Source organism: Protopterus annectens, chromosome 17.part0 (genome assembly GCF_019279795.1).
Source record: "Protopterus annectens isolate FY-2018-M chromosome 17.part0, PAN1.0, whole genome shotgun sequence".
Lineage (NCBI taxonomy): Eukaryota > Metazoa > Chordata > Ceratodontiformes > Protopteridae > Protopterus > Protopterus annectens.
In genome coordinates this window covers 79416293-79560471 of record NC_056751.1, presented here as the reverse complement: position 1 = coordinate 79560471, position 144179 = coordinate 79416293, and positions in this window count along the sequence as shown.

Here is a 144179-nt window from a genome sequence, read left to right as displayed (position 1 = left end):
AACTGTATCAGGCATGTTGTTTCTCCTTCTGTCCTGTGACTGTTTGGCACACCAGCTTTGTGTACTATGTGTTACATGTGCTATGTCTGGAGTTTGTTTTATTGGGTGTCTGCTTTGGAGGCTTGTGTTGGTGTTGTGTGTTTGTAATTAGGGCCTCTGGGAATGTTTTTGTGATTATGTGTGTGGTTTACAGTCGTTGTAGGTCTGTGTGGGACTGGGTTTGTGGTGTATGTGGTTACCTTGTCCTCCTGACTAGTTTTGACAGTACTGATTTGGGGTGCTCAGGCCCTGGTTTGGCTACCTGGTTGCGTCTATCACATACATTTGTATTTATTGGGGTGAGTTGTTGTTGTGTGTGTACTTGGGACAGGTGTCACATTGCCACTGGATTCACAGATTCTACTTGTTTTGCCTGGCCTTAGTGGATTGTATGTGTGGACACATTTTATTGCCATACTAGTGATCACTGATTACTTCACTTTTCATGTTAGATCTATCATGTGGTAGCTTCCTCATTCTCTTCAATGGTTTAGTAATTTATGGTGTCCAGCATGCCAGATGCCTGGGTGTATGGCATTGTGTCTTGTTGTTTGTGATTGCAGACTCCAAGCACTCTTGGCTGTGTTCCTGGTATGCCTGTATAACATGTTCTGCAGTGTGTCCCATATTCTGGACCTGCACAGGGCTTTTCATGGATTCCACATTGGTTTGTAGGGGTGCAAGCTATGCTTTATACATGTGTTTCACTGTGGTAGTCTGGCCAGGGACTGGGGTCGTGATGTGTAACTACAGGGTACTTACTCTATGGTGTGGTCTTACCAGTGAGGATACACTTCTCATCTTGGCATCCAGTACACATATTTCTGATTATCACATCCAGTATGCTTACCCCTCTTGTGGAAGTGTTACATTTTGCATGTCCGTTTTGTTTGATGGATTCTGGGAAATTGTCTACACTTGTGTCAGTGCTAGTATAATACAAAGAGTATAGTGACATACACCTCAAAAGCTGACTTCACACTTCTTTGGACTGAGATGGTATCCGTTAAGCCCACTGGGCCAGTTGACACCACAACACACAATGGTGACTCCTTCACAGACACTTTCTACGGACATCTCTGAGATAGCATGGACCATGCAATCACTAATAGAAACATAACCCTCTCCACCAAGGGAATGTGGCCTGTCTGGTGGACCCCAGCCATAAACAGACTGTATAACAGATGACGGATACTAATGCAAGACAGAGCTACATCTCCTAAAGGGAAGGTGGCTGTGAGCAGCACTAGTAGAAAGCTATATTCTCTCATAAAGACATCCAAGGTCAACTTTGAGACATAAACACCAAAGACAGTAGAGATAACCACACTGCCTTCTTCAGTTATGTCAGACACCTGGGTGGGAACCCTCAGATATGCTCTGAGTTGGTACACAACAACATATATTTCAGTGACCTGACAGATATTGGCAACATTCTGGCAGACAGGTTCAGTGTAATTTTCCCCCTCCCTCACCCCCAACAGATGATAGTTATCACAGATGAATGTAACCTCACTGTCATCTCAGATGTCCATGTGAGAGCCGCACTCAGCAAAGACAAGAACACAGCATCATTGGGACCTGATGGTATCCCCAGTTGCATGCTATGTGAACTCCAGAAGGAGCTAAACCTGTATATACAAATGCTATTTAACCTTAGCCTTGCTACAGGATATGTACCTGAACACTGGCGTACAGCAACAGTGGACCCACTCCAAAGGAGATGCCTCCACAGACCCTGGGACTACCACCACACAAGCTTAACCAGCCTTGTCTGCAAAGCTATGGAAAGAGTCATTATGGAGCTCTTAAACAGAGACATTGGTGACCTACAGACCCTTGATCCCACCCAGTTCAGCTTTGTACAGGGCAGATCCTGCATTTTGCACATGTTTGACTATTCTGATACTGTCAGTAGGGCCATTGATGAGGGCTACACGGTCCACACAGCCTACCTGCACTTGGCCAGGGCCTTTGACACAATACCCCAGTCAGGCATCATAGACAAGCTCAACAGCTGAAATATCAAATCATATGTCACAGGATAGTTTGCAAAATGGCTAGGAAACAGAACCCATGACGTCGACATTGCAGGTGCCTTGTCAGATTCAAAGCCAGTCACACGTGGTGTTCCACAAAGATCTGTCCTAGGACCCGTCTTATTTGGCATTTACTTTTCAGATGTGAAAGCAAACATAGGAGGGTTGTGGCTGACAAAGTTTGCAGATGACTGCAACCTAGGCACCATATGTGAATACATCAGCCAGCACACACATCCTACAGAATGCCATCACAAAGACAGTTAGCTGGTGCCGGAATCATGGCCTGAAACTGACTGCAACTGATGTGTGGTCATCCCCTTTGGGAGGAACAAAGTACACACACATCAATACATAGACAGCAACCCACTGAGCACAGAATACAAATCAGACACCTGGGACACATGTAGGTAGTGACATCTCATTTGACACCCATGTTGCCAAAGTGGTTTGAAAGACTTTCTATCTTGCCCACCTTATCAGGAAGGGTTTTCCATCCAGATCACAGGAGGTCATTGTACCACTATACTTCTCCCTTATCAGGCCCATGATTGAATACAAAGCCCCATTTGGTATGTACCTCACCCAGCACTTGCAACAGCTGGTGAGACCCCAAAAGTACCTTACCAAGGAGATCAGGGGTGTACAACACATGTCATATGCTTCCGGACTAAAGGAAATCCAGCTTTATTCAGTGGCATACCGCATACTTACAGGTGGCCTATGCCTGACATACAAGACCATGTCCAATCAGGATGTGGTGGACATGCTCCACTGCAAGCAATATAAATCCACCAGAAGCATGGGAGCTGATGTTTTGAACCTCAGCACATACATGTATAGGACATGCTGGGGGACAGAGTCATAACTCACAGGCATCTCACACTCTAGCAGAGTATCCCAGTTCATGTTAGACAGAGTCCCTCACTGACCCTCTTCAAGAGAAGTCTGGACAACTGGATGTCGGATTGTAGTTTACCCCAGGGTCCTCCTGTGCCACTACTAGACAGAGTCACAGTCAAGGTATTCAATTATGTACGGGGGTCATAATGTGTCACTACTAAGTGAGAGGCACATTATTCGGAATCTATTCTGTACACGTATTACCACTATAAGGTGGCAAGAGCCACATCACTATGGCTAGGCTTATAAATGCACTAGGGCAGATAGCCTAGTAGTAAACTATGCAACTATGACACTATGGTGTATGTGTAGGTATTGTCAGTCAAGCGATATAATGTGGTTTGGCCGGCTTGATATCTTCCTGTCTTCCAACAGTTTGTTGTCGATTCCTTCTGGCATGTCAAGGGATCAGTTGCTAGTGTCCTCTCCTGCTCAGCTGGTGAACCTGGGAATATTGAGGCAATGTTACAATTGACGCATGTACACAGACAACCCTCTCCTTCTCCCACAAAACACAAATGCATGCAAGAGATGCAACTATATAGCCAACTTGGAGGCTGAGCTCTCTCAACATAGGACTGGCAGGACCAGAGAGGAGGTGAAGGTGACCACACACATCACAAACCCATTCTCACATAGCACTATCACAACTTCAAATCATACACATAAACACACAAAGACATACTCAGAGGCTCTGATCACAGATCTACCATACCAGCAGAGGCCACCACAGCAGACACCCAAACAACTGCCTCCACAGGGCACAGCACATGCAACACATAGACCACAGAGTCAGTGTGCCAAACATTCACAGCCCTTAAGGCCAAACACAATGCCAGACACACTCGTCATAGGTGACTCCGTAGTCAGACACACTGACGTCCCGCTCACCAGATTGGGTAAGGAGAAGGTCACAGTAACCTGCCTATTGGGGGCTGGGATCCACCACATAATGCAAGCACTCAGGTCACTCAACTGCAAGTACAAGTATGACTCAGTCATTGTCCATGCTGGTGTGAGCGACCTGAGATGTACCTCCCTGGACTACATGAAAAGAGACATAGAGGAGCTCTCTGCTTATGTAGCCCAGGCAGGTATGACCCTGACCTTGAGCAGTATCCTACCTTCACCAAGAATGATGCCACAATACAGAGACAAGATGATCAGCTGTAATAGTTGGCTTAATCTATGGTGTCATTCAAAGGGGATCCAATGTCCGTCTGCCTGGGATGACATGCTGGACAAGCCACAAACTGATTCGCAGGGGACAGCTTGCACCTGTCACCCCTGGGCTTCTGGAATTTGGCTCAGGCTCTTGAAACCCCATTGTGCCTTTTTTAGGCAAGGCTCAGATTCTAAACCTACCACCCTAGAACACAAAAAAGGAAGTAAACTAAGGGTGATGCTGCTCAATGCCAGACGTCTCAACCTCATGATGCACGCACTCGAAGCCCTTCTCAGTATGGGGAACATCGATGTCTGTGCTGTGACTGTAACCTGGTTCAAGGCTCCTGACAGCACCCCAGCAGTATCAGGTGTTACCTCATATCATGCGTTCCGGCCCCTAAATCCGGACGACACCATGAAAGGAGAGTGGGTGTCCATATTCATCAAGGACACCCTCACCTCAAGGTTGGTGGCAACACACGATGCATCTGAGACCATCCAGGTGCAATTAACCGTAGGCAAGACTGCTCGGTGGTTTGTAGCAGGTTACAGGCCACCATCTCAAACTCAGGAACCTCACACAGCTTTCCTGAAAACACTGGAGGGGATAAATGTATCTCCAAACACCATCATACTGGGTGATTTCAACTATCCCAATATAGACTGGGATCACTAATCCAGCCCTAATCAAGCCCCAACACTCTAGGCCAAAGGTTCCTAGAGTTCATTACCTCAAATGCCATGGAACAAATAGTCACCATCCCCACAAGAGGTGACAACATACTAGATCACATCATCATGAACATGGGGTCACAATGTTCAACACCAGACGTATACCCATCATTGGTGAGATCAAATCATAAACTAATCTCACTGAAAGTCCACATCCCGCTCCCACCCCAGATAATGAACATCACAGTGAAGAACTTCTCAGAAGCCAACTTCACACTTCTAAAGACTGGTGTGGTCTCTTTCAAGGCCCCCAAGCCAGCGGATACCATTACCCAAGCCACTGAATCACTTACAAATGCCTTCTACCAGCACCTCCAGGACTGCATGGATCAGGCAATCCCACACAGAACAAAGACTCTTTGTACCAAAGGCATGCGTGCAATCTGGTGGACCCCAGCCATAAACAGGCTCTACATCAGAAGGAAGGTGCTACTACACAGTAGAGCAAATTCCATAGAAGGGAAGACACCCCTGCTCATAATAAAAAAAAGTCTCCCATAAAATCATCCAGGGCACATTTTGAGAGAAAACTCGCTAAGGACTCAGAAGACAATCATGAGGCCTTTTTTAGCTATGTTGGAAACCTGGGAGGTGACTCCCAGATATGCTCAGGATTAGTTCATAATGATGTAAAGATCACTGAACCTACAGACATTGGCAACATACTGGCTGACAGTTTCAGTGCATATCCCCCCCTCCCCCACACAGGGAGGGATATCTATACCAGGAGATTGTAGCCCCCCAAACATCTCAAATGCTCAGGTGAGAACTGCTCTATCCAAGGCGTGAAACACAGCATCCATGGGACCGGATGGTGTCCCCGGTTGTGGGCTCCACGAACTCAATGAGGAATTGAACCCGCAGTTAGGGCAGCTGTTTAATCTTGGCCTCACCTCAGGATACATACCCAAGGAGTGGCGTATGGCAACGGTGGTCCAACTTCACAAAGGTGGTGCCTCCACCGACCCCAGACACTACCGTCCCATCAGCATGACAAGCCTGGTCTGCAAAGCTATGGAGAGGATCATAATGGAACTCATGAATGAAGACATAGGGACTTGCAGACTTTGGATCCAACCCAGTTTGGCTTTGTCAAGGGCGATCATGCCTTTTAAACTTGGTTGACTATTTCAGAATGGTCACCAAGGCCATTGATGAGGGCAAAGCAGTCCACACAGCCTACCTTGACCTGGCAAAGGCTTTCAATACCATACCCCACTCGGGTATCATTGACAAACTCACCAGCTTAAATGTAGACCCATACGTCACAAGATGGGTTACAAACTGGTAAGTGACAGCACCCACAGGGTCAAGGTTGCTGGCGCCATGTCACACTCAAAGCCTGTCGCAAGTGGTGTTCCACAGGGCTCAGTCCTGGGCCCACTTTTGTTCGGCATCTACTTTTCAGACGTACAAGCAAACACAAGAGGATTATGGCTGACAAGGTTTGCAGATGACTGCTAACTGGGAACCATAGTTGACAACCCATCTGACATGGACATCCTTCAGACAGGTCTCATAGAAATGGATAACTGGTGCCAGAGCCATGGCCTACAGTTAAACGCTAAACAATGCATAGTTATACCCTTTGGGAAGAACAAGGTCACCCCTAGTTCCCATATAGGTGTTACTCCTCTAAGCACAGGAGAGGTTATCAGGGATCTGGCCACCCAGGTAGACAGTAACCTTTCGTTTGACACTCACGTTGCTAAAGTAGTTGGGAAGACCTTCTACATTGCCCACCTCATCATGCAGGGATTCACATCTAGATCAAGGGAGGTCATTGTTCCCCTATACTCATCACTCATCAGACCAATGATTGAGTACAATGCCCCATTTGGAATGTTTCTGACCCAACACCTGCAGCAATTGGACAGGCCCCACACATTGCTCACCAGATGGATAAAAGGTCTCAAATGTATGTCTTATGCTGCCTGACTGCAGGAACCCCAGCTCTATTCAGTCGCCTACCATCTGCTCAAAGGTGGCCTGTGCCTGTCATACTAGGCCATGTCCAACCCGGAATTAATGAACATGCTTCACCTCAAAACCTCTAACTCCATCAGATCTACACGGGCAGGAGACTTAAACCTCAACACAGCTATTCATAGGGCATGCTGGAGGGACAGATTCATCACCGAGAGACTCCCTATGCTGTGGAACATCATCCTGGTACATGTGAGGGTGGGCACCTTGCTGGCTTTGTTCGAGAGAACTCATGACCAATGGATGGGTGATCGCAGGTATACCCCAGGGATAACCTCAGTGTCACTGCTTGACAGAGGCACAGAAACATAATGGGCATATTATCCTTAGAACTGAAGGGGTGGCGGAAGCCACAAAACTCTGGGCTAGGCTTATATATGCCCTAGGGCAGATAGCCTAGTATGAACCTATGCACCTATGAAAATAGGCCTGGTGCAGTTCCTGCTATTAGCACAGTGGTCTGCAGCAAGCTATTTAGTAGTGGGCAGTTTTGGCAATTGGTATTTGACCATGGCTAATCCATGTTGCTTCTTGTTGTGGTACCAACATGGGGGTGTGGTTATCCATGACATTTATTGCTAGTCACCCTCGTTTTGTAGCTTGTTCCATGTTTTTGCACATGTACATCCCTGTATGAGGTGTGACCTGGTAGTTTTAGGGTGCTGGTGTGGGCTTTGTCCCAGTTGTCTATTACAGCACTGATATGTACATCCTCTATACTGTGTGCTGTTACACTGCACACATCTTGCTGTTTATACTTCTGGCATTGGGTAGCATTACATCTAGGTTCCTATCCCTTGTGGTACCTATGAATGTGGGTTTGTGTTTGTGTGGTTTGTGATGGGTGAGGGTGGATGTTAGTCAGGGTCCTCAGGTGTGCATATGGTACATGGTGTTACATTACTTGACACATGGCATTCATGCCTCGGGTGGTGCTGCAGGGCTGCCTCTGTCGGATGCACATAGTACACTCCCTGTACATGTTTGGATGCAGGTTGTATCATGTTAGGCATCCCTGTTACTATATGAGTGAGTCAGAGCGGGTATCAGTCCCAGTGTTCCTACTGACCAAGTGTATGTGCTATGCGTTGCCTCTTTGCCAAGGCCAGGGCATACTGGGCACGCCTCCTTCTGCCTACTGGGGCAAGGTCAGGTTGTTCCTCCTCCGAGTCACCCTCTGCCTGTGGTGGCCTTGGCAATGGTGGGGGTATGTTTGGCCCAGCCCTATGCTGGTCCTGCTGCAGCTGTTTCCGCAGGATCATATTATGTAGCATAGCACATATCATAATCATTTGGGTACATGTAGTTGGTGTGTACTGCAAGGCTCCACCAGATGTGTCCAGACACCGGAACCGTGACTTGAGCAGCCCAAACACACGCTCTATGGACCAGACTGCAGATACCTGTATAAAGGCATTCTATGGACACATTCAGGAATGCATGGATCATGCAACCACATATGAAAGCATGACCCAATCCTCCAAAGGCAGATGTCCTGTGTGCTGGACACCAGCCATAAACAAACTATACAATAGAAGGATGAGCCACTACATGATGATACTAACAACACCCAAAATGTGAAGTCATCACTGATGAGTATTAGAAGACAACTACAGGCACTCATACGATTGTCTAAGGCCATCTTTTAGGGAAGATTCCACAAGCCACTGAGGATAATCACAAGGCTTCCTGTAGTTATGTTAGGAACCTGGGTGGTAATACCCAGATATGCTCAGAGGTAATCCAAGATGTCACACAAAATACAAAACACACAGACATTGCCATCATCCTAGTGGACAGGTTCACTGCTACCTTCTCCCCCCAACACAACAAAAGAAATATGTCTCCCAGCAGAGTGCTGCCCCTGACATCACAGATGCTCAGGTAAGAGCTGCCCCCTCCAAAGCAATAAACACTGCATCAATGGGACCAGACAGTGTCCCAGGCTGTGTTCTACATGAACCACAAGAAGAGCTACACCCAGAAATAACACTACTGTTCAATCCCAGCCTTACTACACGATATGTGGCCAAAGAGTGGCGTGCAGCAACAGTGGTCCCTCTACATTCAGGTGGTGCCTTGGATCCTGGACACTATTGGCCCCATATGTCTGAATAGCTTGGTCTGCAAAGCTATGGCAAGGATCATCATGAACCTCACATATATAGATATTGGGGACCTACAGACATGTCACCATACACAGTTTGGCTTTGTTAATGGCAGATCCTGCCTCTCAAACCTGTTTGATTTCTTTGAAACAGTCACCAAGGCCACTGTCAAGGGAAGGAGGTCTACACAGCCTACCTGGACCTTGCATAAGCCTTTGATACAATACCCCACTTGTGCATTCTAGGAAGCTCACCGGTGTACATATTAACCCCTATGTCACTATGGATATTGCACAGTGGCTCAAGGGCAGAACACACATGGTTAGAATTGCTGGAGCCATGTCAGCCTCAAACCAGTTACAAGTGGTGTCCCACAAGGCTCAGCCCTGGGAGCTGTCATGTTCATTATATATTTATCACAGGTACAGGCCAACATGGAAGTACTGTGGCTGAGCAAGTCGCAGATGACTGCAAACCGGACGCCATAATCAACTCTCCAGCTAACACATGCATCCTCCAAAAGGGCCTCTTGCAAACACATGACCTGTGCCACAGCCATGGCCTCAAGGTGAATGACAAAAAGTGTATAGTCATCCCCTTTGTCAAACACAAGGTGACCACAAAGTACCACATATGTGTTAATCCATTAAGTGCAGATGAAGGAATGATGGACCATGGGGTACACAGGTTGATAGCATTCTACCATTTGACAACAACATGGACAAAGTGGTTAGGAAAACATTTTATATGGGTCACATCATCATGATGGGATCACATGTAGATCAGGGGAGGACATTGTGCCCCTTTACTCATCCCTCATCATGCCCATAATTGACTATAATGACCTGTCGGCATGCACCTTACCAGACACCTGCAGCAACTGGAAAGACCACATCGTGCCTCGACAAGAGGATCAAAGGGCTCAACAGATGCCACATACTGACTGGTTAAAGAAACAGCAGCTCTACTCAGTGGCATACTGCCTCTTCATAGGCAATCTGTGCTTGACATATAAAGCCATGTCAAACCCTCACTTAATGGCCATGCTGCACCTCAGAATATCCAGATCCCATCAGGATACACGCTGGAAGACTTGAACCTCAGAAGTGATATACATAGGACATGCTGGAGGGGCACATTCATACCTCAGAGGCTCCCTTCATTCTGGAATATTATCCCAATAGAGATTAGGCAGAGTCACTCAGTGACTATCTTCAAGAGTGATATTAATGACTGGATGTGACATTGTAGGGTTACCCTGGGTATCACTTATGTGTCACTGTTAGACAGAGGCACAGTATACTAACCTTGGAAAAATAGCAAGATAGATTTACAATGCATGGTGAAAGCCACACACATTCTGGCTAGGTGGATAAATGCCCTGGGCAGACATCCCTGTATGAACCTATGGACCTATGTATCTTGTTCACCATTGGCCCTATGTGCTGTTAATCACCAATGCTATCTCAATACTATGGTAGCATGTGCAAAGGTCAGTTGTCAGTCACCTCTATGGTACAGTTGTGGAATATGTGAGTCATGTAGTAATGTCACAGCTGCCACATGTACACAGTCAACCCTATCCCCTACCCATGGATGTACAACACATGTATGAGATGGAAACACATGGCCAAACTGTGGACTAAGCACTCTGAACCCAGTACTGGCATAACCTGTCAGGTGGCATGAAATACTACAGTGACAGCAATACCAGTCTGATGTGGACCTACACTGACAGCAATACAAGCATGGAAACACACCGGGCCATTTGTGGAGCCTAAGGATAGCATCCTGCATGACTGGCAGACACCTCTGCAGCTGGCACACAGGCATACGTTAGGCCTGCACACAGCACGCATAACACATAGCACACAAATCCTGTGTGACAAACAAGCACAGTCTGTACAGCTATACAACACTACTGCTGCAGTTGTGTTAGGTACCTTTATTGTCCAGTACAGTGAGGACATGCTCACCAGGCTGGACAAGGTGTAGGTCACAGTGATATGCTCATGGGGCACTATGGTCCACCACATAACACAAGCATACAGGTCAGTCAGATGCATGGACACATATGACTCAGTCATTGTCCATGCCACCACAGCTGATGTGGGATGTCCCTCACTGGGATACATGATAGGGAACATGGAAGGGATCACTGAGCAAGTGACACAGGCTGGTAGAACCCTGACCTTGGTTGGCATCAGACCCTCACCAGGGATTCTGACATATTACTGAATGCTAATGAATTACTGCAGCTACAACACCCTAGCTGGATGGTTCTTAGCATGCGGTCAATGCATTGCTATGGAATAACGTCTTACCACTCCCACAACAGGTGAAAACATGCAGCACCTGTTCATCAACAACAGGTAGACTACATGCCCCAGACCAGGTGTGTATCCCTCACTACTAGGCTGATAGCATCTACATCTCACACTGTATACACATCCCACATGCAGCACCTGCACAGCAGACCACAGTCAAAATGTTACCCTGTGCAAATACCATGTATTCACATGTGGCAGGCATCACGCATGGTAACTATTGAAGGTCACAGGTACATATGTGCATTTGGCACACACATACATCATGTGTGCATTGCCATAACTGGTTTAATCAATGTCATGCATTATTGTGAGAGACAACCCGCACACATGGGCATTCTGTGTGGGCAAAACACACGTGGCATGTCTGTAATCAAAAGCCATACATAATTGTGATATCGTTTAGAAAGGGGTATGTGCATCCTGTAGTGTGTTTTCCCAGTTGCCAAAAGGGACATTTTTGTTATACACACTTACCCCACCTTCAAACACACTTGTCAGTTGCTGGATTCAAATCCCTATCTAACTATGTTATGACACTAGAGACAGACGCATTAGCAGAGCGCCCTATTCGCATTACTGGGAGGCTTTCTTTCTCCTGATATACTTATAGGGTGCTGACATCATCAGAGTTTAGAAAGGGAATGAGCATCCTGTGGTATGTTTTCACAGTTGCCAAAAGGATGCGCCTTACACACACCTTACCCTCCTTCATACACACTTGCTGGATTCAAACCCCTACCTAACTATGCTATGACACTAGAGACAGACGCATTAGCAGAGCATGCTATTCGCATTACTGGGAGACTTTCTTTTCCCTGATATATAGGGTGCTGACATCATCAGAGTTTAGAAACTGGAATGAGCATCCTGTGGTGTGTTTACACGGTTGCCAAAAGGGATGTTCTTTTCATGCACACACACTTACCCCCTTCACACACACTTGCCACTTCCGGGATTCAAACCCCTACCTAACTATGTTATGATACTAGAGATAAATGCAGTAGCGGAGCGCGCTATTTGTATTACTGGGAGTTTTTTTTTTCTCCTGATATACTTACAGGGTGCTGACATCATCAGAGTTTAGAAAGTGGAATGAGCATCCTCTGGTGTGTGTACACAGTTGCCAAAAGGGATGTTCCTTTCATACACACTTACCCCCCCTTCACACTTGCTGGATTCAAACCCTTACCTAACTATGTTATGACACTAGAGACAGATGCATTAGCAGAGCGCGCTATTTGCATTACTGGAAGATTTCTTTCCCTGATATACTTATAGGGTGCTGACGTCATCAGAGTTTAGAAAGTGGAATGAGCATCCTGTGGTGTGTTTACACGGTTGCCAAAAGGGATGTTCTTTTCATGCACACTTACCCCCCTTCGCATACACTTGCTGGATTCAAACCCCTATCTCCCTATGTTATGACACTAAAAACGGACGATTAGCGTTGTGCTATTTGCATTATTAGGAACTGTCCTTTCTCCTGATATACTTATAGGGTGCTGACATCATCAGAGTTTAGAAAGTGGAATGAGCATCTTCTGGTGTGTGTACACAGTTGCCAAAGGGATGCTTCTTTCATACACACTTACTCCCCTTCACACACACTTGCTGGATTCAAACCCCTACCTAATTATGCAATGACACTAGAGACGGACACACTAGCAGAGCACGCTATTCAGATTACTGAGAGATTCCTTTTCTCCTGATATACCTATAGGGTGCTGACATGATCAGTGTCTAGAAGGGGACTGAGCATCCTCTGGTGTGTTTTCACAGTTGCTAAGAGTAACATTTGGACTAAGTGTGTGAGCATGCCCAGTTCAGCCTTCCCATGGCATGTTGTGTGAAAGATGTCTCATTCATCCAAGTGTGTGAGCATGCCCAGTGTGAGCTTTCCATATGTTGAACTCTGCAGCCCATCACATTTGTGGATGAGTGTGACCTTCAACAAATACCTCCAGTTTATGGTTGTGTGTTCTGTGCCATGTTGTGTAGTTACTGTCCAAATGCTTTTGTGTGAACACAACAGGGAGTATACTGTGCCTGCAGGTTTTGCATGGGATACTTTGCACACAATTGTCAACATCCGTTCATACTGACCTAACACTGTAGTACTGTATAGTGTAGTGGTTCAGTACTTTCACTGTGGTGGTCAGTATCCTGGGCTTTAGTCCTATCACTGCTTTACATTTCCATAGTGTGCACAACAGCCTGGTTAGGGTCCACTTGTGCACATCTGCACAAAGGCGTGCCTCTACAGACCCTGGTAATTACCACCCCATAAGCTTAACAAGTCTAGTCTGAAAAGCTATGGAGAGGATCATAATGGAGCTCATAAACAAAGATATAGGGGACATGCAGACATTGGACCCGTCCCAGTTTGGCTTGGTCAAGGGCAGATCATGCCTTTTGAACTTGGTTGACTTCTTCAAAACAGTCACTAAGGCCATTGTTGAGGGAAGGGCAGTCCATACAGCCTACCTTGACCTTGCAAAGGCTTTCGACACAATACCCACTCAGGTATTGTAGAAGGACCTACCAACCTAAATGTAAACCCATATGTCACAAGATGGGTTGCAAACTGGCTTAAGGACAGGACCCACAGGGTTAGAGTTGCTGGCGCTATGTCAGACTCCAAGCTGGTCACAAGTGGTGTCCCACAGGGCTCAGTCCTTGGCCCCTATTGTTCGTCATCTACTTCTCAGAGGTACAGGCCATCATGGGAGGACTTTGGCTGACAAGGTTTGCAGATGACTGCAAACTGGGCCATAGTGGACAGTGCATCAGACACAGATATCCTTCAGAAGGGACTCACGGACACTGTTAGCTGCTGCCTGAGCCATGGCCTGCCGTTTATTGCCATAACACGTATAGTCATACCCTGCGGGAAAAGCAAGGTAACCCCAAGCTACCATATAGGTGGCACTCCTGTAAGCACAGAGGAGATTATCATGGACCTGGGGACTCAGGTTGGCAGTGGCCTTTCTCCTGACACTCACGTTGCTAACGTGGCTAGAAAGACCTTCTACATTGCCCACCTGATCAGGAAGGGATTCACATCCAGATCTAGTGGGGTCATTGTTCCCCTGTACTCTGCACTTATCAGACCAATGATCGAGTACAATGCCCCATTCTGGATGTATCTCACCTGACATCTGCAGCAATCAGAGAGACCCCAAAAGTCCCCCACCAAAGGATAAAGGGTCTCCAACATCTGTCATATGCTGCCAGATTGAAGACACTCCAGAGGTGACATGTGCCTGACATGCAAGGCCATGTCCAACCAGGAAGTAATGGACATGCTCCACCTCAAAATCTCCAAATCCACCAGAACCACTAGGGCAAGTGACTTAAACCTTAACAGGGATATAAGTAGGACATATTGGAGGGATAGATTTATCACTCAGAGACTCCCTATGCTGTGGAATACAATCCCGGTCCATGTGAGGCAGAGCACCTCACTGGCTCTGTTCAAGGGGAATCTTTACCTGTGGATGGGAGATCTTAGGTTTACCCTGGGATCCTCTGTGCCACTGCTGGACAGAGGCACGACAAACTAATAGACACGGTATTCCATATAATGGGTGGCGTACACCACAAAACTCTGGGCTGGGCTTATACCTGCCTTAGGGCAGATAGCCTAGTATAAACCTATGAACCTATCTGACCATGTTGCATTATGTTCAGATATGAACTACTTACAACAGCCTCATCCAACATCAGTAGTGTATTCCACAACATAGGTGTACATTGGCAAATACTACCGATGTGCCCTAGGCCATTTCTAATGCTAGTCTGAGAGTGTGTTTGTCCTTCGACACATTGTAAGTGTAGTTTGCCATGACATATGTCTTGTGTAGTATACTGTGCCTCTGTCTACCTGTGACATAACATTGATACCCAGGGTAAACCTACCGTCTCCCATCCACTCATTAAGATTCCTGTTGAGGAGAATCAATGAGTGACTCTATGGATAACCTGTACTGGTAGTTTACTCATGCGTGGGGGTGGCTTCTGTGTTATGGATAATGCAGTACATCTTGTCCTATGTATGTCAGTGCTGGGGTTCAGGTCCCTCATGTGCATAGCTCACTGCCATTCAGATTGTACAAGGTGCAGCATGTTCATTGATTCCAGCTTGGACATGGCTTTCTACATCAGGCACAGCTTGCGTCTGGGTGGCCAGCATGGCAGTGTGTGGAGTTGCACTCTGTTTAATCAGGCAACACATTACATGTGTTCAAGCTCTTTGATACTCCTGGTGAGGTACTGTTGTGGACTTTACAGTTGATGGAGGTGTCTGCTGAGGTACACCCCACAGGGGCTGTTGTGGTCATTTGTAACGCTGATGAAGGATAACTGCAGAACCACAATGACCTCCTTATCTAGATGTCATAACCTTCATGATTACGTTGGTATATGGATTGTTTCTGTTAACACTACAGCCACATGTTTGTCCTATGCAGGATATCTATCCCCTTGTGTACCCAGGTCCGACATTACATGTGATGTATGTAATGGATTAACACCTATGTGGTAATTGGTGGTCACTTACTGTATATCCACAGAGGTTGACTATACAGTTGTCTCCATTTCACATGCTGACATGGCTATGGCACCGGTTGTCTGTTTCTATGTGGCCCTTTTGTGGGACGCTTGTGTCAGCTGGAGTGTCAGATATGTTAGGCGGTTTGTAGTCCTCTGCAAACATGTTCAGGCACAGTCCTTACATGTTGGCCTGTACCTATGGGGCATATATACCAGACGGGAAAGGTCCCAGGACCAAGCTTTGTGGGATGCCTGTTATATGTGGTTTGTAGTCTGACATGGCTGCAGCATGTCTGGCCATGTCAGTTCTGTCGTTAGTCTGGTTTGCAACCCCTCTAGTGACATTGGTGTGTATATTTAAGCTGGTGAGCATATCTATATTGAACACGTAGGGTATTGTATGGAAGGTTTTGCAAGGTCCAGCTACACTGTGTGGGCCACATTGCCCACATCAGTGACCTCAATCACTGTTTCAACTGAGTCACACATGTTTAGGGGCGGGGTCTGCACTTCATAAACCCACACTGGCTAGGGTCGGGTGTCAATAGATCCCCAATATCGTTATGTCTGCAGTACATGCTGATCCTTACCATAGCTGTGCAGACCAAGCTTCTCAGGAATCTGTGGTGGTTGTTTTTAGTATCCATTCAGGCAACACCTTTCTTGAGAACACCCACTGTTGTTGTACACTGCTCTTTGGGTACATATCCTGTGGTAAGGCTGACATAATGTCAGGGAGGCAGCGATCTGCTGGGAAAGATATTTGGCATTATGAGGGGGGGGGGTTTGCACTGCACCTGTCAGGATGTATGTTGGCAATACATGTGTGTGTTTGGTATGTTGTTTGTAATATTTGTGTGATCCAGAGCATATCCAGGAATTCACAACATGCTTACTACCATCAGTTGCAGCAGCCTTGGAGTTATCCTTAGTGTTCCGTACAATTTGTATCATAGTACGTCCATGGGTTCATACTAGGCTATCCACCCTAGGGCATTTGTAAGCATAGCCACAGTGCGTGTGGCTTTTGCCACCCCTTGCTATGTGGATATTATGGCCACTTATGATTTACTTAGCTGTGCCTCTGTCTGGACATGACACAGTAAAGACCCCCAGTGTACATCTACAATTATCCATCCATTTTGATAACTTCCTGTTGAAGAGTGTCAGTGAGGGGCTCTGCCTAACATGTAGTGGTATTCTGTTCCAGGGTGAGGAGAGACTCTGGGTTAGGTATCTGTCCCTCCAGCACATCCTATTTGATTAAGTGTTAAGGTTGACATCTCTGACTCACACAGCTCCGATGGCTTTGGGTTTTCTGGGGTGGAGCATGTCCATTACTTCTGTGTTGGACATGGACTTGTACAACAGACATACAATGCCTCTGTGTTGGCAGTATGTGACTGCATTCGGCTGTGGTGTCTACAGCCAGGTGGCATATGAGATATAGTTGAGACCCTTTATGACTCTTGCTGAGGTACCTTTGAGGTCTTTCTAACTGCTGCAGGTGCCAGGTAATGTACATCCCAAATGAGGCATTGTATTACAATATGGTCTGATAGGGGAACAGTATAGGGGCACAATGATCTTTGTTGACGTAGATGTGACTTCTTTCATGATACAGTGTCCAATATAGACAGTCTTCCTAGACAAATTGGTGATGTGGCTGTCACATGACAGGTGACTGTCCACTTGTGTCACTAGGTCCCTGAGTACTCCTTCCACACATAATGGTCTACCACCTATGTGGTAATTTGTGTGTACCTTGTTTTGTATTTGGTGGTACATTCATCCTGTCCACTGTCTTCAGGACAGTGGGGTGGGGTTCCTGTGTGTGAGAGTGTGGTCTGTAGCATGATACAGACTGTACAGCAGTCTTGCGTACAGGTAGTTGCACATGGGTGGACTGCAATGACATAGGCATTGTCGGTTAACTGGACGTATGGCTGTCTGTGCTGAATATGGATACTCACCCTCCTTTTATGTTTTGTTACAAGTTTTGTGGCCATAACACATGATATGTGGTATTACCTGGTAGTGCTGGTGTGCTGTCACGAGGCTTGCAGCAGGTGTGTATCACTGGACTGACATCAATGTTCTCCATACTGGGGAGGGCCTCAGGAGCATGCATATTGAGGTTTGCACATCTGGCATTGATCAGCATTACCCTTATGTTTCTTTCCAGTTTGGTTTTCTATGGTGGTGGGTTGTTCTTTTCGGCCTTGCCTACGGAGGATCTCTGTAGTTTGCAAAGGCCTTACACAATATCCAGACGCTCATGGGTAACAGGTGCAAGCCATCCCTGGGACAGCAGCATGTCTCACTATGGAGTCACCTATTACAACTGTATCAGGCATGTTGTTTCTCCTTCTGTCCTGTGACTGTTTGGCACACCAGCTTTGTGTACTATGTGTTACATGTGCTATGTCTGGAGTTTGTTTTATTGGGTGTCTGCTTTGGAGGCTTGTGTTGGTGTTGTGTGTTTGTAATTAGGGCCTCTGGGAATGTTTTTGTGATTATGTGTGTGGTTTACAGTCGTTGTAGGTCTGTGTGGGACTGGGTTTGTGGTGTATGTGGTTACCTTGTCCTCCTGACTAGTTTTGACAGTACTGATTTGGGGGTGCTCAGGCCCTGGTTTGGCTACCTGGTTGCGTCTATCACATACATTTGTATTTATTGGGGTGAGTTGTTGTTGTGTGTGTACTTGGGACAGGTGTCACATTGCCACTGGATTCACAGATTCTACTTGTTTTGCCTGGCCTTAGTGGATTGTATGTGTGGACACATTTTATTGCCATACTAGTGATCACTGATTACTTCACTTTTCATGTTAGATCTATCATGTGGTAGCTTCCTCATTCTCTTCAATGGTTTAGTAATTTATGGTGTCCAGCATGCCAGATGCCTGGGTGTATGGCATTGTGTCTTGTTGTTTGTGATTGCAGACTCCAAGCACTCTTGGCTGTGTTCCTGGTATGCCTGTATAACATGTTCTGCAGTGTGTCCCATATTCTGGACCTGCACAGGGCTTTTCATGGATTCCACATTGGTTTGTAGGGGTGCAAGCTATGCTTTATACATGTGTTTCACTGTGGTAGTCTGGCCAGGGACTGGGGTCGTGATGTGTAACTACAGGGTACTTACTCTATGGTGTGGTCTTACCAGTGAGGGATACACTTCTCATCTTGGCATCCAGTACACATATTTCTGATTATCACATCCAGTATGCTTACCCCTCTTGTGGAAGTGTTACATTTTGCATGTCCGTTTTGTTTGATGGATTCTGGGAAATTGTCTACACTTGTGTCAGTGCTAGTATAATACAAAGAGTATAGTGACATACACCTCAAAAGCTGACTTCACACTTCTTTGGACTGAGATGGTATCCGTTAAGCCCACTGGGCCAGTTGACACCACAACACACAATGGTGACTCCTTCACAGACACTTTCTACGGACATCTCTGAGATAGCATGGACCATGCAATCACTAATAGAAACATAACCCTCTCCACCAAGGGAATGTGGCCTGTCTGGTGGACCCCAGCCATAAACAGACTGTATAACAGATGACGGATACTAATGCAAGACAGAGCTACATCTCCTAAAGGGAAGGTGGCTGTGAGCAGCACTAGTAGAAAGCTATATTCTCTCATAAAGACATCCAAGGTCAACTTTGAGACATAAACACCAAAGACAGTAGAGATAACCACACTGCCTTCTTCAGTTATGTCAGACACCTGGGTGGGAACCCTCAGATATGCTCTGAGTTGGTACACAACAACATATATTTCAGTGACCTGACAGATATTGGCAACATTCTGGCAGACAGGTTCAGTGTAATTTTCCCCCTCCCTCACCCCCAACAGATGATAGTTATCACAGATGAATGTAACCTCACTGTCATCTCAGATGTCCATGTGAGAGCCGCACTCAGCAAAGACAAGAACACAGCATCATTGGGACCTGATGGTATCCCCAGTTGCATGCTATGTGAACTCCAGAAGGAGCTAAACCTGTATATACAAATGCTATTTAACCTTAGCCTTGCTACAGGATATGTACCTGAACACTGGCGTACAGCAACAGTGGACCCACTCCGCAAAGGAGATGCCTCCACAGACCCTGGGGACTACCACCACACAAGCTTAACCAGCCTTGTCTGCAAAGCTATGGAAAGAGTCATTATGGAGCTCTTAAACAGAGACATTGGTGACCTACAGACCCTTGATCCCACCCAGTTCAGCTTTGTACAGGGCAGATCCTGCATTTTGCACATGTTTGACTATTCTGATACTGTCAGTAGGGCCATTGATGAGGGCTACACGGTCCACACAGCCTACCTGCACTTGGCCAGGGCCTTTGACACAATACCCCAGTCAGGCATCATAGACAAGCTCAACAGCTGAAATATCAAATCATATGTCACAGGATAGTTTGCAAAATGGCTAGAAACAGAACCCATGACGTCGACATTGCAGGTGCCTTGTCAGATTCAAAGCCAGTCACACGTGGTGTTCCACAAAGATCTGTCCTAGGACCCGTCTTATTTGGCATTTACTTTTCAGATGTGAAAGCAAACATAGGAGGGTTGTGGCTGACAAAGTTTGCAGATGACTGCAACCTAGGCACCATATGTGAATACATCAGCCAGCACACACATCCTACAGAATGCCATCACAAAGACAGTTAGCTGGTGCCGGAATCATGGCCTGAAACTGACTGCAACTGATGTGTGGTCATCCCCTTTGGGAGGAACAAAGTACACACACATCAATACATAGACAGCAACCCACTGAGCACAGAATACAAATCAGACACCTGCGGACACATGTAGGTAGTGACATCTCATTTGACACCCATGTTGCCAAAGTGGTTTGAAAGACTTTCTATCTTGCCCACCTTATCAGGAAGGGTTTTCCATCCAGATCACAGGAGGTCATTGTACCACTATACTTCTCCCTTATCAGGCCCATGATTGAATACAAAGCCCCATTTGGTATGTACCTCACCCAGCACTTGCAACAGCTGGTGAGACCCCAAAAGTACCTTACCAAGGAGATCAGGGGTGTACAACACATGTCATATGCTTCCGGACTAAAGGAAATCCAGCTTTATTCAGTGGCATACCGCATACTTACAGGTGGCCTATGCCTGACATACAAGACCATGTCCAATCAGGATGTGGTGGACATGCTCCACTGCAAGCAATCCAAATCCACCAGAAGCATGGGAGCTGATGTTTTGAACCTCAGCACATACATGTATAGGACATGCTGGGGGACAGAGTCATAACTCACAGGCATCTCACACTCTAGCAGAGTATCCCAGTTCATGTTAGACAGAGTCCCTCACTGACCCTCTTCAAGAGAAGTCTGGACAACTGGATGTCGGATTGTAGTTTTACCCCAGGGGTCCTCCCTGTGTCACTACTAGACAGAGTCACAGTCAAGGTATTCAATTATGTACGGGGGTCATAATGTGTCACTACTAAGTGAGAGGCACATTATTCGGAATCTATTCTGTACACGTATTACCACTATAAGGGGTGGCAAGAGCCACATCACTATGGCTAGGCTTATAAATGCACTAGGGCAGATAGCCTAGTAGTAAACTATGCAACTATGACACTATGGTGTATGTGTAGGTATTGTCAGTCAAGCGATATAATGTGGTTTGGGGGGCTTGATATCTTCCTGTCTTCCAACAGTTTGTTGTCGATTCCTTCTGGCATGTCAAGGGATCAGTTGCTAGTGTCCTCTCCTGCTCAGCTGGTGAACCTGGGAATATTGAGGCAATGTTACAATTGACGCATGTACACAGACAACCCTCTCCTTCTCCCACAAAACACAAATGCATGCAAGAGATGCAACTATATAGCCAACTTGGAGGCTGAGCTCTCTCAACATAGGACTGGCAGGACCAGAGAGGAGGTGAAGGTGACCACACACATCACAAACCCATTCTCACATAGCACTATCACAACTTCAAATCATACACATAAACACACAAAGACATACTCGGAGGCTCTGATCACAGATCTACCATACCAGCAGAGGCCACCACAGCAGACACCCAAACAACTGCCTCCACAGGGCACAGCACATGCAACACATAGACCACAGAGTCAGTGTGCCAAACATTCACAGCCCTTAAGGCCAAACACAATGCCAGACACACTCGTCATAGGTGACTCCGTAGTCAGACACACTGACGTCCCGCTCACCAGATTGGGTAAGGAGAAGGTCACAGTAACCTGCCTATTGGGGGCTGGGATCCACCACATAATGCAAGCACTCAGGTCACTCAACTGCAAGTACAAGTATGACTCAGTCATTGTCCATGCTGGTGTGAACGACCTGAGATGTACCTCCCTGGACTACATGAAAAGAGACATAGAGGAGCTCTCTGCTTATGTAGCCCAGGCAGGTATGACCCTGACCTTGAGCAGTATCCTACCTTCACCAAGAATGATGCCACAATACAGAGACAAGATGATCAGCTGTAATAGTTTGCTTAACCTATGGTGTCATTCAAAGGGGATCCAATGTCCATCTGCCTGGGATGACATGCTGGACAAGTCACACTGATTCGCAGGGGACGGCTTGCACCTGTCACCCCTGGGCTTCTGGAATTTGGCTCAGGCTCTTGAAACCCCCATTGTGCCTTTTTTAGGCAAGGCTCAGATTCTAAACCTACCACCCTAGAACACAAAAAAGGAAGTAAACTAAGGGTGATGCTGCTCATTGCCAGACGTCTCATCCTCAAGATGCACGCACTCAAAGCCCTTCTCTGTATGGAGAACATCGAGTTCTGTGCTGTGACTGTAACCTGGTTCAAGGCTCCTGACAGCACCCCAGCAGTATCAGGTGTTACCTCATATCATGCGTTCCGGCCCCTAAATCCGGACGACACCATGAAAGGAGAGTGGGTGTCCATATTCATCAAGGACACCCTCACCTCAAGGTTGGTGGCAACACACGATGCATCTGAGACCATCCAGGTGCAATTAACCGTAGGCAAGACTGCTCGGTGGTTTGTAGCAGGTTACAGGCCACCATCTCAAACTCAGGAACCTCACACAGCTTTCCTGAAAACACTGGAGGGGATAAATGTATCTCCAAACACCATCATACTGGGTGATTTCAACTATCCCAATATAGACTGGGATCACTAATCCAGCCCTAATCAAGCCCCAACACTCTAGGCCAAAGGTTCCTAGAGTTCATTACCTCAAATGCCATGGAACAAATAGTCACCATCCCCACAAGAGGTGACAACATACTAGATCACATCATCACGAACACGGGGTCACAATGTTCAACACCAGACGTATACCCATCATTGGTGAGATCAAATCATAAACTAATCTCACTGAAAGTCCACATCCCGCCCCCACCCCAGATAATGAACATCACAGTGAAGAACTTCTCAGAAGCCAACTTCACACTTCTAAAGACTGGTGTGGTCTCTTTCAAGGCCCCCAAGCCAGCGGATACCATTACCCAAGCCACTGAATCACTTACAAATGCCTTCTACCAGCACCTCCAGGACAGCATGGATCAGGCAATCCCACACAGAACAAAGACTCTTTGTACCAAAGGCATGCATGCAATCTGGTGGACCCCAGCCATAAACAGGCTCTACATCAGAAGGAAGGTGCTACTACATGGTAGGTCTCCCATAAAATCATCCAGGGCACATTTTGAGAGAAAACTCGCTAAGGACTCAGAAGACAATCATGAGGCCTTTTTTAGCTATGTTGGAAACCTGGGAGGTGACTCCCAGATATGCTCAGGATTAGTTCATAATGATGTAAAGATCACTGAACCTACAGACATTGGCAACATACTGGCTGACAGGTTCAGTGCATATTTCTCCCCCCCCTCCCCCACACAGGGAGGGATATCTATACCAGGGGATTGTAGCCCCCCAAACATCTCAAATGCTCAGGTGAGAACTGCTCTATCCAAGGCGTGAAACACAGCATCCATGGGACCAGATGGTGTCCCCGGTTGTGGGCTCCACGAACTCAATGAGGAATTGAACCCGCAGTTCGGGCAGCTGTTTAATCTTGGCCTCACCTCAGGATACATACCCAAGGAGTGGCGTATGGCAACGGTGGTCCAACTTCACAAAGGTGGTGCCTCCACCGACCCCGGACACTACCGTCCCATCAGCATGACAAGCCTGGTCTGCAAAGCTATGGAGAGGATCATAATGGAACTCATGAATGAAGACATAGGGGACTTGCAGACTTTGGATCCAACCCAGTTTGGCTTTGTCAAGGGCGATCATGCCTTTTAAACTTGGTTGACTATTTCAGAATGGTCACCAAGGCCATTGATGAGGGCAAAGCAGTCCACACAGCCTACCTTGACCTGGCAAAGGCTTTCAATACCATACCCCACTCGGGTATCATTGACAAACTCACCAGCTTAAATGTAGACCCATACGTCACAAGATGGGTTACAAACTGGTAAGTGACAGCACCCACAGGGTCAAGGTTGCTGGCGCCATGTCACACTCAAAGCCTGTCACAAGTGGTGTTCCACAGGGCTCAGTCCTGGGCCCACTTTTGTTCGGCATCTACTTTTCAGACGTACAAGCAAACACAAGAGGATTATGGCTGACAAGGTTTGCAGATGACTGCTAACTGGGAACCATAGTTGACAACCCATCTGACATGGACATCCTTCAGACAGGTCTCATAGAAATGGATAACTGGTGCCAGAGCCATGGCCTACAGTTAAACGCTAAACAATGCATAGTTATACCCTTTGGGAAGAACAAGGTCACCCCTAGTTCCCATATAGGTGTTACTCCTCTAAGCACAGGAGAGGTTATCAGGGATCTGGCCACCCAGGTAGACAGTAACCTTTCGTTTGACACTCACGTTGCTAAAGTAGTTGGGAAGACCTTCTACATTGCCCACCTCATCATGCAGGGATTCACATCTAGATCAAGGGAGGTCATTGTTCCCCTATACTCATCACTCATCAGACCAATGATTGAGTACAATGCCCCATTTGGAATGTTTCTGACCCAACACCTGCAGCAATTGGACAGGCCCCACACATTGCTCACCAGATGGATAAAAGGTCTCAAATGTATGTCTTATGCTGCCTGACTGCAGGAACCCCAGCTCTATTCAGTCGCCTACCATCTGCTCAAAGGTGGCCTGTGCCTGTCATACTAGGCCATGTCCAACCCGGAATTAATGAACATGCTTCACCTCAAAACCTCTAACTCCATCAGATCTACACGGGCAGGAGACTTAAACCTCAACACAGCTATTCATAGGGCATGCTGGAGGGACAGATTCATCACCGAGAGACTCCCTATGCTGTGGAACATCATCCTGGTACATGTGAGGCTGGGCACCTCGCTGGCTTTGTTCGAGAGAAATCATGACCAATGGATGGGTGATTGCAGGTATACCCCAGGGATAACCTCAGTGTCACTGCTTGACAGAGGCACAGAAACATAATGGGCATATTATCCTTAGAACTGAAGGGGTGGCGGAAGCCACAAAACTCTGGGCTAGGCTTATATATGCCCTAGGGCAGATAGCCTAGTATGAACCTATGCACCTATGAAAATAGGCCTGGTGCAGTTCCTGCTATTAGCACAGTGGTCTGCAGCAAGCTATTTAGTAGTGGGCAGTTTTGGCAATTGGTATTTGACCATGGCTAATCCATGTTGCTTCTTGTTGTGGTACCAACATGGGGGTGTGGTTATCCATGACATTTATTGCTAGTCACCCTCGTTTTGTAGCTTGTTCCATGTTTTTGCACATGTACATCCCTGTATGAGGTGTGACCTGGTAGTTTTAGGGTGCTGGTGTGGGCTTTGTCCCAGTTGTCTATTACAGCACTGATATGTACATCCTCTATACTGTGTGCTGTTACACTGCACACATCTTGCTGTTTATACTTCTGGCATTGGGTAGCATTACATCTAGGTTCCTATCCCTTGTGGTACCTATGAATGTGGGTTTGTGTTTGTGTGGTTTGTGATGGGTGAGGGTGGATGTTAGTCAGGGTCCTCAGGTGTGCATATGGTACATGGTGTTACATTACTTGACACATGGCATTCATGCCTCGGGTGGTGCTGCAGGGCTGCCTCTGTCGGATGCACATAGTACACTCCCTGTACATGTTTGGATGCAGGTTGTGTCATGTTAGGCATCCCTGTTACTATATGAGTGAGTCAGAGCGGGTATCAGTCCCAGTGTTCCTACTGACCAAGTGTATGTGCTATGCGTTGCCTCTCTGCCAAGGCCAGGGCATACTGGGCACGCCTCCTTCTGCCTACTGGGGCAAGGTCAGGTTGTTCCTCCTCCGAGTCACCCTCTGCCTGTGGTGGCCTTGGCAATGGTGGGGGTATGTTTGGCCCAGCCCTATGCTGGTCCTGCTGCAGCTGTTTCCGCAGGATCATATTATGTAGCATAGCACATATCATAATCATTTGGGTACATGTAGTTGGTGTGTACTGCAAGGCTCCACCAGATGTGTCCAGACACCGGAACCATGACTTGAGCAGCCCAAACACACGCTCTATGACGTTATGTGTTTGTGCGTGTGCCTCATTATGGCATTCCTGTTCAGGTGTGTGTGCATTTCTGATGGGTGTCATCAGCCACGGCTCAAGTGCGTAACCTGCATCCCCCACTAGGTGTCCGTGTGGGAAGTCCCCACTGGCAAATGATTGGTACAGCTGCGTCAGATGCCAGATGTGGGAATCATGGTAGCTCCCAGGGCAGCCAGCACACACATTCATTATTATGCCCTGGGCATCACACATGACCTGGCAGTTGTAGGCTCTACCCCGCTCACCGGCTGGTGCTTTGATGCGTATGTGTGTGCAGTCTATTGCACCAATACCTCAGGGTATCCCGCTATTTGCTGGAAGAGACGCATATTGCTGGCCACAACCTCACGGGCATTGGGGAAATATACATGATCACCGACATGTGCTGACATGGCATCCAGGAACTGGTGCAGTACCCTGGAGGCTGATGCCTGTGATATCCCCATCATATCACCAGTTGGTCTCTGGAAGGTACCTGTTGCTAGTATTCTTAGGCCAACACATACCTTGCTTTCCACTGGGATGGGTTCCCCTCTATTGGTTCTGTGTGTGAGGCGTGGCCTGCACAGCTCAACAATTTGCTGCAGAAGGTCTCTGTCCACTCTGTAGCGCTCTACTATCTCCAGCTCATGTAACCCATGGTAGGTGACCCTGGGCCTGTATACTCTTCTCCTTCTCCTCACTCTGGGTTGTCTGTCAGCATCTGCATTGTCACCACCCTCAGCAATTTGCCTATGCCTGATTATAACAGCTATGGCAGCCCCTAGCATTTCTGCTCTGAGTTCAGCTTTTTTCAGTTTTCAATTCTGATAGCTTACTTTCTTGCAGTATCTCTTGTGAGAAGCACCCTGCACTGCTCCTTACAGTGTTTTAAGTGCTGGGTTGGGCTTCTAGTCTGCCTGTGTAATTGCCTGCTTCCAATTATTTCCACCAATTAACTCCAGCAGTATCCTCTGGCAGTTTCCCTGTATTTTGGTTGTTTCCTGTTTCCTCTCTGTTTCCTCAAGGGGAGCTATGTGCACACCAGCTTAAGCACGCTCACAGTCACTTAAACGCGCGCACACATCCTTACACGGTGTTACACGCGCGCACACATCCTTACACGGTGTGAACTTGGCTGATTCATGTTAAAACGCGCGCACACTGCCTTACACACGTGCACGCCCGCGCAAACTGTTGTAAACGGTTTGCAACACGCTCCCACATGTTGAGCCTGCCTTACATGCACGCACACGCACGCATGCACGTATTTCAAGAAAATTTGAGTGTAGGGATAGTGTGCACCCTCTATTTCTTGACTTTCCTAGTGTTCTGTTGGGACACACCTCTCTCCCTGATGTCTGTCTGTCATCTGTCACGTTACATTGCCCTCCAATGTGATACATTTATTTCTATCATTTCCCCCCGTGATGTCACCTACCTCTTACTCTGTTCCTCCCCCTTCTATAACTCTTACACTACTCAGAATATGCTCATTACCTATGTGGCGGTGTGATTCAGTATTGTAACCCTCATTTACATAGGATTGCCAAGTAATGCTTAGTTACATGTCTTACACGGAGCTTCCCCCCCTTGACAACCACTAAATGGAGGCCATATTGTTTTTGGTCTGCAAGTCCCTCCATTGACATTCCATGTAATACATAAATCCCACAATTGTGGGCTTATAAGCTTCGGTTTTCAGTTTTAGGTAGCGCACCCCATTTGCACGGGTGTGCGCTGCAGTTAAACTTCATAATCCCACGGAAAAAAAAAAGTTATTTATAATATTTTTGCAACACTTTTTCATGCCAATGGCCACATATTTGGCCATTGGCATGCTTAATGAAACATATGCACCCTTTATTTGGAGCTGACATAGCTCCGTTTTCATTTTTGCAGAAATGTACTCAGTTGTCAGCTGAGTACATTTCTGCAGCTAACACGTCCGTTACACGGACTGGTTTGGGCTTCTTGGATCACTGAAATACCTAATTTGCATATATTTCAGCTGCAAATGAGGTATTGAGCATTTCCACGCCCAGTCCGTGTAAGAGACGTGTTAGCTGTCTCTTACACGGAGGTTTGGGCTGTTCCTGAATCGGGAGGCTTACACGGAGGCTTACACTACTCTTGAACTCCGTGTAAGCCTTCCTGAATCCTGCCCGAAGAGTTCTTTAGTTAGAACTAACAGTGGTACAGAAATGTGTCTCTAAAGTTGTGAGTTCCAATAAGTTAATTTCTAACAAGCTAGTGGCACTATTGAGAATATAATGCAGGGAGACTTTTGGATGCTTGAAATCACCAGGATTTACAAAAAGTCTTAAACCAAACCACCCACCTTGTTAATCAGAAAGTAAATGATGCAGTTGTGTAGCTAAATGATGACTGTCTCTTTTGAATCCTGTGTAATAAAGTTCTTATTAACTGTCTGATCACTAATTCATGTTTCATTACTTTTACAAGTACTGCATATGTAAATGAAGTGTGTTTAAATCCAGGCAGCTTTTTTCCCCAAAGATGCTATCCATGTTCATTAAAATGACTCAGCATTTTGCTTTCAATTTCTGCTTTCACAGTGGGTAAATAGTATCCAACAAACAAATAATTGTGCTCATAATGCTTTTGTCTTCTTTATTAAGCAAGTAAGGCCACTGGACACAACTGCCCCTTTTCAAGGGACCACTATTTGATAACATGATTTGCTCAGATTTACACAATTTGCAAGGAAATGGGATGAAACCCAGGACTATAGACTAAAGCTTGTTAGCAATTTATAATCTTTACTCTCTGTACTGCTCTGTAATTGTTTTTACTGCGGATAAACTACATTCACAGTTATTACTTCATGTTCTTGTTTGATCATTCAGTTAACCAATATACAGGATTCAAAGATACAAACTTCTTGCTAGCAATCCATGCTGCCTTAGCTCTTTTGGTCCATGGTCTTCTAAATATTGTACTAAATCCATCCCTCAGGTACATTTGACAGCACTGCAACTTTCTTTGTTAAAAACATGATGCAATTTGTGTGGTCTTCCCTTTTCTGAAGTCACTCCCAATAGACAATGCTTTATCTGCCTCAAGTTTCAAGAGCTGGGTTAGAACTTGTTTCTTTAGTGACTGGATTGTAAAGGAGCTGTCTATGCAGAGTTCTTCTGGGAGACATAATTTTTGTCATTCTTTTATGTGGCAAAGGAAGATCTATGTTTTATTAATCTTTTGGTAAAGAAATGAAAAAAGTCTTACATTTAGAAGTTTGGAAGGTATAGACAGTACTGATGATATTCTTACATGCAGGGTATATGACATTAAATCTTGCTTAGGCATCATTTTTTGCAGCTGCTTTTCCATATTTTGTTTCTGTGTTCTTAACTAGCTATCATTCATTTTCGCAAGATTCGTATTGCATGCATATAGTGTCGTGTAACTCATAAAAGGATTTTACTAATGAGCAGATCATAAGTACTGCTGCCTTACAGTACATGCAGTATACTAACTAAGGATCGGTAGTTTCAGACAGTGAGCTACAAATATAGTAGGCAGAGGCTCACTACTTAAGCGATGAACAAAATAATCTATAGGCCAGGCTTGTATGAAACAGAAAGCAACTGTTAAGTAAATTCTAAGTAGAGAAGCTGTGCTGGCATGTCTTCTGCTGTTAGCAAACTTTGGCCATCACTTTTTCCTTGTATACATAAGCCTACAGAATCGAGTGCTGCAGAGTTATTATAATATTTCCCTTTACAGACTGCATTAGACACATACACTTTTCTAGAACTTGTCATAATGGTTACGAGGTTTAGAAGAAAAATAATAAAGGTCACAGTAGAATACTGTTTGTGCATTCTACCATAGGTTCATAGGTTCATAGGTGTGTACTAGGCTAATGGCCCTGGAGCTTTTACAAGTCTAGCCGATAGGATTACCATGGCATCCTGCCACCCGACTTTAGTTCCCAGTGCCTCTGTCAAGTAGAGCCACTGGAGTGATCCCCAGGGTACATTTTCTATTTTCCATCCACTCATTAAGATTTCTCTTGAAGAGGGCCAGTGAGGTGCACCACTTGACATGTATGGAAAGTCTATTCCATAGCATGGGCAATCTCTGGGTCACCCTTACCACCAAAAAAGAGCAGTAGTGAAGGGGCAGATGGTAAGAGCGGCACGTATGACCACTAGGGATGTGGACTTTCAGCATGAGTGTAGTAATCTGACTACTATGTTTGTAAACAGAGGGTATCCACATTCATTGATATTGGAGGTGAAATCTGAGGTGGGTTTTAAAAGGGAATCTGGATACTTTAAGCCCATTTTATGTAGGCAAGACAGCTTGGCAGGTGTCAATCAACAGATTGTTGAAAAAGATAGGGAGGACCCTAATAAGCCCGACACTGTGGTAAGATTTTTATGTACATTTTCTATAGATCATTACTTCATTAGAAACATCTTACAGAAGAATTGGGCAAACATAGTGGAGGATAGACATTTAAAACAATTGTTAGGTAACTCACCGTATATTACCTTTAGAAAGGGATTTAATTTAAAAGCCCTTTTGGAAAAGAACAATAACATGGATTTCCAAAGGCAAAAAGGCATGACCACATGTGGGTTTTGCAGGTATTGTAAGTTTATACATGAAGGGTGTTTTGTATTAATAAACGGGGTGAAATATAAACTGATGGGGAGTTTTAATTGTACATCTAAATCAGTGGTCTATCTGGCGACCTGTAAGAAATGCCCAGCTTTCTATATTGGAAAGACTGAGCGGGCACTGCATAAACGAATTTACGAGCATTTGTATGCAGTATCCAGAAAGGATGTTAATAATGCACTAGCCTGCCACATTATTGAACATGAGGACCACTGTTTTAGTTTTACTGTCTTAAAACAAATTAAGGCGGCCCCCCATTTAGGCCCATGGCAGACTTTGTTAGAAAAAGAGGAACTTTTATGGCAATTAAGGACGGCTGCACACATTTTTCCAGGGTTAAACGAATCTATTTCGTTGACCTGTATTTTAAAACTTCTAGCCTTAAGGAGATAATTATTTTGCTTAAAACATGCTGGAAAGGATCTTGTATAGGTGGCTCCCACACTAACACTTTTGAGGGGACAGAATATTTGGTGTATATAAGAGACCCTTGTGCATGGTTTTATTATATTCTTTAAGGTTCCTAAGACATATACATATTTTGTATTTTATTTGTAAGTTTTGAAATGGTTTTTACTAATTTTATTATAACATTAGTCATACAGTTATATATGTAATATTTTATTTTTGCATCACAATAATTAGCAGAATGTTTAATAACCACAGGCAATTTAACAGTTTTTTATTTATTGCTTGCTGGTGGTAGAGTAATGGTAGGGTTTAGTATAATATACATTACATTACATTTTGTAGACAGTTGGGTCTACCGATGTCTTTTACATGTATTTAATTTTTATTTATTATTTTTTATAAAGTATAACTATTATTGGGGACTGAAGCAAGCTACTTCTCAGCAACCTTTATATACCGTTTAGGAAATTTGTACGAGACCTACCTTAAACAGCAAACTGTTGCTGTTAATTGAATAATTGTGTAGCTATGTTTCTATTTAAAACGGATAGGGAATGTTATTAGTGTCTTGATTTTGTCTGAGGAAGGAAGGATACGAAGCCTTCCGAAAGTGCTTGTTGTATAATAAAAGTTCTTACGTTACTTTTTCAATTCCTGTGGCTTTACTTTCACTCCGTGTCACATTTGGATTACTGTTGGCGTTATTTTAACATCGGAGCAACAGCTTATTGTGGCAGAGCGTTTCACCTGTGCAATAGCTTATTTTGGCGGACTGTTTCCTTTGCGTCTTTTTGTGTTTACCAATCTCTGGGTTATGACCTATCACTCCAGCTTGTTCTGTTGATTGTGGTTATGAGGTTGAGGTCTCTGGAGCATGTAGTGCAGATGGATTGGGATTTCTTTAGATGTAGCATTTCTAACATAGCTGGGTCAGACATGGCTTTGTAAGTCAAGTAGAGATCACCTCTAAGTAGGCGATATGAGACAGAGAATAGTTGGAGTTTTTTGAGTCTGTCCATATAGGACAAGTGTTTAAAGCCTAGGATCCTCTTTGTGAGGTACTTTTGTGGCCTCTCCAGTTGTTGTAGGTGTCTAGTGAGGTACATGCCAAATGGGGCATTGTACTCGATGATTGGCCTAATGAAGGAAGAGTAGAGGGAGACTATGACCTCTTTTTTCCTGGATGCAAAACCCTTAGTAATGAAATGTGTCACATAGAAGGACTAGAGATAGAAATTCTGCTTAAAACTTAATAAGTTGATTTCAAGGTCCGGTGGAACAGCAAGAGAATTAATAACATTGTAATCCTGCTCAAAACATATTAAAATCATTACAAGGTCCATTGGAACAAAACAAAGTTACTAAAAATATAACCCCTGCACACTGGATCTCAGATTGGAATTTTTCAGAGAAATTATCAAGGTAGTTACAAGGTCCAGTGACAGTAACATAATTACTACACAACGACCTCTGTTTACATTGCAACAATCTGCCTTCATAAAAAAATTTGCTTACTATTTTCAAAGCAACTGAGTAATGCAATAACTCAGCTCACAGCACCACAAACATCTGCAGAAGTGTAATCTCTCTAGCCACCAACTACTGATTAATATCCTTCCTGACTCAACGCATGTTAATATAGTAGAAATAGGTTCTCGGTGTAGACATTTGAGATAAATTACTCTTTTGCAATAAACCCCTCCCCCATTTTTCACAATCTGAACATCTAACAGCACTAATAAACTTCCTCAGGTCAGCACATAATGAACTGGTTACCTGTAATATCACATAAATGATGCTGATCGGATGAAACAAAGTAAGCCCCTCCCCTTTTCTGATGCACTTACCAAACTTTTGTCCCTGGTCTGCCCTCTTGCTAATCCTATTTCTGTACAATGCTTATGCTGATGATCTATGTGGTATGTAAATGATGAAGTGATGATATGAGAGATTTCTAAGTGCAATACAGTTCATGTTGATATATGATTAACTTGTGCTTGGGTTGTATCAGAACTGTTCTAAATAAATGTATTCCGATCTTGCTTATTTTGCACATAGTTTTATAGATCTTTTTGCAATGTATAGTATATCACTGCCTTAGCCCTTATACATGTTCAGCATCCCTGTCCTGTTCCTCCTGATATCTGCAAAGTACTTCCCATAGCATTCATTGTGATACAATTTCTGCTACCTGATTTATTGTGTGGTTATGATCGTTGACTCTAATTAACATAAATCAGACACTTATTCCTTGTGTCTGAATATTCCATATCTAGAGCTCGAAGCTACCTTGGCAATAAAATTACTCTGGTAAGCCATCCTTTAAGGCCCAGGGCAAATTAATCTTCATCTTGTCTTCCTGTGGAGTAAGTGCCTGGATATAGACTACATCTCAGAGTTACCTGCAAAGACTCATGTTGAGAGATTTCTTAGACCAAACTTCCTCCTGTTGTGTGTTGTTGGCTGCAGTATTAAATGGATTTGTTCATTGCTGTTGGTGTACTGCTTTTTTATCTTGTTATGGTATTGTGTGTAGTGGCATGGTGATATCTCTAAATTGTATTCATTTAACATTTAATAATTTATTAAATTAATACATCATTTAAAATGTTTAACTTTTGTGTCAGTTGCATAACCTCAAGGATCCTGACAGTCCAGTCTTGCTTTTTTTGCTGTTGTTTTAATATTACACCAGATATTCTCCTTATACCAAGTAATGAGCAGTCTGGGTAAAAGAAAAAGTATATATATCAAGCTTTGCTGGCACTTGATAAATAAAACAAGCTTGAAAATGTGGAAAGCAACCAAAAATATAGATATCAAGTCCCAAGTATAGGAGCACTAAAAAGTAAAAATTGGTCTCTTTATTACACATAAAAAGTCAAGCGCATTCATCCCTAGGAGACCGGGACTTCTTCAGAACAAGGTAAAACAATTACTGTAATGCATAAATACCCTAAATAGAAGCATGTGATCACCGATTAAACTAATTTCACACAAAAACAAGGAAAGACCTGCTAAGACCAATTGTAAACAATGAATAGGAAAACAATTTGTCACAGCTAAAAATACTTAGTTGACAAATCTTGTGCTCTGGTTTTTAAAAGAGGTACAATGGAGATTTGTTCATTCAAACTTGGTGGCATGGTTGCTTTCAATTTCAGTTGCCAAAAAAGCTCCCATCTCTCTGTCTGCAACTCCCACCAGCCTCCTCTATGATCTCGAGGAATGTCTAGTATCCCAAACTTAAGCTTACTTGACCCTATACAGCTCAAAGTGTGTTTATAAAGTGCATTATTTGTGTTTCCTTTTAGAATAGCATATTGATATTCATATATCCTTTTTCTTAATTGTCTCTTGGTTTTACTACATAAAAACATTGCCATTTGTCACACACTACTATATAAACTACACCCTTTGTTGCACAATTACCATTTCTTAGGTGAATATCAAAGGGGATATTTTTTAATTTCAGTGCTGGACATTTTAAAATAAAAGAACACTGGTGGCAACTTCCACACTTGGTCGCCCCTTTAAAATTCAAAGGGGTTAAGGGGATAGGGTGTTCAAAAAGAAACTTTAAGTTCCTCCCTGTCTTAAAAACAAAATAGGAACCCTCTCCTAGAATTGCTAACAAGTCAGGATGTGCTCTAAAAATCACCCAGTTTTTTTGGAAATAATATCCTTGATTGCCTTTGACCCACAACTATATGGAGCCACCAAATTGTTGGTCAGCACTTCTTTCCTCTAGTCTCCCTGAATAGAAGGGACCTTCTCCTACATATTCCCTAACAATGGTTTGTGTATTATATCCCATCCGTGCAGTCTTTCAACAGTAATCTTATGAATCAAATCTATACGATACCCCTTTTCAAAAAAACATCTGATCAATCTTAACAATTTTCATCTTGAAATTCAAAATATTTGAACACATTCTGACCGCACAAACCATCTCCCCTTTCATAATGTTCTTTTTAGTGTGGTGTGGATGGTAACTCTGAAAATTAAGGTAACTATTGGAAAATGTATCTTTTCTAAAAATCTTTGAACCAAAACACCCACTATGCTCATCTTTATATAGGGTGACATCCAAATAATTGATACTTTTGTCAGAATGTTTCCCAGTAAACTTAAAGAATGGTGAAATATTATTCAAAAATTCCATAAAATAATTAATCTCTTGTGGTGCCATTCTCCACAAGATAAAAGTATCATCCAGGTAACGGAAGTATACCAACCATTTATCCTTAAAATGTGAATTAAAAACATGTTTAGTCTCCTATGCATAGATAACTAAAGCTGCATAAATGGGGCCACAGCATACCCCCATTGCCATACCCTCTATCTGTTTAAAAAATTCACCTTCAAAGAAAAAAATTGCTATCTAAGATAATCTCCATAACTTCTATAATAAAATTCACCATGGTGTTGTCAAGTGTAGTCAAGGTCCTAATAGCTTCAGAAAACAACAAAAGACCTTTTTGGTGGGAAATGGAAGTAAATAAGTCTATCACATCAATAGTTGTAAAACTACAATCTGAACTGTAGCATTCTTGTTTAATCTTAGACAGAAAATCCCAAGGATCCTTTAAACAATGATCTATTGAAGTAATACAGTTCTTCAGTAATATATCTATAAAACCCCCTAACAAGTAGGTAATACTTTTCTGTGCCACCACAATAACCCTGTAGGGTGATTGTTGGATATTTTGTGCACTTTCTGTATTCTGAAAGCTACCGGTATGAGTGGATAGTAATTTTTTAAAAAATAAAACAAATCCTCAGAAATAGCCCCTTGTAAAAGGCATCTTCTAACAATAATTGTATTTTCCTATGTGCTATAAAGACTTCATTTCTAGAGGTCATCCTATATTTATTAGAATCATGATCTATGTTGAACATGTGTCCTATATAATCCAGTTTATCCACTCGAACCACACCCCCACATTTATCTAGCTTCATAATTCTGAGATTCTCATTAGATCTTAATTGTTTTAATAACATTTGTTCATGGGTACTCAAATTGTAGTACTTACACTTGCAATTTTTAGTTAAATTAAACAAATCTGATGAACGTACTCTTTCAAATGCTGCAATGGTAGGTTTAATGAAGGATACTTTGAGATGGAACAATGATCATCTTACTGTGTTATTTTCTTCAACTTCAGAAATATATAAGGATATGAAATTAAAAGATAAGACATAGCATAACTTGAAAATAACTTCAAACCCACAGAAAATGCTGCTGGCTAAAAGTGTATACCAATTTTTAACTTAAAAAAGGAGAAAAGAGATTTAGAAAAATTACTCAATTATATATGTTTTCTTGAATAAGTAGATGACATTTAAAAGATGACAGTGCTAAAAGCCCAAGGAGTATTTCAGCGTTTTGTTTGTTGTTGTATTCCTATTTTGTTTTAGTAGCACCTACTATATTTACATTTGTATTAGTTGTTTTCACGTTTATTTAATGTTTGTTAACTGACAATGTGGAGTAGTTTGAGAACCCATTTTAGCCATGACCCAGGCTGATCAAGCAAATGTAAAGTATAAAATGAATAACCAAACCTGTGTACATAAAGTAATGTAGTTTGAAGTACAGAGAAGCATAACCTTAAATATATAATTCAAATCCAAATGAATAGAATAGTATTAAGTTTAACATGTAGTTTAGTTGTACAAATGATGACAATCATAGCTTAGCAATTAAAAGAGCATAGTAGCATTGGCATCAACGTAGAAGATAAAGCAACAGTTCTAAGTAACAGATTCTGGTTGCAGTGCAGAGGTAGGAGAAATGAGTGAAAGAGAAAAAATTGTAAATCCTCCCTCCAGTTGTGCTACTTTCTTATCCTTCATTTTACCTTGCCAATACATTTAAATTAAGTGTAATTTGTGAGTCAATCCAGTGTAAGTGAATGTTGTAGGAGAATCAGATTAGGTGGAGTAATTAATTTCTGAACCAAATACTATCTCCACAAAAAAAAAATGATGAAGAAGATAAATAATATTCTACTTAATTTTTTGGCATCCTAATAAACCAAGAGTTTCCTTTGTTTGGCACAGAAAAGTTTGGGATAATGGTGCAATAAGATTTTGTGATATTCAATTGTATGCTACTTCAACAATTGCAAAAGCAATATAGCATACTGGAAAAATCCATCTTATGATTCAAAATAGAAGCAAATACATCAATAAATATTATTAGTAAATAATAAATATATCACAACCTATCATAAACAAATAGTCTCTAATAGTTTTATCTGGTTATTAAAAGAGTTTTGCATAAATGGAATTACATCCTCTTCTCAAATTCCCTATTTAAATAACAACACGTCCTCTTTCCAAAAGTTCACATATTCTAACAACTGTATTAAAAATGTAATATTTTCTAGGTTTCCAATTGCATATAAAAAAATTACTGCTTAAAAACTCATAACTTCAAAAAAATGTTTGTATTGAAACAACAAAGTAACTTAAATTATTGGCATCACTTCTTAAATGGTACTGATATGTATACTCTTGAAAATGTAAGGTCCAAATACAATCAAGATTTTGAGAACTGGTTAATTTTATAAATATTTAGAGACTTTGTGAACACAGAGATTAATACAATATTTAACCTAGATAAGAAATTGTTTCCCAAATTATTGGAATTCTTAATAAAAATCAATAATAATGCAATGAAAAAATAAATCAAACCGACACAATTTTATAAAATTCTTAAGTTAGATTTCACATATTTAGACAATTCCTTTTGGAACTGCTTCTCAAAAATTAATAATGAAGACTTTTCTGAAGAGTATAAGAAAATAATATTAAAATCTACAGATAAAAGCACATCTTCATTATACTAGACAATTTTCACTTGGAAATTCTTACACAGAGCTTTTGTCGCTCCTAATAAAATTACAATTATGCATAAATCAAATATAATTAAATGCTGGAGATTTGATTCTGGAATAATAGCTAATTAGATGCATATGGTATATGAATGTGAAGTCATCTCCCCTTTATGAAAGAAATTAATAACTTCACAAAAACTGAAAACTTCGATATAACAATGAAACCAATGAACCAGAATGGACAAACTTCCACCAGGCCAAATCAAACAATGAAAATTAGTGCTTTCATTCACTTTATTTTAATTTAAATTAATAACTTCATTCAAGCTCTATGATCAGATAAATGTAATATTTCTAAATATTTAGTTTTAAAGCTACAAAAGATGCACAGACCAGGCTCCAGGTTCTCCAACAGATTTAATACAAACAGACACAAGTGCTTTCATGAAATGCTTCTTCAGGTATATATCACATTAATTTAAAACACCCTTCTTATACCCTTCAAATATGTGACAAAAACAGGACATGGACTAAATGACCATGTACCTATGAGGCCCAATTTAAAAACAGACCACTACGTAGGTATATGTCTGTGATTATTAATGCAAGTAGCTTTAGTCTAATCTTCTTCTTCTTTTGGCTTTTCCCGGTTAGGGGTCGCCACAGTGGATCTCCGGTCTGCTAATGATTGGCAGTAGATTTTTTACGGTGCTGAGGTGCCAGCCCGAAGCCCAACCTTCAACAAAGGCATGCCCATTCACACATGTCTTTCGAATGCCACTCGACCACAGAGAGGACATGCAGACTCCACACAGAAGGTGCTCCAGCCGAGAATCGAATGGGAGAACCTTTTGCTGTGAGGCAACAACACTACCCCTGCACCACAGCGGTTATATACTATATTGCTGATTTTGAATATTATTATAGTTTTATTTTGTACAGTGTTACTTGTTTTTATTTTATATATTGTAAATGTTGTTTACTATGTAATATGAATGCCTTCAAACTTTTTTGGAAAGAAGTTCATGTGCTTAAAAATATATATACCTTTAAATATACCTTGAAAAAGTCATATGACTTTATTTGAAGGGTATAAGAAGGGTGTTTTAAATGAATGTGATATATACCTGAAGAAGCATTTTATGAAAGTGCTTGTGTCTGTTTTTATTAAAGCTGTTGGATAACCTGGTGCCTGGTCTGTGCATCTTTTGTGGCTTTGGATTGTGTTTTTATATCTGCAGAGACATTTGGATATCGTTGAGCTGGTTCCTTCTCATAAATATTTAGTTTTATTTAATGTTCCAATTCCTGAGAAAATTCCAAAAACCCAAGTGGCTCTTCTTTGGTCTATTCTTGCCCTAGCCAGAAAAGTAATTACTAAAAATTGGAAAAGTAAAGTTACCCCCTCTAGTGCATCTTATAAAGATGAGAACTTCTAATATTACACATTCATATAAATCTTGGCTTAAACTTAAAGACTTGCTTGAAAAATATTAATTGTTGATATGTTTAACTTTGATGTATTGATCAGCTGTAGACCTACATAAATACTTATGTGTTTGTTTTATAATTGATTTGTTTATTTATCATTTTTAAACTGAAATAACAAATAAAAAAAGAATTTCTGAACCAATATCTTTAAAGCAGTTCTGTTTGTTATACTAAAATAGGTGGTAATGGAGAGACTTCTTAAATATGCAAGATTATCTGTTTATGTAATTCCTTCAGGTAAAGAGTTCCAACAGGCAGGGCAAGTTTAGAGAAAGATCCTTCACAGGTAGAAATTGTAAAGACAGGCTTTGATAGAAGAAGAGAACTAGAAATGCTGAGAGAGTAGAAAGTTTTTTTATGCCCACTTTTTGATAAAGGGGGGGTGGCATTTTTGTTTGAGACTTTGAAAGATAACTGCGTGTTAAAGGGGAACAAAGGAAGACATTTGCTTCTGCTAAGAGCAAAACACTGTTTTTCTTTTTTACTGGACAGTTTAATGAATCTGACTCTGGTTTTCAGCATACTTGGGCTGCATTATATTATGGGATGAGCCAAGGGCAGTAATCAGACTTTGACAGAAGATATGAGCTCTTACAAGAAAGTCTTCATTGAGCTAAGACTTTAGGAATTTTGGTTTCAACTTGTTTATGCAAGGTGAAGTTTTTGAAAAAAAGAACCTAGATACTTTTGTTCAGTGACATAAGGGAGAGGGGATTCTGAAGGATCCGTAATGATAACATGTTGAAACAGATTCATGTCTTGGTGTGTGTCAAACAGAATTCAAAATATTTTCTGAGTTGACAGGTTATTAATATGAAGCCAGTTTTAGACTGTTATAAAGTCACTCTAAAGTTCTTTTTGTAGGGTGGAAGCTTTCTTATTTTTTAAAGATAACAATCTCATCTGCATAGAGGACACAATTGCTGTGAGGGAGGTCCCATAGAAGGTAATTTAGGAAAAGTGAAAAGGGAAGTAGCTGAAAAACATAATCTCATGGAACACCTTTGTGAGGTGTTCCTCAAATATATATGCTTCTAAGTCCAAAATGAGTGTGAAGGTATGATTGGAAATATAGTTTTTGAACTTTTGCAGAATGTCATTAGAGAAACCCGTGTCACTTAATTTATGAAGCAGGAGAGAATGATCAACTATAACAAAGGCTTTTCTAAGATCAAGGAAGATTGTTTCAATAATTTTACCACATTTCATAATAGAACAGATGTGATAAGTTAGAAAGAGAAGATAACTGTAGTGGTATTATAGTTGGGATGGAAACTGTGTTGCCTGTCACTGAGAATACCATAATTAGTGTGATAACCAAGAATGTGGTTGTAAGTGATTGTTTTCAAGTATCTTGGTGAGAGGGCGGAGTAGATATTGGACAGCAGTCATTGTCTGAGGAAGGGGCAGGGACTTTTGGTAATGGTATGACAAGTGCTTATTTGAAGCTGTGTGAAAGAATGTTGGTTGTGAGGGTTAACTGGAAAATAAAAGCCAGAAGTTTGCTAAGTGGACTATTCCCCAGCCTAAAGTTATAATGATGAACAGAATAGTGGAAAGGTTGATAGGAGAATGTAGAAGCATTTCTTGTATTGATTTGGCAATGACCTTAAAGTGAAAAGGGGGATATTTTAGGAACTTACAAAAGGGAGGGAAGGAACAGGGATTAGTTATACTGTATTTCTTCTTTTTTGTGATAGAGTAAAGTCTGTCTTGTATGGGATGTACAATGCTATAAAATTTATGGAGAACAAAAACAAGATTAGTACAGTTGTAAACTGAGGACCAACTGATGTCTGCAGTTTCAGACATGAGGTTAACTGTAGAACTGTCTGTCAGATTTCTGGTCTGGGAAATATAGAAAGGGATTTTCTTACTTTTGAGTCTCCAAGTAGAATAGATAGGGCAGCAATCCATATGTGAGTTAGGGAGAACTTGATGATGAAGCAGTTTTGCAGGTATATTGTTAAGAACAATGTCTAAAAGTATAAATGTGAAATTGGCAAAATTAGGCTTAGTCCAATCAGTGACTTCTTGCTAGTAGCACAACTTAATATAAATACTAATATAGCTTGAAGCTACAAAGTACCATATAACAGTATAGCAGACAAACCAATTGATACTTTTGGATGGACAAAGAAGGATGAAGGAAAAAGCAGACTTCATAGTTACTGTTTACTGAAGGATAAGGCTTGGATGGAGGGAAAAGTAGGAGGGGTAGTAAGTTGGGTCAAGAGTAAGTACTGAAATACAATTCAGAAAAACAGGAGGGGTAGTGAGTTGGGTCAACAGAAAGTCCTGTGATATATGAATAGTGATGAGTACTAAGATGGTATACAACATGAGCAGATCCAGGAATTGGACAGATGTTTTAGTTGAGATTTGAAGGTATAGTAGTGAGGTATCAGTCTGACTGATTCTGGAATACTATTCCAGGTCTTGGCAACACAGTGTGAATACAGACTAACACAATTTGTCCTTCGAAGTTTATAAATGGATGGGAGATGCTTGTGAGAAGAATGTAAGTCACGAGATGGAAGATAATGCTGAAGTAGTGTAGAGGTTGTTTGTGAAAATGAGGAAGTTAACAGTATATTGTGTGTTATCATTAGCCAATTAAAAGTCAGCAGGTGGCAGAGTTAGACCCGATTTAGGGTTTTGAGTGCAGAGCAGTGGTAGGATTTGAGGGTCCAAACAGTGAGAAATTTAGCTATTTTATTATAACATTGACTGAGTTTTACTTTATGAGAAGAGTGAAGATTAGTTAGGATAGGGGAAGCATATATAAGGGATGGTATGAGATAAGTGGTGGCAAGAACTACTTCTGTGGAGCTGGTGATGAATTTTTAGCCCTCTACAACATGCCCTGTCTTTGACCTATCTTTTTTATGTTGCTATTAATATGCAGGTCAAACTTAAGACTGTCGTCAATTGCTACACCTAACAGCTTGGTGTGCAAAACAATATCAATTACAGTATTGTTAAGAGGAGTAATTGTAAAGTTAGAGTTATCAGTGGAGAATTGTTTGGGTAAGAATAACAGAAGTTTGTTTTTCTTATGATTAAGTAGGAACTTTTCTGAGACAGGACTCAATGGAACTGAATGCATATTGAGTTATGTTTTGAAGTTGAGTAAGATTGTTAGAGAAGCAGATTAAAGTGGAGTTGTTGGCATATTGAATAAGGGCTGCTTGTTTAGTAGAAATGTGAAGATGATTAATAAAAATGTTGAAGAGGAGTGGATCCAGAATTGAAGCCTTGAGGTACCCCAGTGCTGACTGGCAAATAAGGAGAGAAATTGGAATTCCATTTAACTGACTGATATTTGTTAGAGAGTTAACTGATGAACCACTGTATGGTAGTTTTGGGTAAGCCAAGAAACTATAGTTGAGACAAGAATTTGGGGTAAGAGACAGTGTCAAAGCTTTAGATAGATCCAAAAATAGAGCTGAGACAAAGTTACCTGTATGTCGTGCTTTGTTGACTGTGCCAGGGAAGGATAACAGAACAGTGGTAGTACTATGTGCAGGTCTGAATCCATGTTAGGTAGGAGAAAGAAGTTTATTGTCAAGTAGGTATTGAAGAAATTGTTTGTGGATACATGTTTCTAGAATTTTGGATCGAGGAGAAAGAATAGCAATAGACCTATAGTTAGATATTTCTGTGGAAGTGCCACCTTTGTGGAGAGGAAGGATGAAGAACTTTTTCTACAGAGTGGGACATAGATTTCCTTAACAGATCTATTGATGAGTATAGAAAGTGGGTAGGCTATTGCGTCAGCTGCCATTCTCAGATATTCATTAGGAGGATAATCTGCAGAGGGGAAGCAAGGTTTGAGTTTGCTCATTAGTGACTGAATAAAGGATGTGGGTACTGGTTGTAGGGAAAATGTGGAGAGGCAGCTAGTTGGTGGATGAGAGAAAGTAGCAGGTGTTGCTGAGAAATTGTTAGTAATGGAAGGTATGGTATTGATGAAATAAAAGTTAAACTGAGATGCTATTTCAGAAGAGGTACTATCACTGGAGGGTTGAGGGAAAGAATGATTTCCATGGTGTAAAATGTTATTGATTGTTTGTCAGAATGTGTTTTGGACTAGTTTTGTGCTGATCTTGTGGATTTGTGTAGAATTGTTTTCTTGTCTTTGTTCATCTGTTTCTTTCCTAGATTAGCAATTCTCTAAAGTGTTGTAGATTTTCTTGTGTTTTTTGTTTTGAGTAGCATGTCCAGCCCTCATCCCTTTTTTGCATAAGGGATCTGATGTTGACAGAAAGCCAGGGAGAATTGTTAGCTTTGACTCTTTTCTTTCTGGCAGGTGCTAATCTGTTTAAAGAGTTTAGGAATATAGAGGTGGATTTTTTGACTGCCTCATCAAGGGGTAAGTATTTAAGGAAAGACCAGCTAATAGTATTTAATATATTTGTAACGGTCTGAGCGTTAAAGTGGTTTAAGTTGCATACTGTCTTGTAGGTATGTTGTTTACAAGGGTGAGTGGCAGTTTAATTGTGTAAGTAGGGTGGTGATCACTAACAGAGTCTGGTAGTATTTCCGATTGAATAAAATTACTTGAGTGGGAGACCAAAATCCATACTATAGTTGAGTCTTCTTGGTATGATGAGTTGGTATAGTTTGGGTGAGTTATGAGTTGTGAAAAGCCAAAGAGATTAATGCTATTTGCAGGAAACTAGGAGTTAAGTTTCTGCCAGTCGATGTTGACATCACCTAATATTACAGTTTCTAGAGAAATACTGGTTGACACCCAGGATAGGATCTCTCCAAGGGCTGATAGATTGCTGCCAGGGGGTATGTATAATGCAGCAATGTACAGGATTTTATGATAATTTAAGTTACGACAGGATAGAATAAGTTTGGCTTTGCCAAAGGAAGGTACAGGATGATTATGAGGAATTAAATAGATAAGGGATAGAGTTTGGATAGAGTATGGCTACATCACCTCTTTTTCTTTTGAGTGGGTCAGCTCTGAGCATACTGAAACCTGGGGAAGTACTTTAATGTGTGATTTCAGCCAGGTTTCCATGATTACTAATATATCAGGGAATTGTAGGGTTATCCAAGCATGTAATTTGGTCACTTTATTGCAAAGGCTATGTATATTTTCATAGATAAATTTAAGCTTATTGTGTGATGCTGGAGTTTGGGTTAGGGACGGGGAGAGTGCGAAATTGGGACCTGGGTTAGGGTGAATGTTACCACAGAGTAGCAGAAATTTAAAGAATACACAGGAAAAGAAGGGTTTAATTTTGGACATAAATATGTTTAATGCTAGATAAGTATAGTGGTGAATTAAGCAGTTTAACTTTAAAAAAGAATGGAAAATAGATAGGGAGTAACGGGTAGGGAGTAGTGATGTGTGAAATAGGAGAAAGAGGCAGTGCCAGCAGGAGAGAAGAGTGTAGGTGGAATCAGTGCAACATATGATCGAAGAGAAGAGAGAGAAAAAAGGATTAGTGTAAGGAGTTTTAATTGTAAGCCGCGGTGGTGCAGCGGTAGCACTGCCGCCTCACAGCAAGAGTTTCTCCTGTTCGATTCTCGGCTGGAGCACCTTCTGTGTGGAGTCTGCATGTCCTCCCCGCGGTCGGGTGGCATTCGCAAGATATGCGTGAATGGGCGTGCCTTCATTGAAGGTTGGGCATCGGGCTGGCACCTTGGCACTGTAAAAATCGACTGCCAATCATTAGCGGATCGGAGTTCCGCTGTGGCGACCCCTAACCAAGAAAAGCCAAAAGAAAAACAACAACAACATGGTACAATTATGAATGGAGGGAATAGAATGGAAGAGAAGAGAGTAAGTAGTGAAGGTTGGAGTGAATGAGTTTTACAGAGGGCTAGAAAGGATGAAGGAAGATAGACAGTTATATATGTGCCAAATTTAGCTAAAGGTGAAGATGAAGGAGTAGGGGAATGATTGAGCTGTTATACCATAGAGTAACTAAGTCTGACATTAGGGTGATTGGAGAGAGAGAGATTAGCTCTGTAGTACAGAAGTTAAGAAGTAGTGAATTAGTAGAAAATAAGAAGGAGTCAGAAGTATGTGTATAAGAAAGGAAGAATGCAGCAAGTTGATTGGATGGGTGTGTGATAGTTACAGTGATGAGTTGATTGGCAGAATGTGAGGAGTATGTATATTTGTAAGATAACTGGTTTGGGGAACCATTATGAGAGAGCTTTTGAAGTAGTTTTGCAATGAATCCATTATAGTATGGGTAAGAAATGGCAGTGGTGAAGAATGTGGTCATGCTAGTTAGAGGATTAGTAATGATTAGAACTTAGGGAGAAAAGGAATATGATGTACAAGAGGAAGAATATGTCTGAAAGGAGAGGATGTGATACTAAGGTAAGTGAACTGTTAGAGATAAGAAGAGGACATGGAAGGGGCTTATAAGAAATTTATCAGAGGTGGCAAGGGGTAGAGTTCAGTATTAAGGAAATGAAGTAGGAAAGGGTTGGGAATAGGAATAGGGTAGGCGTGCAGAGAAAAGTCCAGTATAGCAAGACACAGGAAGCTAGCACAGCTACTAATTGGAAACAATCAGTAACAGCCTTATAAACACAGGTAAGAGGAAATAAAGGAGATAGGTGTGTGGTATGCATGAAGATGGGAGTGAAAACAATGTACTAGTAGCATTAGAAAAGAAGGTATAGAGAGAGAGAGAGAGACAGAGAGAGTGAGAGGGGGGAATAAAAGTGAGGAAAAAAACTTTTAGTTATGGTACAAGTGGAGGAATACAGGTAGAACATTGAAGTTACAGTGAAAGAATTAAGAAGACAGGAGGGTAGGAGATGGAAGAAATATGCTGTAAAATCAAGCAAGTTTGAGAAGGAAGGAAGAGGGATGTAATATCTAACTATATATATATATATATATATATATATATATATATATATATATATATATATAATATTAACAAATGGCTGGTAGCGGGGATTTGGCCATTTATTTAAATGTATTTAAATAGAATTCCAGAATAACAATGAATATGCAAGGTGGAAATAGTAAGCAGTTATAAGCTTTAAGAGAATTCCTTAGTTTAAACAAAGGTGGAATTACTGAAAAAGTTCATAGACTGGAGCTTTTATTGATGCAGGTGGTAGCTTCTCAGACATAGAGCATGCTATTATAATGGGGAAGGCAAAATAGGCTCATATAAGAGGTAAGAGATCATCCAGTAAATAGTGTTCAAGGTGATCCTGTACAAGTAAAGTTTAGGGGTTGTGAATGTTAGGGTTTGCGCAATGAGCCCTAGACACCTGTTTAAACAAAGGTGGAATCATTGAAAAAAGTTCATAGACTAGAGCTTTTTATGATACATGTGCAAGCTCTCAATATGTAAAGCAGGCTATTATCATGTGGGAAAGCAACCATAGGCTCATACAAAGGGTAAATCATCCAGTAGATAGTGCCTCAAGCTGGTCCTGTACAGGTGAAGTTTAGAGTCTGTATATAGTAGGGATTGTGCCTGGAGGCCTAGAAACCCCCTTATTAATAAATGAATTAAAAGGCAACTGCCCACCAAGAAAAAGATGCAGGATGAGAAAGAAATATTACTGTATAGTAGCAATAAATTTAATTTGAGCAGGGGATAATGCAGTTTTACCAACAGGTGGCTTTGTCTAATCTCTTATGATTCCCCTTTGTGAGCAAACCACACCAGCCTTGGGTAAACCCTGCATTATTCACATCCAAATGTGAGCTATTGCTGAACAGCTGAAACTGTTTATTGATGTTTAGCAAAAAATGAAAAAAATTGCTTTACATGCATAATAGTAGTTTTTGAACATTGTTGTTGTGTCTTTCGGCTTTTCCCAGTTAGGGGTCGCCACAGCAGAACTCCGGTCCACTAATGATTGGCAGTAGATTTTTACGTGCTGAGTTGCCAACCCTGACGCACAACCTTCAACGAAGGTACGCCCATTCACACACGTCTCCACACAGAAGACGCTCTGGCTGAGAATCGAACCAGACAGCGTCTTACTGTGAGGCGACAACAGGAGTTTTTGAACATGTACAGCTTTATTTCAGAAAATGTAAGAAAGAACTTTCATCAAGAAATGTGTGAATGAGAGGGACCATTATATATCTTTTCCTGTACACATCATCCCTGATAGTGCATTGCATTATATTCCCAAGCCACAGGCATAGTTACAGTGGGGTAAAGCCGGCAGCTACCCTGTGCACAAGGTGTAAGGGGGGCATGATCAGGTGATGCTGACCAGTCAGTAGTGCACTATTGGCATTCAGAAATGAATGCCAATAGTGCATTTTGTGGTCAGGGCTTCAGCACTTTAGTGCTTTGTGTATGATATATGATGAAGAAGCCACTTAAAACAAATGTAGTAAGTGTTTTTCTGATTGTTGCAAGCAATAAAGAACTTTTTTTTCTGTCATGAAGTATTTTTGGTTCCTCATCTTAAATATTAAGAAGGCATCAGATCAGTGATCAGGCTAGGGTACCAGAATTGGAAGTTACAGCTCTTCCATAATCACTCAGGCTTCTCTGCTGCCAGAATCCTCTCCATATGTTTCCTGAACACCATCCCTTAATCTCTTCTCAGTGTTAGCCTCAGCCAGTTTCAACACCCTCATCTCATCCTCCATTCAGGTACTATAACTCCTTCTTTTTACTTTCACATATTCTCCGTTTCTCAGTATCACATCTCTATTGTCCATCAAAAAAGTACTTTTGCATCTAAATTACATAAATTGATAAACTGATTCATGTCTGTAACTGTACATACTTTGTAATTGTGCGTACATGAATAACACTATGCTGTGTGCTGTTTTAAACTTCAGTTAATCTTCTTCTTAAAAATATGTTGGAGTCTTTCTGCCTGGACCTCTGCTGAGAAGGGTCAGTTGTCAAATTGATAGATATGAAATCAGAGGCTGTGGTATCTCAGAGTAGTCCCCATACTGTGAGGTCTCAGAATTAGCATATGTAACTGGTGCAGGGAGCACTCCTACAAAAATGCATTTAAAACATAATGGAAACATTTTCCATTACACTCTGTCTGTATTTGAATCACAGTTTATTTTTTACAATGATGTGACTTGAAACTCTGGGTTTCACACTTCTGACAGACAGCCATCTAAAGAATGACATCATCAGTTTAGTACACATATGCACAATAACAGAAAGCCAGGAAAAAACTTTGTTCTTGGGGGGTAAAGGGCACTGGAGGGGCTTAAGACAGTCTTATCAAATTGCTTTAGGTAAGCAACAGTGTAATCAGGCAGCAAGGAAGTCTGATGGAATAAATAGACCGTTGAAGAAGTAGCATGGAAGAAAAGATATTATTGCACACTCATTATACACCTTAATGGCCTCCTTGGAGGTAATCCAGAGGATAACAAAAACAAAACAAAAAAAAAAAACAAGAAAAAAACAGTGCATGGTCATTCAATCCATTCCACAGACTAACTGCATAGCTAGTGTCTGAGAACATTTCCATGCAGATAGCTATTCTCTGTTCTGCATAGATGAGCAGCACAACAAAGATGCAAGCAGAAACATCCATGCAGATACTAACGCACAAGGTGCAATATTTATTGGTTATGTGCCATCTTGTGTGAATCTCATGAGAGCTGAAAATGTTACTTCATGAATTGCTGCATGTATTTTTAAAGGAGAACGTATCCCTTTCTCTCTATATAAACAGATATACATACAGTATACAGATACACACCATACCTCTCAACCTCTTAGAGCAAAAAATCTGGACAAACCCTGACAGAATGGGGGAACAAAGGTCCAAAAAAGGGGCATATTTTAAATATTGCTCTTATAAACTTAGACGTTGCAAGAATAACAGTATTTGTCTTAGCATGCATTTTTTGAATGATATGAAGTCTGAAACACAAATGTATATCATTATTTAATGACTTCATTCCTCACATCATCCCAGTGATTTATCAGACAATCACAAATTTCATGAGGAACAGACCAAAAATATGAGGCAAAAATCCGGACAGTTGAGCAGTATGATACACACACACACACACACACACACACACACACACACACACACACACACACACACACACACACACACACACACACACAATGTTGCACATGGCAGCACATCCCTTGGTAGGATGGCATAAAGTCACAAAATTATATAGCTATATATAATGGAAGCTACTGTGCTGTGGAGGTTACATAAATGGATATGTGTCAAATGTGCCAATGGGGATGAAAGGGGTGCATAGAAAATTAAAGAAAAGAAGAAGGCGGCAAGCACAGAGACACAAATGACAACATATAGGAAAGCACAGGCTGGAAAAAAAGCACAGCATCATATTTGGGGATAGCGTCTCCTTTTATGATATATAGACTGGATGGATGAGGGTGAAGGGAAAGACGAAAACAGGATAGGGAAAGGGAAAAGGTCAGTGTACAGGGTCAAAACTACAGCTACAGAACAACATAGACATGCAGAGGTAGATGCTGTCACACTAGGATGGGTAGACATGGGATGGACAGAGACACACAGAGGACAAACAAATGGTAATAGAGAGGTTGAACAATGCACAAAGTAAGGTGCTGAACAGAGCAAGAAGGGAGTACACCAGGCTGGGGATAGCGTGCATATGATCAACAAGAAGGCTGCCATCCCAGACCAGAAAGGCAATACCATGATCTATCACCAGCAGGTGAATCTGGGTGACTGGTGGTATGGGGGCACTCTGTCCTCTGGTGGCCCAATAGTTAGCTTCAGCTGGGTGAAGAAATCTGCAATCTGCTCAAGGAGGTGATCCATTTGTGTCATATGTCTGTCCATAGCTGTCTCAACCACAGCATTCATCAATCATTGAGACTTTGGTTAGGCTAGCATGGGCAAGGGTAATGGGCTGCTTACCAACAAGAGGTCACAACCCTCTCTAGTGAGGCAGTCCCGGTTCCATCACCTTCCTCTGCCACAGCCTCAGCAGGGGTGGGCTATAGTCTAGTGAGGCAGTCCCAGTTCCATCACCTGCCTCTGACGCAGCCTCAGCAGGACTGGGCTATAGTCTAGTGAGGCAGTCCCAGTTCCATCGCCTTCCTCTGCCACAGCCTCTCCAGAGTTGGGCTATAGTCTAGTGAGGCAGTCCCAGTTCCATCGCCTTCCTCTGCCACAGCCTCAGCAAGGGTGAGCTATAGTCTAGTGAGACAGTCCCAGTTCCATCTCCTTCCTCTGCCACAGCCTCAGCAGGGGTGAGCTATAGTCTAGTGAGGCAGTCCCAGTTCCATCACCTTCCTCTGCCAAAGCCTCTCCAGAGTTGGGCTATAGTCTAGTGAGGCAGTCCCAGTTCCATCACCTTCTTCTACCACAGCCTCGGCAGGGTTGGGCTATAGTCTAGTGAGGCAGTCCTAGTTCTATCACTTTCCTCTGCCACAGCCTCGGCAGCAGTGGGCTATAGTCTAGTGAGGCAGTCCAAGTTCCATCGTCTTCCTCTGCTACAGCCTCTGTAGGGTTGGGCTATAGCCGAGCTGTCGGCTGATCCTTTCAACCATTGGGGCCTGCAGGAAGGATATACAATGGGAAGGTTACATAAGTCAACCTGTCATACCAATGGAATGAAGTTATATAACACATGTCAGCATGTGTCAACACAACTAGCTCAACCTGGCCACTAGTCCCTTCTGCCTTCTGTAGCTGTCAGCACAAGTTATCATGTTCTGCTTGAACTGAAAGAGAAAAGGACTGGTAGTGGAAAGTAAGATGCCAGAGCAACAGTTGCAATCTGTAGTCACATACCTATATTCCACAATCTCTGTCCCAGGCACCAGACAGATGCACATTCCCAGTACATAAATAAATAGACCTATACAGATATATGACTCTTGTATACACGGGACACACTAGGACCATGCTAGTACCCTGAGATGGTTCAGCATAACCCCAGCACATAAAAGTCTCTGCAAGACCCCAGTACAAGTAGCTGACATATTACAGTACCTGCCACCAAGTGACAGGTGCTTATAATTTTAAGGTATTGTTGCTTAAACTCCTCTTCCAACACATGGAGATCCTTAGGGTGGTGGCCTCACAGGTCATCAGAATGATCCCTGCACAACTCCCCCAGCTGCATAATGTCCTTGTCTCTCTTAAGCACTGCAGTCCAGGTATAAGTGACATCAGCTTTTGGGAAGGTCCCATCACATGGCCCTAGTGGCCACTTTATGAACTGGTTGTGAAGGAGATAAAATATGCTGTTGCTCTTATTCATGCACCCAGTAGATGGTTTCCACTGGAAACTACTATAAGTAGCCAGTGTTGTACAAATGCTATCTAAAAGTGGTAGCACTTTCATGATATCAAAATGGTAGCCTGTGAATCACACATACAATGTGATATCCGAATCATGAGTAGTGTAGCCTGTTGTTGCTCTGGTCTCCCGATAATTTCACAAATATGGGGTATCAGACATGCCAAGGCACCCAGCTACACTACTTGTTGCATAACTGTGTTAGAAAACTAAATTGGCTCATTGGATTTCATTGTGCTTGGCCTCATTTTTCTACAATATGTGCAAAAAGGCCTAAAACTGTGAAATTGCAGAACTCACTGCAATTTTGTAAACCAGTTTATGCACATATTCGAGGAAAGCTTGAAACTATGAACAGTGGCATTTATTGAATCATAGCCAGCTCTGAGAAGCATACCTTAGAACTGTACAGATTTTCACAGAATGTCCAGATTTTTTGCCTCAAATATTTGGTCTGTTCCTCATAAAGTTTGTGTTTTTCTGGAAAATTATGTTCGATTGAAGTCACTAAATAATAACCAAATAATGACATATATTTGGGTTTCAGACTTCATATCCTTCAGAACTGTATGCTAACACAAATATTATTATTCTAGCAGCTTTCTAAGTTTATAAGTGTAATATTTAAAATCTGTCCCTATTTTTGGGTGTTTGTCCCCCCATTATTTTAGGCTTTGTCCAGATTTCTTGCTTTAAGAAGTTGAGAGGTATGCTGAGGAGGCACAGAATAATCTGCACTTGTGTAGTAAGATGATTCACCTAGCTTTCTAATGTTCTGCATCCTTACACAAAAATGCAGTGTACATGAGTGGAGCAATCAGTGGAGCAATATGAATGGGTATATCTGCATGTGTTATGTGTGTATAGATTGCACTGACAACAAGGTAGTCCATGATATCAGCACAAGTGGATGGTGCAGTGGCACAGCGGTAGCATTGCTGACTTACAGCAAGAGGTTCTCTGGTTTTATTCTCAGCTAGAGTGCCTTCTTTGTGGAGTCTGCATGTTATCCCTGCATTCGTGTGGGTTTGCTCCGGGTACTCCAATTTCCTCCCATGTTACAAAGACATTTATCTGAGTGTTTCTCCCCTGGCCTCTGCTGAAAATTGTCTTTGTTCCAACTCAGACTTTCCTGGAAAATAAATAAATAAGGTGATCTTTCACATTTCTGTTTGTCATATGAAGTGGGTATGCCCTCTGTATAATATGGAAGTATATGCTGCTGTATACAGCATTAATGTCACTTCATATGAGTATCCCTTCCACTATAGTACTATATAGATGTTTCACTTATGTTTCTATAGATGTTATCTTAAAGTCAGGTGCCTTCCCTTATATCTATAAGTAGGTCCTAACAGAGAGGCTAGGCACTGTAGGAAGTGCATGTGAGCCTGCCTGTGGCAGGTATGCTAGTTGTATTTGTTACCATATGTGTACTTTCAACTATAGTATGGTATATCACAATTCCCTTTGTGTCTATAGCAGTGATCCTACCAGCCCCAGAAGTAAACACCTATAGCAATGTCTCTTATATTCAGAGGAATCTGCATGGACAAATAACATGGTGAATGACACAGGTGGGTCATTTTCAGCTTAACTGAAAATGAAACAATACTACAGGAACCCAGGACCCATTGGGAGTACATTTGGGAGAAGGATGCTAACATGCTTTTATGGCAATAGGTATGGCACACACTGACCCATGACATCTGTGGTTTGAGTGGGCAGAATCAAACATTTCAGCAATTAAGGATGTCACTGATATGATAGTCTCTGTCAAGACAAAGGCAAATGTCATAATTGAGGCAAGATCAGTCAGTGTGGGGGGGGGGTCAAGAGGGTCCATCAGCCTAACAGAACCAGAGGAGGTTTTATTGTCAGAGCATGAGGAGAGTGGAAATGGGATTATCCCCATAGGAGAGGACATTGGCACCAGGATGACCAACAACAGTGCTTATTACAAGATACCGCAACAGGTGACTACCACTTATAGCGTACATCTTCAAAGAATCAGTGCACATAAAACTTGTTGGCTAACCACAGCAACCGATGCTTATGTTTTGAAATAGGAACATCAGTTATTCAGAAGCTTCAGGATGGAAGCAGAGGTTGATGGGATTTTATGGGGGTCCCTATTAAATGAGCGAAATTTGCAAATCCTGAACGCTCACATGAGCAAAAATGCCGCAATTCGAAGTTGCTTGTTTTTCAGCACAGTACAGTGAAGATTGGGATATTTGCCCTTTCTTCACTGTATTGCAATCTTGGAGTTGGAATATATATTTAGCAGGGGTACCCACAATAACCTTTTCGACTTGCGGCATTTTCACTCATGTGAGCATTCAGGATTTGTAACTTTCGTTCATTTAATAGGGATCCATTTTATGGCACTTCTTGCATGAACTCCCTTAGCAGGTATGTCACAAAGCCACAGTTGTAGCACAGATATTTATGTTCACTCTGGTGTAGCTTTGTTGTGTATCCACACATAAGACCCTTGCTATAGTGGCACCTGTAGTGGCTGGGTTTGGACAACAGGCAGGGCTGAGGATGATGATGGGACACAAATACCTAAGTCACAGTCAGATGATCCTGGGTGGACATCCAAGCACACTACATTATAAAGGGTTATGGTGAGGCCCTGACCATAAATGAATTTGAGACTGTACAGTCTGTTCACTCATAGTTCTCAGTGGAGGGGAAGTGTCCTATGACTGCAAACACTGACACTGCTCTCACTGTGACTGCAAGAGCAGATGAGCTTACTGCATCTGATACTGGCATCACCAACGTAGCCCAGCCTTACAGGGATGTTGTATGCCATTATTTGTTACAGATAGCCCCTGCCATGTGAGTGTCACTCAGGAACAATTAGAAAATGTGCTGACTTGTCATCCAGACACAATCGTCTGCTACCCACTCCAACATGGAGCTGATTGCTGTGTTGTCAGGCATTTGGAAGGACAGTGGCCTGGTTGGTCTTATGAGGTCTATAGTGGTTTAATACTACCTTCAGTTCCACCTCCATGCAGGGGATTACCAGGGCCACTATTACTGCTCAGGTAGACAATGCTTTCTGCGACCAGGGTAGATACATACCGACCTCTGATAATGGGCAACAATACTCAGTATCCACCAGCAGGACACCTCATGGGAGTCTTGCTGCAACAACCCAACAGAGTGACCCCTCACTACCTGTGTAATGGTAACCCAACCTCATTACAGGAGGAAACTTGGAGACAATCCAAATTTTACCAAACACTCTGTTTATGGGGATTTCAATTATCCCACCATCAACTGGGAAACTGATGCTAGCCCCAACTCACTAGTGCAAAAGTTATTTGACTTTGTTGACTCAAATGCCCTGGAACAAATTGTTCATACCCCAACAAGAGGAACAAATATTTTAGATCTGATCCTCAATAACATGTCAAATAGATGCACTGCCACACCTGTCAGACACTCATTAGTTAAATCTGACCACAAAACAGTCACCTTTGAGCTGGCACTAACACCAGAACTCATAAAGGATGAAATCAGACTAAAAACTTCACCAAGGTAGAGTATATCCTCCTAAGCTAAGGTATAAATGCATTCCAAGCCCCACCCCAAGCTAGAAGTGGTAACTATGCTGAAGCTTATACTAAAGCCCTGTCCAATCAATTGCATAAGTGTATAAACTCGGCTGTACCAGAAAGAATCAAAGCTAGGGCCCCAAGTAAAAAAAAGCTGCAATGGTGGGCATCCAGCATCAACAAACTTTACAATAAATGCAAAAAAGTTGCTGTCCAAGAAAACAAAGGCAAGACCCCAACAATGGAAAAGACCCTTCTCAGCCTCAACAGACAAAAAAGACAACTTGTCAAATCCTCCAAGGGTTCCTTAAATAGAAACTTAGTAAGTACAGCCTAGGATATCCATAAAGCCTTTTTCAGCTACATATTTAGCATAAAACGTAGGACCCAGGTACATGCAGAACTAGTGATCAATGGTATCACACACACTGATCCCACAGAGATAGCAAACCTGCTAGCAGATAGGTTTGGCAAACATTTCACTCCCTTATCCCCTTCTAACTTATCACAAACTTTCCCCCAAACTTCTCCTCCACCCCATATATCTGAAGAGCAGGTCCTCAAAGCCTTGTCCAAAGCAAAAAAAAACACAGCCTCTTTAGGAGCAGACAACATCCCAGACTGTCTTCTAAACAGGCTAAAACATGAACTAGCATCACCATTAAGTACCCTTTTCAATCATAGCCTAACCAAAGGCTTTGTTCCTACAGAATGGAGAACAGCAACAGTTATTCCACTCCACAAACATGGCCTAGCAACAGACCCGGGGATTTACAGACCCATAAGCCTGGCCAGCCCCATCTGTAAGGCCATGGAAGTGATCATTATGAACCTCAAAAATAAAGACATAGGCGACCTCCAAACCCTGGATCCTACCCAATTCGGCTTCATCAAGGGCGGATCCTGCCTGTTAAATCTGGAGAACTTCTTTGAAAATGTGACCAGGGCCATTGACAAGTGGAAATCTATGCATACAGCATACCAAGACCTGGCAAAGGCTTTCGACACAGTCCCACATTCAGGCATTACCAATAAACTTAGCAAACTGAATGTACACCCCTTTGCTGTAAAGATGGGTTGCCAACTGGCTCACAAACCAGACATACACTATCAAAGTGGGAGACTCCACATCAGCCAGCAGACCTGTTACTAGTTGGGTGCCACAGGGGTCAGTGCTGGGCACCCTACTGTTTGGTATATACTTCTCAGAAGTTCAGGTCAAAACTAAGAGGTTGTCGCTGACCAGTTTTGCAGACGACTGCAAATTGGGTGCAATCATTGAATTCCCAAATGATGTCAGTATACTCCAGGAGATCTCATGCAGACCAGCGACTGGTGTATTAGTCATGGTCTCAAACTTGAATACAAAGAAATGCATCATCATTCTCTTCAGCACAAACAATGTCTCGTCACACTATCAAATCAACAACATTACCCTAAGTACCCACAAAGTGGTAAGGATTCTGGGATCACAAGTTGACTGCAACATTAACTTTGACCACCATGTGTCTACTATAGTAAGGAATGCTTTCTACATAGCACACTTGATTAATAAAGGCATCACCTTGAGAGCTAAAGAGGTTATAACCCCTCTATACTCGGCACTAATCTGGTCCATAATTGAGTATAATGCCCCGTTCAGTATGAACCGTACAAAGCACCTGTAGCAATTGGACAGACCTCAAAGGTTTCTAACAAAGACTATCAAGGGGATCCAGCATGTTCCTTACACAGACTGACTAAAGTCCCTGTCACTATACTCCGTATCATATACACTTCTTAGAGGAGACTTATGCCTGGCCTACAGAGCAATTCAAGACCCAAACCTAATGAACTTGCTGCATATCAGTAAATCAAATGGGGCTAGGGCTACCTGTTCGAGGGACCTAAATATATCCTGTGACTTAAATAGGACATGCTGGAGGGACAGATTTATCTCCCAGCAAATGCCACATCTTTGGAACAGGCTACCAGTTCACGTGAAACAGAGAACCTTTATGACACTGTTCAAGAGGAACCTGTACAAGTGGATGGAGTACCATAAATTCTTACCGGGGTAGTGCCCATAACCCTCCTGGACATGGGCAGTCATCACTAAATGCAATCTTGGGTATTGACTAGCATTTTCATGGTATTACATTGGAATGAATTGGCTAGGATTAAAATGACCTCTGGGTCAATAGCCTAGTAATCTCCTATGATCCTATGATCCTATGTCCGAGGCACAGTGTACTGTTTGACACCACAAAACCATCACCTGCACCTCCTGTGACAGACACCCCACCTAGTGGATGTAGACAACCATGTATCAGTGTGTGCCCCTCAGCACCTTTGCGATTGCTGATTACTATAACCCACTAACTATTCAATCGTTGTGGAGCTTGCAGTGTTGCCTGATGCACAGTGTGACCAGACCATACACTGGCCAGCTAACCCTGTTATTAACACTGCATGCACCATGTTTGTTCTGTATGAACCTCCACTGTCACTTTATTTATTTATTTATTGCATTTGCTGGCTGGGAAAGTCTGACTGGCACAGAGTCCCCTTTTCAGCAGAGGCCCTGGAGAAAAGCTTCAAATAAGAAATATTGAATAAAGGCTTATATTCAATGTAGAAAAAATCAGGATTTTAGAAGTGTACACATAGTCTAGTTAGTGTAAAAAAAACAGCATTTTACAAGTGTACACGTAGTCTAGTGAATAAAGAAGTTTAGAAGTAAGAGTTTATACATGGTAAAGAAAAGTCATTCAATAGTATTTTGAAAAGTCTGCATGGAAATGGAGTCATTGCAGAAAATACAATAAGGCAGAGATGTAGATTATTGTTTTGTGCAAAGGAAGATGATAAGCATAATTCAATACACAGACAAAAAGTTCCATGGGCCAGTAGCATTGTATATATACAGACAAAATTTGAATGGACCAGTAGCATTATATACTTCAGTAAGCAGTTTCATAATAAAGATATAAAATAAGCATAAAGTTGCAGAAAGCCAACCTTTTATGCTTTAGTTTTTTATGTTACTGAGTAACTGGTGTAGTAAACTAAATGTGATTGCAGAAAGAGAAGGACTAGAAGTGATTGAACATGTGAAAAAGGAGACAGTGGAGGGGAAAATATGAGTCTATAGATGAATGTAATAAGGATGTAGTTAGGGGGGAAGTAAGGGTTAGAAGTCTGTTATAGCAAGTGAGTGAGAGTCTAGACAAGTGTGAGAAAGAGAAGAGAGGAATGTAGTTGAAGGGTAGGAAGAAGTGTGGACCTATGGTTTAGTCTGGGGGTACTTATCCAGGATTAGTGCAGGGGGCAGATAAATAGATTCTGTGGGTGTGACTTTAGCTTCTGTTTAAAATGTCTGAGATGTTCTAAGTGCAATAGTTCAAGCCAGTTTGGTTCTTTGATTTCTAGGCAGTAGTAGGATTTTTGTGAGTTATTTACTGCAAACTTTGCAACTTTAGGATAGCATTGATTGAGTTTTAAGAGTAGAGGGACTCATAAAATGGTGAAAATAGGGGCTGCGTAGAAAAGTGCTGGCAGAAATAGAATACAGGCTAAATGTTTTCTGGTTTGGTCAGTGAGGACATTTTTGACTCTACAGGGGACCCAATTTCTGGCGAGTTTTCTTTACTGTAAACTAGATGTGGCAGTCAAATTTTAAGCCATAGGTTCTTCTGATCTGGAATGTAATGAGTGGTGTCTCCAGTTAAATTTCCACTTTAACCATACATGTCAAATGCAGTAGTGCTGCAATCCAGCACCATAATCATCTTCAATTCTTGCCCCTAAAACCTTGTGCCTGGGGCAGCCACCACCTTCACCCTGCCCTAGCTATTCCTCCGCCTACAGGGAGAAAGCCATGTCTCTTTATTTCTGATCATTTCATGAATTGCGATTTGATGGACTGTAATTGACATTCCATGAGCTGAACATAATCCATTCAATAAAACAGACTCCACGCACACATACATAATATCCAAGCACATATTTGTGTATCTGTCTGAACAGCTGCCAGTCTATTAATGAGTCTGTTTTGTTGTTTTCTTCTTTGTTCCAGCTCATTAAGTTATTTTGACATTATCTTCGGTTTCATCAGTAGTACAGAAAGGCCTACAGAAACAACAATAATGCCCTATGACCAGTCCTATTACCTAGCAGTATCCTTACCCATGTCTTCCCAGTCAGCTGTCTTAGACTACAGCTGCGTTGAGGAGGTTCGTATATGGAGAAGAAAAGAAGCTAATGTAGCATCTGGGACAACCCGAGTGTTGCCCATAATGCTCATCTAGACCTAGCAGTCATTAGGGGGCGCACCTTGCAACATCTCACAGACAAATAGTAAGCTATTTGTCTTGCAGATTGTTACAATCCTTGTTAATAATCAAAGGTCAGGATCAGCCCTGCATCTTGCATGTGTGAGGTAAAGACCTTAACCACAATGCCAACATTATGTTTGCTTTTTTTGCTAAGTATTTCAGTGTAGCCATAAAACTGCTTACATAATATTTAATCTGAATTATTAAATGGTACATGAGTGAACTAGTCCAACATACTAAGAACATTTCCTGTATCTCTTATCGGTCTGAATCTGTTCATGAAAATAAGACATATTCATCATGTAGTTCGCTTCTGCACTGAAGTGCATTTTCCTTATTCTACTTGCACTAATCTAACCCTGACACAGTTTTAGAAACAGCTTTAAGAAAAGTGTGCCACGAGCAAGTCTATGACTGTAGATTATGTAGGTGAGGGAAGTGAACAGAATCTATATTAGGCATCCGTGATCTGAATAACAGCAACTGTGCAGCTTTTCCTCATCTCTCCTAGGTTCATACTTATAAATCCTGTCACTGGCTGGAACAAATTTATTTTCATAGTTGTCTGCACACCTTATGACACAATGTTTTAGACTGTAAGTTAATATATGCATTTAAGGCCCTAGAACATTCTGCATTGTAAACATTAATCTACCTGGATAACTTCTGACACAGCAGGTGACCCCATTAGCACTATCATTTCAGTATTTCCAGCTGGCAGGAGCACTGACAATAAAGTGTCTTCTTTCTATTACAAAACACTTCTGGTGTTAACATAATAATATAAATAGGACTCAGGTAACACATTTCCTGCTGAGAAATATTGTACTGAGCAATTTTAAGCTAACTGCAAAAATTAAGCACACATGATGGATAGATACTGTTATTACAAGACGAAATATGTGAAATATATTTTTGCTAAATTATTTCAGTAACATTTTATGTATTTTTGTGTAAGAAATTTTGCTACAATGTCTCACTGGTTACAGAAAATACTTAGCGTATGTCATTTTAGCAGGTTTGAGTAAATCATTCACTAATTTTTGCACAATTCACATTACATTACATTTGAAACATTTTAATTTAAACTTACCAAAATCTGAGGCTGTTTTGCTTCCAGAAAATCTAGATACGAGTCATTGTGTAACAGACTGAAAACAACACAGCACTTACTGCACGGCCTATGAACGATTGACCAGATTCCAAAAGACTTGCACTCAGAGTAAATGACTTACTCTGGTGTAAGTCATATCCACAAAGCAGATTTACACAGGAGTAAGTAAGTCACTTACACTGAGAGCTAGTCTTTTGGAATCTGGCCAATTAATTATTCACATAAACATTCAACAATCACAATTAATCAAGAAATAGCTTACCTACATCATTCCCATACGGATCAAGAAAAGTTTTTTTTTTTCTTATTTTGGGGGGAGATAATTCCTCTATATCCAACTAACATAATACCATCTCCATGGTTGCATGACATTGAGGAAGGGAGAAACATCCAAAGACAATGCGCAACCATCTTGAACAAAGAGTAATCCCGTGATCATTACAAGATTAACTAAGAGGAAGAAGAAACTTGAACAGTAGTGACTAGATAGTCAACACCCCATTGACTAGTTATATGGAAAATGAAGAACAAACTAGTTACCAACACTAGGTGTCCCTGAAATTAGTCAATTAGTTTATATACATAATTATTTATGTAGGTGTGTGTGTGTATAGACAACTGTATCTCACCAAATGTAGTCTCACTGTTTCCAATTCCATTAAATTAACAGTCACCAATTCTTTTAGCAGTTATGTGTTATACTATAATATCATTGTATATGTGAGTACTTTTTTTCATCTATCCATATTTTTCTCTCTTCCACAAGGTTGCATGGGTATGTTTAAATAAGTGGGTGTGGTGGCAAATCTTCTCACCTAGAGTGTAATGGTAAATTCTTGTTTGAGAGCTTCATCCACATTTTTGGTTGGTTTGTTTTCTGATGATTTAAAATCATTGAGTTTACATTTGGTGTTGTGCATTGACTTTTTGTAGGGAAGCTAGACACATGCATGGATTTCATCTAAATATCAAACCAGTGAAACAACTACAGTTATATTTTGCATTGTCTTTGCAAATGTACCAAGATAACACTTGTACAGAAATTGAAATATGTAGATTTCAACTTGAATTATGTGGACAAAACAGTAGGTGTAAAAATTAATGTATGAAATAATCATGACAGAAATATGTTTAGCAGCCTCATCCACAGACTGGCGTCATATTGGTAGGGTAGCCTAATGGTTAAGGTGTTTGCCTTACAAACACAAGGTGCAGGGTTTGACTCTCACAAGGGATAATTGGCTAGGCTTAAAATGTCTCACAAGGGCAGTAAGCCTAGTACTAATCTATGAACCTATGAACCTATATACTGTTGATCCATATGGTATGTCTTTATATCTACATCCATTAAAGCATACAAACTACCATATATGAACCTTTAGCAAATGCACAAGTAAAACACACAGAGGAAGATGCATAAATAATCAGGAGCATGTTTGCTTCCCTCCCACATGTCAAGCAAAAACATAAGCACAAATGTAAAGTACAACAAAGAACACATATTAATGTGGGAGACTGCTGCCAACCCCCACCCCATTCCTTATAATTCCTAATTCTATCAGTCAACTGCACAACAGTGGGCAAAGTGTAAAATGTAGTTAAATAGCTATAGTCAAAGAAAAGCAACGTTGGCAATGCACATAAAAATTAACAAAATATTCAGTCCAAAAAATGTTCAAAGGAGTATGTTTCAATGAAATACATGACTTTTGTGTGTGTATATGTGTGTGAATAGTATCTGGAACACTGCATATTCTTTTTACAATGGGGGCAGTCCTCTCAGCTGTCCCTATTATGGAGGAGGAAAGTTCCTATTTTCTGGCCTGATTTACCCCTGCACATAATGTACCTTTCTTAGAGGTATATCCATATTTTCAGGCTTAATTTACCTCTTCAAGCATTGTTTCCGAATCCCCGTCATCACACATGATTTTTTTAAACTGTCTAGTACACAGAAAACTACATTACATGACCAACATACTAGAGGCACCAATAATTTCAAGACATAGGGCTCACATCTTACATATTCTTTTTCAGAAGCAAAAATAAATGACATTATAGATTAGGGAAAGGTGGTACACACAGCCTACCTAGACCTCACAAAGGCCTTCGACACTATTCCCCATTCTGGTATTATAGACAAGCTCACCAGCCTGAACATAAACCCCTACGTCACAAGATGGGTTGCCAACTGGTTCACAGACAGAACCCACATGGTGAGAGTTGTGGGAGCTAGGTCCAACTCTAAACCAGTTACAAGTGGTGTTCCCCAGGGCTCAGTCCTAGGACCCCTCCTGTTCAGCATATACAGAGGTACAGGCAAGCACAGGAGGACTATGGCTGACCATGTTCGCAGATGACTGCAAACTAGGGGCTATAACTGACTCTCCGGCTGACACAGACATCCTCCAAAAGGGTCTCACTGAAATGGATACCTGGTGTCAAAATCATGGCCTCAAGCTAAATGCCAAAATGTCCATAGTCATCCCTTTTGGAAAAACAAAGTACCCACAAACTACCACATAGGTTGTAGTCCCCAAATACGGAAGATGTAATAAGGGATCTGGGGACCCAAGTAGATAGTAATCTCTCCTTTGATACTCACATTACCAAAGTGGTTAGAAAATCCTTCTATGTGGCCCACCTAATCACAAAAGGGTTCACATCCAGATCAAAAGATGTCATTGTGCCCCTTTACTCATCATTCATCAGACCCATCATAGAGTACAACTCCCCATTTGGGATGTACCTTACAAGACACCTGCAACAACTGGAAAGACCACAGAAGTACCTCACCAAGAAGGTCACTGGCCTCAAACAGATGCCCTATGCTGCTCGACTGAAGAAACTCCAGCTGTACTCAGTTGCATACCACCTACTCAGAGGTGATCTCTGCCTGACATACAAGGCCATGTCCAACCTAGAATTGATGGACATGCTCCACCTAAAGAAAACCATATCCCCTCGAGCCACAAGCTCTAGGGATCTAAACTTCACCGCAACAATAAATAGGACATGCTGGAGGGATATATTCCTGCCTCAGAGACTTCCCATGCTTTGGAACAAGATTCCAATCTACATTAGGCAGAGCTCCTTGCTAACACTCTTTAAGAGAAACCTTGACGAGTGGATGGGAAACAGAAAGTTTACCCCGGGGATCACTTCAGTGGCTCTGCTGGACAGAGGCACAGGGAACTAATTTAAGGGGGCGGCGAAAGCCAGCACATTCTGGCTAGGCTTATAAATGCCTTCAGGCAGATAGCCTAGTACCTACCTATGAACCTATGAACCTATTATGTAGTAGAATGTTGCAATACATCTCATTAAAGTCTACAAATTTTACACTGACTCTGATAAAGTACTTATATGTTTCTATCATTTTTGTCACTCTGCATTTTCTAGACATTTTGTCTGAGTAGTATCCCACATTCCTACTGGAAGCAGGAAGAGTTATGTAATATTTGATATTCAAATTGCATGTTAATTAGACATCCAGATTTTTGGCTAAATGTACCTACTTTTCAAGGGCCTTTCTAAATATTTTCAGTGTCTGCAGGTTGAGCTGTATGAAAGAGCACAAGGAAATTATTTATTATTTATTGTTACAGTATACAGTTAGGATCTGCTAGGATTCAAAATCAAGTTTCCCAATTTTGTTTCCATTGTCTTAATAAAAATACTGTGCAAGTTTAGTAAAATATCATCCTAAACAACATGACAATTACTTATTTTCTGACAAAGCTATATAATGAGGTATAGAATGAGGTAGAGAATGCATGTCTGCATTGGGAAATAGTTTAGAGTTATTACCTTGAAGAAATGATTGTGAAAAGTAGCCTAGTCTAGTTTCAGTTAATTATGAAATAGCCTTTATGGGTCACATCATATAATCATGGGCTGCAACATGTGATAGGAATTGTATTGATTAAATAAATCACTTTGAGTCTTCAGACTATGTTAAATACTAATAATATCTCAGAAAAAAATAACAATCATCTTTGTGTGGAAATAATGCTGAAGTGAATTCTTCTATGGGGCATTTCCACTTCTCTGGTTGACATAGATAGAATGAGAGCTCTCTTCAATTCTCAAATGACATGTTTCAAAATGTGCCATTGTCTTATACCCACATCTTGTTTTTCAATATCCTTTAAAGAAATTATGATTTTTCATAAACTTTTAACAAAATACTTAAAAAGTACTAATATTTTGCAGTAAGATTCAATACTTTGTTAATGTCATGCTAACAAGCACTGAAATTTCACACTTGCACTGATGTTCACTATCCTTAGAACAGTACAGAAGAAAACACTTAACTAAAATGTGTTTTAAAACTTCGCAGTACACTAATTTGCTTCTTCAGTCTTTTATAATTTCACACTTCTGATGCACTGTGGATGCAAGGGATGCATCAAAAACAAAGGTGTATTTTATTATTTAAATGTGTCTCCTGCATGTCTTTTTTTTTCTTTCTAGTATAGTTCACTACAAATAATCCTTGAATTATTTCTGAAGAGTGAAAAACCACTATTAGCAAAAAAAAAAAAAAAAAGGAAGTTTCACACAGTCAAAAAAAGTTTTTAAACCTGCTGAGAACCTATCAGTGTTTAACTCTTCAACATTCATTTTAAATAATGAATCTTTTCAAGAACAAAAAAGAATTTATTAAAACCATAACAATTCTCTCCATGCTTTGGAAAGGTTAACTATTTTGAAAGGGACGGTGACTGGAAAAGTCAGGTGCTTAAAAGTGAGTTATTTTGGCAACTTTCTTTATTAGTGGATAAGTCACCTGGTTTGAATTATTACGTGTCCATTCATTGCATTTTACAATATAAACTTAACAGAGTGACATTAATTACCACTGGCTGAATGGTGTCATGTGTTTGTTTTTTTCCTAATTTAAAGTGTTTTATAACTGTATCTAATTTATTCTGATGAAGTCTTAGTCGTTCAGATGAAAGTGCTTAATTAAATGGTTTTCCTGCTTTGCACTTCAGTGGATTAACTGTTTTTATTATATTGCTGTATTCTTGGTCATTTGGGATGTTCTTCTCAAACTTTTGATATCAACAATTTAGCATGCTAATGAATCTAAGAAGAGCTTAAGTTATTAAGCTTAGACATAAACAGTGCCTTTGATTCGGTTAACTGGAAATATTTATTTCTTACTTTGGAAGCATATAATTTTTCTGGCAAATTCATTAATTTAATATCCCAACTATATAAAGGTAGCCAAGCATATATAAAAACTGGTTCATACCTATCTGACAAAATACCAATATGGAAAGGAACCAAACAGGGTTGTCCCTTTCACCTTTATTATTCACTATTATAATGGAACCCTTAGCTAATTATATATGAATGAATACAAATATTGGGGGAATCAGTCTAAATGCAGAAATAACATCCAAAATACAGTTATTTGCTGATAATATTTTATTAACAGTTGATGGAACAAATAAAACTTTTGAAACTATATTTGATTTTATGGAAAAGTTTAAAAAGATATCAGGTTTAACTTTCAATGATAATAAAACGAGACTACTTTCTATCACTTCAAATACTAACATTTGGGACCAGAAATATAAAAGATATTTGGTTAATAAAGAAGGCTTAAAATATTTAGGCATCACATTATCAGAGAATGTAGAAGATATATCTAAATGAAACTGCACTAATTGTATTTCTTCCATCAATAATTTAATAAACAATTGGAAACGTATTCCGTTTACAATGGAGGAAAAACTATCAATCATCAAAATGATCATTTTACCTAAGATTCTTTACATTATCCAATCTACTTCATTAATCCCATCGAAAAAATAAATCAAAGAATTTAATTCATTAATCTTGAAATTTATGTGGCAACCAAATAAACCTAGGATATCAATTACAAATCACATGAGAGATTGGTCTTTTGATGGTATAAGCCTCCCAGATTTAGAACTATATTCTATCTCTTCAGTGATCAAGACTCTCCTACTATTATTAAATAAAAACTATACAGCTAAATGGAAATAATTCCTAGAAGTTCTTTGTTTTAACATAAATGAAAACACCAACTCCAATAAACTTTTAGTTTTAAATAATCCTTTTAACTGGATTATTGAAAGTTATTTAACTTTAAACAAGTTTCCCAACAACTTAACTCACTATATGAAACATTTACTAAAAGATTTTCAAAGCTTTATATATAAAAATATAACTTATAAAAACTGGATATTCATAAGTTCATAGGTTCATAGGTGGGTACTAGGCTATCTGCCCGAAGGCATTTATAAGTCTAGCCAGAATGTGTTGGCTTTCGCCATCCCCTTTGATTAGTTCCCTGTGCCTCTGTCCAGCAGAGCCACTGAAGTGATCCCCGAGGTAAACTTTCTGTTTCCCATCCACTCGTCAAGGTTTCTTTTGAAGAGTGTCAGCGAGGAGCTCTGCCTAATGTAAATAAATTCAGAGGTGCCATTTTGTTTCCTATTACGTACACTAAAGGTGTTATAATCTCTTCTAATTTGGCTAATATCTTAACATTGAAAGAAAAAAAATCTTATTTTTTGGTTCCAGTTTATTCAAGATGATAACTTAATTACATTAGAACAGTTGATAATAAAATATGGACTAGATAGAACTACATGGCTTCAGCTTCAATCTTTTATGGAATTTATGTCTGATAAAATTAACTTAATTCCACAAAATGCAAGATCATCAATACCTAAATTAATAAAATTCTTTACTTCTTACATACATCAAAATGTACCTATAGATTGCAAAATATCAACTTTCTACAGAATAATTAATAAAGAAGTAAAAAGTATACCAGAAAACTATTGGAATTATTTTACCACAATAAATAATATGACACCCACTGAATTGGATAAAAAAATAATTCTAGAATCATCTAAACACATTACTTCATCTCTTAGATGGAGAGTTTATGCATGGAAATGTATAAATAGAGTTTTCTATACATCTCACACATTAGAATTGATTAGCAAGAATAAAATTTTATGTTGGAGATGTAAAACAGACTCTAAATCAGATTGGTCACAGATGTTTTACGACTGTACAATTTTAAAGACATTTTGGGAGAAAATTAGTAGTCTCCTTCAAACACTTTTCACAGCCAATTTTATATTAACTAAATCCTTAATTCTTTTTAATACTCCAATTCCCAAATGTGTAAGAAAAGTTAAGTATCATCCCTTATGGCCTGTCGTAACAGCAGCTAGAAAAACAATAACCAGAAACTGGAAATCTCATATGATGAATTCAAAAATATTCTTGCTGAAATGTGTTTGTTATAAATGATGACTATCAAATCAAGATCAGTTAAAATACCTTTTTCATATAATATGTGGTCCAATTTAAAAAATATTCTAGATAAAGATACTAGTATAGTTTGATAAAATTATTATGGTTCCTTTGAAACTCTGTTATATTGCTATACTTAGACACTGTTGCAAATACTTTAGTTGACCTTATCTATCATTTATTTATTTGTTTTTGAATTGCAACCCATTTCCTTTATGTTGTTGTTTGTCTTTCAGCTTTTCCAGGTAAGGGGTCGCCACAGCAGAACTCCGTTCCGCTAATGATTGGCAGTAGACATTTTACGAAATGCCGAGGTGTCAGCTCAATGCCCAACCTTCAACGAAGGCACGCCCATTTATGCACGCATGTCTTTCGAACACTACCCAACCACGGGGAGGACATGTAGACTCCACACAGAAGGCACTCCCAAGCCGAGAATCGAACGGGAGAATCTCTTGCTGTGAGGTAACAACGCTACCGCCGTATCACCGCAGTTCCTTTATGAATGTCTGTAAATAAAATTTATTGTTATAAAATCTTAATAAAAATGTTTTAAAAAAACAAGCAAAAAAAAAAAAAGCTAGCAGCATAATCTTGTGCTCTGGCTGTTACTGGGGTCACCACTTTGAGAAAAAATTAAAAGGACATCTTGGCTTGGAGAACCAGATTCAGGACATTTATGAAAAAGGCCTAGCCTGTGTTACAATCTGCTATGGTAGAGCAGTGATAGCTGTGGTAAATTGTAGAACCTGATTACTGACTGCTGAAATGTTATCCTTGTGGCTAGTTGGCATCCTGAAGCCGATTGGATGCCAAGAAGTACATGAATTCTTCTGCTTCTTCTTTGTGTGTTAATATTTGGTGGTTGAATATTTTGGAGGCTGATGGCTGTTTCCTTGTTTAATTTACCATTCTCTTTAGTTAAATATGCAGGTGCAATCCCATTCACCTGAATCTTTCTGTAGAACTTTATCATACATAGAGAGTTTGTTTATTGTACTTAATAAACAGAAAGCATGCTTCTTATTCCAGCTTATCCAGCCTCCTACAATGCTGTGCAGGAAATTCCTTAATCTCTACTCCATTTAAGTGTAGTCCAGTCAGATCTCGTAGTGTTAAAAAGTTTTTATGACTGCAATGTTTAAAAGAACATGTGAATGTCTTCCAGTTTAAATGGAAAGCTATGGTAAAAGTGGTTCTGGTTGAGTCTGTTCCTCAGGAATTACTGAATGAGGAAGACTTTCAAGTTTGGATCATAGAGTGATTTTGACAGGGCAGCAATAGCTGTGTTCTGCAACAAAAGAGTGCAATATGCTTTAGGAATGGTATAAGTGAAGTCTGTCATAGGAAGGATTTGTTTATGTCACCAACTCTGGATAGTGGTGATAAATCCAGGTATTTAGACCCATCAGCATTTATTTTGTCATGTATGCATGTATTTGATTTGGTTAGATTTTAATTTCATAATAACATTTCACCTAAACGGTGATGCTTTTTTACATACAGAGAAACCATCTCTGAAAATTTCTTAGCTAATTTCAGATGATGATCAGCTTGGTAGTTTTCCATCCTTTGCAGTAGGATATAATCCAGTCTTCAGGATATATATATATATATATATATATATATATATATATATATATATATATAAAAATTTTTTTCTTTATATGATGATAGCAGATATAGATGTAATTAAATAAAATGTCTGGATCTTAGAGATTCATAGACTGAAAGGGTAGGCATACTGGTCTTCAAGAAGTTTATAAGTTTATGGATGATTACTAGGCTAATGACCCTCGGGGGCCTTTTGAAGTCTAGCCATGCTTCCCAAAGATATCTTACAAGTTTTGATATCCTAGGGTTATTTTAAGAGGTATAAGTAGGATTGGACATGGGTAGTCAGGCATCTACTAGGTATCTCTCTCTGCTAGGGCCATAGGTCCCAGACCACACATAAATTTTGCAATTCCCATTCCACTGGTCCAAGTTATACTTGAATTGGGTTAGGGAAGAACTCTGTTTCTAAGGGATGGGAAGCCTGTTCCAGAGAAATGGTAGTTTCTGAGACACATACCTATCCCTTCAACATATTCTCTTTATGCTGCAGATGAGGTTTAGTTCCCTAGGTCAGGTATTTCTGATGGTATTTGTTTAGTGGATGTGCAACAGGTCCATTAGAGAGAGACTAGAGGATGTTTTGTAGCTCAGGCATAGTTTGCCTCTCAGCAGTCTGTATGAGACTGACTACAGGGATAAGGAGTTAAGGAAATCCATGTAGAACATATTTTCTTATACTATGTATTCCTTTTGTAAGGGACCTCTGTGGATGCTGCTGTTGTTGCATCTGCCTAGTCATGTACATACCCAAGGGGTCATTGCACTTAATAATTAGTCTGATTAAGGCTGAATACAGTGGAACAATGACATCCATGGACCTAGATGCTACAGTCTTGCTTATATGTTTTGCAACATACAATGATTTCCTTACTACTATGCACATGTGATGGTCAAAGGTCAGGTTACTGTCTATGTGAGTTCCCAAATCCCTGACTACTGCAACATTTTCCCAAAGGATACTATTATGCATTTCTTGGCAATGAGTTTTAGACAGGGGCTCTGGCACCAGTTATTAGTCTGTGTCAGGCCTTCTTGGAGGGTATTTGAGCCTTTGAGGGATTCTATGACTGCACCTAGTTTGCAGTTGTCTGCAAACAGTGGCCCTTGACATTGGCCTTGACTTCAGAGAACTAGATTCAAAATAGGAGAGGCCCCAGCACCATGCTTTTACGGACCCATCTAGTGACTGGCCTCTTTGATTGCTTTAACAGCTCATTGATATCTTCTATGGCTCGTATCTGTGTCAAAGCTATTTCTGAAGGAAATGAACTAATGAATTGTTCTGATAGCAAAATGCATATTCCATACACTTGAAAGGCATTGTCTAATGTGTTGTTAACTTTGTTTTTCTGTTACCAATAATATATTTTTTCCTTTAGGTCCCCCAGTCTAGTTTGCTCCCCCAGTAATACTTTCTAGGCATAGATGTCCAGGTAGAAGTGGATCAGACATCGTCTTGTAGATTGGGCAGAGGATATATAATCTCAAATCCTACAACCTATCTGCACAGCTAAACATTTCTATCCCTTTGCTTTGTCTTGCAAGGAATCATTGTAATGTTTCAATTTGTTTTAAGTGGAGTGTCTAAAAGGTATCGAATGCAATACTGTATTCAGTAATGGGTCTAATTAGCAAGGTATAAAATAATGTGACTAGACATACCTTTTAAAATTACATGGGCTGCAGAACATGTTTTTCTGACTTCAGTAGGTATGCGTTGGTTAGAGATTAAACTGCTGTCTGCTGTTGCCCTTAGAGGTTCAATGATAGTGACATTTCTAATGATCTGACCTTTTATTCTGTAATCAAAGTATTTACACTTTTCCAACTCTCATGATGCTTTTTGTTAACATTAATGATGATGTCATTAGTACTGTACCAGCTAGACCATCTTGGAGATTCTTTGTATATTTTTTGAAATAATTATGTCACCTAATTTAGAATAATCAGAATAAACAGTGATCCAGAATCAACTTCACACTTTTATAACTGAAAAGAATAGTACACAAAGAACAGGCCCCAGTACTGAGACCCATGGGACTCGGTTGGAAACTCCCTTCAGTAAGGACAGATAACCTCTCTTCCTGACATGCTGTATCCATTATTAACCAGTGTTTTAGTCATTGAACTATGTATAGGTTAACATTTAGTGCACTAGAACTTGTCCTGTCAGTCTGTTTTATTGGTCTGAGTTAACCTCATAAGATACTATTCTAAACAGTCATTTCCATCATCTTGGGACAACTGACAACATGCATGGAGACATCCTTCAGCAGCAATATTTATTTATTATTTATTTATTTATTTATTTATTGGCATTTGATTACTGGGAAAGTCTGATGGGTAGAAGCCCATTTTCAGCGGAGACCTGGGAAGTGCCAAATAATTACAAAACATTTTAAGAACAAAAAGTTTACAATCTTCAAAAATAAAACAAAACATCTACAATTTAAATAATTATAACAAATTAGTGATAATATAAAATCATTGGTTAAGAATCTACACAGGTTATATGACAGTCATTTAATATTTATAGAAGTTTTAGACAGTTTGTAGAGAAATTAAAGGTAAGTTAGTCTGATATAAACAAGAATTGGTATATTTTAGAGAGAAAGTCAGGGAAAAGAATTTGATTGAAGTAAGGAAGTAAGTAAAGAAGAGAGAGTAAGGAGGTATAAGGAAGGAAAAGGTACTTGTTCACATCTAGGGATATACTTTATCCTGGTTTTGATCAAGAAATAGACAAAGTTTAGCTAAGAAGTCTTTCAGTATAGACCTTGTTTGTCAGTTACACTTCTTAAGGATGCTATTATCCAGCATGTCTATAAAAATTGTACATTGTGTAGCATTAATAAGGGGTTTCTACCAGATAGGTAAATTCCAGACTAAGATATTTCTCACAGTCAACAAAAACATTCGATTTTGGAGCACTGAGTATGCCTTTAACACACAGATTTTATATATATATATATATATATATATATATATATATATATATATATATATTGGAGAAATGTTGGAATAAAATTGCAGGTAATCTTAAAATCTACATTTTAAATTGGCAGTGATTTAGAGAACAGTGGTGAGGGCAGGCAATACCCTTTCTGGCTGAAACAAACAGGAGAGTGAGTAACACAGAGGTTTATAATCAGGTCTCTGATCATTACATCTTTGTAGTCCATGGAATGGGGTGATTATGCTCCAACATTTGGAAAAGACAAACCAGTTAAGTGCAAACGTGATGTGAGACCTGACCTTAACAAATGTTAAGCACCTCTGCTAAAGTTGTTAAGGTTCGATCTCCCACTAGGCAGTAAAATCTGCCTGTACTAACAAGTTGCAGTGGAGGAATAAAACATTTGTTTTTCCCAGCTGTCCACAAAAATAAGGTGTCCCTTCCTCCAATAAACTTAGAAACTAGCTGGAATAACAGGATGTGTGCTTGCTGCCTTTTCTGAAGGATACCCACTCTGAAACTTAAATGCATGACATTATCTGGTGACTTCAGTCCTTAGTGGTTTGTCCAAAAAATACAGATTTTATGAGGAGAAGAGCAAAAATAAGAAACAATAACCCATACTTTCTGCAAAAATCGGGACAGCTGAGAAGCACGAAAGTGTAACAGACTGCGTTCCACCACATTTTTGAAAGTCAACACCAAGTGTTGCATTTAAGTTACCTGGCACTTGCTCACTAAAAAAATTATATGTCAGCACTAAAAAAAGTAAAAGCACTACACCCTCACAAACTCCCCTTGAGTACCTTGTTCCCCTTTGGCCCTTTTTTCAATTATAAAGGAATTCCCAATACTATTCTAGCATGTCCAAAGGTCAGTTGTCAATCTCCTCTCCGGTCCAGCTGGTGAATCTGGGAATCTTGAGGCAATGTTACAACTGCCTCATGTACACAGACAACCCTCTCCTCCTCCCAACAAATTCCAACACATGTGAGAGATGCAACCATATAGCCAAACTGGAGGCTAAGCTCTCTCAACTCAGTACTGGTGTAACCAGTCAGGAGAAGGAAACCACACTCACTACAATTCCAGTGTCACATAGACCTACCACGACAGCAAACCAAACACATAAACACACAAAAACTTACTCTGAGGCTCTAAATAACAATCTGCCTAAGCAACAGAGACCTCCAAAGCAGACACCCAAGCAACCGCTACCCCAAAACAAGACACATGCAACACATAGCTCACAAAGTCAGTGTGCTGAACAGTCACAGCCCTTAAGGCTAAACAACACACCTGATACACTTGTAATAGGTGACTCTATCGTCAGGCACACTGACGTCCCGCTCACCAGGCTGAACAAGGAGAAGGTCACGGTGAGCTGCCTGTCGGGCGCTAGGATCCGCCACATAACACAAGCACTCAGGTCACTCCAAGGCAAGTACAAATATGACTCAGTCATTGTCCATGCTGGTGTGAATGACCTGAGACGTACCTCCCTGGACTACATGAAAAGAGACATAGAGGAGCTCTCTGAGCATGTAGCCCAGGCCGGTATGACCCTGACCTTGAGTAGCATCTTACCCTCACCAAGAATGATGCCACAATATGAAGACAAGATGATCAATTTCAACAATTGGTTTAAGTACTGGTGCCATTCAAAGGGGATCCAATGTCTGTCAGCCTGGGATGACATGCTCGACAAGCCACGATGCTTCGCTAGGGACGGCTTGCACCTGTCACCCCTGGGCTTTTGGATATTGGCAAAGGCTCTTGCTACCCCCATAGTGCCTTTTTAGGCAAGGCTCAAAAGACAAACCCACCTCCATAGGTATCACAAGGGATAAGAAACTAAGAGTAATGCTACTCAATGCTAGAAGTCTAAACCTCAAGATGCATGCACTCGAAACTCTCCTTAGCATGGAGAATATCGATATCTGTGCAGTAACAAAAACCTGGTTCAAGGCTCCTGAGAACACCCCAGCACTACCAGGTTATACCTCATACCATGCTTTTTGGCCCCAAAACTTGGACCGAACCACAAAAAGAAGGGGGAGTATCAATATTCGTCAAAGATACCCACACCTCCAGGTTGGTGGCACAGTACGAAGCATCAGAGACTATCCATGTGCAACTAACAGTGGGTAAAACTGCCTTCCAGTTTATAGCCTGCTACAGACCACCCTCCCAAACCCAGGAACCCCACTCGGCCTTCCTGAGAACACTGGAAAATATGAAGGTCTCTCCAAACACCATTATATTGGGCGACTTCAACTACCCAAACATAGACTGGGAGCATTACTCTAGCTCCAACACCCTAGCCCAAAGGTTCCTAGAATTTATAAACTCAAATGCTATGGAACAACTTGTTACCACTCCCACAAGAGGGGAAAACATACTGGACCTGATCATCACTAACATGGGGACTTTATGCTCCAGACCAGAAGTGTATCCCTCACTGGTAAGATCAGACCATAAACTAATCTCACTGGATATTCACATCCCGACCCTACCCTCTGTCCAGAAAACCACAGTGAAAAACATCTCTAAAGCAAATTTCACACTCCTCAAAACCGAGGTGGAATCCTTCAAAGCCCCCGGGCCTGTGGAAAATACGGCCCAGACCGCATAATCGTTTATAAACGCATTCTATGAACACCTTCAGGAATGCATGGATCATGCAATCCCAAATAAAACCAAGACCCAATCCTCCAAATGCAGACATCCTGTCTGGTGGACCCCAGCCATAAACAAACTATACAATAGAAGGAGAAAGCTACTACGTGATAGAGCAAAATCCCAAAAAGGGAAGGCATCTCTGATCAGTATTAGCAAAAAACTATGGGCACTCATAAAATCGTCTAAGGCCAGCTTCGAGAGAAAAATTGCACAGGACACTAAGGATAATCACAAGGCTTTCTTTAGTTATGTTAGTAACCTGTGTGGGAATTCCCAGATATGCTCAGAATTAGTCCAAAATGACAAAAAATACACCAAACCCACAGACATTGCCAACATGCTAGCTGACAGGTTCAGTGCAAACTCCCCCCCCCCCTCCCCACCAAAAGGGCAAATATCTATCCCAGCAGAGTACTGCCCCCTGACATCTCAGATGCTCAGGTAAGAGCTGCCCTCTCCAAAGCAAAAAACACAGCATCAATGGGACCAGACGGTGTCCCGGGCTGCGTCCTACATGAACTCCAAGAAGAGCTAAACCCAAACATAAAACTACTGTTTAATCTCAGCCTTACTACAGGATATGTACCCAAAGAGTGGCGTACAGCAACAATGGTCCCCCTCCACAAACGTGGTGCCTCAGCAGATCCTGGAAACTATCGTCCCATAAGCCTGACTAGCTTGGTCTGCAAAGCTATGGAAAGGATCATCATGGACCTCATAAATAAAGATATTGGGGACCTACAGACACTGGATCCTACCCAGTTTGGCTTTGTTAAGGGCAGATCCTGCCTCTTAAACCTGGTCAATTTCTTTGAAACAGTCACCAAGGCCAATGATGAGGGGAAGGTGGTCCACACAGCCTACCTGGACCTCGCAAAAGCCTTCGATACAATACCTCACTTGGGCATTATAGATAAGCTCAGTAGCTTAAATATAAGCCCCTATGTCACTAGATGGGTTGCAAACTGGCTCAAGGACAGAACCCACATGGTTAGAATTGCTGGAGCCATGTCAGACTCCAAACCAATTACAAGTGGCATCCCACAAGGCTCAGTCCTGGTACCTCTCTTGTTCGGTATATATTTCTCGGAGGTACAGGCCTACATGGAAGGACTGTGGCTGACCAAGTTCGCAGATGACTGCAAACTGGGCGCCATAATCGACTCTCCAGCCGACACAAGCATCCTCCAAAAGGGCCTCATAGAAACAGACAACTGGTGCCAGAGCCGTGGCCTCAAGCTAAACGCCAAAAAGTGTATAGTCATCCCCTTTTGGCAAAAACAAAGTGCCCACAAATTACCACATAGGTGGTAATCCATTAAGTACAGAAGAAGTAATTAGGGACCTGGGGACCCAAGTTGATAGCAATCTCTCATTTGACAACCACGTGGCCAAAGTGGTTAGAAAAACATTTTATATAGCCCACCTAATCATGAAGGGATTCACATCTAGATCAGGGGAGGTCATCGTGCCTCTTTACTCATCCCTCATCAGGCCCATAATTGAGTACAATGTCCCTTTTGGGATGTACCTTACCAGATACCTGCAGCAACTGGATAGACCCCAAAAGTACCTCACCAAGAGGATCAAAGGGCTCAGACAGATGCCATATGCTGCCAGGTTAAAGAAACTCCAGCTCTACTCAGTGACATACCGCCTGCTCAGAGGCGAACTGTGCCTGATGTATAAAGCCATGTCCAACCCAGAATTAATGGACATGCTGCACCTCAGAAAATCCAAATCCCATCGAGCCACGCGCTCGAGAGACTTGAACCTCAGCACTGAAATAAATAGGACATGCTGGAGGGACAGATTCATAACCCAGAGGCTCCCTTCACTCTGGAATAAAATCCCAGTCCAGGTTAGGCAGAGTCCCTCATTGACTCTCTTCAAGAGGAATCTTGATGAGTGGATGGGAGATCATAGGTTTACCCTGGGTATCACTTTTGTGTCACTGTTAGACAGAGGCACAGTATACTAACCTCGAAAAAGGGCATAGCAAAATTAATTTAAAATGGGTGGCAAAAGCCAAACACACTCTAGCTAGGCTTATAAATGCCCTAGGCCAGATAGCCTAGTATGAACCTATAAGTGCATTATGGCTTTGAAACCCAGCAAAACACTTAGTGTTTTTTTTTTTCTGTTTTACTGTAAATAATAGTAAATGGAGCACATAAACACATGTACTGCAAAGCAGAATGATCATGTCACTGATCATAACATAATGTTACGTGTTCTTGACATGGATGTCAAGATTTACCTCTTGAGCTTCACTTTTGAGATACATTTCTTGACACCCATGTCTCAAACATATAATAAGCAGGTTATGATTGGTGATTGTGTGTTCAAGACATAGATACAAAGAAATTCACTCCCAGAGCAAATCTCTAAAAAACAATATGCGGTCAAGTCAACAAAGAAAGGTTGGTATGTACATAGCACTGTACCCATACTGAGGTACACAATAATGGGAGAATGGATAAATGGGATAAGATGCCAAGAGCAGAGTTTATTTCAGTAACCATTTCAAATGTCAGGACCCATTGTTCAAGTCCTGAAGCAGGGGGACTGAATGGCCAAAAATGGACTTACATATACTAAGTCGGAGATGGTCGTTTCTCAGAATATTGCATTTTCTCAGAGGTATGACAGTCTCAGCATTGGTATAAGTTTGGTGGGGGGTCGGGGGGATTGTGCCCCTGAAAATAGAAGTTTAAAGGAGCAGAGCAATTTTTGAGATTCACTCTTTTTCTGGGTTTTCTGTCTTTTTTTCCCTGCTTGTTGGCACTCAGTAGTGAGCTGTTTACTTAATTTATGCTTAGAGTGCACTTGAGAACTCAAGCTGTTACAACATCTAGCATGTTACCAGTGTCCAGACCTGTAGAAGTATTTCCAAATAACCTGTGCTTCTATATTTCAAGAGGGTGACAAATAAGTAGGTGTCCCTGCCATTCAACCTTAGAGTCCATCCATTATATCTTGTCATTTTCCACAGTAATGCAATTATATAACAGAATGAAATGTAAGTATGGTGCTAGTGTTTCACAGTATTGCATCTGGTGTTAAAGTATGAGCCATTCAGTGAAGCTGATATCAGACACTATGTTATGCAGAATTGAGTGTGCCCATGCAGAGCAGTATGCATACACCTTACAGAATGTAATGCTGAGATTGTTGCACAGCTTGCCGTGAATTTCAGACAGGAAAATATGGCACAGATAGTGCAGCTAACCAGAGGAAAGTCATCAAGATTGACATATATGTAATGAATCCTTGTGGATATACTAGGCCCAAGCTACTGCTTACTGTATATAGCTTTCCTTAGCACTGCTCTGATGGTAGAATTTAAGCCCTTTATACATGTGGCACTGAAGATATCCAGACTTCCAGCACTGGCTGTGTATAGTAATACAATTTGTGTTTATCAAGTATATAAGTGATGCGTAGAGAGCGGGTGACACATGAGCACAGTGAGTAGTATCATCACCTCACAGCAAGAGATTTAGCAGTTCAGTTCTTGGCTGGGGTGTCTTCTATACAAAGTCTGTATGTCTTCCCTGTATTTATGTGAGTTTTCTTCAGGTCCTTCAGTTTCTTCCCACATCACAAAGACATTCAGTTAGGTACATAGTGATTCTGAGTTGAGCATACAGTGTGTATGTGTGTGTGTGTGTGTGTGTGTGTGTGTGTGTGTGTGTGTGTGTGTGTGTGTGTGTGTGTCATACCTCTCAACCTGTAAGAGCAATAAATCTGGACAAAGTCAAATGAAAGTGGGATAAAGACCTAAAAATTGGGACAATGTTTTAATAAGAAAGTTGATAGAATAACAGGTTTTTCATTAGCAAGAATTTTTGAAGGGTATGACGTCTGAAACTCAAATGTCTGTTATTATTTTCTAACTTTAATCTTTAATTATTTGCCAAAATTTTGCCAGAAAACTACAATTTTATGAAAAATGGACCAAAATATGATGCAAAAATCTGGACAGTCTTTGAAAATCCTTACAGTTGAGAGTATGGTGTGTGTGCAGATGTCTGTTTGTGTGTGCATGTGTGCGCCTGTGTGTATGGGTGTGTGTAGGAGGGGGGGGGGTGAGTGATATGGAAGAAAGGCCAAGCAATCTGCAGTCTACTTCTGTTCCTCATTTGCCTAGTAAGGTCTGTAGATGATATTGGCTGTTCACGGAATTTCTACAGGAGTCAGATGCATCTTGACAGCATTGGACAGATGAATGAATGGATAGATAGATAGATAGATAGACAGATAGATAGATAGATAGATAGATAGATAGATAGATAGATAGATAGATAGATAGAAATGTTAGGAATTGTAGCCATATAATGGAGCTATGGCAATGCCATGCAACGTTTTGCACTCAGAATAATGGAACTCCCCTGCATATCAGGGCATGGGTTTGTGTATCAGAAGGAGGTGCATTCACCTTTCAACTATTTCTGATTTTAGTGATATTTTCTGAGTATGCCAGAAGATTTTCTTGTCATGTGTAAAATGTGCAATATTTTCTTAAGAACATGGTAGATTCACAGTGCAAAAACATCATAATCAATTTGTTAACAGACTTTGGCTTGCTCAAATGGATTTTAACACATGCTGACATTTTACTCCCGTAAACAAGCATCAGTCATTATTTGCAATAAGTCTCTGATTGCTATTTACTGTTCTTTATGTTTGTTAAGCATGTTGTGCTTCACCAGTACCATGTATCATTGCAGAGAGAAATGCACAGTAGCAGCAGGTACAGCAGACCACAAACAGCTTACGTAGACATATTGCTATACAGATAAAACTTTGAAAAAAAAACAGAGTTCATCCTTACAGTTTCTACATGTCTTGAACTCAACATGGTATAATTCATGAAAAAGCAGAAATCCACAAATGATAGAAATGAGGTGCTTGTGCAAGCTTTTCCACAATATGCACACAACTGCAGGATCATGGTGCCATAAAACGGCTGTGCAACAATTTATGTGAGGATGTAGCCTGTCACAATAATGAAGAGATTTGCAGAAATGGCATCATCATGTGAATATGGATATAACAAACAAGACATTTTAAATAATTATGTCAAAGGGCATAACTTGTGGTAAAAGTGGGAGGGGGGGTTGTCCCTTCTTCATGGTACCGGCCCAGCAACCCAGCACTTGTCCAGTCCGGGTCTAGTAGCTGTCTCCTTGCCCCCCCCACCTGACTTTAATCTAGTGTTGCTGGGGCCAGTCATGGAACTAAGTATTTGGGGGCTCATCATAATTCTGCATCTGTCTGGGGAGGGTGGGGGGTTTCTTATGATCTTCCTGTTTTTTCTTCCCTCCCTTATGGACCAAATGGTATAACTGGGGGTGGACATGCAATGGAGACTTGCAGGATATCAACCAGACTCAGCAGCAGCTCAGCCATGTCTTCACCCTATTCACTCTTTTAGGTATGCCTACCAGTGTGCTTTTCCAAGCCTCCATCATGAATCAACACAGTAGATGCCCATAGATATGGCCACCCACTCTAGGAGGGTAAAGCCCATCACTCCTTGCTTCGCCATTAGTCACACAAACAGCTAATCAAACCTGGGTCGGCTGAGTCATAGTCAGGGCTTTATCCCTCTACCAGCTGCCAGAGCAGCTACCTTGTGGTAAAATACTACCATTAGCACATATTCAAAAACAAAGTAAATATATCTGTGTACCACTCGGCAATAACTATATCGTCACATAATTATGCAGAGTATATAAACAAGATGCTGTTTCTAAAGTGATATCAGCTGTTACATGATCCACTGTCTCACATGTGGTAATAGACATTCTTGGCAAATGCAGCAGGCTGGATAGGTAAATCATAAATTCATACCTAGCTGGAAATAATGCTAATGAGTACTTACCTAGATGGAGCAAATTTCTTCCTGTCAGCATATGTGTGAAGTGACTTAATTTCAGAGATGCCCTCCAACCCCAAGCTTAGTACAAATTAATGAACCTGTGCAATGTGTCTGATATGGTCTACACAATGTAAGTTAAGGAAGGCAGTACAGGCCACACTCACAAAAATTGTCTTAAATCCACAAATATTTATTTACTGATATTCATACTTCCTTGTTTCTCTATACTATGTACATCTGTTGATTTCTGTAAGCACAGAACCAACAGATCCACAGATATGATTGGAGACTTAGCAAGTGTATTCCTGAAGCAGACAAACAGCTGTGTCATAAGGCAGGATTTGAGCTTCAGGTGTGTATATTTATGATGTTGCATCAGTGTCTACACATTAGGACATATATCTTGGAATTTTTGTATTTGCAGAGAGGCTTTCTGAACTAAATAAATTGCCCCTTGTCCCTGCTAGGAAGCACACTGTTTTTATAGTACAAAAGGATGACCTTACCTTATAGGCCTGTATGTACATATCATTGTGCAAGGACTGCTGCATAAAGGTCCTACAGTTATGTCATCCATACAGTAAGCGAATGTGATACACAGTCAGCAGTTGTACCAGTACAGCCAATGTCCAGTGGGGTTCTCTAACAGATTCTCTTGCTCAAAACAGTGGCATCAAAACACACTGCAGATAGCATATTTACAAGTGAGCCTATAATGTCAGAGTCAGTTCATCATTGTGGTCTAACTGCATTTATCCTGAGTCTTATCCATTTTCACATTGATACTACTGCAGTTGAGGGAGAGCAGTGTGAAATTAAGTCAGCAGTGGTTAAGGAATACAGCTTCAAGATACTGTATATATCTGTAAAAGGAAGAATGTGCATATATAATGTCTGCTGTGACAGAGAAATGTAAATGTCTGTTTGAATTTTCAGGGAACTGCAGTCATACAGCACTGATGACATTCAGAAATTGTTTGCAGCACTGCCGTTATGGAGATATGCTTGGGAACAGTTGCCGTTTGGTCACAATGTGCTTACAGACACTGATCTTGTATTTGATAGCTACACTTTTATTCTCTTCCTGGGCCTCTGCCTAAAAGGGGCTTTTCTTACCCAGACAGACTTCCTTGTCAACAATAAGCAAATAAATCAAATTAAAAATACATGTATTTTTTCTAATAATGAGGTACATATGGTTGTAAGGATTTCCTTGTATCTGCAAACTTGGTCTTTTGCTGTCTGCATAGCATTTTTTTTTTCAAAAACATTTTTATTTTGTTTTTATTATAAACATACATAAATGTACATATAACAAATACAATAAAACAATAACAAAACTATTTACAGTAGTTATATTCATCCATGATAAACAATCATTTTATCCATGACAAGTTATCAGTATTTGTTCAAAAGGATTTCCAATTTTTGCCATGCTATTTTTTTTATGAGTAATGTTATGAGTTCTATAACAAATGGTTTGCAGTTATTTTTTATAAACAACTGTTGCTAAATTAATAAAATATTTAAACATCAAATCTTGTTTACTTTTCCAGTTTCAAAGTAATAACTTTTCTGGCAATTGCAAGAACTGACCAGAGTAACTGAATCTGAGATTTAGGTATTACATTAGGTATAGGAACACTGAATAGGATTAGTGAGTTATAAATATGAGAGTTATCAGACCATAAAGCATTTACAAAATATCTGAAGACTTTCCAATATTGAGCAGCTTTCTACATTCAATGAACATGTGAACCCAGTTGGCCTCTAGTAATTCATAACATTTCCAACATTTACTTTCACTGTTTTTGAGTATAAGATTTATTTTATGTGGAGTATAGAAACTCCTATTCATACATTTCCATGTATACAATCTCCAATATAATAAAGAAGAGGTACCATATGTAGAATTCAATAACAAGTTTTTTGATTTATCAGATATTTGTACTCCATTAATCTGCATAGCATTTGCATTTGCTGATAGTGAACTACTACTTAACACACCCACTGACACATCTGTCTCATCACTAACTCCGTGCAGAATTAATTGTATGAGTTCCAGAACTGACCCTCCTGCATACCTCTCAACTGACCAGAATTTCACAGAATGTCCAGATGTTTGCCCCACATTTTTGTCTGTCCCTTATAAAATTTGTAGTTTTGTGATGAACCATTGAGAATTGAAATTATTAAATAACGACAGACATATGAGTTTCATGCTTTATATCCTTCAGAAAATGCACACAAATGCAAAGTCTGTTATTCTAGCAACTTTCTAGGTTTATAAGAGCAATTTTTAAAAACTGTCCTTATTTTGGGCTATTCTCTCCACGTTATTTTTTTGTCTTTATCAATGATTCTTGCACTAAGAGGTTGAAAAGGTGAAAGATTTGGCCATCTTTGTGTCCACCAGTCGTCATGCAGAAAATATGACTACTGGCATCCTTCGAAATCTGTGCAGTCACTGTCAATGACTCTACCCACAAAGTCCTATAATTCAGTGGATTTTATGCAGAGTCAGTTCAAAAGAATAGGATAGGATGGCCATCTGCTTAGTATATCTCCCTAAATACTTCATCCATAAATCATCAGTGTCTACTTATTAATTTAACTTAAGTTTTCGGCAGTGCTCTGTATAGACACAGACACCTTGAGCTGACATTTGTCCTGTAAAAGCACTCTTGAAATTTCACCAATACCTAGTTTGCAGTGACAAGCACTGCCCCCAGAGCTGCAAACCAGATATCCCTGACATTACTTTATATTCTCACTGCAACCATCTAATCAATAAAAAAGGGTCTGTTGCCATAGATATGAACTTTTCCACTGTCTCCATTACCAGCGGGATGGATATGGGCATCCTGAGGCAATGTAGAAATTACTTCATGTTTGCTGGCAACCAGCTAATTCTCAAACTGATATGGTATGTGACAGATGTATTTACAATGTCACTGAAGGCAAATACTCTCACATAAAAGCACTCCTAATGTTAATCAGGTTGTCAGTAGTACACATGCTGCACCCATCATAGGACGTTACTAGGCTATCGACCCGGAGGTTATTTCAAGCCTAGCCATTGCATCCCAATGTAATATCATAGATACTCTGGTCAATACCCAGGATTGTATTTATTAATGATTGCCCAGGATTGTATTTATTAATGACCGCCCATGTCCAGGAGGGCTGTGGCCACTATCCGGGTATGAATTTATGGCACCCCATCCACTCATCCAGGTTCCTTTTGAACAGTATCATAGAGATGCGCTGCTTCACATGAATTGGCAGCCTATTCCAAAGACACAGCAGTCACTGGGAGACAAATCTGTCCCTCCAGCATGTCCTATTCAAGTTATAGGCCATATTTAGATCCCTGGAATGTCTATCTGTAGTCCCGTTTGATTTACGGATGTGCAGCAAATTCATTAGGTTTGGGTTGGAGATTGTTCTGTAAGCCAGGTATAAGTCTCAAGAAGTTTATATGATACTGAGTATAGTGACAGGAACTTTAGTCAGTCTGTGTAAGGCACATGCTAGAGTCCCTTGATCTTCTTTGTTAGAAACCTTTGAGGTCTCTCCAATTGCTGCAGGTGCTTTGTGCGGTACATGACAAAAGGATATTATACTCAATTATGAGTCTGATTAGTGATGAGTATCGAGGGGTTATAACCTCCTTTGCTCTAGAGGTGATGCCTTTGCTAATCAAGTACACTGTGTAGAAGGCCTTCCTTACTACAGAAGACACATGGTGGTCAAAGTTAAGGTCACAGTCTATTTGTGATCCCAGATCCCTTACCACTTTGTAGGTACATAGGGTATTGTTAAGTTGATAATGTGACAGGACATTGTTTTTACTGAAGGGAATGATGATGCATTTCTCTGCATTCAGTTTGAGACTGTGACTAAGACACCAGTCGCTGGTCTGTGTAAGACCCTCCTGAAGTATACTGACATAGTTTGGGGATTCAATAATTGCACTCAGTTTGCAGTCATCCTCATACTTGGTCAGCCACAGCCCTTTAATTTTGGCCTGAACATCTGAGGAGTATATCCCACACAGTAGGGGGCCCAGCACTGCTGGCCCTTGTGGCACCCCCCTGGGGACAGGTCTGCTGGTTGATGTGGGCTCACCCACTTTGATAGTGTGTGACCAGCTTGTGAGCCAGTTGGCAACACATCTTACAACAAAGAGGATTACATTTAGTTTGCTAAGTTTATCAGTAATGCCTGAGTGTAGGATTGTGTCGAATGCCTTGTCAAGTTGAGGTATGCTGTGTGCACAGATTTGCCCTTGTTAATGGCCCTGGTCACATTTTCGAAGAAATCCACCAGGTTTAACAGGCAGAATCTACCCTTGATGACAAATTGGGTTGGATCCAGGGTTTGGAGGTTGACTATGTCTTTATGAGGTCCATGATGATATGTTCCATGGCCTTACAGATGAGACTGGTCAGATTTATGGGTCTATAATTCCCCCTGGTATGTTGCTAAGCCACTTTTATGGAGAGGAATGTTGTTGTTCTCTATTCTGCAGGAACATAGCCTGTGATTATGCTGTGATTGAATAGGGTACTTAATGGTGATGCTAATTCATGTTTTACTTTGTTTAGCAGACAGCCTGGGATGCCGTCTGGTCCGATAGAGGCTGTGGTTTTGCCTTATACAAGGCTTTAATGACCTGCTCTTCAGCTATGTAGGGTGGGGGGTGTTGGGGTCAAGATTTGTGATAAGTTTGGAATGGATAAGGGAGTGAAATTTTCACCAAATCTGTCTGCCAGTAGGTTTGCTATCTCTGCAGAATCACCGCGTGTGATACCGTTAGTCACTAGTTCAGCACATGCTTGGATCCTTCCATTTAGGCCACATGCATAGCTGTAAATGGCCTTAGGTTTATCCTTGGCTGTGATTGCTAAGTTTTTCTCAAAAATTACCTTTAGAGGATTTGCATGTTGTCTTATTTGCCTTTTGAGGCTGAGAAGGGTGCTTTTCTATTGTTGGGGCCTCAATTTAGTTTTCCTAGGCAGCAACTTTTTGCATTTGTTGTGAAGTTTGTTGATGCTGGATGTCCATCAGGGTGACTTGTTTTTACTTGGGGCTCTGGCTTTGATTCTCCCTGGAACAGCCAAGTCTATACTTGCAGAAGTAATTGTACAGGGCTTTAGTGTAAGCTTTAGTGCAGTTACCACTTTCGGCTGGGGATGGGGCCCGGAATGAATTTATACCTTCCCCTAGTAGGGTATAGTTTGCCTTGGTGAAGTTTTTTAGTCTGACTTCACCCTTTGTGAGTTCTGATGTTAGTGCCAGTTTGAGGTGACTGATTTGTGGTCAGATTTAACTAATGAGGGTCTCGATAGTTGTGGCGGTACATCTATTTGTCATGTCAGTGAGGACCAGATCTAGTATGTTTGTTCTCTTGTTGGGTTTGAACAACTTTTTCCAGGGCATTTGAATTAAAAAAATAAAAGGAAATTTTGCATTAGTGAGTTAGGGATAGAGTAGGTTTCCCAGTTGATGGTGGGCTAATTGAAATCCCCCATGAACAGAGTGTTTGGCAATATTTGGATTGACTCCAGTTTAGTCAAGTAGGTCTTGTGCACATCATAATCCATGGAGGGGGATCTATAACTAGCTATGACTTGAATGGGCGTTTTACACCCAGTAATCTGAACTTGGAGTAACTCCATGGAGGTGAATTTATCTCTAATATAGATAGAAACACTGTCTCCTTTGGTTGTCACACATTTGTTTTGTGGTCTGAAGGTGTAGAAGGCATTGTAGCCTTACAAGGCAGGGGTAGTCTCTGAGGCCTTGAACCTGGATTCTGTTGACTGCACAGACATCTACATCCTCCAGTGAAAGGAGTGTTTCCAGGGTGTGTAGTTTTTGGTTTAAGCTGCTAGCGTTTAGCACCATAACTCTTATTTTGTTATGATTGCCAATTTTCACGTCTGTAATTTTGTTTTCGAGACTTTGCCTAAAAAAGGCATTATGGGGAGGCTACAGCTTTTGCCAGCAGTGAAAGCCTAGTGGCGCCAGGTGCAAAACATCTCTGGCAAAGCAGCGAGGTTTGTCGATCGTGTCATCTCAAGCTGACAGAAACTGGATCCTCTTGGAATGACACCAAAAACAAAGCCAATTATTGAAATTGATCATTTATTGTTTGTACTGTGGCATTGTTCTAAGTGAGGGTAATATGCTGCTCAAGGCTAGGGACATACCTGCCTGGGACACATACTCAGAGAGTTCAATCATGTCTCTCTTTATGTAGTCCAGTGAGGTACATATCAGGTCGTTCTCTCCAACATGAGCTATGATGACAGAGTCATAATGGTAATTGTTGCCGAGAGACCTGAGTGCATGCGTAATCTGATAAATCCTGGCACTGGACAAGCAACTAACCATGACTTTCTCCTTATCTAACCTGACGAGTGGGACATCCATGTGTCTCACTATGGAGTCTCCAATGACAAGAACATTTGGTTTATAAGTGTTACACCTTAAGGGCTTGGTAGGGAAGACACTGGTATCACTATGTGTCTTGGGTGCTGTGGGAATTCTGCTTATTGTAGCCGCCTTGAGTTTCGGAGGTCTCTGGTGTTTCAGTCAGATTTGTAAGAGAAACACTGCGTATGTTGATTTATATGGATTAACCAATCAGCATTAGGCCCTCCTCCCTTTTAAAATAGGTTTCGTTGGTAAAACACAGGTTCCTAAGAAATTGTATTCTGCCTCCCAAAAGTATGTTTGAATTATACTAGTGACATAGATGCTATGTGTAGTATAGTGAAAGCTAATTGGAAGATCTTATTGACTGATGAAAAGTTAAAGAAATGTTCAGGGGACAAACCTTCATATTTTTTAAGAACTGTTTGAATTTAAAAAGGAGGTTATGTAAGGGAACCACGAGGAATCAGTCTGTCCCACTTGACAAGGTGGGCACTTTCCCATGTGGCCTTAGCAAAGTTTGTTCTTTTGTTACTTCAGAATGTAATTTTGTTCATCCTGTCCCTAAGCGTATTTATCATAGGTTCATAGGTTCATAGGTTCATACTAGGCTATCTGCCCTAGGGCATTTATAAGCCTAGCCAGAATGTGTTTGGCTTTCGCCACCCATTTTAAATTTATTTTGCTATGCCCTTTTTCGAGGTTAGTATACTGTGCCTCTATCTAACAGTGACACAGAAGTGATACCCGGGGTAAACCTACGATCTCCCATCCACTCATCAAGATTCCTCTTGAAGAGAGTCAATGAGGGACTCTGCCTAACCTGGACTGGAATTTTATTCCAGAGTGAAGGGAGCCTCTGGGTTATGAATCTGTCCCTCCAGCATGTCCTATTTATTTCAGTGCTGAGGTTCAAATCTCTCGAGCGCATAGCTCGATGGGATTTGGATTTTCTGAGGTGCAGTATGTCCATTAATTCCGGGTTGGACATGGCTTTATACGTCAGGCACAGATCGCCTCTGAACAGGCGGTATGCCACTGAGTAGAGCTGGAGTTTCTTTAACCGGGCAGCATATGGCATCTGTTTGAGCCCTTTGATCCTCTTGGTGAGGTACTTTTGGGGTCTTTCCAGTTGCTGCAGGTGTCTGGTAAGGTACAACCCAAAAGGGGCATTGTACTCAATTATGGGCCTGATGAGGGATGAGTAAAGAGGCACAATGACGTCCCCTGATCTAGATGTGAATTCCTTCATGATTAGGTGGGCTATATAAAATGTTTTTCTAACCACTTTGGCCACGTGGTTGTCAAATGAGAGATTGCTATCAACTTGGGTCCCCAGGTCCCTAATTACTTCTTCTGTACTTAAAGGATTACCACCTATTTGGTAAATTGTGGGCACTTTGTTTTTGCCAAAGGGGATGACTATACACTTTTTGGCATTTAGCTTGAGGCCATGGCTCTGGCACCAGTTGTCTGTTTCTATGAGGCCCTTTTGGAGGATGCTTGTGTCGGCTGGAGAGTCGATTATGGCACCCAGTTTGCAGTCATCTGCGAACTTGGTCAGCCACAGTCCTTCCGTGTTGGCCTGTACCTCCAAGAAATATATACCAAACAAGAGAGGTCCCAAGACTGAGCCTTGTGGGACACCACTTGTAACTGGTTTGGAGTCTGACATGGCTCCAGCAATTCTAACCATGTGGGTTCTGTCCTTGAGCCAGTTTGCAATCCATCTAGTGACATAGGGGTTTATATTTAAGCTGGTGAGCTTATCTATAATGCCCGAGTGGGGTATTGTATCGAAGGCTTTTGCGAGGTCCAGGTAGGCTGTGTGGACCACCTTCCCCTCGTCAATGACCTTGGTGACTGTTTCAAAGAAATCAACCAGGTTTAAGAGGCAGGATCTGCCCTTAACAAAGCCGAACTGGGTAGGATCCAGTGTTTGTAGGTCCCCAATATCTTTATTTATGAGGTCCATGATGATCCTATCCATAGCTTTGCAGACCAAGCTAGTCAGGCTTATGGGGCGATAGTTTCCAGGATCCGTTGAGGCACCACCTTTATGGAGAGGGACCACTGTTGCTGTACGCAACTCTTTGGGCACATAACCTGTAGTAAGGCTGAGATTGAACAGTAGTTTTATGTTTGGGTTTAGCTCTTCTTGGAGTTCATATAGGATGCAGCCCGGGACACCGTCTGGTCCCATTGATGCTGTGTTTTTTGCTTTGGAGAGGGCGGCTCTTACCTGAGCATCTGAGATGTCAGGGGGGCAGCACTCTGCTGGGATAGATATTTGCCCTTTTGGTGGGGGGGGGGGGAGAAGTTTGTGCTGAACCTGTCAGCCAGGATGTTGGCAATGTCTGTGGGTTCGGTGTATTTTTTGTCATTTTGGACTAATTCTGAGCATATCTGGGAATTACCACCCAGGTTCCTAACATAACTAAAGAAAGCCTTGTGATTATCCTTAGTGTCCTGTGCAATTTTTCTCTCAAAGCTGACCTTAGACAATTTTATGGTGCCCGTAGTTTTTTGCTAATACTGATCAGTGATGCCTTCCCTTTTTGGGATTTTGCTCTATCATTTAGTAGCTTCCTCCTTCTATTGTATAGTTTGTTTATGGCTGGAGTCCACCAGACAGGACATCTGCCTTTGGAGGATTGGGTCTTGGTTTTATTTGGGATCGCATGATCCATGCATTCCTGAAGGTGTTCATAGAATGCATTTATAAAGGATTCTGCGGTCTGGGCTGTATTTTCCACAGGCCCGGGGGCTTTGAAGGATTCCACCTCGGTTTTGAGGAGTGTGAAATTTGCTTTAGAGAAGTTTTTCACTGTGGTTTTCTGGGCAGGAGTGGGGTCGGGATGTGAATATCCAGTGAGATTAGTTTATGGTCTGATCTTACCAGTGAGGGATACACTTCTGGTCTGGAGCATAGAGTCCCCATGTTGGTGATGATCAGGTCCAGTATGTTTTCCCTCTTGTGGGAGTGGTAACAAGTTGTTCCATAGCATTTGAGTTTATAAATTCTAGGAACCTTTGGGCTAGGGTGTTGGAGCTAGAGTAATGCTCCCAGTCTATGTTTGGGTAGTTGAAGTCGCCCAATATAATGGTGTTTGAAGAGACCTTCATATTTTCCAGTGTTCTCAGGAAGGCCGAGTGGGGTTCCTGGGTTTGGGAGGGTGGTCTGTAGCAGGCTATAAACTGGAAGGCAGTTTTACCCACTGTTAGTTGCACATGGATAGTCTCTGATGCTTCGTGCTTTGCCACCAACCTGGAGGTGTGGGTATCTTTAATGAATATCGATACTCCCCCTCCTTTTGTGGTTTGGTCCAAGTTTTGGGGCCGAAAAGCATGGTATGAGGTATAACCTGGTAGTGCTGGGGTGCTCTCAGGAGCCCTGAACCAGGTTTCTGTTACTGCACAGATATCAATGTTCTCCATGCTAAGGAGAGTTTCAAGTGTGTGCAACTTGAGGTTTAGACTTCTGGCATTGAGTAGCATTACTCTTAGTTTCTTATCCCTTGTGATACCTATGGAGATGGGTTTGTCTTTTGAGCCTTGCCTAAAAAAGGCACTATGGGGGTAGCAAGAGCCTTTGCCAATATCCGAAAGCCCAGGGGTGACAGGTGCAAGCCGTCCCTAGCGAAGCATCGTGGCTTGTCGAGCATATCATCCCAAGCTGACAGGCATTGGATCCCCTTTGAATGACACCAGTACTTAAGCCAATTGTTGAAATTGATCATCTTGTCTTCATATTGTGGCATCATTCTTGGTGAGGGTAAGATGCTACTCAAGGTCAGGGTCATACCGGCCTGGGCTACATGCTCAGAGAGCTCCTTTATGTCTCTTTTCATGTAGTCCAGGGAGGTACGTCTCAGGTCATTCACACCAGCATGGACAATGACTGAGTCATATTTGTACTTGCCTTGGAGTGACCTGAGTGCTTGTGTTATGTGGCGGATCCTAGCGCCTGACAGGCTGCTCACCGTGACCCTCTCCTTGTTCAGCCTGGTGAGCGGGACATCAGTGTGCCTGATGATAGAGTCACCTATTACAAGTGTATCAGGTGTGTTGTTTAGTCTTAAGGGCTGTGACTGTTCGGCACACTGGCTTTGTGAGATATGTGTTGCACGTGTTTTGTTTTGGGGTAGCGGCTGCTTGGGTGTCTGCTTTGGAGGTCTCTGCTGCTTCGGCAGATGTTTATTTAGAGCCTCCGAGTATGTTTTTGTGTGATTATGTGTTTGGTTTGCTGTCGTGGTAGGTCTATGTGAGACTGGAATTGTAGTGAGTGTGGTTTCCTTCTCATCCTGACTGGTTATGCCAGTACTGAGTTGAGAGAGCTTAGCCTCCAGTTTGGCTATATGGTTGCATCTCTCACGTGTTGGAATTTGTTGGGAGGAGGAGAGGGTTGTCTGTGTACATGAGACAGTTGTAACATTGCCTCAAGATTCCCAGATTCACCAGCTGGACCAGAGAGGAGATTGACAACTGACCTTTGGACATGCTAGAATAATATTGGGAATTCCTTAATAATTGAAAACCTGGGCCAGTGGGGAGTGAGGGTGTAGTGCTTTTAATTTTTAGTGCTCACTTATATAATTGCTTTAGTGAGCAAGTGCCAGGTAACAAGTGCAATGTGTTACAGGTAACTTAAATGCAAAAACGACAAACAGTAACTTTCTTTCAAGTGAAACAAGGAAATAAGTACAGTAAGCAATGCAGATATCACTAGTGATCCACAGAAGCACTGAGAAGCCACGTATTAGGTGGAATTAGCATTCCAGGGAAATAACAAGCAAACAAACAACAAGCATATAAACAAAGCTAGATTCAGCAGGCCTGGATCTAGTCTATGCTACAGCAAACAAGGTGTACCAATTTCAGTAAGATACAGTTCAAATATTCAGGCACTATAAACCTTTAACCAGAAATTCCCAGCTCAGAAGGGCAGAGTCCAGCCTCTTCTCCCACAAGAGTGCAGACCACAAACCTTCTTAATGTAAAATAACTGGCCTGAAGCCCAAGTGCTTAAACCAGAACTAATACACTTTAAGTATAACAGACACTGGGCTCTCAATCAGCAGTTCCCAACGTAGAAGGATGAAAGCTACCTGTCCTGCCACCACAGTGCATGCCACAAACCTTCCTAATGTAAAACAACTGGTCTGAAGCCCAAGTGCTTAATCCAAAAGACTTAGAATGATAGCTACACTTTAATCAAGTTACTATCAAGCAGTAATAAATACAATTGAATACTTTAGAGAATGCCTGGATTAGTGCTCAAGTTACACAAACAAAGCTAGATCCAGCAGGCCCGAATCCAGTCTATGCCACAGCAAACAAGGCACCAACTTCAGTAAGAAGCAGTTCAGATATGCATGCACTATAAGCCTTCAACCAGAAATTCCCAGCTCAGAAGGGCAGAGTCCAGCCTCTCCTCCCACAAGAGTGCAGACCACGAACCCTCTTAATGTAAAATAACTAGCCTGAAAGCCCAAGTGCTTAAACCAGAATTAATACACATTTAGAATAACAGACACTGAGCCCTCAATCAGCAGTTCCCAACCTAGAAGGATGTAAGCTACCTGTTCTGCCACCACAGTGCAGACCACAAACCCTCTCAGTGCAAAACAACTTGTCCGAAGCCCAAGTGTTTAAACCAAAAGGCTTAGAATGAGTTACACCAAGCAGTAATAAATACAATTGAGTACTTTTAAGATGATGCAAAAGTAAAAAAAGTAGGTAGAAACACAAGTACAGTAAAAGAAGATGAAATTTTTTTTTTTTTTCTGAACAAGTGCTGAGATCAAAGAAACAGATTTGAGTGCTGAAACTAGAAAACTGGCTAGTTATAAGAAAACAAAAAAAGCTAGAAGGCTTCCCTCCAACACAGAAGGGCTTGCGGGCTCAGAAGCCTACAAATAGTCAATACCACTTAACAGGAAAGGCAGGAAACAAGCTTAAATTTTTTTTTCTGTTTCCCAGATGCTCTCTTTGTACACAGTAGGAGTGCCTGAAATCAGAATATGATCTCACTGTACTCAGTTGAGTGAGCAAATGAGATGGGCCCAGAAGGAGTATCCAAACACAAATTTACAAGAGGGGCGGGCAGTTGCAAGGCCACTAAGATTAACACCAAAACAAAAACAGGGAGGATGGGTGGGACTAACTGAAGAGCAGAGTGAAAACTTCCAGTTCAGTTAATATTCCTTCCACACAGTTAAAATCAATTTAAATACTGTATTTTTTTGAAAAAAAAAGAGCAGATAAAGGTACTTAAATTCTCTTATACGTCCAGTTGAATACATCACGTTCTTAGCCAGCCAAAGCTGAGGTTTTTAAGCAGAAAATATTTCACACTGTACCACTTAAATAGGCAAGGACAGGAAATCAAAGAATGTGACTACCCCCAGACCTGTAATTACTAGCAAATAACAAAATTCAGCAAACACTAACTTCCAGTTCAGTTAATATTCTTTCCACACAGTTAAAATCAATTTAAATACTGTATTTATTTGAAAAAAAAAGAGCAGATAAAGGTACTTAAATTCTCTTATACGTCCAGTTGAATACAGCAAGTTCTTAGCCAGCCAAAGCTGAGGTTTTTAAGCAGAAAATATTTCACACTGTACCACTTAAATAGGCAAGGACAGGAAATCAAAGAATGTGACTACCCCCACACCTGTAATTACTAGCAAATAACAAAATTCAGCCAACACTGACTAACTTCCAGTTCAGTTAATATTCCTTCCACACAGTTAAAATCAATTTAAATACTGTATTTTTTTGAAAACAAAAGAGCAGATAAAGGTACTTAAATTCTCTTATACGTCCAGTTGAATACAACAAGTTCTTAGCCAGCCAAAGCTGAGGATTTTAAGCGGAAAATATTTCACACTGTACCACTTAAATAGGCAAGGACAGGAAATCAAAGAATGTGACTACCCCCACACCTGTAATTACTAGCAAATAACAAAATTCAGCAAACACTGACTAACTTCCAGTTCAGTTAATATTCCTTCCACACAGTTAAAATCAATTTAAATACTGTATTTTTTTGGAAAAAAAAGAGCAGATAAAGGTACTTAAATTCTCTTATACATCCAGTTGAATACAACAAGTTCTTAGCCGGCCAAAGCTGAGGTTTTTAAGCAGAAAATATTTCACACTGTACCACTTAAATAGGCAAGGACAGGAAATCAAAGAATGTGACTACCCCCACACCTGTAATTACTAGCAAATAACAAAATTCAGCAAACACTGACTAACTTCCAGTTCAGTTAATATTCCTTCCACACAGTTAAAATCAATTTAAATACTGTATTTTTTTTGAAAAAAAGAGCAGATAAAGGTACTTAAATTCTCTTATACGTCCAGTTGAATACAGCAAGTTCTTAGCCGGCCAAAGCTGAGGTTTTTAAGCAGAAAATATTTCACACTGTACCACTTAAATAGGCAAGGACAGGAAATCAAAGAATGTGACTACCCCCACACCTGTAATTACTAGCAAATAACGAAATTCAGCAAACACTGACTAACTTCCAGTTCAGTTAATATTCCTTCCACACAGTTAAAATCAATTTAAATACTGTATTTTTTTGAAAAAAAAAGAGCAGATAAAGGTACTTAAATTCTCTTATACGTCCAATTGAATACAGCAAGTTCTTAGCCGGCCAAAGCTGAGGTTTTTAAGCAGAAAATATTTCACACTGTACCACTTAAATAGGCAAGGACAGGAAATCAAAGAATGTGACTACCCCCACACCTGTAATTACTAGCAAATAACAAAATTCAGCAAACACTGACTAACTTCCAGTTCAGTTAATATTCCTTCCACACAGTTAAAATCAATTTAAATACTGTATTTTTTGAAAAAAGAGCAGATAAAGGTACTTAAAGTCTCTTATACGTCCAGTTGAATACAGCAAGTTCTTTGCCGGCCAAAGCTGAGGTTTCTAAGCAGAAAATATTTCACACTGTACCACTTAAATAGGCAAGGACAGGAAATCAAAGAATGTGACTACCCCCACACCTGTAATTACTAGCAAATAACAAAATTCAGCAAACACTGACTAACTTCCAGTTCAGTTAATATTCCTTCCACACAGTTAAAATCAATTTAAATACTGTATTTTTTTGAAAAAAAAAGAGCAGATAAAGGTACTTAAATTCTCTTATACGTCCAGTTGAATACAGCATGTTCTTAGCCAGCCAAAGCTGAGGTTTTTAAGCCAACCTAGAGTATATGCCAACTGCAATACTACTAACGTTGTGTATTTGGCTAAGTGTGGGCAATGTTCATGCTTCTATGTAGGAAAGACAAACCAACAGTTGAAAGATTGGATTTTGCAATATCTAAGAGATACAAGGCTGAAAGCTAAGCACAATGCCTTGTCACAACATATAACTTTGTTTAATGACATTGTCTTTTCTTTTATGGTTTTGCAAGTGAGTCATATGGACTTAAGAGGAGGGGATGTTGTCAATAATACTGAGAGTGTAGAAGCTGGCTGGATAGCTGGATTTTTGGCAGACAACCCACCTAGTTTGAACTGTGTTTTACCTATGAAACCTATTTTAAAAGGGGGGAGGGCCTAATGCTGATTGGTTAATTTTCTAAATATATACAGCCTTGTTTTATTTAGTTTTATGGACCTGATGAAGGGGACACCTAAAAGCGCTTGTCTAGCTGTGATTTTATTGTTTTATTAAAGTTTTATGTTTTTTTAGCATGATGGTCTATGTGATTTTTCAATTCTGAAGTTTGAAGAACTGGGAGTTTCTGATGGGGTGTTTGGCTGGTGGTTTAATAGGTCACAGCTCACTAGCAATATTTCTTAGACCAGAAATGTTCTAAAGATGAGGACTACACTAATGTACTACAGCTGTATTTAAGGGAAAACTTGTCAAAATGATCTGTCCTGCTATGGTGCACAATTACTCTGCAGTGCGTGGTGCTATGAGAGGCACAAACAAGCAGAAACCCAGTCAATCTTGAGGCTTAAATATCAGAAGCTAAAAACTTAAAAAAAATGTAAAAGAGTTCAAAAGAACCAATGAGGGTGCTTATTCCAAGCCCTAGACCTATCATCCTTCACCAGACAGGTTCCAATCAGCACACTTCTGTCACAAGGGTGCAGAAGGGCCCTTCTAATCAAAGATGGCTTGGAAAATGTGTTCATAATACAACAGCCACTACAAACAGACCCAGATACAGCAAACCTGTATCTGGACTATGCTACAGCTGCTAGTTACACTAATTTAGGCAGGGAACACTAAAACATGATCTAAACGGCAGAAAAACAGCAGTGAGACACTAAACAATGTTTTAAACAGCAGAATAACAGCAAGGAGACACTAAAGAATGTTTTAAACATCAAACAAATCAGTTATTTAAAACACTGCTTGGTATGAAAACAGAGAAAACAGAACAGATGCTTAGCAAACAGTGAAAAGTAGCAACAATTATGTTGCAATCAGTGAAAATAGCAAAAAGAAAGCTTTGCAAAGTGAAAACAGCAACACAGTAATATTTAACAGCACAGCACGGCAGACAAGTTCAGTACAAACAGTGCAGTTTAGTTTACAGTATTAAAATACGGTATTAAATAAGTAGAACATAAATAAAAGTGAAGTAAATAGTATAATCAAGAAAAAAACAGGCAACTTATGGTTTTGGGAAGTTTAGAAGCCTCTAGTTGTCTGGAATCTCAGCTCAGAGTTGTGGCTGGCAGCCCACCTCAGTTCAGCTCGGTTCAAACAAGCCACATACTGTTGAGAGCAGACACATAGACCCACATATGCTGAGGCTTAAGTGTAACCTTCTTAAACCCAAAGACGTCCTAGATCAAGTACACTTAACAAATACCCTCAGCAGCCCCAAATGCAGTCTTTCAAAACAACACGCATATCAACACATATAGCCACATCTCATGGAGCCTCTTATTATAAGCCCATAAGGCAAGCCACCACACAATCCAACATTCTGGTCATTGGAGACTCTATAGTGAGACACATAGATGTCCCTCTCACAAGGATGAGTAAGGAGAAGGTCACAGTCAGTTGTTTATCAGGAGCCAGGATCCACCACATTATGCATGCACTAAGGTCACTGGACATCAAATACCAGTATGATTCAGTCATAGACCATGTTAGTGTAAATGACCTGAGATGTACCTCCCTAGACTATATGAAGATAGACACTGTGGAGCTCTTGGAATATGTGTTCCAGGCTGGTATGAGCCTAGCACTGAGCAGCATTTTACCTTCTCCAAGGATGATGCCACAATATGAAAAGAAGATCATTCATTTCAATAATTGGCTTAGTTTTTGGTGTCATTCTAAGGGAATGCAATATTTGTCAGCATGGAAGGAGATTGTCAAGAGACCATGTTGCTTTGCTAAGGATATTTTGCACCCCTTTCCTCTAGGCTTTCAAATATTTGCTAAAATGTTGTCCTTCACCATAGTGATTTTTTAGGCAATACCAAACTGAAAGTATTTCTGACATAGCAAATCAAAACCAAGAAAATCTAAAAGTGTTACTGTTCAATGCTAGGAGCCTATACAAGAAACTCCACCCACTACACGTTCTCTTCACCATAGAGAATGCTGATGTCTGTGGGGTCACAGAGACATGGTTTAAAGCCACAAAGAGCACACTGGCAGTGCAAGGCTATAATGCCTTCCACACATTTAGACCAGCTACTACACAGACAGGGATTAAAGGTGAAGGTGTCTCAATATCCATAAAAAATAAATAAATAATTATACCTCAAGACTAGACAAACAGGGCAATACACTTGAGGTTCTCCACATTCAAATCACCATAGGCAAAATCCTGTACCACTTCCCTACAAGCTGTAGCTCCCAGTCTATAACCCAGGAAACCCATAACATGCACTTAAACTTATTGGAAACACTCATCATCCAACCCAATACCATATTCATGGGTGACTTTAATTACCCCAATATTAACTGGGAATCATATACAACACCAAAAGTGGATTTTGAAAACACAAACTCCCTGGATCAGGTTGTCAGTATACTGACCAGGGGTGCAAACATACTGGATCCGGTCCTCACTAATGAGAGAGTGCTGCACACCCACTACTGTAATGTCTTCTCTGGTAAGGTCAGACCACAAAATGGTCTCCTTTGAAGTAAAAATAAAACCCAGAACCCTGGCTAACCCTGGAATGATCAGGAACTACTTTAAGCTAACTTCCTACTATTAAGTGATAAGATGGCAAAATTTCAAGCCGCCATAAACCCTGAGAACACTGGCTACATGGAACTATTCACAGAAACACTATACAATCATGTTAATAGCTACATATGGGCAGTTATACGTACTGGGAAGAAATACAGAACAAACTCAGTGACCACCACCCCATCTTTCTCCTAAGGAAACGTGCCACCTTTTCAAAACCCATAACATACAGACAAGTTAGAGATGAATGCAACCTAAATCCCCAAGAACTAAACGACATACTTAGATTATGTAACTGGAAACCACTTCATTCCCTAGGACTAGATTAAGCAGTTGATTACTTTAATAACACATTTATCAATATCCTCAATACTATTGCACCCATCAGGAAAATTAGGACAAAAATAAATTATGCTCCATGGCTTACCAAGGATACTAGAACTTTACTAAAATCTGGAGATAAAGTCTGGAAACAATGGAAAAAAGACAATTCTCCTCAAAACAGGCAAAGATACCAACTACTCTGGAATCAGGCCAAAAAACAAACAAATCTGGATAAGCAGAACTATTTCTTAGGACTACAAAATAAACCCTCAAAACACCCCCCAAAATTTTGGCATGCCATCAACTCCCTCTTAAAACCAGGTAAAACAACCACCCCCTCTCCTACCCCCATTAAAAACAATACTGACATAGCCTCCCAATTTAATCATCACTTTATAGACTCCATCCAGTCACTGTCTAAAACACTACCCTCTAATTTATCAAAAACCCCATCAAGTAACCAAACAAACATACCCTCCTTTACTCTCTCTCCCATTCCAACCTCCACCATTAAAAAACTACTCCAAAAACTTAAACCTACTACCTTCGCAACTGACAATACACCTGCACACTTCCTAAAGCTAGCCGCTGACTCCTTATCCTAACCCATTTCTATCCTTATCAACCGGTCTAAGAATCCTATGTTCCCCAGCTCTGGAAAGTTTCTCATATTATTCCCCTTCACAAAGGAGGTAACTCCTATGACTTCTCCAACTACCACCCCATCGCCATTCTATCCCCTTTATAAACTTCTTGAGAAATGTATTCACTCACAAATCATGCAATTCCTTACTATGCATAATCTTCTTTCCCCCACGCAACATGGTTTCTGTCCTCAACATACTACAACCACTGCCCTCCTCTCTTTTACTCATCAAGTCAACCAATACAGAAACGAAAACAACTTTGTTTCCACCATATTCCTAGACCTACCAAAAGCATTTGATACGGTATCACACCAAATACTCTTACATTCACTAGCCACCCTATCCTTTGCTCCTGCCACTATTGACTGGTTCACAAACTACCTCTCCAACAGACAACAGTCAGTTCTATGGCAAGAGGTTTTATCTTCCCAACTTCCAACATCCATAGGTGTACCACAGGGCTCTATCCTGGGTCCCCTTCTTTTCTTTATCTTCATAAACAACCATACTACTGCTACCCAGCAGGCCTCACTCATACAGTATGCAGATGACTCAACACTTATCTGTGCATCCCCATGCCCTACCACCTTACAAAAGCTCACCCAAGAATCCTTTACTGCCATAGAAAAATGGATAACAAATATTCAGCTTATTCTCAACCATAACAAGACCAAGCTACTTCTCTTCTCTCCTAATAAATCCAAACCCACCCCCCATATCTTTTACTATCAACTCTATCAATGGCACTGTCATTTCTCCAACTAATCATACTAAACTTCTCGGGGTAGAAATGGATAACAACCTTTACTTTGATAGCCACATAGCCTAAACCATAAAAAAGGTACACAAAAAAATGGGAACTCTCTAGAGACATAAAAAATGCCTTAGAGACGAAGCAAGAATCACCCTCACCCAAACCCACCTTCTATCCACTCTACTGTATGCTGCACCTATCTTAACTCAAACCAGAAAAGCTGATCTTGCCAAACTTGAGGTATGCTATAATAACATTGCCAGGTTTGCGAACAACTCCCCCTTTAGAACCCATCACTGTCTGGCCCTTAGAAATTTACATTGGCTAGAGCTCCCACAACTACTTAGCTATCAACAACTTCTCACAGCCTTCAGCATCCTCTCATACCCTGAAAGAACTCCAGCCTTAAATCACCTATTATCTCACTATTCTACCTCTCGTACTCTTAGGTCTTCTAACAAGTCTCTCCTTACTATTACTAGAGCAAACAACATAGCAGGAAGGGCACTATTATCCCACACCACAGCAAAGGCATGGAACAGCCTCCCTGCTTCTATTACTTCTGCATCTTTTACCCAAACCTTCAAACACTTACTAAAACTCCACCTTACTAAAAACTGGATATGTCCATGTATAACAATCGACCACTACATTTCCCCCTCTATCCTTTACCAAACTCTTCACTTTTTCATCATCTTGACTATCTGATGCCTGTTAACTTGACAATCAATTAACACTAGGGTATTTGTAATTATACAGTTCAAGTCTACAGTATATTTAATGTATTCACTGACATATGAAAAATGTTGGCTTGTTTATTGTCCTTCAGATTTTAATTGCTGATGAAGGCTATATGTTGTAGCCAAAAGCACTTAATCTGGTTCAACAAAAAAAAAGAAGATACTTGGATTTTATATGGCCTGGTTTTCATTTAATTTATGGTGTTCTAGATTTTAATTAATGTTGCTAAACTGTGGAGATATTTCTCCCCAGGTCCTCAAGGAGATAACAATATTAGAGAATTTGTAAATTTGCTTATCTGGACTACTGTACTCTTAATGTTCTCCCTGATATAATGTATGAATGCGTTTGCTTGTCTTTAGCCTCTTGATGTTTATTGTTACTAAACTGTGGAGATTTTCTCCCCAGGCCTCCGCTGTAAGTGGACCTCTGTCCAGTCGGACTATCCTGGTTAACAAATGTAAAATATATAAATAAATAAAGCTAAAAAAACTAGCCACCCTGGTGGAATCACAACATCAGCAGGCTGTATAATACCACCCAGCAGGATAAAAGCACTGTCACCAAACTAAACAAACAACCCAGAGGGCAAATAAAGTCTACCAAAGTCAGAGTTGAGATAAATTTGGCCTCCCAGCCAAGGACAGCCACAAGACATTCTTTAGCTATACCTACAACTTCAAAGGCAATTCACAATTGTGTGCAGACTCATTGTTAATGAAGCTACCGATACTGAGCCAGAAGACAAAGTGAACCTACTGGCCGATAAAGTCAGCTCTAACATTATATACGGACCAAAAGACAGCTAGTTCACCCAGGCTAACACTGTGCTGAAAAAGCAAATAAACTGTCTGTGCAATCCAGTAATAAAAGTTCTGTTAAAAATCCAGAATTTAATGAAAAGAATGAAATAAAACAAAAATAAGAACAAAAATAATAAAAATTCAGCCATGTCCAACAATAAGCGCTTTCAAATAATTCTTCTTCAGATCATATAATCAAATGGGACATTCATCTGTATATATAAGCCAGTCAGAATTGTTCACCCAATGAGAGTATCAACACCAAAGGTTCCAGCCAGTCCATGTTTGGATTTCTCCATCTGATTTGCATAAACCGGGTTAACAATCCCATTTTCTAAATGGATGCCTCACACAGCTTGCTAATGTTCAGTACTAATGAAATATGCAAAGTAGGTGATGTTAGCAACCAATAGCACTTCCAAAAGAAGTAACAGATGAAGCAGCTAGCTTTTGTGCATACTTGAAGCATGCCTCACACTAATGTATTGGAGTCAGAATATGCAAAATAGGTGAACTAAACAGCCAATAGTGGCTTCCAAGAAACAGCAAAGGACAAATCTGCTAGCCTTCATGTATTCTTTTTGAAAAACTTGTCAAATAATCCCAAAAGCAGTTCTTTACATATTTCTAATATTCAATAGAGGAAAAATGGCATGAACAATAAATGGATGATCTAAGTAGCCCATATTGGCTTCCAAGGAGCGGCAAAAAAACAAATCTACTGACTTTCATAAATTCCTATTATGAAACTTCTTTTCTTTAATCTAATTAATAATCCAAGATAAATGGTGGTAAATTAGTGCTCAGAAACATGTAAAACAAAAAAAGAAATGCACTAAAGTTGCGAGTCCAAAGCACCTCTTTATTTCCACTGCAAAACGTAAAAAATTAAGCGCTTTCGTCAAATTAGTTTGACTTCATCAGAATTAATTAGTACATCTCAAATGAACCTTTTCTATACCATTAGACATCAATTAATGTAATAAATTCCTGCCAATGATTTCATCAATCTAATTAAACAAAAGAAGTCTTAAAGAAATATATAATAAAAATTGTTCTTTTCAAAAAACATTAAACTAAAAGTTGTTTCACAAACATTATAAAATTCAAACCTCAAACTGGTATCATATATAAACCTTTCCTATAAACATTAACAATGGTCAAATAACTTGTGTATACTAAAATATACTATAAAAAAACAAAACCATTAAATGTTTTCTGCTTTTTCTTTTAAAATAGAATGGATACTCAAATGATCATTTAAGCCAGGTGAAAGATTTGCGGCCAACCTTAGTTGCCACATAAGCTCCTTTTTATATAATACATTCTGCCAATCCCCTCCCCTGGCCTCCAAATTTATTTGCTCTAGGATTCCAAAACGATAGCCCTTATGGTTTTCACAAATAATACTATGTTTATACAGTGCGTTTGTCTCTTTTTTATTTTTAATATCATACAGATGTTCATATATTCTAGTCTTAAGGGATCTTTCTGTTTTCCCAATATAGTATGAACTGCAAGTGTTACACATGGCCAAATACACTAGCCTATTAGAATAGCAGTTACCCTTCCTAAAATAGACTACACTTTTAATGTTGTTTTCTAGACTGATCTCATGATCTTGCAAAATGTAACTACAATATTTACATCTACCACATGGTTTAGTACCTGTTTTATCCTCATTTTATTAGACATTTGTTGTCCTCTCTCTAAAATTCTTTTGATGTTAGGTGCAATTTTTTGTAGTGAAAAATGGTTCATCCCCCACCACTTTAAATACTTCATGATCCACTTTAAAAATGCTCCAATTCTTTTGTACAACTCCTTTTAGTTGTTGACTTATAGGACTATACTGTATAATACAAGTTTGTTCAAAATTAATATTGTTCACTGTTCCACTTACTACTTCATGATTTGTAAGGTTGTTTTTGTTCAAACCTTTACCAAGAAGGAGTAAATATTTTTCCCCCACTCTCCCAATACTTCTTTTAAGGTACTATTAACCAAACTTGCAGGGTAACCCCTGTCCAAAAACATACTTCTGAGGAGATCAAATTCACTCAAAACGTCTTCGTACAATGAGGTCATCCTAGCAACTCTAACAGCTTGTCCCTTTATTATGCTCTTTTTCTGAGATAAGGGATGGTAGCTGTTGTAGTGTAAATAGTGGTTACAAAACGTTTTTTTACGAAAAATCCTGGATATAAATTTTTCTTTACCCTTAAAAATTTTAATATCCAGGTAATTAATTTCATGAAAATCGTGATGGAAAGTAAACTTTAAAAATTGTGTAGTTTGATTCAAATACTGTATAAATAAAGAAATACTCTCCACACTTCCTTTCCATAAAATAAAAATATCATCCAAAAAATGACAGTAAAAAGATATATTCTCATAAAAATTGCTCTTAAACAAATATTCCCTTTCCCAACCTAATAGTACCACATTGGAATAGGTGGGTGCGCAGGCTGCTCCCATTGCTACACCTCGGACTTGTTGGTAATATTCGTCCTCGAAAAAGATGAAATTGTTATCTAAAATAATTTCCATTATTTCACAAACTAGCTTGACCTCATCATTGTTTAAATTGGACAAACTATATAAGGTTTCCTCAAAAAAGTTTAAACCTTCTTGCTTTGGAATACAGGTAAAGAGGTCAATTACATCTATAGTCAAAAGGTGTAAATCAGCATGCCACAAGTTGTCCTTAAGCTGTCCTAAAAAATCCCAGGAGTCTTTAACCAAGTGTGGACAACTATTAACCACATGCTTGATCTTTCTGTCCACATACACAGATAAATTGTGTGTCTTAGACCCTGCTACTGCCACTATGGGTCTAAAGGGTGGGTTCTCCATACTCATGTATTTTAGGAATACCAAAAATTGACGGTATTTTAGGGTACAAGTTGGTTAAAAATTCATATTCAGTCTTTGTAATTCTTTGATCCATTAGGTATTCGTACAAAAAACTGTCTATTCTTTGGTAGACTATAAGTATTTCATTTCTAGAACATGTGGAGTAACTGTTTTCATTAAACAGTATATTTTGCATAACATTAGTGTAATCAATACTGTTGTACAATACAATCCCTCCACCTTTGTCTGGAACCATAACACGAATACTTCTGTCGTTCCTCAAATTTGTAAGCAAAGTCCTTTCTGTATAATTAAGGTTATGACATTTTTTTTGTGTTTGCCCCAAATTTTATATATATCATCCCTGATAACTTTCTCAAATGTACTAATCAGGGGATGTAGGGGGGGGTTAAAAGTGCTATTCTTCTTAAGACTTGTCCTTATTTGATTAATTTCATGCTTATCATGCTTTTCACTCCTAGCATGTATTAATTTTAAATTAAGTTTCCTTAAGTATAATTGCAGTTCTACTAATGTGTCAGCTATATCCGGAATTTTAGTTGGTACGAATTTGAACCCTTTAGAAAAGAGAGAAAAATATTCCGGTGTAATTTCCTTGTCTGTATAATTAAAAATGTGAAAACCATTCATAGTGTACTGAATTTTAGGCAAATTGCCATTTAAACCAAAACCTGGTGAGGGTTCCCTTACCATCTGGGAGAATTCCTGTATTTTTGCACTACTTTGCTGTAAGCAGAAAAGTTGGTCTGTTTGCGACTGGCTATTCTTTTGGAGCGCCTGGGTAAGGGAAAATCCTGAGGGACAACAAAATGCTCATCATTTTCCATATTGTAGCCATCTAGTTCATCTAAAACTTCAAAGTCTGTAGGATTAAAAACATTTTCAATAATAGCAAGTCCAAAAAGTCAAAACTGTTGCACGGAGAAGCAGGACTCTTGAAAAGCAATGTCCATGTATACTCACAAAGGCTGCCTGTAATGGCACACCATCAACTGTTCTTTAAATTCAAAAGTCAGTTACAAAAAGTCACAACTTGCTATTCAGCACTGTCAGGAACTTCCAATTGCATCAGTTAACTTCACCGAACAATAACTTGTAGACATTCAAATGCAAAAGGCTGCCTGTAATGGCACACCATCAACTGTTCTTTAAATTCAAAAGTCAGTCAGCACTGTCAGGAACTTCCAATTGCATCAGTTAACTTCACCAAACAATAACTTGTAGACATTCAAATGCACTAATCCAAGCGTTCAGCGAAGTTTAAAAAAAAGAAAAGTTTATTTAACATCCGGCTAGCGCTTTCAACAAGGTCTTCTTCAGGCCGTTATACAATTTTCAAAACTTTCACATACATTTATAGAGGATGTGACATAAACAATCTGATGTCATATCCTGTACAATTTAAAAACAGTTAAAAATGAAAACATTCACCTAACCATTTAAAAACTGTGACATTTAAACACATAGCACTCTTGGTAGGAGTAGCAAATATAGCTACTGTTTATAAAAGCATCAAAACTTTTTTGCATCCTTAAAACTATTACAAATAAAATATGTTAGAACTTTAAAATTATAAAACATTCTACTAACCATTTAAAGGCTATTGAGTTAAAATACCTGACTTTTAGTTGGGTATGACTTCTTACAAGCAACATTAGCACATGCGTTGACAAATGCCATAAACTACACTATTATTCGCACGATCATCAACAATTACAGTTCTGTGACTGTTCACATTAAAATACCTTGAAAGACTGAATATTCTACTAAACATTCAGGCATCTTGAAATAATATACCTAACATACCGTTAGGTGTAAAAAATTGTAATATTACCAAGCGCTAAATTCTTGTTACTTATAACACATATAAGACCTACGTGTGTAGGGGGGGTTTGGATGAAAGAGGGGGGGGGACTGTGATACAGATGATGGTGTATGAAACTGGTGAAAGGTCAGTCAAACCAGACAAGGGGGTGGGATAAAATGGGTAAAGGGAGTGGGGGGAAAAATATGTTAGAACTTTAAAATTATAAAACATTCTATTAACCATTCAAAGGCTATTGAGTTAAAATACCTGACTTTTAGTAAGGTATGACTTCTTACAAGCAACATTAGCACATGCGTTGACAAATGCCATAAACTACACTATTATTCGCACGATCATCAACAATTACAGTTCTGTGACTGTTCACACTAAAATTCCTTGAAAGACTGAATATTCTACTACACATTCAGGCATCTTGAAGTAATATACCTAACATACCGTTAGGTGTAAAAAATTGTAATATTACCAAGCGCTAAATTCTTGTTACTTATAGCACATATAAGACCTATGTGTGTGTGTGTGTTTGGGGGGGGGCGGGAAGGGAAAGGGGAGAATGTGATATTGATGATGGTGTATAAAACAACTGGTAAAAGGTCAGTCATGCCAGACAGGGGGGTGGAATAGAAAGGGTGAAGGGAGTGGGGGGAAAAAAGAGGGGAGGGGGGGATGGGAAGGGGCAGGAAAGCAAGGGATGGTAAATGATCCATACACAAATAGGATCAGAAACTAGGGAAGGAGGCGAGCACAGTGACAGAGTCATGCTAGAAAGTATTAAGCTAAGTGTTGGAATGTGACTGGAAAACTAGATTCAGCGAATAGGTTTACCTTCACCTGGCCTAGAGTGGAGACTTCACTCACAGGGCCAAAGGATGGTAGAGAACAGATGCAAGATAAACTGCACAATACCAGTAGTAACAAGAAAGATGTATTAACAGATACACGGAGTGAAGGAGATCTGAATGTATCAGATATACATAGTAGCAATAGTATAGCTAAAAGAAAAGAAGGTGAATAAGGTCGTATGAAAAACAAAACTATAGTAACATCAGCTTTAATACACCATGATAATAGAAACAATAGTAGTGCATCACCAGTGAGTAATGTACATGATATCTCTGTATTTGAGGAAGCAAATAGACAAATAGATATATGTGAACATATAGAGGAGGGCACTAACAGTACAAGTGGTGATAATATGAATAATAGTTTGACCCCGTGCACCATCACTAATGGGACTCCCAGTAAGAGTAATTGCCCACCCCACCCTTTCCCTATTGCCAGTCAATGGAGAGGAGGGGGAGGGGGGAGAGGATGTTCCATAAGCAGGGGGAGACAGAGAAAGAGGCCAGCAGAACCAACTCAAACTGGACCTACATTAAAGAAGATCTGGCAAGGGAACAAAAATCCCTAGTGTGGAATATATCCACCAGGAAATTGACTGAAGAAGAGCAGTTTGTCCTAGAAAAAGGACTAACTTTTATTCCATCGACCAGAAGCGACATTACTGATAGTGTTATTGACTTGAAACTATTTATTTGTAATTTGCAAATTAAATTAAATTTTTTAATTCTTTGGAAACACAACATCCATTCAGAAAACCTAGTACCTATGTTCCTAATTACCATCCCCTCATAGAAGCTTATTCCCAACTTGTTGAACAAGACTTACATAAGAATGATTATGCTAATAGAAGTAAGAGATGGGCTGGTAACTTGAAACCAACCCAAAGAAAAGCACTTACAAGCCTAAAGAATGATAGGACAATCATGATAAGGCCTGCTGATAAGGGTGGTCCAGTCGTTGTGATGGACATGGATTTCTACAAACAACGGATGACCTCAATGTTAGATGACAATAGCTTCTACCAAAAGATTAATACTAATACAGTTGATAGGATTATATCTAATGTGTACAACAGTTTAGATGCTATGTTGAAGGAAGGTAAAATTAATGAGGAATTATTTAAATACTTTATAGTTGAACATCCTACTATACCTATCATTCAAGGTATCCCTAAGATACACAAAGATGGTGAATATCCACCAATGAGACCCATTGTTGCAGGTAAAGGGTGGATTACCGAGCCCATATCTCTATACTTGGAATCTTTGTTAAGGCCTATAGTTAACAAGTATGAGCATATATTAAGGGATACGAAACAGTTTTAATTAAACTATATGAGGAAATGGTCGAAACCCAAAATAAGCATGACATACATGATAGATTGTTAGTAACATTTGATGTCCAGTCACTCTTTACAGTGATACCTAATCATGATGGACTCAGGAGGCTTAATAGACGGTTAGTGAAGGAAGGTACTTACTCTGAAGGTAGAATTGAGGTGATTTGTAACCTAATGGAAATAGTATTAATGAATAACATCTTCATTTTTAATGGTCAAATTTATATACAAAAGGATGGCGTAGCTATGGGCACTTCTTGTGCCAATAGCTACGCCAACTTAGTTATGGCCGATTGGGAGGATGAATCACTTTTTCAGTTTGATAAATTTAGGAAATATGCCCTCTGTTACACCAGATTTGTTGATGACCTCTTTCTGGTTTGGGGTGGTACAGAGGAGGAATTAAATAGTTTGGAAATTAAAATGAACACGGCTACGAAATTTCTAAAATTCTCTATGACTAAATCGAGAGAAGTTATACCCTACCTAGATGTGTACATAGAAAAGCTTCCTGATGGTTCACTGAATACAGGGGTGTACAGGAAACAATGCTATAGAAACACCTTACTTCATCGCAGCAGTATGCATCCAGGCCATATATTTAGTAATATTATGAGGAGCCAAGTGATGAGAGCATCTAGGTTGAACTCTAACTATCCAGGATTTCTGGGCGAGTTAGACGACTTACGGACTAAATTTTTGGAGAGGTCGTATGCAGAGGATGAAATTGAAGAAAACTTTAGAGGGATAGACAGTCTAAGGGAAGGTAGAGCACATCCATACTTTGCTGTGCAACATGCTGACACATTAAGCCCTGGACATTTCCCCGATAATAGTAATCAGTGTGTTCGGATTCCCATACATTTTACTCAGGATGTAAATAGCATTAAGTACATTTATAAGAAACACTGGGATATCCTTTTAACAGATGCAACCATTTCTAAGATGTTAGGTGATACCCTAAATTTACATATAAAAATAAAATGAACCTTCATAAGATGTTGTGTGGCCCAAATAGGATAGATAGAGCAGGACCTAGTGGTGATAACATTAATACAACAAAGAAATGTCATAAATGTAACCAATGTAGGTATATCAAAGAATCCAATGCATTTACGCACCCAACTACTAAACAAGAATTCACATTTACATCACCAGCTACATGTGATTCTGAACATGTTATATATTTGGCCACCTCATGATATTGTCCTGCGTTTTACGTAGGAAAAACAGATAGAAAACTTAAAGAGAGAATTAGGGAGCATGTCTATAAAATTAAGATGCTATGTTTATCCAATGCACTGGCCAAACACGTCTCGAATACCTCAAAGGAACATAGCTTTGTGTTTCAAGTAATAGACTTGAACAAACTGGGTAATAGAAGAGGGGATGTGCATAATAAAACAGAACAGACAGAGGTGAGATGGATCATTAGATTGAGGGCTGATAGGAGCCCCGGCTTAAATGACAGAATATCAATCAAGCCCATACTTAAAGGTAAACTTATTCGCTGAATCTAGTTTTCCAGTCATATTCCAACACTTAGCTTAATACTTTCTAGCATGACTCTGTCACTGTGCTCGCCTCCTTCCCTAGTTTCTGATCCTATTTGTGTATGGATCATTTACCATCCCTGCTTTCCTGCCCCTTCCCACCCCCCCTCCCCTCTTTTTTCCCCCCACTCCCTTCACCCTTTCTATTCCACCCCCCTGTCTGGCATGACTGACCTTTTACCAGTTGTTTTATACACCATCATCAGTATCACATTCCCCCCTTTCCCTTCCCGCCCCCCCCCAAACACACACACACATAGGTCTTATATGTGCTATAAGTAACAAAAATTTAGCGCTTGGTAATATTACAATTTTTTACACCTAACGGTATGTTAGGTATATTACTTCAAGATGCCTGAATGTGTAGTAGAATATTTAGTCCTTCAAGGAATTTTAGTGTGAACAGTCACAGAACTGTAATTGTTGATGATCGTGCGAATAATAGTGTAGTTTATGGCATTTGTCAACGCATGTGCTAATGTTGCTTGTAAGAAGTCATACCTTACTAAAAGTCAGGTATTTTAACTCAATAGCCTTTGAATGGTTAATAGAATGTTTTATAATTTTAAAGTTCTAACATATTTTTCCCCACTCCCTTTACCCATTTTATCCCACCCCTTGTCTGGTTTGACTGACCTTTCACCAGTTTCATACACCATCATCTGTATCACAGTCCCCCCTCTTTCATCCAAACCCCTACACACGTAGGTCTTATATGTGTTATAAGTAACAAGAATGTAGCGCTTGGTAATATTACAATTTTTTACACCTAACGGTATGTTAGGTATATTATTTCAAGATGCCTGAATGTTTAGTAGAATATTCAGTCTTTCAAGGTATTTTAGTGTGAACAGTCACAGAACTGTAATTGTTGATGATCGTGCGAATAATAGTGTAGTTTATGGCATTTGTCAACGCATGTGCTAATGTTGCTTGTAAGAAGTCATACCCAACTAAAAGTCAGGTATTTTAACTCAATAGCCTTTAAATGGTTAGTAGAATGTTTTATAATTTTAAAGTTCTAACATATTTTATTTGTAATAGTTTTAAGGATGCAAAAAAGTTTTGATGCTTTTATAAACAGTAGCTATATTTGCTACTCCTACCAAAAGTGCTATGTGTTTAAATGTCACAGTGTTTAAATGGTTAGGTGAATGTTTTCATTTTTAACTGTTTTTAAATTGTACAGGATATGACATCAGATTGTTTATGTCACATCCTCTATAAATGTATGTGAAAGTTTTTGAAAAATTGTATAACGGCCTGAAGAAGACCTTGTTGAAAGCGCTAGCCGGATGTTAAATAAACTTTTCTTTTTTTTAAACTTCGCTGAACGCTTGGATTAGTGCATTTGAATGTCTACAAGTTATTGTTTGGTGAAGTTAACTGATGCAATTGGAAGTTCCTGACAGTGCTGAATAGCAAGTTGTGACTTTTTGTGACTGACTTTTGAATTTAAAGAACAGTTGATGGTGTGCCATTACAGGCAGCCTTTTGCATTTGAATGTCTACAAGTTATTGTTCGGTGAAGTTAACTGATGCAATTGGAAGTTCCTGACAGTGCTGAATAGCAAGTTGTGACTTTTTGTAACTGACTTTTGAATTTAAAGAACAGTTGATGGTGTGCCATTACAGGCAGCCTTTGTGAGTATACATGGACATTGCTTTTCAAGAGTCCTGCTTCTCCGTGCAACAGTTTTGACTTTTTGGACTTGGTATTATTTATTTTCTTGTGTGCACGGAGCTTGTTGTGAGTGCTATCTTGTCTTTACATTTTCAATAATAGGACTACTACTAGGGTGCACTACATTACCTTGGTCATGAAACATTAATCTCTCAGTGGGATAAACGTTCCTATGTAGGTATTGTTTTCTATCCCTTTCCAACTTCTTACCTTTTTTGTTAAAAAGGTTATCACATTTTTTACAAACTCTGTTTAAAATTTTATCATATAGGCCCTGGTACTGATCAAACAATAGGTCTGAAACAATCAACTCGTTTAGGTGTTCAACCTCTTTCTGTAATTTCCCCTCCATTTTTTCATATACTGATACACTTCTTTCAAGTAATTCCAGGCCCCATCTATCAAACATGTAGGTAAATTCATTAATACATTCTTTGTCATAATGAATTCCAAAAGGAAACTTAAAAACTCTAAGGCCCTGGGGCACTATTTTTCCTTTTATGCACTCATTTAAGTAACATATTTCCAATTGACATAGTTTGTATTTAAAAAACCTTTTTTCAAACGTATATAACATGTCTTTTAAAGATTTAAACTCATTATACACATTGTCTTTTCCTTTTTGAATGTGAACAAAACCACTGGTTGTACCAGAAAAAGAATAATGTTTCTGTTTAAGCTGGACAAAAAAGTCTCCGGTAGTTACACGAGGTCTGTCCTGTTTAAAAGTTTTATTAAAGCCAGATAAAATGGCTGGTTTAAGGTTTCCTGTTTTACTGGCTTCTTTATTACAATTACAGCGTCTTTCTTTTTCCAGAGGACTAGAATTTAATCGACCACAATTTTTACTAGGTAAACAGTTAGCGTTATGAGAAACAGTACCTTTTTTAAAAGTTTTTTTACTCTGCACATCTTGAAGGTCCTCGGTCACCATATCGTCGTGTTCAAAATCAATCTCTAGATCAAGATCCACTATACAGTTCGATCGAGTTTGGGTTTTACCAGGAGGTACATCCAACCTGTTTCCATTGCTGTTAGAGCCTACAACAATGGTGGAAGGAAGTGATTCGAAATCAGTTTGGTGTACTTGTGCTACTGCAGTACTTTCCCTACACTTGTTAAGATCGACCAGGATACAATTTGAACTGTTAGCCTGGTTAACACACTCCTGTTGAGGTCGAACCTCCTTAAGAGAACCAGAAACAGGGGATGAACGCTTCCACATTGAATGTGGCTGGGAGAGCATTTCCAAAAGACGTGTAAGCTCTCCCTTAAGGTCAGCAATGTCCCTTTTCACTGCCATTAGTTCAGATTTCGACCCAGAATCCGGAATAGGTGAGAATTCTATAGAGTGGTCGGACTCCATAGCAACCAAACCACCAAAAAACAACTAATAATCCAAGATAAATGGTGGTAAATTAGTGCTCAGAAACATGTAAAACAAAAAAAGAAATGCACTAAAGTTGCGAGTCCAAAGCATCTCTTTATTTCCACTGCAAAACGTAAAAAATTAAGCGCTTTCGTCAAATTAGTTTGACTTCATCAGAATTAATTAGTACATCTCAAATGAACCTTTTCTATACCATTAGACATCAATTAATGTAATAAATTCCTGCCAATGATTTCATCAATCTAATTAAACAAAAGAAGTCTTAAAGAAATATATAATAAAAATTGTTCTTTTCAAAAAACATTGAACTAAAAGTTGTTTCACAAACATTATAAAATTCAAACCTCAAACTGGTATCATATATAAACCTTTCCTATAAACATTAACAATGGTCAAATAACTTGTGTATACTAAAATATACTATAAAAAAACAAAACCATTAAATGTTTTCTGCTTTTTCTTTTAAAATAGAATGGATACTCAAATGATCATTTAAGCCAGGTGAAAGATTTGCGGCCAACCTTAGTTGCCACATAAGCTCCTTTTTATATAATACATTCTGCCAATCCCCTCCCCTGGCCTCCAAATTTATTTGCTCTAGGATTCCAAAATGATAGCCCTTATGGTATAGAAAGTTATCAGGGATGATATATATAAAATTTGGGGCAAACACAAAAAAACATGTCATAACCTTAATTATACAGAAAGGACTTTGCTTACAAATTTGAGGAACGACAGAAGTATTCGTGTTATGGTTCCAGACAAAGGTGGAGGGATTGTATTGTACAACAGTATTGATTACACTAACGTTATGCAAAATATACTGTTTAATGAAAACAGTTACTCCACATGTTCTAGAAATGAAATACATATAGCCTACCAAAGAATAGACAGTTTTTTGTACGAATACCTAATGGATCAAAGAATTACAAAGACTGAATATGAATTTTTAACCAACTTGTACCCTAAAATACCGTCAATTTTTGGTATTCCTAAAATACATAAGAGTATGGAGAACCCACCCTTTAGACCCATAGTGGCAGTAGCAGGGTCTAAGACACACAATTTATCTGTGTTTGTGGACAGAAAGATCAAGCATGTGGTTAATAGTTGTCCACACTTGGTTAAAGACTCCTGGGATTTTTTTAGGACAGCTTAAGGACAACTTGTGGCATGCTGATTTACATCTTTTGACCATAGATGTAATTGACCTCTTTACCTGTATTCCAAAGCAAGAAGGTTTAAACTTTTTTGAGGAAACCTTATATAGTTTGTCCAATTTAAACAATGATGAGGTCAAGCTAGTTTGTGAAATAATGGAAATTATTTTAGATAACAATTTCATCTTTTTCGAGGACGAATATTACCAACAAGTCCGAGGTGTAGCAATGGGAGCAGCCTGCTCACCCACCTATTCCAATGTGGTACTATTAGGTTGGGAAAGGGAATATTTGTTTAAGAGCAATTTTTATGAGAATATATCTTTTTACTGTCGTTTTTTGGATGATATTTTTATTTTATGGAAAGGAAGTGTGGAGAGTATTTCTTTATTTATACAGTATTTGAATCAAACTACACAATTTTTAAAGTTTACTTTCCATCACGATTTTCATGAAATTAATTACCTGGATATTAAAATTATTAAGGGTAAAGAAAAATTTATATCCAGGATTTTTCATAAAAAAACGTTTTGTAACCACTATTTACACTACAACAGCTACCATCCCTTATCTCAGAAAAAGAGTATAATAAAGGGACAAGCTGTTAGAGTTGCTAGGATGACCTCATTGTACGAAGACGTTTTGAGTGAATTTGATCTCCTCAGAAGTATGTTTTTGGACAGGGGTTACCCTGCAAGTTTGGTTAATAGTACCTTAAAAGAAGTATTGGGAGAGTGGGGGAAAAATATTTACCCTTTCTTGGTAAAGGTTTAAACAAAAACAACCTTACAAATCATGAAGTAGTAAGTGGAACAATGAACAATATTAATTTTGAACAAACTTGTATTATACAGTATAGTCCTATAAGTCAACAACTAAAAGGAGTTATACAAAAGAATTGGAGCATTTTTAAAGTGGATCATGAAGTATTTAAAGTGGTGGGGGATGAACCATTTTTCACTACAAAAATTGCACCTAACATCAAAAGAATTTTAGAGAGAGGACAACAAATGTCTAATAAAAATGAGGATAAAACAAGTACTAAACCATGTGGTAGATGTAAATATTGTAGTTACATTTTGCAAGATCATGAGATCAGTCTAGAAAACAACATTAAAAGTGTAGTCTATTTTAGGAAGGGTAACTGCTATTCTAATAGGCTAGTGTATTTGGCCAAGTGTAACACTTGCAGTTCATACTATATTGGGAAAACAGAAAGATCCCTTAAGACTAGAATATATGAACATCTGTACGATATTAAAAATAAAAAAGAGACAAACGCACTGTATAAACATAGCATTATTTGTGAAAACCATAAGGGCTATCGTTTTGGAATCCTAGAGCAAATAAATTTGGAGGCCAGGGGAGGGGATTGGCAGAATGTATTATATAAAAAGGAGCTTATGTGGCAACTAAGGTTGGCCGCAAATCTTTCACCTGGCTTAAATGATCATTTGAGTATCCATTCTATTTTAAAAGAAAAAGCAGAAAACATTTAATGGTTTTGTTTTTTATAGTATATTTTAGTATACACAAGTTATTTGACCATTGTTAATGTTTATAGGAAAGGTTTATATATGATACCAGTTTGAGGTTTGAATTTTATAATGTTTGTGAAACAACTTTTAGTTCAATGTTTTTTGAAAAGAACAATTTTTATTATATATTTCTTTAAGACTTCTTTTGTTTAATTAGATTGATGAAATCATTGGCAGGAATTTATTACATTAATTGATGTCTAATGGTATATAAAAAGTTCATTTGAGATGTACTAATTAATTCTGATGAAGTCAAACTAATTTGACGAAAGCGCTTAATTTTTTACGTTTTGCAGTGGAAATAAAGAGGTGCTTTGGACTCGCAACTTTAGTGCATTTCTTTTTTTGTTTTAATCTAATTAACCCAAAAGAGGTTTTTCACATATCTCTGATGTCCAGTGATGGGGATGACAAAAAAAATATATAGTAGTAAGCATCGCTATCAATAAAAAATAGGCAATGTCATTACTAAAATTTAATTTCCCAAGACAGGAATATAGCAGGACAATTACTAAGTGACAATAAATGTCAAGGCTCCATGTCTTGCATGGCCACATTTGTACCTCAATAAATTCACATGGTGACTGCCTATAAGTTTTTCCTGAGAAGAGTGTAGGTATGTTATTTCACTCTAGCAATGTATGCAAGTTTCAGACTTTATTTCATCCATCCAAAGTCAGTATATATAAGTTTCTGACTTCACCCCATCCATTCAAGATCAATAGGGAACTTTTACTAAAATTCCACCATCTCTGTTCAGATGTTAATCATACTGTCCAGTTTTGTTTTGATGAAACCAGAGCAGGAAAGATATGGGCATATTAAACTACAAATAGCATATGTCGACAGCATCAAATCTTCTAATCTTAACACTAACATAATCGAACTTAATCAAACTTCCATTAGGACATAAATGTTCTTAAAAGCAAAATAATAAGTATGTTATTTCACTGGGTCTATATTATATCATCGAATGCTTAAAAAAGCGAACGCTGATTGATCGACCTAATTTAAGAGAAAGCTTACAATCTCGAACTGTCAGATCAGCGATTTTTTTCCCAGGGAAAAAAAATCACTGATCCAAAACACATACATGCAACACAAGCACACCAAACAAACAGAAATCCACACACATACACCTAAAATCTGATACCTAACCCTACACTAAACTATGCACACACCACTAACTACCCACTTACCTTAACCCAAACCCTAACCCTAAGGTCCATCACTATCGCACACTCACCTCACTCGCTCCCTAACCCTAACTCACTTAAATCCGCCCTAACCCTCATGTCCACTCAATCACACACACCTAACCTGAGCCCTAACCCTAACGCACCTAACTCACCCTAACACTCACATCCACACAATCGCACGCTTACCTGAATCCGACCGGTAACTTTCCACCATAACATTGAAAATACCGAAGCAACAGAAACAGACAACCAAATTCTTTCCCTAGGAAAAAATTTGAGTTTCTGCTGCTTCGATATTTTGCAGTTTCACAAAAATAAGTTTGATCAATCAGCGTTCACTTTTTTAAGCGTTTGAGGATATAATATAGACCCTATTTCACTATAGCAATGTATGCAAGTTTCAGACTTCATTCCATCCATTCAAGATCAATATGTATAAATTTCTGACTTCATCCCATCCATTCAAGACCAATAGGAGATTTTACTAAGATTCCACCATGTCTCTTCAGATATTTATCATTCATCACTTATGATCTCGTTAGCTCATGGTCGATCTGCGTCTCTTCAAGACAGGTTTCAACGGTATAACATATTCAACCCTGGATGTTGATCAGCTTTAAGGTTTATTATCCATTTGGTTTCTCTAAGTTCAGTTATGTTCTCAATATCCCCTTTTTTGGGCCAATATGTATGGTCTCTATAGCTTTATATGAAAACAAGTGATCTTTATGCTGACTGACATGATTAGCTAGGGCATTATGAACATCTTGGTTCACAATGTCCCTTTGATGCCTCTGTATGCGTTTCTTAAGCATTTGGTTAGTTTTGCCTACATAAAATGACTGGCATGATCTACATGTAGCCAGATAAACAACATTGCTCATGGTACAGGTTGCTTTGACATCAAATATATAAAGTCTCTTCATTCTTGGATGCTCAAACTTGTTGCTACTATCTATCACAGTACAAATATTGCAATTGCCACACGTGAAAGTTCCCTTCTGTCCTTGAATCCACTTCATCTTTTGTGTATTTGTGCACAATAATCTTTTCAGATTCATCTTGTTTTTGTAGCAAAAATGTGGTCTTTCTCCCACTATGTCTTTCAACTGGGAATCTTGCGTTAAAATGGGCCAAAACTGTTGGATTATTTGCTGAATTTGATACTTATCTGTGCTACAAGTTAGAGCAAATCTGGTCAGTGTATCTTTATCCTTCTTCCTATCTTCCTTTTCCTGCGTTGGTAACCTCAAATCTTTCCCCTTATAGCCTCTTTCTTTCAAATTTTCCTGTAAAAGACTCACCTCTCTATTATGCGTGTCCTCTCGTTTATAATGTTTATAAATCCTATTAGTTTCATTTCTCATGATGTTTCTGGAAATATGTCTAGGATGCATACTGCTTTTCAGCAGATAATGGTTACGCCAGGTACTTTTCCTGTGTAGTTTGATTTCTAGTTCTCCTATTTCATTGAGCATAACATTAACATCCAAAAAACTTACTGTGTGTTTAAAATAGTTAGAGCTAAAATTCAAGAACGAGGTGGTTGTATTCAAATAATTATGGAAGAGTTGAAATTGCTCTGTACTTCCTTTCCATAAGATGAACAAGTTATCTACAAAATGCCCATAGTACAGAATGTTATCGAACCATGGGTTGTCAGTATTTAAAACAAATTCCAACTCCCATTGAACTAGAACTAGGTTCAAATAACTATTGGCACAGGGGGTGCCCATGGCACCCCCCCCCCATTTCTGTAAATAGTTTTGTTCACCAAATAAGAAAAAGTTATTCTCCAGAATCAACTCAAGTAGGTCACAAATAGTTTGAGTCTCTAATGCATTCTTCCTTGCAGATATTAGTCTTCTTATTGAATTTATACCTGCTTCATTCGGTATGGTAGTAAAAAGACTATTGATATTCAATGTGGTAAGAAGAGGGCTAGATTTATCCATTATTGCTTCCATCACTGGATGCAATTTATGAAGGAAGTCATCTGTGTCTCTTAACACTGTACCATGATTCTTTAAAATTTCTTTCAGTTCTCTTTCTACAAATAAAGACATATTTTCTGTAATCCAACCTTGGCCAGAAACAATAGGACGTAATGGTGGATCTTGAAGCTTTTTATGTATCTTTGGTAAGCCATTAATACTGGGAACTGTAGGATTGGTGACATCTAGGAAGTTAAATAGATCTAAGTCAATTTGCATTTGTAAAACCATATCATGTAGATATGATCTAACTTTATGTATAGCTCGATTGACATCCAAAGGTGTAACAGCAGTATAAGTTTTCGAATCTTTTAACATTTCTTCCATTTTACTGAAATACCATGAGGAATCCATAACTACTATAGCTCCACCTTTGTCTGCTGGTTTCAGTATAACTTCTCCATTTTTTTTGTAAATGCTGAATAGCTTCCCTCCCTTCTGAGGTTATGTTACTGAAATGTTTGGTATGGGGATCCAACCTCAATTTCTCTACTTCATTGGTACATAGTCTTGTAAATAACTCAACTGCCGGGTGGCTAACAGGTACAAATGTGTTAGGTTTTCTTGGTTTCTTGTTGAGCTCCTGTTTATTACCAAATATATTCTTCAATGTAACATTTCAACCAAAACATTTTAGATCAATGACGAATTTGCTTAAATCAGATCTAAAAGAGGGAATAAAAGTCAAATGTTTTTGCAATATCGACTGTTCAGCTGCTGTTAAAACACAACTGGATATATTCACCACCACCGATTTGTTCACATCAGGGGTTTTTTCCTCTTCCGGTCTTGACTTTGTGATCTGTTGCTTGTATAAGAATTCTGCTTCAGAAAAATTGACAAAGTAGTAGTGACTGGTAAGTGGGAACCCTTTAATTTAGGTATAGCCCCTGAAGTAGATGTTTCAGTAGTGTTAGTTAAAATGTTGTCAGAGCCTATAAGTTCCTGCTCTGCTGAGAGTTTCTGAACTTCACTTTCAATACGTGAATTATTCACAAAGTTAATATTGCATGTCTCCAGATTTACTTTTCCATTACTAAAATTACTGTTACTAAACATTGGAACATGTTGTCTCTGTCCAACTAATTGTTCCTCCCTTGGCCATTCGAAGATACGTCCATGCTTGAAATCCAATATATCTCTATTCAGTTTTTTAATTTTCTGTTCTTTTATTTTAGTCTCATAGATATTCAAATTAAACTGTAACGTTTCCAATCTATTTATATGATAAGGAGTTAAATTCACCTTTTCTCATTCTGTTTGTCTTGTATCTGTTGAACAGTCTTCTCTTCTTCTGGTTTAAAATATTCTAACAGAAGTTTGATGTACCTGAAGCTGGTTTCAAGATTGATCGCCTACCAGCTTGCTAATAATGAAGGATGTTGATTCCCATAACTAGGCATGCATTTGACCCACATGCCTCTAGGTATGACTTTGTGATGCATAGGTTCATAGGTTCATAGGTTCATACTAGGCTATCTGCCCTAGGGTATTTATAAGCCTAGCCAGAGTATGTTTGGCTTTCGCCACCCATTTTAAATTAATTTTGCTATGCCCTTTTTCGAGGTTAGTATACTGTGCCTCTGTCTAACAGTGACACAGAAGTGATACCCGGGGTAAACCTATGATCTCCCATCCACTCATCAAGATTCCTCTTGAAGAGAGTCAATGAGGGACTCTGCCTAACCTGGACTGGAATTTTATTCCAGAGTGAAGGGAGCCTCTGGGTTATGAATCTGTCCCTCCAGCATGTCCTATTTATTTCAGTGCTGAGGTTCAAGTCTCTCGAGCGTGTAGCTCGATGGGATTTGGATTTTTTGAGGTGCAGCATGTCCCTTAATTCCGGGTTGGACATGGATTTATACGTCAGGCACAGGTCGCCTCTGAGCAGGCGGTATGCCACCGAGTAGAGCTGGAGTTTCTTTAACCGGGCAGCATATGGCATCTGTTTGAGCCCTTTGATCCTCTTGGTGAGGTACTTTTGGGGTCTTTCCAGTTGCTGCAGGTGTTTGGTAAGGTACATCCCAAAAGGGGCATTGTACTCGATTATGGGCCTGATGAGGGATGAGTAAAGAGGCACGATGACCTCCCCTAATCTAGATGTGAATCCCTTCATGATTAGGTAGGCTATATAAAATGTTTTTCTAACCACTTTGGCTACATGGTTGTCAAATGAGAGATTGCTATCAACTTGAGTCCCCAGGTCCCTAATTACTTCTTCTGTACTTAATGGATTAACACCTATGCGGTAATTTGTGGGCACTTTGTTTTTGCCAAAGGGGATGACTATACACTTTTTGGCGTTTAGCTTGAGGCCATGGCTCTGGCAACAGTGGTCTGTTTCTATGAGGCCCTTTTGGAGGATGCTTGTGTCAGCTGGAGAGTCGATTATGGTGCCCAGTTTGCAGTCATCTGCGAACTTGGTCAGCCACAGTCCTTCTGTGTTGGCCTGTACCTCCGAGAAATATATACCGAACAAGAGAGGTCCCAGGACTGAGCCTTGTGGGACGCCACTTGTAACTGGTTTGGAGTCTGACATGGCTCCAGCAATTCTAACCATGTGGGTTCTGTCCTTGAGCCAGTTTGCAACCCATCTAGTGACATAGGGGTTTATATTTAAGCTGGTGAGCTTATCTATAATGCCCGAGTGGGGTATTGTATCGAAGGCTTTTGTGAGGTCCAGGTAGGCTGTGTGGACCACCATCCCTTCATCAATGGCCTTGGTGACTGTTTCAAAGAAGTCGACCAGGTTTAAGAGGCAGGATCTGCCCTTAACAAAGCCGAACTGGGTAGGATCCAGTGTCTGTAGGTCCCCAATATCTTCATTTATGAGGTTCATGATGATCCTTTCCATAGCTTTGCAGACCAAGCTAGTCAGGCTTATGGGGCGATAGTTTCCAGGGTCCGTTGAGACACCACCTTTGTGGAGAGGGACCACTGTTGCTGTACGCCACTCTTTGGGTACATATCCTGTAGTAAGGCTGAGATTGAACAGTAGTTTTATGTTTGTGTTTAGCTTTTCTTGGAGTTCATGTAGGACGCAGCCCGGGACACCATCTGGTCCCATTGATGTTGTGTTTTTTGCTTTGGAGAGGGCGGCTCTTACCTGAGCATCTGAGATATCAGGGGGGCTGCACTCTGCTGGGATAGATATTTGCCCTTTTGGTGGGGAGGGGGGGGGAGTTTGCACTGAACCTGTCAGCTAGGATGTTGGCAATGTCTGTGGGTTCGGTGTATTTTTTGTCATTTTGGACTAATTCTGAGCATATCTGGGAATTCCCACCCAGGTTCCTAACATAACTAAAGAAAGCCTTGTGATTATCCTTAGTGTCCTGTGCAATTGTTCTCTCAAAGCTGGCCTTAGATGATTTTATGAGTGCCCTTAGTTTTTTGCTAATACTGATCAGAGATGCCTTCCCTTTTTGGGATTTTGCTCTATCATGTAGTAGCTTCCTCCTTCTATTGTATAGTTTGTTTATGGCTGGGGTCCACCAGACAAGACGTCTGCCTTTGGAGGATTGGGTCTTGGTTTTATTTGGGATTGCATGATCCATGCATTCCTGAAGGTGTTCATAGAATGCATTTATAAAGGATTCTGCGGTCTGGGCCGTATTTTCCATAGGCCCGGGGGCTTTGAAGGATTCCACCTTGGTTTTGAGGAGTGTGAAATTTGCATTAGAGAAGTTTTTCACTGTGGTTTTCTGGGCAGGGGGTGGGGTCGGGATGTGAATATCCAGTGAGATCAGTTTATGGTCTGATCTTACCAGTGAGGGATACACTTCTGGTCTGGAGTATAGAGTCCCCATTTTGGTGATGATCAGGTCCAGTATGTTTTCCCCTCTTGTGGGAGTGGTAACAAGTTGTTCCATAACATTTGAGTTTATGAATTCTAGGAACGTTTGGGCTAGGGTGGTGGAGCTACAGTAATGCTCCCAGTCTATGTTTGGGTAGTTGAAGTCGCCCAATATAATGGTGTTTGGAGAGACCCTCATATTTTCCAGTGTTCTCAGGAAGGCTGAGTGGGGTTCCTGGGTTTGGGAGGGTAGTCTGTAGCAGGCTATAAACTGGAAGGCAGTTTTACCCACTGTTAGTTGCACATGGATAGTCTCTGATGCTTCGTGCTTTGCCACCAACCTGGAGGTGTGGGTATCTTTGATGAATATCAATACTCCCCCTCCTTTTGTGGTTCAGTCCAAGTTTTGGGGCCAAAAAGCATGGTATGAGGTATAACCTGGTAGTGCTGGGGTGCTCTCGGGAGCCCTGAACCAGGTTTCTGTTACTGCACAGATATCGATGTTCTCCATGCTAAGGAGAGTTTCAAGTGTGTGCATCTTGAGGTTTAGACTTCTGGCGTTGAGTAGCATTACTCTTAGTTTCTTATCCCTTGTGATACCTATGGAGGTGGGTTTGTCTTTTGAGCCTTGCCTAAAAAAGACACTATGGGGGTAGCAAGAGCCTTTGCCAATATCCGAAAGCCCAGGGGTGACAGGTGCAAGCCGTCCCTAGTGAAGCATCGTGGCTTGTCGAGCATATCATCCCAGGCTGACAGGCATTGGATCTCCTTTGAATGACACCAGTACTTAAGCCAATTGTTGAAATTGATCATCTTGTCTTCATACTGTGACATCATTCTTGGTGAGGGTAAGACGCTACTCAAGGTCAGGGTTATACCAGCCTGGGCTACATGCTCAGAGAGCTCCTCTATGTCTCTTTTCATGTAGTCCAGGGAGGTACGTCTCAGGTCATTCACACCAGCATGGACAATGACTGAGTCATATTTGTACTTGCCTTGGAGTGACCTGAGTGCTTGTGTTATGGGGCGGATCCTAGCGCCCGACAGGCTGCTCACCGTGACCTTCTCCTTGTTCAGCCTGGTGAGCGGGACGTCAGTGTGCCTGAAGATAGAGTCACCTATTACAAGTGTATCTGGTGTGTTGTTTAGCCTTAAGGGCTGTGACTGTTTGGCACACTGGCTTTGTGAGATATGTGTTGCACGTGTTTTGTTTTGGGGTAGCGGTTGCTTGGGTGTCTGCTTTGGAGGTCTCTGCTGCTTAGGCAGATCTTTATTTAGAGCCTCCAAGTATGTTTTTGTGTGATTATGTGTTCGGTTTGCTGTCGTGGTAGGTCTATGTGAGACTGGAATTGTAGTGAGTGTGGTTTCCTTCTCCTCCTGACTGGTTATGCCAGAAGTGAGTTGAGAGAGCTTAGCCTCCAGTTTGGCTATATGGTTGCATCTCTCACATGTGTTGGAATTTGTTGGGAGGAGGAGAGGGTTGTTTGTGTACATGAGGCAGTTGTAACATTGACTCAAGATTCCCAGATTCACCAGCTGGACCAGAGAGGAGATTGACAACTGACCTTTGGACATGCTAGAATAATATTGGGAATTCCTTTATAATTGAAAACAAGGGCCAATGGGGAGTGAGGGTGTAGTGCTTTTAATTTATAGTGCTGACTTATATAATTGCTTTAGTGAGCAAGTGCCAGATAACTTAAGTGCAATGTGTTACAGGTAACTTAAATGCAAAAACGACAAACAGTAACTTTCTTTCAAGTGAAACAAGGAAATAAGTACAGTAAGCAATGCAGATATCACTAGGGATCTACAGAAGCGCTGAAAAGCCGCGTTTTAAGTGGAATTAGAGTTCCAGAGAAATAACAAGCAAACAAACAACAAGCATACAAACAAAGCTAGATTCAGCAGGCCTGGATCTAGTCTATGCTACAGCAAACAAGGTGTACCAATTTCAGTAAGAAGCAGTTCAGATATGCATGCACTATAAGCCTTCAACCAGAAATTCCCAGCTCAGAAGGGCAGAGTCCAGCCTCTCCTCCCACAAGAGTGCTGACCACGAACCCTCTTAATATAAAATAACTGGCCTGAAAGCCCAAGTGCTTAAACCAGAATTAATACACTTTTAGAATAACAGACACTGAGCCCTCAATCAGCAGTTCCCAACTTAGAAGGATGTAAGCTACCTGTTCTGCCACTACAGTGCAGACCACAAACCCTCTCAATGTAAAACAACTGGTCTGAAGCCCAAGTGTTGAAACTAAAAGGCTTAGAATGAGTTACACCAAGCAGTAATAAATACAATTGAGTACTTTTAAGATGACGCAAAAGCAAAATAAAGTAGGAAGAAACACAAGTATAGTAAAAGCAGATGAAATTTTTTTTTTTTTTTTTTTTTTTTTTTTTTTCAGAAAAGTAGCAAAAGCAGTAGTAAAAACAATTCTCATGCCGTGCAAGCTGGCACACTTGAATATGTAGCAATATTAGTCCACATACAGTTTGAAAAAATGTAATTAAATTAAAAAGGACTAAAAGCAAGTGCAGAAAGGGTTAATTAGGTAGAATGCGGTAAAGAGATGGGCCTGGGGGAGTGTCTTAGATCAAATCTACAGTGGGGCGGGCACTGCAAAAGCCACCAAATTTAAACTACAACCAAGAACTGGGAGGGGGGGTGGTGGAAAAAAACAGTTTCAACACAGATGTGAGGAATGTGCAAATTATAAAGCCAAAAATATATACTGTTCTCTACATATATATATATATATATATATATATATATATACACAACAGATATCTAAGCAAACAATTTAGCTCTATAATACAGAATAATACAGAAAAATATACTCAGCTCTATATATTTTGCAGAAAGTTCTGTAAGGCTGTCTCTCAAACTAAGGTTCCAGTTTGAATGCAGATTGTTAATTCATGCTTCTAAATGGTACCGCTGCCAAGTAAGTCTTTTCAGTTTATATGCAGCAGTTTCAACATCCCTAAGTATGGTTTCAAACCTGGAACTATTAGCATTTTCCTTAGGATTACTTCCAACACTAGCTTCATTCAAATCAAAATGTAAGCTCAGTAGTGGATTCAAATTGCTGTCTGCATTTTCCCTATTTGTTCCTTGGAGAAAATCCAAAACAGCAGCATTTGTCTTACTCCTTGAATTGCTAGATTTGTTAGCCATGTGCAAAGGGAAATATAAATAAAGTAGCAAAAAAATGAAGAGATATTCCCTTTTGCTGCGGTGAACTGTCCAATAAATAATCCACAAACCAAAAGACAGCTAGTTCACCCAGGCTAACACTGTGCTGAAAAGCAAATAAACTGTCTGTGCAATCCAGTAATAAAAGATTGATACTCTCATTGCGTGAACAATTCTGACTGGCTTATATATACAGATGAATGTCCCATTTGATTATACGATCTGAAGAACTATTCGAAAGCGCTTATCGTTGGACAAAGGACTTAATTTTTATTATTTTTGTTCTTATTTTGTTTTATTTCATTCTTTTCATTAAATTCTGGATTTTAACAGAACTTTTATTACTGGATTGCACAGACAGTTTATTTGCTTTTCAGCACAGTGTTAGCCTGGGTGAACTAGCTGTCTTTTGGTTTCTGAATTATTTTTTGGACAGTTCACCGCAGCAAAAGGGAATATCTCTTCATTTTTTTTTTGCAACATTATATACGGGGAGGAGGGTTTAGTAGGGAGGAGGTAAATAAGTAATTTGTAGGGGGATGTGTGTTAGTTAGGATAATACTTTTCTTATTACTGGCCTCTGTCCATAACGGACATAAGGTTCTGACCAGGGGTAAATTAATGACTTTCCATCCAGTTTTCAAGGTTTCATTTGAATAGGGCCAGGGATGAGCTCTGATTTTATTCCATAGTGCAGGGATCCTTTGAGACACATATCTGTCTCACCAGCACATTCTGTTTAGGTCACAAGCAAAGTACAGATCCCTGGATAGAGTGCTTCTATTGCTGTTTGTTTTGCACATGTGCACCATATCCATCATGGCTGGTTCTGAGGAAGCCCTGTAAGCCAGGAAATGATTCCTTCTCAGCAATTTATAAGAAACTAAATACAGAGGTAGAGACAGCACCTTTAGGTGATTACTAAAGGACAGGGTATTTATGCCTTGAATTCTCCTGATATGGGACCTCTGTGGGCATTCCAACTTTTCCAAATGTCTGGTTAGGTACATGCTAAAGAGGGCATTGTACTCAATGATAGGTCTGATAAGTGCAGAGCAGTGTAGTAGTATGACTTCCTTGGACCTGAGTGGCATACCCTTAGCTATAAGCTGGGTGATGTAGAAAGATTTTCGTACTATCTTAGCTATGTGTTAGTCAAAATCCAGATTGCTGTCTAAATATGTTCTTAGATCCCTTAATACTGAGACAGATCTTAGGGGGTTTTATCAAGGGATTAGTTAAATTGAGTTGACAGTTTCCCAAAGAGCATTAGAATGCATTTTCTGGCACTGAGTTTTAGTCCATGGCTTTGACAACAGGTATTTGTCTGTGTTAAACCCTCTTGAAAGATGTTGGTGTCTTAGGGAACTGTATAATAGCTCCCAATTTACAGTCATCTATGAACTTTGAGAATCAAAGGCCTTGAATGTTAACCTTGACTTCTAAGAAGTAAATGCCAAACACAAGTGGACCCAGCACAGCGACCTGGGGTATTCTGCTGGTGACCAGTCTCTTGGTGGAGATGGTCTCACCGATCCTGACTTCTTGCTTCCTGTCTGTAAGCTAGACAGCATGTTAGGATTTATGCCTAACTCAGAGAGCTTACCAATGATGTCTGAGTGGGGAATTGTATTGAATACCTTGACCAGGTCAAGATATGCAGTATGCACTTTTACCCTCATCCATTACTTTGATGACCTTCTCAAAGATGTCTACCCGGTTAAGTAGGCACAACTTTTCCTTAAAAAAGCCAAATTAGGATGGGACCATTGTCTTTAGGTTGTCAGTGTCCTTTTTATCATTTCAGTGACATTATGTTTCCATGGCTTTGCATATTAGGCTCATTAGACTGATGGGTCTGTAGTTCCCTGGCTGGCTGATGGTCCACCAGTGTGTTAGGGAATGACTGTTGCAGTTCTCCATTCACTTGGAACATAGAGAGGTTTGAGGCTGTAAATTCTTGTTTAGTTGTATAGGAGAGCTCTTGTCTTTAACAGAGTTGTTGCTCCTGATTTTAGCAATGAGTTTTCTTCTTTAATTATACATACACTCTGTTTAGGTGAGGATTCCACCAGTGGGCTTGTTTTTAGTGTTTGTTTTGGTTTACTTCTGGTAGGAATGGCAGTGTCTATGCAACCATTCACGTGTTTGTATAGGAACTTTGTGAATAATTCTGCCTATGTAGCTGTGGTCTTGAGATTGGGGGGAGCCTTGAATTTTGACAAACTGTCACTTAATAGGATGTAATTTCCCTTAGAATAGTTCCTACCTCTTACAGGTTTAGTTGGGTTTTCTAGGTCAGTTTTTACTTCAGAGAAGACAGTTTTGTGATTTGACCTCTCTAGTGAGTACGTAATGTTGGGGGAGGGGGGATTGCAACACTCTCCCATGTTGTTGAGCATCAGATCCAGTATGTTTGTTCCTCTGGTTGGAGCCTGCATTATCTGTTCCAGGGTGTTTGTGTTAATAATGTCCAAGAAATGCTGTGCCTGGGAGTTTGAGACAATGTAAGTTTTCCAGTCTACAGAGGGGTGGTTAAAGTGACCCATGAATAGGGTGCTTCGTTGGATGATGAGAGCTTCTAGTAGGTTTAGGTAAAAGTCATCAGACACTAGGGGCATAAACAGTGACCTGTAGCTATCCATGATGTGGTGAGAAACCTTATCTATGGTGACCTGTATGTGAATGAGCTCCATGGTATCATTCTATTTCACTAATCTGGAGGTATGTTTGTGATAATGTAGATCGAGACACCTCCACCTTTGTCCCCAGTCTGTGCTGTTGTTGGTCTGAAATGTGTGGAAAGCACTGTAGGCTTGCACAGATGGAGTACTTAATATGGCTTTAAACCATATCTTGGTTATGACAAAGATGTCTACATCCTCCAGAGTAAGTAGGGCTTGTAGGGTGTAGAGGTTTTTGTTTAGACTCCTAGCACTGAGAAGTAACACCTTAATGTTGCTTGGAGATCTTTTTACTATGTTGGTAGTTTTGTCTTTTTGGCATTACCTAAAAGAGGCTTCAAGGGGATGGATAAAGTTTTAGCAAATATCTGAAAGCCTAGTGGGGACAGGTGCAGCCAATCCTTGGCAAAGCAATGTGGTTTGTTGAACATGTCCTCCCATGTTGACAGATATCGGCTCCCCCTAGAGTGACACCAGAAATTAAGCCAATTATTAAAATCAAACATTTTATGTTCGTACTGTGGCATCATCCTTGTTGAAGGTAGAATGCTGGTCAATGCAAGGCTCATACCTGTCGGTAATACATATTCTGAGAGAGCCATCATGTCTCTTTTCATATAGTCCAGTGTTGTGCATCTCAGGTCATTTACACCCGCATAGAATCATATAGGTATCTAGGGTGCAGTGACTTGAATCCGTGCATGATATTGCAGATCTTGGCTCCAGATAGGCAACTAACCATCATCTTCTTGTCTAACCTGGTGAATGGGGCATCTTTGTATTGTACAATGGAATCCCCAATGACAAGAGTAATAGGTGAAGTATATGTTTTGTCTTATAGGATTTGCTCTTAGGGGACCATAGGCTAATGTGAGGTGTTTGATATTTATTTTGGTGCTGTTTTAGTGATTGCTGAAGAGCAGTGTTGCTGCTAGGTGGCTTTGGTGGTGTTTGACAGTTGGAAAGATTTCTTTTAAGCACCTCAACATAAGGCAATCTGTGTGTGTGGTGAGCAATATGTGTGAGGAATGTAGTGTGGGTATTCCTGACAGCCTTATTTGTATGCAAGAGTTTTGCCTCTAAGGAAGTTGTGTATTTGCATCTTTTGCATGCTGTGTTATCTTCTTTAATGATTAACTGGTTGTCTGAGAAAATAAGACAATTGCTACATTGCCTTAGGACACCCAAATCTGCCAAGCTGGCCACAGAGATGTTTGCAAATTGCATATCCGTGTTGTGCTTTCCTGTAATAGGATGTTCTGTTTAGGAATAAGGACTGGGTTTTAACAGGAGTCTCCTAAGGTAGTTTCTAGGCTTAAGGGTAAGGTGTTATACAGTGCTAGGATATCGTAGTGCTAGTCTATATGAAAACTAGTTTCTGAGGTTCAGGGTAAGATGTCATATAGTGTTAGGATATAGTAGTGTTATTTGATGCACCAGCTAGCTGCTCTGAACTTAATTCCAAGCAATGCTATACTGTTTAATAAGTTTCAGACCTAATCCTAACTTTTGGGGAAAATTTGCTGCCTAGGCATTTGCTGCTATACAGGGAATTGCTAACCACAGTTGTGCAAACTTGTCTGATTTATAGCAGAGACAAAAACTTGAAAACTGAGTTCTATGCCCTCTAGCCAATAAATAACCATACTTTGAGTTCCCTAGAGAGCTTCCCACCTCAAAGAGACCAGGTAAACATTTTCTGCCACAAGATTGATGATCCTAGCATTCTTAATATAAAAACAGCAAAAGTAGCTCTGAAGTGCAGATTAAACAACTATGAAATAACAAAGCCTCTGGCTAACGAACCTTTCTAGAAGGTAATCTGGAGACAAAGAGAACTAGAAAAAGTTGAAAAACACTGAAATGACGATTTCTGCCACAGAATTAAATAAATGCTCTGTTTCACTTCTAGCATAATCCAGGGAGCAGAATTGCTGCAATTACTATTTTAGTTTGAAGAAGTGATTGCATAACATTTAGAAAGCAGTCCACATATAGCAATCTGTCTATCACCACCCATCTCACCCCCCCCCAAAAAAAAAAAATGCATCTGGAATCAATAATTTCAAAACACTTTTTTTCCCTCTGGCAATGCACTCTTATTTAGAATTTATCATGGATTCTATAAACTCTACAGCACAACTATAACACTAAAATTCTTTACAAACAATCTACAGGACTGAGCAGAAAGATGAGCTCACAGAATTTGGATTTTGTTTACCTCATTAAAACATCCATTTCTATCTCTCTTTCTAAAATACAGTCTTACCTCACTTAATTGGGACTATATTGTTTAATTTGTTTGTTTTTTTAATTCTTGATTACTAGGTTTTAATAGTCCTATGGCACATTTCAGTAGAGTACCAAGGTGTCATTTATAAACAGCATGAGAAATGCAGCTAGGACATCTAACAGCCTATCTTGGTCATTATTGACAAGAGTGATGGAATCTTTTACATATTCCTTCTCTACCAACAAGTCAGGTAACTGTACACTCAGTTTATTATCACAGCTAGAGGATGGAGTTCTAAGAATGCAGTACACTTGTGCAGTATTGTAGTGTCAGTAGTAAGCTATGGGTCCAAGGATTTTATGTGGAATAGAATGCAGAGGCTTCTGATCTTCCTGGCATCCCATATGAATGTGGTGCGTCCTGAGATAGTGAGACTGATACAACAAATGTTATCAGGTGGATACACCAGTTTCATACATCAATACTTCTTTAACAGGTTTGTAACTTAAAATGCCCCAAGGGCAGCCATGACTCTCTTTTGATCTTTAATGTGTACATTAAATAAATGTTCATTAAAGAGGGCTTCTGGCATAGTATCTTTTATTCCAACCAAACCCTAGTACTCTTTGAAATGGCTAAAATGTAAAGAATTTGGTTATTAATCTGCCTTTATTGCAACCACTTTTTATCTTTGATATCCTGGTGCTACATCAGCTTTTTAGTCATATCTTTCCTGTCCATACCCGCAATGCCTCTGTCTCCAACTTCTTTGTGGATCTCTATTGCTGTATATCCATCTTCTTCTTACAGTAAGCATAGCTCCTACAACAAACTGGCAGTAACATTTATGAAAATGTGCACCTTACGATTGGGTAGCGTTCGAAAGACATGCGTGTGTAAATGGGCGTGCCTTCGTTGAAGGTTGGGCGTCAAGCTGGCACCTCGGCATTTCGTAAACATCTACTGCCAATCATTAGCGGACCGGAGTTCTGCTGTGGTGACCCCTTACCGGGAAAAAGCCGAAAGACAAACAACAACAACAACTCTCTATGTATACAATCATGCACATTCAGTCTTTTTAAGTCTCACAAATGCACGTCCTGCACAGTCATGTCATTTATACTTACTAACACTCTTGTCACCACCCTATTTTGACTTTTCTGCCTTTTCAATTGTACCTCAGCACATTCTCATTTCTTACAGTATGTTGTGTTATGCTTTATCTCTTCTCCTCTCTCTCGCTCTGTCTTTCTTTCTTTCTCCTTCACTCACACCTTGGCAGTTTCAGCTCTTCATGGCACTGAGTGATCCTGCCTTATATATTACTGCACACAGCCTAGCTTGCTGTATCTCTTACACATTGAGTCATACCTAGTTAATTGCTGTCACCCCTCTAAATTGTTCATGTATATTTAATTACTGTTTGCCTCTGTTACTGGATTTTTATTATTTTATACACTGATATGGAGTCTTCGTGAGAGGTCCTGTGCCCATGCATAAATTGGAGCTTCAGTGAGTAAATAAAATCTAAAAGAACAAGTCATAATTTCTGTTACTGTATTTTCAATAATGACTTTTTGCACAACTTGCTCAAACTGTGGTACCCTGTGGAGTTGTATTATTCTACATGACATCTTAGGTTGAGCTTGGCTGAATTCTTTCATTGCATAGAGTTTTCTTTGTGAAGCAATGAATAAAACTGCATGCTAATGAACTGTCAAACCTTCCATAAAGCTTTAAGTGGAAATCCTCCATGTTAATTTTTGTACTACGGCTTAGTACCAGATAGAAATTCTTTTAACAGACTAGGTATTTCATGTTCACTGCACTATTCTGCACAGTTTATATGGTAAGTGATAATTGGTGGCACAATTAATATTTTTTTTATAAAAATGCAAGTATAGCTTTATAATTTCTCATTCAAAATGATTGACACACAGTTGTTATAATCGTGAATATAGTTGTTTAAAAGGATCAAATGTTTGATTTTAATTTACTATAATTCAAGTATATGGAACTATTTTAAACATTTTATCAGGAGAAAATCATTTATCCTATTTGTTTTTATAATATTCAGAAAATCTAGGAAAGCAAATTATAGTAAATTCTTTAATTTCATAATAGCTGTAGTCTTCTTAGAAAAGCATGCTTAATAATCTATAATAAAATATGAATACGTTATGAGAGATGAAATAGATGCGTAAAAGTAATACAAATTAAGGATGTATCTAAATATGTTCAAATACATACCCTTTAAGTGACAATGATCAGAACCATGCTCTAATGATCATAGTGAAGATTTTAAGTTATGTATTCAAAGAGGAATATTAAGGTAGATATACTTCTATTACTGTTTTACATTTTCTGTATTTTGCATAATATCAGTTTTATTTTAATTATGTTAACTGGTAACAGGTTACTGTTGTAATTTCACTATAAAGAAAGAACTGTAGTGATTTCTTAATCTGTCAGATATTTTCAGGAAATTACATTATCTAGTATTGACTGGCAGTATGTAAACCCACAAAGTCTGTGCATTTAACAGTCTGCCTGTCTGTCTGTTCATCTGAATTGCTACATTACTTGAGAAGACACCTGTATTCTTTTGCACATATGTGTCAATATTGTCCTATTTGTAATGTATAGCTCTCTCCAAAAGGTATTTAAATACATGCATAGTGATCATTAAGGTAATACTTTCTAATATATAAACCAGACAATACATTAACTCCTTCAAGCCTGCAGGTAGTGTGCTACTGTTTGATGCATGGCTGACACTTTTGCAAAGTTTTAGAAAACAGAAAAGCTACTTTACCTATGGTTTGTCAACAATTTGCATTTATTTCTCCTTGGTGTTTAATAGTTATATAATTATTAAGATGGCTACTTTTTCAGATGTCCAGAGTGGGGCCTTTTATACTGAAATATAAAAGTTTGTCAAACAAAGCATTCCCTTGACTGTGCAAAAAAACTTGGCTTAAATTTATTACCAAAATAAGAATTTATTGGTTTCATTTTATTTTGAAGTAAGCAACATAGGATTTTAATTATTTCTTTTGGTTTATATTGGACTAAGACATTTAGAATATACCATTGCTATCTGTAATATTTAGAGGTATTGCAGACTATTTTTGCTAAAATATTAGGACATTTGCTATTTTTTGTTTATTTGTTTTCTTTCACTGACCACAACTGTCCAAATCGGGACTGCCCTGCAAAAGTAGTCGAGTTGAATTCCCCGGTATTGAATTCCCCTAACTTTGTCCCAGCTGAATAGAAAACAGCCACCATTATCCCCTTGCACAAAGGTGGTGTTTCTACTGACCCTGGGAACCACAGATCTATCAGCCTGACTAGCCTTATCTGTAAGGCCATGAAGAGAATCATCAATGGAACGTATCAACAAAGATATAAGATATCTCCAAACACTAGCTCCTACCCAGTCTGGATTTGTCAAGGGGGAGGTCATCCCTGTTAAACCTGGTGGACTTCTTCAAGACAGTCACAAGGGCCCTGGACGAGGGGAAATCTGTGCATATGGCCTACCTAGACCTAGCCAAGGCATTTGACACTATCCCTCATTCAGGCATCATTGACAAACTCTCCCTACTAGATATTAACCCTTATATTGTAAGGTGAGTTGCAAACTGGATCACTGATAGAACGAGTACAGTCAGAATGGGGGGGGGGGGGTTCTACCTCCAATAGCAGACCCGTAACCACTGGTGTTCCACAGGGATCAGTCCAGAGACCACTACTTTTCGGAATCTATTCCTCCAAAGTACAAGCTAAAACCAAGAGGCTGTGGCTGACAAAGTCTGCTGATGACTGCAAACTGAGTGCGGTCATAGAATCTCCAAATTATGTCAATATCCTCCAAGGTCTTACACAAACAAATGATTCATGCCAAAGTCATGGCCTTAAACTCAATGCAAAAAAAATGCATTATCATCCATTTTGGTAAGAGTGATGTTCCTGCAAATTACCACATCAATGGCAATACCTTAGGTATGCACTCAGTGGTGAGAGATCTGGGCACTCAGGTTGACAGCAACCTTGTCTTTGATCACTATGTTTCCACAATGGCAAGGAAGGCATTCTATATGACTCATCTCATAAGTAAGGGCATTGCCTTGAGAAAAGCAGAAGTTATCACCTCCCTGTACTCTTCACTCATTAGGCCAATAATTGAGTACAATGCTCCTTTTGGTATGCAACTTTCAAAGCACCTGCAGCAATTGGAGAGACTTCAAAGGTCTCTCACAAGACAAATTCAAGGTCTTCAGCAGTTATCCTATGTCAATCAGCTGAAATTACTGTTACTTTATTCTGTTACAGACTACTCAGAGGTGATTTTTGCCTTGCATATAAGGCGATCTCTGAACCTGCTTCATCGGAAATTCTGTACATCTGGAAGCCAAGTGACACATGGGTCACTTGTTTTAAGGACTTAAACCTGGTATGTAACATGAATAGAACCTGCTGGAGGGACAGATTTGTCTTCCAGGGATTATCATGCCTTTTGAGTAGACTCCTACTTCATGTCAAACAGAGCACCTCATTGGCCTTCTTCAAACATAATCTGGACGGTCGGTTAGGTAACCATAAATTCATCCTGGTGATTCCTCCTGTGTCCATGTAGGAAAGGGGCAATAGGTGCTGATCATGGTATCAAGAGTAAATTTGGCTAGGCTGCAAAAGCCCTCGGGCCATTAGCCTAATAACTTCCTATGATCCTATGTTACTTCAAGTTATAACAGTATTATGCATTTTGACTCTAAATTAGAAATATATTCAAATGTGGACAGAGTCCGAAATGGAAATGACTTTCCACATGTAATGAACTACAGGCAGTTTACTGACTAGCACATTATGTGAAAATACATTAATCCACTTACAAAGTAAGTGTCCCTTTTTGACAAGAATATTCACTGTGTGATTATCTGTGCATTACAAAGTGAGTTACATCCCTTATTGAGTGGGAATTGTAATGCCACAGTACTGACTTGAAATTTCCTGATAAGTATTTAATATATTTGAAGTAAATCTGTCATTGACATGATCTTAACTTTGTTGTTTAGAACATTAAAACCTTGCGCGTGACCAACTCTGTTAGCATGGAGAAATAAAATCCTAACTATGACCCAGGTTAAGGTAATGGTTCAGGCACTTACTGGAGCTGCCATTGGGTAGAAAAAATGGCAAGGCTTAACTTGCTCATATTTCCTCAAGGGAAGGTGTGTAGATTATGTGTCCATGCATACACTTTGTGATTGAAGTCCTTGTGAGGATTAGTTTGATTTTCACAGGATGGCACAACTGACTGGGGAGGTAAAGTTAATTGATTGTATACAGTGTTGCACTATGCTATGCCAAAGTGTCAGACTTCAACTACTAAATACAAAAAAAAAAATCACTCCACATAGCAATGATTCTTTTTTTATTTACTGATTGTATAATATGCAAAGGCATGGATGCCCATCATGAAGGCCCAAGTACAACAACCCTTTGGTCATGACCAGACCTGAGCAGAGGAGAGCAGGCCTTTATAAAGAAAAGCTTCAGTCTTGCCAAACCACAGATGATGGCTCTAATCTGCAGCTAGTTCAGCCCTCAGCCACCCCCCCCAGCTTCTAGGAGCACAGGGTCCTCTGGTCATTGTGGGGAGGCTGGTGAAAATAAATAGAAATCCTGGATTTCAATGCTATTTTGGCGTGAAAAGTACTGCTTTTGTCTGGAAAAATAGAGTGCAAACTGCCATACTGCCATTCACCAAAAATGACAGCATTAAACATCATAACAAATGGGAAATGCAGGAGGCAAGTGGCATCTATAAACAGTCTGTTATCATCTGATTTTGCTCCTCCAGCAAAACATTCTTCCATAGATGGATGACATATGCTTGCACTACTGAATGGGTAGAATATATAGTTTAATTTGAGAGCAGTGAGATGTGACCTTCTAACTCCCCTCAGGGGATGATTGACATTGATTGATATCGAGCAGTATAGTGCAGTGGTTAAGCTATGACCTGCTAACAAGCTACATATTCTTTAGTTGCATGTTATGAAATATGGAACAGATCTAACTATGCCAAAGCTCTCAGGGTCACAAGTAATGGGTTTCACCTTATAAATAAAGAAATAAGTACAAAAATACAAAAATAGTGAAATGTGTTGGTTGGTCAAGTAGAGGAAAGGCAGGGATAGATGGTTAAAAATGTTTGCTGATTTACAATATTTGGATATTCAACATGCATGGCCTGGCACCAGTGCCAGCTGCTGCTGCTGTTGTGTCACATCCTTGTCTTCTCTGGGGCCTTATTTGTATTGCTGAGGGTTAGTACCACAGAAACATAATCTGTGATTGTGACATCTGCCACATGTATACTGTTTCCATTCACAGGAACTGTGGTGGTTGCATCAGTATTTTGGGTGGTTGCATTCTTAAACAATGGAAACAGCAGTGCAAATGCTTATTAGATATACCAACTGAGACTGTTGGGAAATAGCATATGAAGGGAGAGAAGAATCCATTGTTTGCAAAGACAACAGTGATTATTAGATATACCAACTGAGACTGTTGGGAAATAGCATATGAAGGGAGAGAAGAATCCATTGTTTGCAAAGACGACAGTGATTATGATAATTTTAGTGGTGATGATGATGATGATGGTGAAATCCTTATCAACATTTGCTTTTCCCATAGGTCCTGTGAAAGGAGCTGGTACCAAATATGTTAACCCTCTCAAATCTACCACTTTGCTAAAATATAAATCGTATGTGTTAATGTAAATAAATAATGATCTGTAATAAATAAATAAACAGTATCATATGTGTTAGGAAATCCTTCTAGCACAACTGATTTCCAAAGGCACCTCTTCTAGGTCCAAAGATATTATTGGCCCTCTGTACTCTGCCCCAATTAGAAAAAATATTTAGTATAATACCCCCTTCAGTAGGTACTTAGTCAGACATATCATACAGCTAGAAAGGACCCAAAATTTCTTGTCAGAAAGATTATTGGCCTAAAAACGTCTAGCTACTGAGACAGAGAAGGAGCTCTTTCTCTATAATCTCTCTCTTATAGACTGCATGGAGATATATGCCTGCTATTCCATGCCTTCAAAGATTCCACCCTAATGGATCTCTTATACCTTCACAAGATGAACAGATGCACAAATAGCTAAACCAAGGATATGAACCTGCACCAACATATAATTGAAATACATTGGAGGGATATATTTATTATCCAGTGATTGCCCCAATATCTGAAACTAATTACCCTTGCATAACTTTGATAACTGGATGGATACTTGAAAGTTCATTCTTGGTCTGACATGTTTTACCTCCAGGAAGTGAAGCATTCATCTTAAGAATAATATTTGATAAGGTGTACCTGGTCTTCAGGTTTACTTGGTTTGCAGTTCCTATGATCCTATGATCAAGGCAAGTGTACAGTTACCCAAGGTTTTCAAAGGAAAAAATGCAGTGTCTGTGTTTATGAAAAATGATGCTCTTTACTTTCTCTCTGAGGTTTCAGGAGACTCTTAGTCACAATATTACATATCTACAGATCCAGGATATGATAGAAGCAATGAATAATTTGGGATATTTTATTTTAGTTGTGTATTTGTATATTTATTTATTTATTTATTCATTTTGGGGGATACACATGTACCCTTAATACTTAAAATGCATTATTGCTTTCTTAGTAAATGACCTTTTGGACTATTTGTTGTGTATTAACTGGGCAGATGGGATGTATCTGTTTTCATCTGCAAACTGGGGCCATGTTCCAGAAATAAAACCCAAGCATTTGAATTGCTACCTAATCTGTAAAATTTGTGTTGTGATTCCTCTAGCCAGGTATACAAATGAGAAATGCTAAGATAATACTTATTTGAGAACAGGACAGTAGCTCACAATGTGAGGGGCTTAGAATGTTTCCATTAACATTGAATGCCAATGAAAAGCAGTAGTGTAGCCCACTATATTTATTAGGGAAATCAGGCACAGGTGAAGCTCTATCTGTATGTGAGAGGTTACAGTGCAGGATTCAGTCAATGTACCACCAAATTGGATGCTGGTGGAACTGTATTACAGACTGTGAGTAGGTATACTGTATGAGTAGGGTCTATATTAGATCACCGAACGTTTAAAAAAGTGAACGGTGATTGATCGAACTTATGTAAGCGAAAGCTTAAAATATCGAAGCAACAGAAACCTGAATTTTTTCCTAGGGAAAGAATTTGGTTGTCCATTTCTGTTGCTTCAGTATTTTCAGTGCTGTGGTGGAAAGTTACGGGTTGGGATCAGGTAAGTGTGCAATTGTGTGGATGTGAGTGTTAGGGTGAGTTAGGTGAGTTAGGGTTAGGGCGTGGGTTAGCTATGTGTGTGATTGTGTGGACATGAGGGTTAGAGAGCGGGTGAGGTGAGTGTGCGATAGTGACGGACCTTAGGGTTAAGGTTTGACTTAAGGTAAGTGGATAGTTAGTGGTGTGTGTATAGTTTAGTGAAGGGTTAGGTGTCAGATTTTAGGTGTATGCATGTGGATTGCTGTTTGTTTGGTGTGCTTGTGTTGTGTGTATGTGTTTTGGATCAGTGATTTTTTCCCTAGGAAAAAAAAATCACTGTTCTGACAGTTCGAGATTGTAAGCTTTCGCTTACATAAGTTCGATCAATCACCATTCGCTTTTTTAAGCGTTCAGTGATCTAATATAGACCCTATGAGTAGCTGGGCGGGTAGAAGCCAAGGACCATTCTCATGTATGGTAGGTTAGTATCTGTACGTCATCCCCTTTGGACACAGAGTATGACTGACATCTATATTATTTACACAGACAGAACTGAGGTCAGTGATCTAATTTCCAGAGCATGCCACCCACTGTGTGACAGAGTTACACTCATTACCTCATGTTCATTATCTCAGGAATCCCACTTTCTCGCTCTCTGAAAAAAGTCACTCATTACCAACCTTCACAAAGGAGGAAATTCAGCAGACATTAATACCTTAAGAATTATAGCAATCTTATCTCCCCTCACCAAAATACTTGAAAAATGTATTCAAAAACAATTGTTAGACTATGTCCTGCATGAAGAACTCCTATCCCCTACACAACAAGGCTTCCATCCTTCCCATAGTACTAGCACTGCCCTTCTAACCTATATAGGTACTGTCAATAAAGCTAGAGACAACAGCAAACTAGTCTCTTCTTTATTACTAGACTTATCTAATGTCTTCGACACAATTTGTCACAACAAACTTCTACTTCAAATGTCCTCACTGGGTCTCTCTCAGCCCATCTTTCTGTGGTTCAAAAGCTATCTGTCCAATAGATAACAGTCAGTAAAATGGCATTCCACACTCTCTCCTTACCCACTAGTCACCACCAGTGTACCATAAGGCTCTATCCTTCGTCCCCTCCTCTTTTACATTTTCACTAGCACCTTCTGTACGTCCACATAACAGGCCACTCTTATGCAATACACAGATGATTCCACTCTCTTTTGCATATCTGGCAACATGTTACACCTTCAAAAAATTACTCAGGAAGCTTTAACAGCCCCAGAAACATGGCTTCACTGCTTGCTCAACTCAAACAACGCCAAACTACTACTTTTTTCTGCAAATACCTCTCTCATGAAAAACAAAATTTAAAGTCCTCTCTCTTAATAATACAACCCTTGAAGTTACCTCTATATCACATTATTAGGGATGATAGTGGATGATGATAATCTTACATCCGACCTACATATACAAAATCACATAAGAAAAACTCATCAAAAACTAGAGATGCTTTACAGAGCCAAAAACTTTCTCACTGACAGAGGTAAAACTACACTTGCCACTATTTATCTCCTTCTGACACTTCTTTATGGCACTCCCATCCTCATTAACCTCTAGCAAATTCTCTTCGCTGACTTTCTCTCTAAATATGCTGTAAGCCTGTTTTTCCCTCACTTCATATTGCAATTCATGTTCGTATTAGACTAACTTACCTTTAATTTCTCTACAAACTGTATACAATTTCTCTAAATATTAAATGACTGTCATATAATTTGTATTGATTCTTAACCAATGTATTCATTTTTTTCATATTATGTCTAATTTGTTATAATTATTTAAAGTGCAGATGTTTTTGTCTTATTTTTGAAGATTGTAAAATTGTTATTCTTAAAATGTTTTATAACAATTTGGAGCTTTTCTCACCAGGCCTCCGCTGAAAATGGGCTTCTACCCAGTCGGAGTTTCCCGGTAATCAAATGTCAACAAATAAATAAATTATGTATGTAGTAATATGACTGACATACAGGTGGCACTATGGGATTGGGGGCATTAATGTAAAAACAAAGAGAATGCCATGAGCTTGTACTGACTAGGGATCATTACCATAATGCATTTTGTTAAATCCACTATCTAGGCATTATGAAGGGTTCCTTCTATCCCTAAGTAAGTTCAGCATAATATCTGTATTCTCTTAGGGGGACTCTACCCACAGTATGATGTCATACTGAGAGGAGTGAAACTGGACTCTGGGTTTGGTTTGCATGGGTAGATGATAAAGGCTTTCTGTTGTACTAGACAAATTCTTTTGGAGAATGGGGGAATATAACTAAACATATTATTCTAAGCAAAGCAAAATAATGCATTTCTTTATAATATTCCCACACACACATATATATATATATATATATATATATATATATATATATATATATATATATATATCAGCATTATGGGTGTTGAATTTGCAGGTTTATTATATAATGATATAGTTATATCATTATATAAAGGAGCATGTCAAGGAAATGTTCGGTGGACCATTCAGGTTCCTAACATATTTTTCTGCTACCCTCCCTAATGTCTGTACATACACCCACATAATGCATGCAAGAAAAACAAAAAATAACTGTTTTTCTGACTGCAGAGCTACTTGTCACCTCCCCATTCCTAGATTGGTCCCTGACTCCACCCACTCAAACACACGCACATTTTTTTTATTTCATACATATGGTAAGCTTGCCTCTGTGAGCCCAATATACTCTTCTTCAGTTTTCCAAATGATTCATCTGTTATTCACCAGCACTTACGTCTGTGGTAGGGTATCCCATGGATTGCTGTTTTCTAGTTAGGTTCATGATTAAGGCAAATTTTTGATTGTATCTGTACTATACTCTATAATATGTACTACTGCTATTCCCTCCACAGAGCTGCCACAAAACAATGATGATTTGTTCCCTCCAGTCCCCAAGATAGAACATTAGTGATAAGGATGAAGGCAACACTATTGAATTGTTAGTGGTGTATGACACAACAAAACTGTATCATTTGGTGGTTCTGGGTTATAAAATGAAAGTGTGTATATTGTATTTTGTTAGGGCATATCTTGGTTACTTTTATTTTGTGAAAGACGTATGTTTAATTGTCATTTGAGGTTGTGTTGTATTAGGTGCTCTGCATGTAACCAGTATTTAACTGAACTATAATATTATGGGTTGTCAACCGATCATCAGTTTACACTATACCATGATGTAAGCTATATAACTATTAATACTATTGTCTAGGACTTAGAAAATTTGACCTACTTTTGTTTACACTCTTCAAAAACATTTAGTAGTGAACCTGTCTGACAGTTAAACAGATTACTTACTGTCTGATTTGTTTAATCTCAGTCTCTTTAAATGTTTTGATACAAATGAAAAGAAAAACATGCACATAAACAACTTGCTAACAAAAACAGAATAAAATTATTCCTCTGAAATGGTATTTTTGCATTCTTTGAGGATGGCTGTTTAAAATGATATGTAGTTGTGTTAAATATATAGAATACAAAATTTGTAAATGTATGTTTATTCTTTTTATATGTGGAGTAGTGGTAAAATAAGAGATTGTGAACACAAACTGGAAATTTTTGATTACACCCTTAAATATCTCACCATTGAACCAACCTGCAATTGTTTTTAAATACATAAGTAATTATTTTATAATGACCGTTTCACATTTTGGTAAACAGACTGGAATGGAAGTATTTTTCAAACATTGGGCCAGAGGTAGAAAATACATCCATGCCCATCTTTCCTTTTTCCTTACACACTGTTTTTGATTCACTCCCCCAAGATAGACCATATCCTTTTCAACTTCCTAGTGTCTGTATCATGATTAGTGCAATCTATGAGTGAGGATAAAGGAGGCTAAAGGCTAAAATTTTCAAACTAATCACCAAAATTGCCACTCCATCTGTGTAGGTTTATAAACATCTATGTACAAACATAATGCACAGGACATTTAATACATCTCAGACCATCCAGTGTTGTTTTGTGGTTTATTGTGCAACTGCTTAGTAGGAGAACATTGTATTTATTTATTTATTTATTGCATTTGTTTACTGGTAA